Raw genomic sequence first — 143703 nt, 5'->3', positions numbered from 1 at the left:
TGCCCGAGCCAAAAACACCCCTTGGACCATCAACCCAATCAGGAACTCCCACCGTAACAACCGCATTCCTTTGGTGCTTCCCTAACACACTTCCTATCCCCAGGACTGTTAACGACAACTTTTCCATCCTACAGGATGATCCCTCCATTGGGGCCCTCTTTTCTGACTGCCCCATCATCTTATATCGTCAATCACCTAATCTGCGCAACCTTCTTGTTCACAGCTCCCTTGACCGCCCTCAGCAACCCTCCACACCAGGTACTTTCCCCTGCAACAGAGCTCGCTGTATCGCCTGCAAGTACACATCCAACACCACACTCATTCAAGGCCCCTCAGGACAATTCTGGATCACCCAGATGGCATCTTGTACCTCCAGCAACCTTATTTACTGTATCTCTTGCAGTAAATGCCCAGTTTCTCTCTATATTGGAGAAACAGGAAGGGGACTTGGAGACCGCTTCAGAGAACATGTCAGGGCTGTGAAGATTAAAGATCTCTCCAAAAACCATTGTTTCTCATTTAACCTCTGATGGCCATGACCACTCTAATCTCTCCGTCTTTGTTCTCAAAGATGGTTTTCTGAACTCATACATTAGAAAGACTACCGATACCAAACCAAACTTATCCTGCAGCTAGGATCACAACTTCCCCCTTCTCTAAACGACAGACTACTATTCTACTAAATTTTCTCCATTCATTGGAAGTTTCATTTCACACCTCTCAACACCTATTCTGACTTCACACCTCTTGATTGGCCTCTCTTTCTGTCCCCTGCTCCCGCCTCTCACCCTTCCTCCCTCCCAGCTTTTGTTCTCCCACTACATTACCTTTGCCTACTGCCTTCTCTCTCACACCTGAAGAAGGCTCCACGGCCGAAACATTGTTTTCTTTTTTTCAGCATGGAATAAACCTATTACTTGTTCCTTAACAACCGGAAACAATATCTTCGGTCTTTCCAGAGCTGTAAGTAGTCATTCCAAGTTTATTAACTTGTCTCTGTGCTTGTATGTACTCTTCAATAGCCACTGATGTTATTTACAACAGCTATTTTAAAAAAGTAAATTTGCATTCTTTGGACTTCTTTCTAAAGAATTGGCACATTTGGTGGCTCTGTGGCTAAGGATCTGCACCTGTGGCTGGAAGGTTGCTGGTTTACATCCCACGGTCGGCAGAGGAATCCTACTCCATGGGGCTCCAGAACAAGGCCCTTAACCCCAACTGTTGTTGATTGAAAGATTTTATTAAATGTGAAAAAAATCTGAATGTGAAAAAAGGTCAAAATGCTATTGAAAAAAATCAGTAATGTGAGGAAAGATGGATTGTGGGAGCCCCTTAACTACCCATGTCATGCTGTATTTCTCACTCATTCTACTGGGAGTGGTGCCGTCGCTTCTGGATAAAGTCTGTCAGTGGTCATCCCAGACGGGTCAGGTATGACTGCTCTTCGGCACAAGAGACACGTGACTTGCGAGGATCCCGACAGTGTAGACTTTCTTTCAGAGCCCGGATAGCTCAGTCGGTAGAGCATCAGACTTTTAATCTGAGGGCCCAGGGTTCAAGTCCCTGTTCGGGCGGTTGTGCCTTTCTTAAGTCTATTGTGAATCTCATTCTAAATAGTCTTTTATCTTTCACTCTTCTAGCTGTACTGTGGTTATTTTAAATGTCCATTACTTGTATTTACTGTAGTGTATTTAGTGTTTCATTTCACAAACCGAAAATGTTCAATAGATCTTGTCACTCTACTCCACGTAATCATCTAAATTAAATCACAGTAGAATACAGAACACGCAGTGAGGAGCTCACACAGTGAGTACTCTTGAATACGACGAGAGGAAAGGCACACTGCACATCTGCAGAACATCACGTCCGAGTTTACAGCGACAGCAGAGGTTAGAAGCGAAGTAGTTTTTTATTACTCGCTCGCTGAACGATCTCTCAAGAAACCTCGGTTGAGATTTAACGGGTGTCTAACAATCACGTTCAAAAAGGTGACGATAAGTTTTTTTTTTTAACTAGGTAGCCTTAATGGCAACACAGTGTGAGTAATCTTAAAGCAGCTGCAGATGGAGTAGCCGTAATGGCAACACAGTGCTTTGAGTTCGGCTTTTCTTATTTCTTCTGCAGAACCAGTGGTATCGGAATATATTGATCCGTATAAGAAGCGCTTTCGGTTTCTGATCATTTTTATTGAGCGCTGCTCTAAACTTTACATTTGCTCGGGCTAGTTTTCCCCATGAAAAAAAGACATATCCCTAATTACATGATTTCACTTTTCTTATCAACGAGTAGAAATAAAATATATACTTCATTATAAGTACCACAGGCAAGATGGCTGGTGGTCTAAGGCGTTGCGTTCAGGTCGCAGTTACCCCTGGAGACGTTTGTTAAAATCTCACTTCTAATAAAGAGGTCTTTCTCGTTAGAATAGAAACGATAGAAGCCTTAAGCAGGAAAAAAATCACAACATCTCGCATTTCACGTGTTTAATGTTAACTGTCTCAGTGGTTGCCTCGGTGATTGATGGCTCTTTTCCCTCGCAGGGTGACGGCAAACTTCTTCAGAGAGGGAGTCTCCCACGCACGGCTTTTCTTTATCAAGAGCTGAGACAACAGAAACAGACTTCAAACTGACATGAATTACTTCTTGAGCGTTTATGACTGTCTTTAAAAGCTGAGAGCAGGTGAAAAAGTGTTTGGAAATGAGGCAATGACTGCTAACAGTAAACAGAGCTGACGCTCAGCTGCAGACAAGCGCTCCTCGTTAGTATTGTAACGCTTACGGCCGACAGGTACTGTGTAAGAGCCGGCGTACCAGAGCAGGTGACGTCACCGCCCTTCCCTGTGATAGCAGGACTACAGCTACTGGGCTGTGGAGAGATCTCTCTTTAGCTCACGGGGCTGGGTCGCTGCAGAGAGACGCGGAAGTCCCGGGTTCGAGCCCCGGACGGTGTGGGGCCGACCTGATGCGGCAAGGGCGCCCGCCTGAGCCCCCGTTGCGTTACAGTATACTGCTGAGTACCCCCGCTTGTTGCGCGGTAGACCGGGGTACGTTTCTGTGACAGGGCGCTGGTTTAATTTTTTAACAACCTGACTTCACTTAAAAAGTGTGTACTGTGTACTACGTTTCGGACTAGTTAGTGCGGTAGAATATGGAGATCATCTCCAGCTTTGAGCTCAACTGCAACAAGAAGTCATACTAAATGTAGTATAGTGAGTAGAAATCGCGAGACAACAGAACGAGAGAGTAGAAGGCGGGAATATATGGTGTAAGGGCGTGATCTGTGTAGTTAACAAAATAGTTAAAATAATATAAAAACGTCTCTTTATTAAGATACACAACATTTATGGCGACGAGAGATGAGTGCTTGACGGACTCAAAGCGAGCAGAATACTGCAGATTTTTGTTCTCTTGCTGGTAGAAACGAACTTTTGAATTTTCGGACTTTTCGTTTAGCTTGCGCCATGGAAGATATGGCAGCCGCGCCGAGAAGCTTTGCTTATGCCCAGCTTTTTCTACCGCTTCTACTGAAACTCGGAGCTCCGGATTTGTATGCGGAATACAAGATATGGATGGAGTCGTACAGATTTTTTTAAATAGCCAGTGGATCTACAGAAGCTCCGGATGCCGTGAGACGTGCTACATTACTGCACTGTATCTGGGTGCCCGTGCAGCGGATTTTCGCCAACCTCCCTGTTGAAAAAGGTACATATGAACAGACTGTAGCTGCCTTAGACGCTTACTTTACACCGCAGAGAAATGTGGTTTTGGAACGGCATAAATTTAGGCAGAGAACTTCAGTTGATGCTTTTGTGACTGCACTAAGAGGACTGGCTAAATCTTGTGACTTTGGAGTATTGGAAACTGACATGTTAAGAGATCAACTTGTGGAAAAATGTGCACATAAGAGACTATAAATTGCTGCAGGAGGAAGGGCTGACTTTAGAAAGAGCTCTTACAGTCGCTAGAATTCATGAAGCAGCTCAAGCAGAATCAAGAATGCTTTCTGACCACAGTGACAAAGTGACACTGAACGGGGCGCTCGCTCAAACAAAAGCCGAGCAGCAGGACGCAGTCATGCTAGAGATATACTGTAGAAGAACAGGGGACGGCTGACATTACATGTTACAGGTGCGGACTAACAATGCACAAAGCAGATGAATGCGGAGCGTGAACAGCAAAATGTGTACACTGTAAGAAAACAGGACATTATGCACACGTCTGCAGAACATCACGTCCGAGTTTAAGGACAGCAACATCAGAGATTGGAAGCTAGGGAGTTTCAGGTCTGTGTTTTTATTATAGGTTCAAGAAAGTCTGAATACCTTTGCAAGAAGTATTTCAGAATCCCACTCAAATCCAGTACGAATGCCGCATAAATCTGCATTGTACAATTAGTATACTGTTTGTCCGTTGAATCAAACACGCCTTATGAAGCATTTCTAAAACAGGAGAGATCGTTAGGGAATGCGTCTTCCTGTAAAAATAAAATGACTTCAAGGGCACTATAAGCAGAGGTGTGAAAGCCTGCTCTACAGAAGAACTATAGCCAGAGATGCCAAAGAGGTCGAGATTTCACCACGTGAGAGAAAGCATCTCAGAAAACGAAGTTGCGGTCGTTTCCACGCGTTATAAAACCACTAGGTCAAACAACAAGAGCTGAAGAGAGTAACGCGGCCGAGCGCTCTAAGGAGTTGGCTTAAACCTCCAGTCTCTTCAGGAGCATCTGTTGGATTCGCACTGCTACAGCATATCTCCTTGTTAAGTATCCCTTTTATTGTTGTTGCTGCCTCCAGGCGATGTAAACCAGATTCAGAAAAAAATAATTTGAACAACATTATTCCCATATTTGCTCGAAGGCGCGGTGGCCAAGTGGTAAGGCGTCTGTCTCGTTAACTGAAGACCGTCGGTTCAATCCCCACCCGTGCCTGTTTCATTTGTCGCCGCTTTCCTTCAGTTTCAATGTCTTCAAAGAACTCGTAATGTAGGAGTCTCAATAGTAAAAGAACATAACTGTCGCCAGTGATTACTATTCTTGCATATCCTGCCTTGTTTTTTAGTCGACAAAGCTTGTCTCTCTTCACACCCATCTTCCGAATGATCGCCTCAGCACTGGGAAGGAACGTGCGCTTGGTAAACCCCCCCATGGTCTGATCACAAACAGATCGGGTGAGCTGTCAGTCCAGGTTGGAAGTGACGTTCGAAAGCACTAAAAATCTGACTTTGGAACGAGAAGACCGTGTTTTTTTAACGAGTAAACGATAAAATAATATACTGCCTGCAAGACTATGTCAAGTTCAAGTTCAAATTCAAGTTTATTGTCATTATACTCATATACAGGTATATATTATAACGAAATGCTATTTAGCTAGCTCTCGGACATAAGTAGTACAAAGAAAAAAACACAGAGACAGAGACAACAGCCGATGTGCAAAAAACAACAACAGGCAGTGTGCAAAACAACAAAAAGGTAACAGGTTATGTGCAAAAACATGCATCAAAAGAATGAAATAAAGGGATAGAAATTATGGGGAGTGAACTTTTGACATGTATGGTAGAGGTAGATTTTCAATGTGTTTGGGTTTTTGGTAAGAAAGAAGGCACTGTGAGGTTCAGATCATAGGTGAGAGGTGAGGTGAGAGTGAGAGAGGCTGGGAGTTTAATAGTTTGATAGTGCGGGGGTAAAAACTGTTTCTGAGTCTGGTACTCCGGACCCGAATGCTCTGGTACCGTTTTCCATGTCATGCTAAACGCCACAAATTGTGTTCGTCCAGTCGTATCAATCGTCCTAAAGTTACAGAAAATCGGATGCAACTGGTACAATCAGCACCCATTTCTTCAGGATAGTGGAGCGGTTTAAAACAGCAAATTCACAGTTTTGTGTCTTTCAATCTTTGTGTTCCGCTCTCCAAATAGAAGCACGGGTTCAAATCCCACTCCCGACAGTCAGGCGTTTTACCTTGTCTTTTTTACCTGCCTTTACACTATTTCAGTCTTGTTGTGCTCGCTGACAATCACAGTACAAGGAAAACGGAGAAACCGCTTTGGAAAAACATAACGGACAGAAAAAAGCTTCGTAAGCACGTGAATGTGATTAGCAGCAGTAAGGTATGCATTCAAATGTTTAAGGCAGATTTATAAAAGCAGCAGAAGAAAGGTGCAGCACAATGCAATTTGTGAGAGTTCGCTGGTTTTTATGCTGCTTGGATTTCTTTCAAGCCTATGAAGTGACCCCCGTTTTATTTTCATTTTCAAACTTCAGAACCGAATAACAAAAAGATTTCATGTGTGACAGCATTCCGTTGCAAATACCGTTTCCACGATGTATTCAGCGACGGGAATGAAATATTTTAGTGCTGGCTCAAATGCGAGGAATTTCAGAAAAACCTGGAAAAGCAACGCTTGCAGTAAATGACAAATTTAAAGCGTGTAGTCAGCATGAACAGAACAACGCAATGCTCTGTAAAAACGATCTGAAGCCGCAAATGCTCTTTTATCTCGGCAGTTCATTCCGATACGATGTTTCCGCAGTATAAATGAAATGCCGAACTCCAAACATGTTGTTGCCATTATTGTTACTCCTGCTGCTGTAGTTTTAAGCTTTAATCAGTGGGTATGTAATGTTGTAAAGGGGCTGGACTACTTTGTTCAGTCCAAATTCCATTATGTGAATTTATGCTTTTTTAATATAAGCATTAACAATACAATGCGTGCTCAAAAACCATTACTTATTAGCTTAAGAAGCGGCAGTGTTTTGACAAAGTGTGGTATTCGAACAGATAATCCTGAAGTGTTTAATACTTGCTTGTGAGCAAATCTCCCTCGATTTAGACAAACTCTTGTTCGGCCGATGATTTCAGATCAAAATCTGAATCAAGTGGAAAGAAAGCTGAATTACGCTGGGTACTGGGTATCACTGTTACGCCATCAGGTCATGCTAGGAGGATTGGCGGGATCAAATTGACACAGAGGGACCCAATGTGGGGGCTGAACCCACAGTTCTGAGATTAAGAGATTCTTGCTCTTTGGACTGCGCCTATATAACTCTGGTGCTACAGCAGTAATGTTTCTGGGTGTGGATGAACATGACATAATAGACTGACAGCAGGAACACGTGACAGTATCGCTATATTTGTCTGCAGTATATTGTGTTGAGAGCAGCAATAACTTTCCTGCAGAGATGGGAGTGCCTTTAATACAGCTCTTTCAATCAGACAGAGTAATAGGAACCGACCTCAAGTTTCGGCTGTGGATCCATCTGCACATGGGGGAAGAGACAGTAAAATAGCGACGAAGAAACAGAAAGAATTGTGCTCGCTGCAAAATAGGAAAGAAAGAGGTGTTAGGACACGTAAAACAGCTTGGCGATAATTTGCAGCGACAGTTTTATGTTATTTAGTACACAGATTTCTCTTCATGTTCCTTAAGATGTGTAATTTGTATGTTTGAACAAACAGTAATTTGTATGAGAACAGTTTATTCTAAAGTCCTGTCAATTAACAGTGGAGAGCTACCTGGTGCACGTCTTCAAGAAGACTCTCTTTAAGACGATTACAAGTTTCTCGAACAAATCTGCGTCATATTTTTAAAATAGTTTAGCTAATGAGCAACGAGAGTATAAATGAATTCTCCCACCCTCCATTCGAAGATAAAACTCCATGTGCGAGTCGAAGTTTCCTTGAAGCTACAGATGTTCGTCATTATTGGACATTCCCCGGTGATATTGACTAAGAAGCTCAATTCTTACGTGCTGTAGTTCAACGTGCGCAAAACACTCATATCCCCTGCAAATATCGGCAAGGTCAGTGATATTCTCAACAATTTGTGCCATTGCAATTCGTGCCATACTTTTTCGCAATGTATTCTGACAAGCCAAGATCAGAGGGTCATATTTGAAAAATGGTGCATTAAAATGTCTTGTACTTCAGGATTTTGAAAGTCTATTACATTGTCTCTCACACCTCGGTGTCAGAATTGTGAGACGTTTTTATAATCAGGGGGGAGGGCCGTAGCAATAAGCAGAAAGCACAATCACCTTTTTCCCAGTGCAAGTCCATGTTATGGTGAGTTTTTAAAATTGGTTTGCGATTTTCTAAAATATATTCCATACAAAAATATAATTTGGACAGTCGCTATTTATTTGGATATTCCCTTTCACTGAGGATGTCTACAGTTTTCCAGCCGAATTAGTACTGATCGAATAGAGCCATCTACAGGCGAAAGGCGACATAACATCACAGCAGCAGCATTTAAGGCGGAACGAAAAACGCGAATAAGAAGCCAACTTCAGCCTTGTAGCAGACCCTGGGAGGCACGCTCAAAATAATCATCTTTCCCAGTACTTCAGAGTCATATTTAGAGCGCTTTACTGCAATTTTATGTGATTGATAGGAGATGTGAAGCCATCGAGCCTGTACTGCCATTTCTCATGCTTTCTCTCAGTGTCGGAGCTGCAATTGCGTGTAAAGGAGGCGACTTGAAAATGAAACGTGTAATCACCTTACAGAGGGTCTTCACGACGGGGTGTGTCAGCTAGTTCTCCATTATCGTCAATTTACTGGACTTCTGAAGAAACCTATCTACAACGAAAATACAAACTGCACAGTTTAAGGTACATGAAGAGAAATCAGTGTGCTGATTGACTCAAAAAATGTCGCTACAAATAATCTGCCAGGCTTATTTACTTGTTCGACCACCTCCCTCCGTCCCCATTTGCTGTTAGCACAATTCTTTCAGTTTCTTTTCTTGTATTTTCCTTGCTATTTTAGTGTTCCCCATGTGGAGATGGATCCACAACCGAAACTGTTTTCACCCTGTGTTTCTGCAGCGTCAGTCTGTATAAGGATCACAACTTGCATAGCTCCAGTGGCGCAATCAATCAGCGCGTGGTACTTATACAACAGTGCACAGCGGAGTTATGCTGGGGTTGTGAGTTCAAGCCTCACCTGGAGCAGTGTTTTCAGCTACTGAAAGCAACTGTCGAGTTTAGATACTCTTAGGTATTTGATGGAGATAAACTAACATCAAATGAACAAGTAAAGGTTTATTTTGAGTCACAATCAAAGAAGGCTCCACAGCTGAAACATTATGTTTCCTTCTCTTTTCAGCATGGAATAAACCTTGACGCAGCTCCCTACTAAAATTACCATCAGCTGTGTACCTCCAACTGACCTGTACACAAATATATGAGAGAGGTCTACTGAGATGAGAGGAGCACTGAAGACTTGAAAAAGCTCTCACATTAGATTCTGTGTTTTTGTTGTTCCCCAGATTTGTTTTTAATGTTCTTTTTCTTTTGAAGGTGTTGCGTTTGGTTTTTTTTTTCATAGTTGTTAGACTACTACAGGGATTTACCTAGGTTCCTGGAAGATTCTCGTTTTGTGTTTGTTGTTTTTTTGGGTTACAACATTTTTTTTTCTATTGATAGGACCCCACGCATTACTATGGGAGTAGTTAACTTTAGTTCTTACATTGTACAGTACCTGAAATTACCACATAAACTACTACTCTGTTTCCCTTTTTTTAAAAGGCACAAGTGAAGTTTGTTTTTCCTTGCTGCTGATTGGTAGCTACAATGGGTCAATTGCAATAAACTTATATACAATAAACTCCGCTGAAATTTGTCAGCAGCTCTGTACTAAACCTGTTCTCGATTGCAACAAACCTAAAACAGCTGCTGCCCATTAGATGTTACTGCATTAGGAGTCTAGCTTAAACCACCTCTTCATAGGTTTTAAGCAACTCGGTAGCGGACTAAGCAGAACAATTGATCACATTAGAACTGTCTTGAATGTAATGGAAATAATGTACTCATTAATTAACAAGCTTATGCACCACTTGCTTGAAAATTATTATTATATTTAACCAAAATTGCTTTCCAGACACCACAAATATTCACAATGAATGTTATCATAACACATTTTTAGTAATACAAGTGTTATTTATGAATAATTAGGTTCCATGTATATCTTTATTAATAGCTGTATTACAAGTAATGCATATACAGTCTTTATTACAGTTAGTTTTCAGTTATCCTGGGTAGGGAAGAGAATGGAAATTAAGGAAATAAAAATTTAAAGGGCTTAAGTCTTCAATGTGTTCTGTCATAGCTGTGTGTTGTCACATCTGTCATATCTGGGTGTTAATTTAGTATATTTGATATATTATTTATTGTGATTTGACACTACACTTGTATTTGACACTACACTTCTCAGGAGAAAGCAGTACAATTTTTTTTTATTTGAGGGTACAGAAATTGTATTGTATGGCCAGATGTAAGGTTACGTTAAGAAACCCTTATTGTTACCTTTTGCAACGTTATTTATTTAAGATGGTTCTTCAGAATAGTGTCCCTTACGTATCTGTGACTGTGGTCCAACAGTAACGGTGGTGAAATAGCCGGAATGTGTGGGAAGAAGATGGAGATGGAACAGGAGGTTTATTCAGTCGATAGAAAGGTTGTGTAGGACTGAACACACTGCGGTTATGGTACTGGGTTTAAGAGCATTACGATCCTACAGTCTCCTGATCCATAATCAGATGCGTTATCCAATGCACCACTGGCCCTTGTACCGCATTCCTCAAGTGCACCACTGTGAGCTTGCGCCGCTACAATAATACATCGCCCCAGTCCAAATTTTCTCAATTAGGTGCAGGTTTTCTATGTGTATTTAGTTAATAAGTCTTTCATTTTGTCTGTTTTAAAAATTACATCTCTTTAAAACGCTGAAATTCACTGTAGCGGCGAGGCTTAATAATAAGGCAGAATTAAGTGTTTCTGAGCTTCCCAAATGAGGCCCCATTTCTCTGTTCATCTCTGTGGTGCAGCCACAGAGAGACCATTAGTGCAGGGTGATTTAAGGTCCTAGGACAGCTCCCAAAGGGGGATGCACTTAGCTAAGCCTGGCTATCATGATCAATGGTCATGCATTGGCGCCTATCTGTCTAGGGAGTGCCAGATGGACATCTGGACTGCATTTCTAGGTGTCAGGAGTAAATGACTCATATCTCACCTTGATCAACCAATCAGGGACTGGTAGGGCTGAATAACCCACGTGGGACTCTGATGCCCATGGAACTTTCAGCCAATCAACGAGCTGAAGTTCCTCCAGGTAAAAACGAGATTCAGAGGGATTCTGGAGAGGATTCTGTGGACTATTCTAAAGGGAATTCAAAGGAGAATTCCAGGGCAGGACGGCCCAGGAGCAGAAGGCTCCCAAGGGCAGGACATTCTCGCAGCGCGCCTCCTGACCATCCTGAGACTCAGCCCGGACAACCACGGAACGGCCAGTGTGTCCGAGTGCCAGAACTTTCCTTTGTTCTAAGAGTCTAGAGCGGAGGTTGCCAGAGAATAACCAGAGGATCCACCCGAGGTTAGCGCCAGCAGCAGGCCTCGTGAACAGGTCGGAACTGTGGACAGCTGAATCACTATTCAGAACTAGCTCTTCATCAGGACCGAACCGGTCCTCTTCCTGACTTGCTGGGACCCACAGTCATCTTTTCTCCTGTGCGAAAACTTTGCTAGTTAAAGCCAACACTAACTAGCCGGTCAGTGAGCATCAGCAGCGCACCGTCGCAAGCCGCACAGCACAGCCTGGCACCGAGCCAGAGAGCGCGGATTGGACAGCAACAGCCTGCAACTGTTTCTTTGAGCCTGCAGGAGATATGAATCCCCAAAGAAATTGGATGAGTATTCAACTTCAATGCATTACAGCTCGAGAATTCAATTGTTATCCAAACCAGTTGATATCAATTTAATTCCTAAGAGTTATGTACTTGTTTTGAGTATCTAATGTAGAAGTTATAACCAAGTTCATTTACGAAACGGTCTAAATGAATGATATACTGCACGTATGTCCTCTTGATGTGTAACTCTTCGTAACTGAATGAATATATATCTTTTGTATTCTGATAACCCTCTCGATAAGATCTGTTAGGTTTATATGCATATTCTATGTATTAATAAATGTATCCTCGTGTATTAGTACCTGTGTGTGTGCATTGTTTGAGTTATGTCGCATGGTTGGGTTCTAAAGCCATCAAAAGAAACAACTTTGTGATTTACTGCTACAATTAATAATTGTCACAGTAAATGCCCAAACCCTACAGAACTGGTGCCTTCAGAGAGCCACAACGTTACATATTTGGCGTCCCTGAGCCGGTTTTCTCTTACATCACACATGAGGGTATTCAAACGAAAGAAATCACAGAAAAGATATCGCACTTAAAAAGAAATCCAGAGTGGAGACGCTGGTGATAGAAAACAGAGCTTCATACGATGCATGAGATGCTTTACCTCTGAACTAAACTCGGCTCTTTAATTGTGTTAGGAAGAGTGAATAGTCAACAGTGTACATTTTAAAAATCAAAGCAAGACAATGAGACACGAAGAGAATTCGGAACACAAACCTCTCCTTCATCGTTTAAAGAGCTTTTGATGAACGTCTAAATGAAAGACAAATTCACTATTTTCACTTTGTGATTAAAAAAACACTTTTATCACACGTTAAGCATTCCTGATGGTGTCGAATGGTTCTCTTTTCTACCCTCATCATTTGAGAATCCCCAGCTAAAATATCTTTTTAAACTACAACAAAATTGCAATATTTTGAATACTATTTAAGTTTACATAGTCACATTCCAGGTGATATTGACTTAGGCGCTCAACTATTAACTTCTTGGAGTTTGACTTGTGCCAAAAGTTTGAAATCTCTGCAACTATCAGGATGCTTAAGGACATCCAAAGAAACCCCATCACATTTAGGGGAGACGGTGTTGAGGTCAGATTAATTTGAAATGCGTCTGTGGGGACTTTTGATTTACCAACGTTATGTTTTACTGAAGGATACGATGACTGATTGTGCCATAGAAACTAACGCACGTCACCTTTTTTCTACATTCACAGGTTTTTGGCTAAAGACAAAAAAATCGTTTCATTTCTTGGCCAGCTGGCAGTAATTCCTCTGCACCGACAAGAAAGATGACTATTTTATCTTTTGCAATTTGTATGGATTTTTTTTTAAAAAGTTGTTCCAAAAATTAAATGAACACTTCCATTACATTTAATGTAGAAGCATGTTGCCGTCCATAATGATAAACTGTGCAGCAAGACAGGAAGAATGGCACCACTAGGATTCAACCCAGGATCATCTGTTTACAAGGCAGGCGCTTTAACCACCTAAGCCACAGCACTCACTCATCCTAGTGTTAATCCCACATCAGCAGGGTCAGCTTGTCTGCACACCCGTCTCCATTTGGTGGTTTGAACCAAATCTTTGAGCTGACGTTGCCATTAAATGCGACCGAGAATACTCCAACCGGCGTGCCGCTACACCTGCCGTTGGAGAACTAAGCCACAGCACTGGCATCATATATATCCCTTTTACAGCCACTTGGACACATCTCAATTGCTCTGAGACACCTGCATTCAGTGTGCGCTGAGCCTGCTCGCTGAGCAAGTGACGAGAAATGGCTTATGTCCAAGGAGCTCAATATGCTTTTTATGTTCAACGGGGTGTCCAATAAGCCGGCACTGACACGCAGCACAGGCTCTGTGGTTTGACATCTCCCAAGGTAAATGTTGAAATTGTAGGTGGAAGAGGAAAATTACCCTCGTGTACGTGGAAGCAGGTGTGCCTGCATTAATACAGCTCCATCGAGCGGAAAAAGTAACACAAGAACTGCCTTAAATTAAACAGCAAGTTTCTGCGGCTGAAAACAGAAACTATTCCCTGTGATAAGTGAACTCACAACCTCAGCATAACTCCACTATAAAAGCACCACAACCTGACAAATTGCGCTACTGGAGCAGCACAGCACAGTAGCACATTTTCCTCAGTGCACTCAAACAGTGCTTCTTCCCTAGCCTACCAGCTTCAAGACTTTTTTTAAATTGATCAAAGATTCATTGGAAAAGGTTTGTCGATGGGTCAGGTGGGAATCACACCTGGATTCACTGCTTGCAAGGCAGCTATGTTCATCATTATACCCAGGACTGGCGCCAGGGGAATGATCTGTAGGGAGGGGGGGGTCTAAAATCCTGAGGGGGGCAGTGATATTTCGGTTTAAACGGAGCCATTACAACCATCCAAGTGAATTCTCACAAGCATGCCACTGATTAGTATTTCATGTTAGAAGATAACGACAAGCAATCTGGTATTTAGTGATGAAGAACAGTTCCACGTTCATCAGAACTCACGTGATTATTTTTTCCTGGAGCATCAACCATATGTGTTCATTTTTGCAACAACATCAACGGTAACGAGGTTCTGAATCATTAAGAAATCATTGTAAAACCAACAGAAAGTACAAACTTCTATAACTACAGTCCTAGTTATATAACGATTGTAAGTATGAGGATAAACTACTGCAAGGCATTGGTCCACCTGAGCAAATAAGGTCATAATAATGTTGACACCCAAAAACATAGACACTATGTAACGTGCTGTTCCTGGATGGATAGCCCTCCTGCACATCAAACAGTCTGATGTAGTAACTGTGAATTCGGGGTTAGTGTAGTTATCTGACCATTGACAAAGTACAACTATTTTTTACGGCTCAAGTTAAGTAAGTGAAAGTGTTCAAAAACTTTTTATCCAAACCTTTTATCCAAAACTGAGGTGGGTGGGACTGTTCAGTTGAGGGGGCGATTTTGGCATGCCAGTAACATTTTCACAAAACATCCAAGAGTTACGAAAACACTTACTTTGTGTATAAAGTACATTGTGTACACACTGTAAGTTCAGAACGCGAGAAATACTGCTCAATATGGGATCCTGTCCAGGAATATCAGGGCTGTAAGGGGGTCAGATCTATAGATGTAGTAAACACATTAGTGGAGACAGTGTGTCTGCTCTCTGTGTGAGAGCCGGACAGGAAGAATAATCTGTGGTCTGGGAAGAAGAGACCCTCGTTGGAAGAGCGGCGCTTCTCACAGGAGAGAATGAAAAAAAAAAATCTTTTTCAGGGACGCTGATTTTTCTCCTTGCGGGAATTAAAAGCCCTTATGGGGAGTGACCTCGTGGTGCAACAGTAGTGCATCTGATACCACATCAAAAGGTTGTGTGCTCAAATCATGTCGAGATCGGCTGATGTATGTTCAGGTTCAGCTGGTGCCGAACCTGGAAATTAGACCATGCAGTTTGATTTTATCTGTACACCACATAGATAATCTAAATGAAATAACAGAGCAGTACAGGACACGCATTCAGGAAATTACACAGCAAGTCATTTTGAACACGACAAGAGAAAAGGCACACTGCACATCCGTGAAACATCACATCCGACTTTAGAGACAGTTACATCACAGAATGGAAGTTTCAGGCCCCTTTTTCATTACAGGTTCAAACAAACCTGAAAGTTACAGAGTTTTAGGTCACTTTTGTATTAAAAAGTGTCTGAAGCCTGTAAATATAATTTGCCCTTTTTTAAATTGTGGATGAAATCCACTCCCATGTACCAAGACCTTACAGTATATTCATGTTAATTAAAATGACTAACGCTATTGGACATTAGCTGGTGCTTTTTGTAACGATTTGCTATTTCATGCTGGAAAGAAGGAAACCCGACCAACGTTTGCTTTCAGGTGTGGTTCATTCACATAATGGACATCTATTTCTGAGTAGTCTGATTTAAAATCACACGAACCCGGTAGAAGTCGAACCCACAATCTCATGATGCAAAATCAGACGCGTTATCCATTAAACCACTGGCCAATCATGTAACTGAATGGCACCATGGTGAGTTCAGCACTGCAACTAGTAATACACCATCCCATCTAAAATTTCTAAGTGAGAAACGTGTTTTCTACATTTTTATCAGTTTTAAAATATCATCTCTTTAATACAGACAAAGGGTTTGTGTGTCACTTTGAAATTCTGATTGATTTAGAATTCAAAGAAAAAGATGTTTTCTTCAACAACGCAGTGAAATTATGACATCTTCACTCTACTTCTCTCTAGCAGTAAAGCAGACCTTGCAGTGTGAGCATTTGCTACAGTAAATTAGGTCATGTATCATGTTAAATCACTTCTTCAAAACCAAACATTTCCTGGTGCACATTTTCTCCTTGAAAAAAATACATTTTTTCCTTACATGCTTTCTCGTTTTTTTTCCATCAGAGTACAGAAAGAAGAAAAAAGGGAAAAGCAGTGTCGCAAAAGAACTCCGTCACCCTTGGGAGATGTCAAGCTCATCGGATATGAAAAGTGCCCACTAAAAGCAATTTCTCTTCATTTATCTTAGCTTCTGGGCTGCTATTATGTGTGAGGAGGCAACTAGCTCAGCCAGCAGACTCAGCGCTTACTGAATAGAGGTATGTTTTGAGTGTCATGCTGATCGTCTTATAAATGCAAAGGAAACTTTTAAAGCTGATAAAGTAATTTGCATGTGGCTACAACATCCCTGGAAGAGAGATTTTATCAGTTGCACATAATCGGTATTTTTTACTTTTTGTTCAGCACTGGAAATATATTTTTTACGTTTTCTTAAGAAGATCTCATGAAGTATTGCCAGGACCTACCTTTAGGACTCAATAGCGATATTAATGGAGTAGAAATGTAAGATAAATTGATGATCTGAGCTAAAATAGTCCTTACGCGCCTCCTGTAACAGTGTTCGTATTCATAGCAAGTAATATTCTTTTTCAACCCCAAACGTTGCTAATGCATTAAGCTTTGTGCGACCATTAGAGGTTTCGGTAGCTTCTGGAGAGCGCACTTTTCCAAACTGAAACCTATTAGAACATTATTTAAGGTACACCATGTCCCGGAATCGTTCATCGGGACTAGGATTAATATCAATGGAAAGTACTTCAAGATTTAACTGAAATATTAAAAGAGTAGGAAAGCATTTAAAATAGAAAAAATCAGTTCAGATGATATTTAATTTTTGAGAAATGGGCACATACTGTACATCAGCTCAGTGAGCAGTGCGAGGTGCTCTCCTGGAGATGATGTTAAATTAGTTAAAATCATGTGATAGTTGAAAAAGCTTAATACTTAGTGAAACAGCCAGCACAAATGGTTGCGTTTGTGATTATGTTACTTCTCTACTATAGCAGCATCGATAAAAGACCCTCTGAAAGCAGTAAAGCACTGCACAACTGAATTCATTGCTATTTGGAGAAATCCACAAACTCGTGTTTTTCATGTGCTTTTAAAGACAGCAATACTCACCAACAAAATAACGACACTGCAGCTGATTTTTTCCGAAGCACAGTTGACCTTTCTGAGCCAAATGATGAAGCTCACCCAGTGAATACTATAGCAGAAGGTGGAGGAAAGTGAGACTTTGTAACTACTGCAACCACAGGAACAACTGCAAGAAGCAGAATCAATTTCCCATCGAATGGTGGTGTTGTCTGAGGTACGTGATGTGAACGCGTGCAGAGAATCCCACAATCTCTTCAAAACTTGGACAAAGTATTTCTGATGGAGCGCTGTGCGCAAAGATTGAATAAGCTTTGCTCCTGCCGATGATTCTGCGTGAAAAAGCACAGCCTTCAAGTTTCACAGACAAATGCACCATGCCTACAAAACCAATTTTAAAAACAATTGCGGCACACTACGATTCACACTGACTCAAAAGTGATCACGGCAGATGTTGTTCCCTGCATAATGCTGAAGGGACCAAAGAGCATTGCTGTTGGGAACACAAAATGAGGCTTTTTCATGCCTTGATGTTAAGCTGACAAAGACTATCTTGAAACACCTAGTTCAGTCTCTCGACAGACTGTCAAGCAAAGCTTTTACCCATTGAAGTCGCAATAGAAGGAAGGTCTTAACCCACCAACACTTAGCAGCGGCAAGATTCAAACCTAACCCAGCGAAGAAAATGGAGCACAAACCCAGCACATAGACCACCCAGCCACACTCCCAACACCTTACTCTTTTGGAGAACGTCGGGTGGGTTCAGCTCTTGTTGTGCGACGCGTGGAAATGACTGCATCTTCGTTTTCCGAGATGTTTCCTATCACATCTTTGTCAGCTCTGAATATAGTGCTTCTTTGGAGCAGGCTTCAGACCTTTTATTTTATTTATAAAGGAGGGCGCATTCAGAAACATGTAATTTCTGTTTTAGAAATGCTTTGGGCGGTGTGTTTTATATAATGCACAAACAGTATTCTGATTGTATACTGTAGACCTGTGTAGCAATCATACAGGATGTGACTGGGATTCTGAAATGTTTCTTGAAAAGGTATTCAGGGCTGCTTGAATCTATAATAAAAAAGTGACCCGAAACTTCCAACCTTCCAATAACTGATGTCGCTCTCCCTAAACCTGTACGTGATGTTTTGCAGATGTGCAATGTGCCTTTACTCCTGTATTTAAAATGACCTCTGTTGTTGGGCGGAGTTGAAGGAGAACTAAACTGCATAGAAAAAGTACGTAACGATAAAATATTTCTGCACGTGAAACACATCAATCGTTCAGCATTTCTAAAATGTTTAATTGAATTGACAAAGAAATCCTCTCCTTAAACTTCGAAAAGGATTATCTGTTGAGCCAGCAGACGAAACACTGCAGGTGCCTGTTTCTCACAGGTGTTTGAAGTTGTGGATAACATTCAGCAGGTTTGTCACCGTTGCTTAGCTGGTTAAGACGCCTCACTAAAAACCAGGAGACCCTGGGTGCGAATCCCAGCGGTATCTCTTCGTAGACAACAGGCCACTCATTGTCAATATTTATGGAGCTTAATTTAAAGACAACGGGAGAAGCATGAGTTACAGCTTTCTGTAGCTGTTTTATATCGCAATGGTGAGTGCATTGGACTTCTAGGCCTTGATTGAATGAAGTCATTCAAAGGTTGTGGGTTCAAGTCCCACCAGAGTCATGTATCATTTTGATTCAACCTTTCAAAATCCTCTAGGGATTGGTGTTGATCAAGTCAAATAAAGGACTTCTTAAGAGTCCACAGTTGAAAATGAACCAGCAGCCACAAGAAAGAAATTAGCACTGGACTGTGATCACATTACTCCTGTCCTGGAGTCCTTGCACTGGCTTCCTGTCAACTTCAAAATCCTCATGCTCACCTATAAGGCTCCCCATGGCTTGGCACCTCAGTACCTGTCTGGGTTATCGCCCTACTCCCCACCTCACAACCTTCGCTCTTCTAATTCTGGTCTCCTATCTGTTCCCCCGTCCATCTACACTCTATGGGTGACAGGGCCTTCTCCTGTTTTACCCCAAAGCTCTGGATCTTTATCACCGAGGATATCAGAGAGTCACCTTCTCTAAACTCCTTCAAATCCAGACTCAAAACCCTCTTCTTTAGAAGAGCCTTTAATGAACTATTCTTTACCCCTCTGTTCCTACTGCATTTAATACCACCATCTATTGTCTCCTCTAACTGTGTATTCTCATCCTGCTTATCTTGTGTATTTTTTTAACTTTATTGTTGTGATTCTGTAAAGCGCTTTGAAAAGCCAGCTTTAAAGGTGCTATATAATGTAAAGATTATTATTATTAATAATGAACAGTGCATTTAACATTGAGCACATGCGGTCCTTCTTTGCAAAGGATTGCAAAGGTTGGGAATTAGCTTTTCACTCGTGTTGTTGAAGACCATATCCTGGCTTTGTTGCAGGAAATGTCTGGAGAGGATCATGGTTTTGGGAAGTCTTCTTGATGCCTGACACTGTGTGTTTCCTGGTTGTAACAGGTGTCATTCTGGACCTAAACAACAGAAAACACCATTGAAATCGCTGAACTGCCTAGCGGACACTTTGTCGCCTTCTTCTGACCTGCACTTAATGCGATTCTCTGAAAACGTGGCACATAATATCTGTGCTACCTTTATGGAGGGTGAGCACACTCATAAGAATCATAGATTCGATCACAAGCATCTAAAAATGAGAATGAGAAAATGACATCACGCTATAAGGCTGAATGGCACAAATTCTCCTGTTCCTTCTGCAGCAAATGTGTGTTTTTTGCTTCTTAACACTGAGATAGTTGGAGATATTTGGCAGCAGTGGGATTCCAACTCACACCCCCAAAGAGACTAGAGCTTTAATCCAGCTCTAAATTAAAAACTGGGTGACTTGTAAGGGCTGGTAGGAGAGGAAAGGAATAAATGCTTCTTTTTTGGACTAATTCTTTATCTACTAAAAGAAGGAAAGATATATTTGATTATTATTTTTTCACCAGTTGTTTTGATCAAATTATTGTAAATAAGTGCCATATTAAGGTATAATATGTACATGAACGTCATGTCTGTGTCGATTATAGCAGCTGAGTATCGCTGGAGGACAGTTCATCATGAGTGGGTAAGCCTGCATAATGAGGGAGAAGAGATTGGCCTCTCTAACACAGTGTCCAGTGACACTAACCTTCTGTCCTACTGTTCTCTGCTAATGTAGAGGGTGAATGTTTATTTAGGTGAATGTAAGGTTTCATTCTTGTAAAATATTTCCGAGCACTTTTTTTGTTGCTTTAAAAAAATCTTGAGTGACACATACCTTCTGTTTTACTGCACTACACTTCTCAAGAGGCCAGTTCAGCACACAAGGATCCTCAGTCAAACAAACACTGCAATCGCTTGATAAACGCCATTTCTCATCCTTTCTCTTAGTGTCGGAGCTACTATTGTATGCAAAGGAGGCGACGTGACAATGAAATCTTAAAGAGAGTCTTCATGAAGGTGTGTGTCGGCAAGCTCTCCACTGGCAATTGACTGGGCTTGTGAAGAAATCAATCTCATTCAACAACCATACAAATTGCACAGCTTAAGGCACATGAAGTGAAATCTGTGAGCTGATTGACACAAAACAATGTCACTTCACATTATCTGCAAAGTTGTTTTGCTTGTCTGACCACCTCTTCCTACTTTACAGTGAGCACATATATTTCAGTTTCTTTCCCCCATGTGGAGATGTATCCACTGCCAAAACTGCTGTCTGATTATTTAAATTATCTGTAAAACTGTTACATGACTTCATCTAATTGTAAATGTATAAGACGGTCTATGAGACATTTGTGAGAGTAGCTGAATCCCAGGGCTGGTATGGAATCACACACAGACAGGTCTTCTGTGTGATCTGAGTCCCACTGCTCAGAGCTACAGACTGGTCAAATGGTCACTATTGTAGACACGACCATCGGACCATCGGCTACAAATAATCAATATACTGATCATAGAGTCACTATTGGTGTTTATTACATAAATACTATATATAAATAATAAGATAATTCCACAGTCATATGTGTTATAAAACATTTATAAACATTTTGGGAGGCTGACATACAGTAAAGAAAGTAATACTGAAGGGCTGGAAGTCCTGGAAAGCGTTAATAGAACCTTCTTGCTTTCGACCTGGATCAGAGCCCACAACTGCCAGATCAGTGACCCCTGAGCCCAGTTCACAGAGAGGAGAACCAGGAGCTCTTTTATGTCTCTAAGAGGGCTGGGAGGAAGGATAAAAGGGGGAAATGTGACATGAGTCCAGGCTGTTCTGTCTGATATTGTTCATGTAGCAGCACTGATTGTCTGAATATCTTCTGGTTCTGGATTGTGAGGATAGAGAGCAGTACGGAGTTGAGATCCTGTCTGAGTGTGAGTCTGAGCTGTGAATCTGACTGAGAAGAGAATAATGATTTTTTATTCTGCCTGAGAATTTTTCCTGAGAATTTTTCTTCTTTTCCAAGTGGTGTTACATCCTCTTCAGATACTCTGCACAGACTGCCAGAGAGAAGAGGAGAGAGAGATGGACAGATAAGAGCACACACAGCAAGAGACACATACGTCTTGATTTACTTTGAAGCAAGTGTTCATTTCTTTTCTGGAACAAGCTGTTTCTGAACTTCAAGAAATTCATACAACTTCTGAAAGATAAAATACAAATCTTGCTCCTCAGGACAGAAGAAATGCTGCAAAAAAATGCGAGTGATTTGTAAAAAGCAACGGGAATGTGTCCTTGTGCAGCTGTTAAACAAAGGGCTGGTGGGTCAAACGCACTCAGGGATGCGCTTCAGATTGTGATGATGTAAACATAATCTCCGCTTAAAATTGAAGGGATTTCTTCGCAAACCCTCTTGAATGTTGCAGGAAATATTCGTGTTTTACTCGTGTGCAACTACAACAAGTAAACAATTAAGTACCTTAATTAGTCAATGTCCAAGAAAACCATCTTCACGTGTGGAATTTTTCTTTAACTGGCTGTTGGGAGAATTCATCTATACACCCGTTGTATCCTTAGCAAAAATATTTTAAAATTAGTACACAGATTTGTTGGAGAACTTGACAATCCTTGACAATCATTATTAAATGAGCATTATACAAATGTGCGTTGATATTTTTAATATGTACCTTAATTGTAATATATATACATAATTGCTTTGATATGGATGTTCATTTGAAGGAATTGAGGAAACTATGAAGGATCGCAGAACAACCAAAGATACACTTGGGCATCTGCTATTGGTAAAGATGAAAGAGTACCTTAAGTGTAAAGCTTGCATACACACGAGAGAAAAAAAACAGTTTTAATGCACTTCATTAAATTGATGGTGTGCTTATCAATCATGCATAAAGTGTACATAGCAGAGGATGGTTTCGATCCATCGACCTCTGGGTTATGGGCCCAGCACGCTTCCGCTGCGCCACTCTGCTGACAGCTGTCATGTGGCGATTCAACACAACTGCTCTATCTTTGCTTTCTAAAAGTGCGCCCGAGATGAAAAGTCTAAACGGTAAACTCAGACGTCATTTTGAGCACTTGGTCTTTTATAGTACAAAACATCACCCGCTGCTCTACATGGGCGTGTCTTCAATATCGTTGAGAACCAAACCTTCTGCTTTCCGAGGCAACTGATTCTTTCGTCAATTCCCAAATCTTCAATGAGAATCAGTGAAACGAAAATCAAACACATGTACACACTCGCGTCCTAACCTGAAAGAAAAATCTACACCCACTTTTTAATACTGAAAATGATTCAGGAAGTACAGCAAAGTACTAAAACCAGCGAATGCATCTGCATACATAAAATGTCAATTTTTCAAAAGTAAAATCTTCAGCTTTGAAAGATTGTCATCCATATATTTTCGTTTTTCTCTTTTTTTTACATAACACGCTTTCGAGAAACAAACTGTCTTTTAATTAAGGCTTCATTAGAAAATGTGTATCTTGGTTTGCTAAGTTAAAATCGGCACATCCCAGTGAGCAAAAGATGTAGAATATACGACTATTAAACGCATACCTTAGACGTGTAAATGTGCTCCGTAACTGGTCTTGAATGAAATTCTAATATACGTATATCGTTATACATCAATTAGACATCTATGATTATATGTTTATTATACATAAATGGTTGGAGTTCTATTATACGGATAAATTTAGAAGATTATAATACATATATAGTTAAAGGTCTATTATACATCAAAGAAAGATTTTTATAGGTGTAGAAACTAGTAAATAAAGCCAATGATTTATTTTAGATATGTATTCTTAAAATATACAAATATTCACACATGAAAAATATGTAGTTCAAATTATAGATTATATACAATATTGTAATCAACAAATGTCTAATCATCATAAAAAACACAACTAGTAAACTTCAGTTACAAATTCTAGTAACATGGCAATATATATATAGTAATGACAAACACAAACTAATTACATGAACGCGCTAATATTTAACTCAAAACCACATTTCGATTCAAATATAAATTTTAAAATTTACAACTTCTTTATTTCCACGAAAATATTATTAATGTAGCACAAACGCTACTTTATAATAAAGACAGAAAGAAACTGTTTGTTTTGTGTCTCATGGTGATCCTCCTCTCGATACTAATGAAATGTTTAATATGATCCCTCGAGAATAAAAAAGGAGTCAATTTCCGACTGGAATGATTGATGCCCCATCAAATATTTTGTAATATCCCTGGAAGTTTATACAGTAGAATCCTGGTTCGTGGCTTAAATTCAAGGTAAACAAGACTAAGGAAACGAGTTGGAAACTTGATGTTGAAGTGGGATTTAAATCACCCGGAACATTTCACTACATTGGGCAGTATGTGCCAGAAAGTAGTAGATGACATTCCTTCGATAGCTCAGTTGGTAGCGCGAGGGACTGTAGAAAAATCAGCGGGGTATCCTTAGGTCGCTGGTTCGATTCGGGCTCGAAGGAAGGTGCTTTTTGTGTACTTTAATCAAAGAGTTAAAAAAGCGAATCTGTTTCAATCAGACATTGATCAATAGCTCAATAAACGACGAAGCAGAGGTTCCTGTTCCGAATTCAGCCCACGTCTTATTGTCTTGTTTTGGCCAAGATCTGATCTTTGAATTAAGGGACTACACTGTCTGCTTTGTAATCCAAAAATACATACCAATGTCAAGTTTTTTTGTAGATATAAAGGTGTTCTCTGTTTTCAAAGGATAGGTACTTAATTGGCATAATGATTTGGTATTGATTTTGTATCGTTGTATTATAAAGTTTGTGCTTTCTGTGTTTTTATCGTATTGTGAACTTATTTTTTAAACAAATGCTAACAAAGGCAAACACGGCACACATCTGTTTATACCAGTGGTGAATTGTACATTTTTATTAAGTACAAGCTACTGTGCCCTTCTGGGAGTATAACAGGTTCGATATAAAGTGGCAAAAATATAAAAGGGGAAAATACCCCACACTGCGTGTAAAGCCCTTGTTGTGACTGTTTTAGATTAAAATGGCGTACTGTGCACGAAATGTTGCAGAAACACAGTCTGATATTTTGATAATTATTATTTTAATAATTTGATCAAATTGAGGCCCAGGATCCAAATCTTCAGTTCTGATTTTTTTGAGTGATATTTTTCCTTCCTTTCGTGGAAGTCACATGATGTGAGCAATTGTTTTTTTTTTACGTTACGATCCAAAGAGCCTCAGACGCACTGTAACCAAACCAGGATGGATTGTGCTGGGAGCCGGACTGAGCTCATTCTCACTCCCTGTGCTAAAAACAGAATTAGCTCTTCCCCGAACATCGTCTACAGCTGCTGGATGGTGCTTTGCGTCTTACTGCTCCGGCAATTACTTTGACGAAAGACAGCTCAATTGTGCACTTTTAACCTTCTCGCAGCTACGGGCGAGACTGACGCTCGCGATATGAAGGCACCCGCTGGTACACCTTCTCTAACTTTCACAATCGCGACAGACTTCGCTTTTTTAAAAAAAAAAAGTAGATATAGCCCTGAAAAAAACATAAGCTTTATCAGTTTTTACATTAATCTATTTTGAATCAAAGTTTGATATTTTTTTTCATTTTTTATTGCATTTTACATCATAATAATAATATTAATCATCATCATCAACACTTATATAGCGCTGTTCTGGATACTCCACTCAATGCGCTTTACAGGTAATGGGGACTCCCCTCCACCACCACCATTCTCTTGAATGATCACAGAGAGTCAAGACCTCGGTTTTACGTCTCAGCCGAAGGACGGCACCTGTTTACAGTTTAGTGTCCCCGTTCTTGTACTGGGGTATTAGGACCCGCATGGACCACAGGGTGTACCCCCAGCGACAGGAACCAGACGTGTGTTGGGCTCGGCTGCGAGCAGGACAATGACGTCACGGGGACAAAGTAGAGGAATTCAAAACGGTTCTGTAAAAGACCAGTGTCAGCTGTTGGTTTGCAGTCTGGACTCTAAAAAGTATAGTATGTAGGATGTGACAAATTTATGATTTCTTGGAATAAAACGGTTTTTATTTGCATTCAAAATGAAGCGGAATTTTAGCGCGACACACAAACCCTTTGTCTTTTTTAGAGAGTGATTTTTAAACAGACATAAATGTAGAAAACGTGTTTTTTTAGCACTACAATAGCAGGGTCAGCGGCGTAATGAATAACGCTTCAGGCCTCGCATCAGAAAATTATAGGTTCGACTGCCGTCTGACTCCTTGCGTTTATACCACTTACATTCTTTAATATAAATGAACTGCACCTGAAAGCTATAGAAAACACCTTGGGTAAGTTGTCTGCAGCCTCATGCGAATTTCGACAAATTACCCAAAACACTGTATTGTCTGGAGATCAGCTCCAGCTCTGAACTCATTTGCAATGAAAAACCATGTGTAACAAAACTGGAGAACAGCTGAACTTGTGCTCAGTTCGGTGATGAGGATTAAGAACTGTCGTTGTTGTAATTAGCACGAACTGCACAGGCTCTGAATCAGACCATGTCAATTAGTCTGATCAGTGTAGGACACGTTAATGTAGAATTATTAATAGGTTTGTTAGTTAGTTCAGGTGTACCCACCTGAACTAATGTAGAATTATTACTTGGTCTGTCTCTTGTTTGTATATAAATGAATGTCTCTGACAACTTAATGTTAGTTTTACGATGTAGTTCAGGCGTTGACATATGCACGAGTATACGAAATGGCTCACTCCTGATTCATCTCACGTTCTATAGGAGACTGGCGATTCCTCCTGTTTCTTGTACAACCATATCAGAACAAAAGCCCGTGTCACCGAGCTAAGATTCAAGATTGACTCGCATCTTTATCCCTTTTTTGTTCGTGATCATTATTTTCTTTAGTTATGATCAATATTGAACTTTTTTTAAATGAAGTGACAATAATCAAATATGCAGGCAGATTTTTGAAAAGTATTCAGAATTGTCAGGGTGCCCCTTTGGAACAGTCGTCAGAAAATGTGAGAAAATGAAAGTTATGTAAGCTCTCACACAAAGCATTGAAGATTGGAATCTGAGTGTAAAAAAGCTACCCGTCTCCCAATGATAGGCAGGGATACACACCATGACTCGAATAGACTCAGCGAACTTTAACGCCTATGATATTACGAGTGCTTTGCACGTGTCGAACTTCAAGAAGGAACTACTACAATAGTTGTGGACATAATTCAATACCACCGGCAAAGTCCAATGCCGGCAACGTCTGAGAAAATAATATTCACTCATGGAATTTGGTCTTTGAATGGCTGGCGAGAAAATTCATTTATACTCCTGTTGCACCCTCAGCTGAAACATGTTAAAATAACAATGCAGATTTGTTGGAGAACCTGACAAGAATTATTGGGTTAGCACTGTATGTTATTTGGTGTCTTTACTTTATTTTATTTATATATTTTAATATAAATGTTAACATACATGCTGTATAATCTATTGTCATTTTAAAATATGTTAGCTGAGGATGCGAGGGGGGGTATTATACCTTGTGAAACATTCAAGGAACTGTAAAAATGGCTGGTATTTGAATAAAATTGGCGATCACAAGAAAACCACAATTTATGTGGTATTATCATCAATATCCTTCAAAATCTACGTTCAAATGAAGGATTTGAAGAAACTATGAAAAAAGCAATAGTAGTAGCAGAGGATTTTGAATTTTGCTTTTCAAGTCAGTAGATCACCATAGAGTTGCGCCCCTACAAACAGCACAAAGGATGAATCCCACCTCCTTCGTTATTGCTGTTTGTGCCGGTGAAAGTAGCGTTTGTGCTATTGAAAGTATCTCGGAAGATGAAGGTGCAGTCACTTCCATATATCATGATATCATTAGATCCGACGACAAGAGCTGAAGCCCCCGGCATTTTCCAAGCCAGCAATGTGAGGAAGATGGGTGTGGAGGAAGGTAGTGTGGCCGAGCAGTCTAAGTTGCTGGATTTTAGGCTTCAGTTTCTCTGGGGGTGTGGGTTTGAATCCCACGGCTGCAAAATGTTAATGTTTTAAGACCTGCAATACGATCAGTAAAAGCACCTTTTGTTAGGCTGCGGGAGGTGTTTAGAGATAGACTTTCTAAAATACAGGCTTAACATCAAGGCAGAAAAAATATTTTGTTTTCTTAACATAAATTCTCTTTGGCATGTTCAGCTTTATGTAGGGAACAACATCTGCCGAGATCACTTTTGAGGCAGTGCACATGATAGTGTACCGGCAAGTACATTTAATATTGGCTGTGGTGGTGAGCTGCTTTTGTCTGTGAAACTTTTAATTCTTCACGCCAAATCATTGGCAGGGGTAAAGCTTATTAAATCTTTGAACATAGCGCTCCATCGGAAATACTTTGTTCATGGTCAAAAGATTTCAGAGGATTAACTTCATGAATTCACATAGCATAACTTACAGGAAAGATTTAAAAGGGGAATTGATTTTGCTTCCTGATGTTGTTCCTGTGGTTTCTTTGGATACAAAGGTGAATGTTCTTTGACGTTCTGCTAGAGTATCCACTGGGTGGGCTTTATCAATCAGCTCGGATAGGTCATCAGTGCTCCGTCTCTGGAAAATAATCAGCACTGTCGTTTTTTCCTGTGCTGTCTTTTAAAACATATAAGATCACGAGTTTACAGATTTCTCCAAATAACAACTATACATTTTAACCCAGCGCTTAGCATTCCTTCAATCCAATAGTTTTACTCTGGGTAAAAAGCAGCGCAATATACAAAGAGATGATATTCAAATATTTCAACGTTCTTATTGGATTACCTGTATGGAGATATCGCTCAGAATTCCTAATATGATTTTGAGTTCAGTTTTGCTTTACTACTTTCAGAGTCTTTTATTGACCTTGCTGAAGCAGAGAGAAGTGACATAATCACAAATGCAACCTACCTGTGCTGCTACCTGTTTCTGGTTAATAATGATTATTGCGAGGAAAAAAAAAACAGCTCCTTGCATTAAGAGCAAGAGCAACCAACGCGCTCGCTTGTTGAGTTGGGTTTTTTCCGTGGTGCTCTTCCTCAGATGCAAAGTTATTTGGCGAGCAAGGACCTCTGAGAAGGAGCCTGAATCCGTCAAAAACTCAGAAATTCTAATATCGCACTACCGTCTTGTGTACAGAGACCTGCTTCTTCCTTTTTGAGTGTTTTGGTGTTTAAGAGCATGCTTCCTACCTCGAATGTTAGTTTCAGGAGATGTGTTACCGGATCACAGATCATCTTAAAAAGAATGGGGGATGCACTGGCTCAGTTATTTGAAGGAACCTATACCACCAACGCACTTCTGAGAAGCACCTGCACATTTTCGCAATCCTCTCTCTCACCTACAAAGTTATGAAGACACAGACGACCAACAAAAACTGATTTGATTCACTCAAGGCTTCACTCTTCTGTTGTGATGTCGTTTTAATTAGTGTTAGCTGTGATGAGGTGTTGTTTCTGCCTCTTAAAGTTTAAGAGTCTGCTCCTTTCTTCCTGGTATAGAAATAACATGTTCCATCTTTGTTTACAAACACCACTGTAAATTATTTGTCCATCTCTAAAGCCTGCGTGTATTGACAAGGCAATTCAAAAGCACATATTAAATAAGAACACGATCCTTCTTGTTACCATTCACGTGGTTGGAGCGTTGTTTCGCCCTTTAACGTTCTTCTACAATATTTACAGACAGGGCTTTATCACTGGAGTTGTGTGCATCGGTCCATGAACATCAATTGTACTGCTGTTTTTCTATGCGTAATTTAATCGCAAGCACTTAAAAGATGCAAAAAGGTTTCAAGGAAAACATAATTGAAAGACAATCGAGTAAGGAGGTAGAAAAACGCACCCCCCCCCCCCCCCGTTGAAGAATCAACCACCGTCGCCCATGTGACTGGATATAAAAATAAATTATTCATTTTGCCCAGTCTCTGGAAGCTTCGATGCGATTATTTTCCCTTCCTTATTTCTTCATTCCCATTAATTTACTTTGTAGTAGAAGAAACGCGAAAGTGGGAAACTGCAGGCATTCTTCGTGAAGGGTGGATTGTGTTCAGTAAACATATGAACATCTTTACGTCAGTTCCACCATCGGTAGGCTAGGGGATGTAGCTCAGTGGTAGAGCGCATGCTTCGCATGTATGAGGTCCCGGGTTCAATCCCCGGCATTTCCAGGTGTCTTATATTACTGTGCTCACATCGCAATCTTCTGGTGAGTGAGAACTCTTTGCTCGTGTTCATAGAGAGCCAGGTTTACACAATTAATTTCAGTCACACACGAAGTGCTACAGTGTTGCTCTGCTGTTTTAAATGTACCTCCAAAGCATTTCGTTCTGTTAACTACCAAATGATTTGAACTAATTTAACGTCATATTCAGAAAATCCAGAGAAGGTCATCAGACTTTTAGTGGCTGTTGAAGAAAACACCTGTTGAATCTCACCAGGGATTTCTTGAGAGATCATTCAGCGAGCGAGTCCTCCCTCTGGACTCCAAACATTTTTAGTTAAACTGTTATTCACATATTCTAACGAAGAGAAACGTTAGTGTCTTCCGGTGTGTGAGCCCATTTCTCAAAAAAAAGTTATATAAATTTAATTGTTCTACTTTTTAGGCTTGCATAGTCTTATTAATATTTCAGTTAAATTTTAACTGTAGTTTTTTTCTGTAGTAACATCAGTTGATATTAATATTAGTCCTGATTTATATGTTTTTGTCATGGTTGATCTTAAGTAATTTTGTAATTAGTTTCAGTTTTGAAAAATCGCGCAGAGAAGCTACCAAAACTGGTAATGTTCATATAATGTGTAATGCAATAGCAGCATTTTGGGTTGAAAACAAAAAGTATATCTTGGTATGAATCCTAACACATCATAGACAGTGTTCTAGGACTTCTCGCTTCAGATAAAGTTGTCAATACATCATCGATGTCTACTCAATCAATATCAGCAGTGTTATCGCTACCGAGCGGTAATATAGATCCTGGCAATACTTCGTGAAATCATTGTAAGAAAATCCAAAATACTACGGAAGGAATCAAATTTATACGTTTCTTTGGATCGAGAATATGATCATTATGAGACTCAAAACATGCCTGTCTTTTCTTTTTTCGAGGACAAATGGATTATTGAGGTGTAAAGATGGGTTCAAAACCAAAATCACCTGCTATCGCTGCTGTTTCTCCAAATCCTTCAACTGATCATCGATATCGAGGAATAATATATAGTTTCTTCAAATCCTTCAACTAATCATCGACATAGAGAAATAATATTATACAACTTGTGGTTTTCTGTTAATTGCCAATTTGACTGTAATTACATCTTCGTTTACAGATGTCTTGCATGTATCACATGGTATAATAGTCGTCGTGCGTCCTCAGTTAAAATGTTTTAAAAAGTACGACAAAAGTACAACATTTATGGTTACATCCATATTAAAATGAAGGTAAATATACCAAGATATTAAAATACAATTATACAGTTCTAACTTAATAATGCCTGTGAAGTTTTCCAACAAATCCGAACTGTAATTTTGAAATATTATAGCTGAGAATGAAAAGAGAGTACAAAGATCAAATTCAATGAGTGAAAATGCACCAGTAGTTCTCTAAACTGAGTTTCTTCCCTGAAATGACTCGCTAGCGAAGCACCAAGCAGCCTTGAACGGATCGCGGAAATCAAGTATACAGTACAGATGGATTCAGAGTGTGCTTTCCAACTTTTGTGCAACATTTTCCTTTGATAGGGCAGAGTTGTTTTCACAATCTGGGTTAAATAAAAAGGAGTGACGACAGTGTTAAACAGCTTTCCTTCTTGGGGAACAACGGTTGTGTTCCATATTTCTAATTATTTTGGTTTCAAGATCGCAATTTAGTGTGAAACATAAACGCCAGCTGGATAAGCTTTATTAATTTCCCTCACGGGATCAATAAAGTATCTATCTATAAATCTCTTACACGTCATTTACAATGGCCTTTCAACTAATAGCCCGTGCGGGGATCAAACTCTAGCTGTTCGTACAGTACGAGTTGCGTAAGGCTCTGTTACGCGCAGATGAGAAACTAACCTCTGCTTCTTCATTATACACACAGTGAGCTATATACGCGGGCTTACTGCCTCCTACGGGCTCTGTATTTGATTGCGGTACAAGACCGGCCGTTGAGTTAAAGTGAGACGGGTGTGTACATTAAAAGGCTCATAGCGTCCCTGGGAGGGCTCAACCCACCACCCTTTTGGTTAACAACCGAACCACAAAGACTCATGTACAGCTAACACTTCTCGGTCTCGGTGAAAGTGATACACTCCGTAAAATTTCCAGAGATTCATTTATTTTTAAATGAAAATCACCAACAGCGGCCGAGATCTACTGGAGTTTTTTCATTCTATACTGCGATTTCTGGAGGGTACCCTGTGGAAATACGAGTTTTGACGAGAAGGGATGGACATATAAGGTCAAAAGGCTTGGGGAATTGAACTTTAAGGTGAAGACTGCGGGTTCAGTAGCAGCAGAACCTGATCAGTATCAGTTGACTCCGATATACTTTGAAAATGAACTTGGGGATTTAGAGTCAGACGTGCTACCGTTGCACCATGGGGTACTTAATTGAAAAAAATAGGAAAAAAAATCAGTGTTCCTGGATCTGTAATTGAGAACAACACCTGCACAAGAGCTGCGCAGGAAGAATAAAATGTGGTCTGGGAAGAAGAGACTCTCTTCGGAAGAGCGGCGCTCTTAACGGATTTTTTTTTGTCTCCTTTGGGGAATTCAAAGGGGCTGAGAGATGTGAACTCGTGGCGCAACGGTAGCGCGTCTGATTCCAGATCAGAAAGCTGCGTGTCAGCTATTGGTTTTTCAGGTTCTGCTGGTCCTGAACACGGAATTCAGACCATGCAGTTGAGTTCTATCTGTACACCACATAGATAATCTAAACAAAATAGAGCAGTACAGGACACGCAGTGTGGAGCTCACACAGCGAATAGCCTTGAACACAAGAGAAAAGGCACCGTTCACATCTGCTAAACATCACGTCCAACTTTAGAGACAGCTGCATCAGAGAATGGAATCCCGGAAGTTTCAGATAACTTCTTTTAATTCAGGTTCAATCAAACCTGAAAGTTAATGAGTTTCCGGACACTTTTGTTTTATTAAAAAAGTGTCTGAAGCCTGAAAATGTAATTTGAAAAAAAAAACGCTATTGTACATTTGCAGGTGCTTTTTGTAACGATTTGCTATTTCATGCTGGAAAACAAAGGAAACAGACCCAACGTTTGCTTTCAGGTGCGGTTCATTACATAATAGACATCTATTACTGAGGAGCTTGAATATAATTTACACGAGCCAGGTAGAAGTCGAACCTACAATCTTATGATCCGAAATCAGACGCGTTATTTATTAAACCGCTGACATTTCACATAACCTGAATTCCCCCATAGTGTGCTCAGCGCCGCTACTAGTAATGCACCGCTCCGTCTAAAATTTCAAAGTGAAAAACATGTGTTTTCTGATTTTTATGAGTTTTAAAATATAATCTCTTTAAATATGACAAGGGTTTTATGTTTCGCACTGAAATTCCGATTGATTGAGAATTCAGAGAAAGACTGTTTTCTTCCACAACACCATATAATTATCACATCCACCAGACTCTCCAACCTCTCCAGACCTTGCTGGGTGAGCAATTGCTCCGATAAATTAGGTCACGTATCATGTTAAATCATTTCTTCTCAACACATTTCCTGGTGCACGTTTTCTCTATGAAAAAAAGTACATTTTTCCCTTGCACGATTTTTCGTTTTTATCAAAGCGTACAGAAAGAAAAAAGAAGAAGAAATAGTGTCGCAAAAGAACTCTGTCGCCCTTGGGAGATGTCAAACGCATTGGACATGAAAAATGCCAGATTAAAGCCAGTTCTCTTCGTTTCTCAGTGTCGGGGCTGCTATGTAAAAGAGGCAATTTGCTCTGAGAGCAGGTTCAGCGCTTACTAAACGCAGATGTCTCAGAGCGGTGTGTCCAAGTGGCTGTAAAAGGTGATGGTTGTCCTGTCACCGTAGCTTAGTTGGTTAAAGCGCCTCTTTATGAAACAAAAAAAACGAAATTCAAATCCCAGCCGTGTCTTTCTTCCTTTCTTGTAGTACAGAACGTACCATTTTGGGCACTCACAAAGGGCTTGTTTTCGTTAAATGCATGTGTTCATTTCCTTTCTGGAAAACTTATTTTTGATGAAATTCACACAGCTTGCGGAAAATGAAATCCAATTCTTGGTTATCAGTGCAGAAGAAATATTACCGGCTGGCAAAATAAACGGTTAGAGATTTTTTTTTTTAACCGGGAATTTGTGATTCGAGAGAAAAACATACATGTCAGTCTCTGTGGCGCAATCGGTTAGCGCGTTCGGCTGTTAACCGAAAGGTTGGTGGTTCGATTCCACCCAGGGACGAGTTTCTTTGGCGATGTAAATATTGTCTTCGGTCGATTGGATTTCTCAGCGAAACCATAGCCATTTTAATATTTGCAACAAATGCGAGTGTTTAACACGTGTCAGGATCACCAGGAAATGTCCAATAATGCCCACCATCGTAACTCCCCAGAAAACCATATTCACCCAAGAAAAATGATCGTCGAATCGTCATTTATACTCCAGTTGAATCCTCTGCTGAAATATATTAAAAATACAATGCAGGTTTGTTTGAGAACTTGACAAGCATTGTTACGATAGCACTGTGCAGTTGGATTTTGATATTTTGACATATTTACCTTAAATTTAAACATAAATACTATACAGTCTATTGTAATTTTAAAATATGTCAGCTGAGGATGCAAAGGGTTGAAAGGGAAAGGTCAGAGGGTATAGTAACAACAAGGTTAGGATTTGTGGAGGTGGTAGGGGTGTTGATGGTTTCTCTCTGTAGAGGATGATTGAATGTTTTATCCTTCTCTGAAGTGAGAAACTGGAAGAGTTGGGAGTTGAGAGATCTGATGAGGTTAGATATAAAAGGAAGTTGATGTGGAGCTGTTAGCAGTAAAAATTACTTAATGTCTTTGATGTTGTCATCAAAGATAAACTGTAGTCAGCAAAGATAAAAAGAAAATTATCTTTGCTTACTGCCCTGTCTTTCTCACACCTGAAGAAGGCTCCACAGCCGAAACGTTGTGATTCTTTTCTTCTCTTTTCAGCAGGAATAGTCCTTTACTTGTTCCTTTGCAGCCTACGCTTGCTGACACAGCTACTCACCTGATATTTAACATTCCTATAATCACAAATATGAATACCACTGTGGGTATTTTTTCCATGATTATTTATTCTGTCATTGAAGCATATTTTATATCATACCGAAGTGTCATAATCACTGAAAATTTTTTTTTTTTTCATTTAGAAAATAAGAAAATGATAAATCACTATGAATTGCATTTAGCCTGTTCTGATCTAGATATTCTATATACTTTAACATGCCATGTTCACAACGTCACAACTCATTTGTGTTGTAATAACAAATGTACATACTGTTGGTGACATTGAGATTTTTTGGTAATGAGGAAGGAGGGACATGCAATGTTCACAGGATCAAATTTAAAAAACAATACAGTAAAATTTATTGTACTTCGGGATTATGAGAGCCTGTTACATTGTGTCTCACACCTCAGTGTCAGAATTTTGAGACGTTTTTATAACCAGGGGGAAAACACTTTAACCAAATCAGCCAAGGTGCTGTCAGAGTATTAACATCATGTCTGCGTCGGTGATTACAGCTGACTATCGCTGGAGGACAGTTCACTGTGAACAAGTCAACCTCAACTGTTCTATGCTGCATTCTACCCTAGTGGTAAATATTGGTTTCCGTGCGTGTAATATTCCTTTTTTTGTCAAATATTTTCAAGCACAAAGTTTGCTGTTGAAAATAAGCCTTGTGGTTCTCAATGTTGTGATCCTTTTCCCCCAGTGTCACCCAAATTGATACATTGTGCTTTGGCAATTCTTCAGGCTATATTGTTTAGAGGAGCTCAGTTGAATTAGTTTGCGTAGATAAAGTATTTCTTTTCCCTTTAATCCTTTAAAACATATTACATTTTCAATACATTGTATCTTTCTTCCTACTAATTGTAGCGGCAATGCTTGTTAATAAGACAGAATTAAGTGTTGCTGTGCTTTCCCAAATAAGGCCCCATCTCTCTCTTCATCTCTGTGGTGCAGCCACAGAGAAGCTATTCATGCAGGCTGATTTAAAGATGTTTTCTTTTGATAAGGGACAGCTCCCAAATGGGGATGCATTTAGCTAAGCCTGGCTATCATGATCAATGGTCATCCATTGGCGCCTATCTGTCTAGGGAGTGCCAGATGGACATCTGGACTGCATTCCTAAGTGTCAGGAGTAAGTGACTCACATCTCACCTTGATCAACCAATCAGGGACTGGTAGGGCCGAGTAACCTACGTGGAATTCTGATGCCCATGGAACTTTCAGCCAATGAATGAGCTGAAGTTCCTCCAGGTAAAAACAGGCAACACAGAGCTCCCAGAAGGAGAATTTCTAAGGAGAATTCCAGGGGTGCGAGACTATTCTAAAGAATTCCAGGGAAGGACGGCCCAGGAGCAGAAAGGCTCCCAAGGGCAGGACATTCTCGCAGCGCGCCTCCTGACCATCCTGATACATTTTCAATACATTGTACTGAATCATTCTTCCTACTAATTGTCATCATTTTTTTTCTGGCTTGATCTTGTAATCAGAGATATCAGAATATTCCTTAAAAACTAGTAAAAGAAGAGGGACAGATTCGTGCACACTAAAAAATATGAAAGGGAAGCAGGACACAGTAACCACCAAACATCTTATAGATTATGAATGTGCCTGAATTTTTTCAGTGATTTAGAGGGTTCTGCCATTTTAGATGTTATGCTGTTCCTGTGTGATGTATCAAATGTGTTATTTAAATCTCCAGTCATTACTATATCAGTCTTAAGGCCTTGCAGTATAGATTGCAATTCATCCAAAAATGCCAAGTTTCCCACTGGTGATACACACAAGGAAATTCATGTACATTCCCCCCCCAAATCAACAAATTTAAAATCAAATACCTCCCTCCTCATCTGCAGGTGGAGAGATTAATGTCAGAAGAAATACAGGTTTAAAAGTCAGGAGCATTGATAGTCCTATTTTAAAATTATGCTTAAATGCTCACAATATATTTAAAACGTTCTGTAAAATGCAAAAATAATTAAAAAATATTAAAATAAGGTTAAAAGAAATGATACACAGTTATAAAGCTCAGGAATGATCACTTTGAAGTTACAATCCACTTACAATATGCCAAAAATGGCAAGAATATGTAAAACAAGTGTATAAAATTAAAAAAAGTTTAAAATAAATACTTAATACTTTTAAAATTCAGGAATGTGATTGGTCAGATGCTTACGATGAGTGTTGCTGGTGTTTCGTGTGATTTAGCGAATTGAAACAAAATATTCAATTTAAAAACGGCAAGAGCTCGTATGAAAAAAAAGTTCGTAATGTAAGTATCTTTGTTGTAAGAACTGCGCCATAACTAGTGACTGGTTTATATTCAGTTATGTGCATTGGGAACAAAAGGGAAACTTACATGGATTTTATTAGGTTTTAGGAATCAGAAAATGTATTTTTACACGTTTATGCCTAAGAGCAGAAATAACTTCCTGCTTTCAGCGCTTTTATTGTTTCTGCTTGTAACCTCGAACAGAAAAACCCAGTACTGACTCACAGAAACGCCCCGGAGTTTCGGTGTTTCTGGGATTTAAGAGGGATGTATGAAGACAGTAAAGGGGAGTTTTTTTTCCCCCGCTGTAGAGTATGAAGGCGGTGTGACGAGTCTGGAGGGAGGAGACGCACATTCCGCATGGAGAGCGCAGAGCAATGAGTTTCACCTGCAACTCGCCGAGTCCTGTCCTATATAACCGCTGAGCCCGGGTACCCAAAGTCTCCAGCCAGTGTTGGAGATGTACAATTTCAATAGTTGTTTTTTTAAGCAGGAGCCGGGATTTTTTCGCTGCTATTATTATTATTATTATTATTTTATTATTGGAGTTAGTGGTTACTGTGCTAGACTGGCGCGAATAGCGCTTCTATTCATTTTCTCTGCTCAAATACTCTGCTGGGCAAAGCTTAAATTAAAACCTTTTTCTGAAACATTGAGTGTGAGGGGTAACAGGTGGAGTTTAAAGCCAAATAAAGGGCTGTTTTGGATGAAAGCAGTAGATTGGGTCGAGCTCGTTACTGACCTCACTCACGCAAACTCCATACGAGGTGTTCGGGGCTACGATAAAGAGAACAGTACCTCCTTGTGATGTATCAAGAATACACATAATAATGAAGCCCATTTCCGCCAGGGAGTGAGAAAAAACCGCGCTATGGTATCTCATATTTGCGATTTCGAAATTATCCCCATATATTTCTGTCCTTTTGTTATTGTAACGGGTTCTAGGGTTTCTGTCCTTGTCGCTCCCGCCCTAGTTCATGCCTCACTGTATAGGCTCGAACCCAGGTCTTGCCAACTAAGCTAAAGACCTTCAAGTAAAAAAGGAATTGTACCAGAACTCGTTTTGGATAGGTTTGTGAAATTTGAGTTAGATACCTAACTCACCAGAGCTGTTTTTATAACAAAATATGGGAACTGGAAGAAAAGCAATAGGGCACTGATGGAGTTTATAGACTGTGATGCAAATACAGGAATAACTAAGAGAGGAGGGACTAGTTCAGGAGCACAACCAGCTCTCCCCTGCCCAATCTCACAGCAGGGTCTGTTGTACCCCAACATGAAATTCAGAATCTTGGAGCTCAGCTTTTGATCACTCAGCTGAGAGATGAGCCCTGGGCGTATGGGGCAAATACGGGAGACGCGTTACTCGAGGGAGAGTTTTTATCCCTAAGGGATGACTTGTTTTACAACAGCAGACAATATAATGAAACAAAACCTCTGTTCTGCTGCTTCAGGCTGGTTCCACTGGGAACAAGTGGGGCTAGGAGCTCGTGAACAGCAATTGGCCCAGTGGGCAAAAGATGTAGAATATACTTCTATTAAACACATACCTTAGACATATAAATGTGGTCAGCACAAAGCAGACAGAGCAGTCCCTGAATTCAAAGAACAGATTTGTTAAAATCCCTTGTACCACTTTAGATTGATCTCGGTTAGAACAAGACCATCAGACGTGAGGGGAATTCGGAACAGGAGCCTCTGCTTCGTCGTTTATTGAGCTTCTGATCAACGTCTGAGTGAAAATTATTTATTGTCTTTGATTAAAGTACACAAAAGGGACCTTCCTACGAGCCGGAGTCAAACCAGCGACCTAAGGATTCAACGCTGTTTCCACAACAGTCCTCCGCTTTATCAACTGAGCTATCGAAGGGATGACAGGAGTTGTTTCTTTACACATACTGCCCAATGTAGTGTCATGTTCCGGGTGATTTAAATCCCAGTTTAACATCAAGTTTCCAACTCGTTTCCTTAGTCTTGTTTACCTTGAATTTAAGACACGAACCAGGATTCTACTGTATAAACATCCAGGAATATTACACAATGTTTGATGGGGCATCAATCACTCCAGGCGGAAATTGACTTATTTTTTTTCTAGAGGGATCATATTAAACCTTTCATTTGGATCGAGAAGAGGATCACCATGAGACACAAAACATACCTGTCTTTTTTCTTAAAATCGAAGAATTCTTGAATTTAAGACTACAACGAACTCAGCCTGCAGCTCCTTAATTAACCTGTTCTTAACTTCAAGGAACTCAATCCTGAGCCCTCTAGAGGTTACTGAAATAGAGGACTGATTGAAATGAAGAAATTCAGAAGCAGACTAAGCGGAACACTGGATCACATTAGAATATTACCCTTTATAGTGGGAATAAAACTGTCACGACATAATGAATTTACGCATCAGTTGCTTGGAATATCATTGTAATATTTAATTTGCTTTCCTGTCACACCACTTTTATTAATTATGAAGTTTATCAATACACGTTTATTTAAAACAATGTCATTTATTATTAATACAGTTTCATTCCGTCTTTATTAGAAGCTGTATCACAGATAATGCATATAAAGCCTTCAGTATGCGATTGTGAGTTCAGTTATCCCAGGGAGTGAAGAGAACTGAAATTAAGTAAAATGACATTTAAATAGAGTGTAAGTCTTAAAAGTTACCTCTCACTTCAAAATATTTACAAGACTCTACCAGGAGTGGGGTTTGAACCCACATGGACATTTGTCCATTAAGTCTTAAATCCAACGCCTTAACCACTTGGCCATCCTGGTCAACAGCGACTTTATCTCCGTTGTTTAACATTTCAATATGATTCAACTATTTAAAAAAAATAAACCAGGGCCCTGTCACAGAAACGTACCCCGTTCTGCCGCGCAACAAACGGGTACTTAGCACAGTACTAAAGAGGAGCTGTGTTTACTGTCAGCAGACATTTCCTCATTTCGAAAGACGTTTTCGCCTTCTCTCAGCTTTTTAAAGACGGTCATAAACGATCAAGAAGTAATTAATTTCAGTTTGAAGTCTGTTTCTTTTGTCTCCGCTTTTGATGAAGAAAAGCCGTGCGTGGGAGATCCCCTCTCTGAAGAAGTTTGCCGTCACCCTGCAAGAGAGAAGATCCATCATTCACCGAGGCAACCGCTGAGACAATTAACATTAAACACGTGAAATGCGAGATGCTTTCTACTTAGGGATTTTTTCGTTTCTACTTTGTCAGAAGTAGGACTTAAACAAAGGTCTCCAGGAAAAGCTGCAACCTAAACGCAACACCTTAGACCACCAACCATCCAACCTGTGTCTCTTATATGGAATTATATTTTATTTCTTTCTACTTGTTGAAAATAAAAAAGTGAAATCATGTAATGAGGGAAATGTCTTTTTTCATGGGAAAAACTAGTACGAGCAAATGTAAAGTTAGAGCAGCGCTCAATAAAAACGATCAGAAACCGAAAGCGCTTCTTATGCGGATCAGTATATTCCGATGCCGGTGGTTCTGCAGAATAAGAAAAGCCGATCTCAAAGCAGTGGGTTGCCATTACGGCTACTCTGGCTGCAGCTGTTTTAAGATCTACTCAGCGGCACAGAAAGTTGTAGGAGGTCAGACTGGTTTGCGCTGTCTGAAAAACAGTATGCGAATTTAAGCTTATTTAAATAAGATTATTTACAATATAATACATGCTCCAAAAGCGTTAATCCTGCAGTGGCTGCTATTTGAAACGCCTTCATAAATGACGTGTAATAGAGATTTATGCAGCTGGCTTCTATGCTTCACAGTATGTTGCAATCAGGAAAATAAACCTATAAGAAATGTACAATACAAGGTCTGTTCCCAAACGTGAAAGCTGTATTACACTGATGTCGGTCTTTTTGAAATAATCCAGATTGTAAAAACGACTGCGCCCTAGCAGATCAAAATATTACAAGAAGGCTGTAAAGCACACTCTGAATCGATCCGAATATTTAATTTCCCGGTCCGTTTAGGCTACAACAGGCAATTTTACGTTTATCCAGCAAAGCATTTCTCAGTTTAGTGAACTACTGGTGCTTTTAAGAGATCTGAACGTAGTTCGTCAGGATGGCCGAGCGGTCTAAGGCGCCAGACTCAAGGGCTCCTGTCTTTCCATTGCTTGGGTGTTCTAGTCTCTGAATAGAGGCGTGGGTTCAAATCCCACTCCTGACAAATAATACCTTTTCTCTGTCCTGCATTTTCCCTTCTTGTTGCGCTCGCTGACAATGACAGGAAGAGGAAAACGGATAAACCGGTTTGCGGGCACATGATGGGCAGGGAAATGCTTCGTGAACACTTCAATGTGATTAGCAGAAAGTCAAATAGGCTTCGATTCTCCCTTACGTTCGGGCTGCCTGTAATCGAGTAAAGATTTACTGCAAAGTATGTATTCCAATGTGAAAGACCGAAATATAAAGCCAGAAGAAGATTTATTAAAACATATCTGTTTTCCTTGTGGTTTATCCTTTATTTAATTAAATGTGGCATTGTGAAATCAACCTGTAGCCCTACCGAATTTAGTCACTCTCCCAGTGACAGCGGCAGGAGCAGAGAGATTATATCAGAGCTCGAACAGAGAGTTCGGAAATCGAGGGAAATTGATTTACAGAACATTTTATTAAACTTTCCTATCTGCTCGGCCTTACTGAAGTATTTTAGCTTTTTTTTTGTCTATTTCTATACTTTACAGTTGTAAACTTAAACTTGTCCGTTTAGCCAGAGAAGAGAGATATAAGCGCTATACCCCACGGTAACCTCCGATTCCAATAACCTTGACTAAAGCAGGAAGATCAGTTTCTGCTCGAGACAGCAGTTTTCTGAACTGTAAATCTCCAACAGTAGCTGGAGACGGTGTGTGTCCGGGTTCAGCAGCTATACAATTCACGTGTCCTCCCTCCTTTATTACCTTCATACACTCCTCTTAAACCACAGCAAACTCCCGGAATATTTCGGTGAACAGGTAGTGGGTCTTTCTTTCCGAGATCACAGGCAGAAAAAATAAACACGCTGAAATAAATTTCCTAAAATCCAAAGAAATACAGGTACGATTCTGATGTATCTCAATAGTTTTGGCACGAATTTGCAATGCTAATCTATTGGGCTCTGCACGCGTGGGCTCGAATCCCACTCCCGTCGGTTTGAGCCTTTGTGTTCTGTTTCTAAATTGGGTTGGCGGTCTTTTGCTACTTTAGGAGAGCAGCAATATTTCTAGCGTTGGCTGAACATGGCTTAGTAGCTGACAGACAATAGTCTCTTAATATTTCGGCTAAATTTATGTTTTGTACTGCTTTCACCTGATATTAATAGTAGTCCTGATAAACGGTTTTGGGACATGGCGCATCTTGAAAAATGTTCTTGTGAATTTCAGTTTGAAAAAAATGCACGCACCAGAAACCGGAACTGGTCGTGTTTACATAATACGCAATGCAATAGCAAAGATTGGATTTGAAAATAAATCTTGCTACGAGTCCTTAGTTGTTACAAGAGGCGTTTTAGCACTTTTAGCTCATAAATCCATCTTCCATTTGTACTCCATCAATATTAGCAATGTTATCTTTACCTAGCACTAAATGTAGCTCTAAATAAATGCAAATTTTAAAATACATTTAAAAATAAATGCTATTCCATATATTGTAACTTTGTGGTATTTAGAATTTTTATCTGAGGATGCAGGGGAAAGTATTATACAACTGTGAAAGAGGCTCGGATTTTAATACAATTTCGATCAAAAGAAAACCAAAATCCGTAAGATTGAATTTGACCTTCAGTTGAAATATTTGAAGAAACTCTCAAAGAAGCAACTGCAGTAGTGGAGAGATTTGATCCGATGTTCCGATGTTTGCAGTTCAATAATCCATTCGTCCTCGAAAGAAGCAAAGGCAAGTATGTTTTGAGTGTCACCATGATCCTCTTCTCAATTCAAAAGAAAGTTTTTATGTGATCCTGTTCCCACTAGAAAAAGAGTCGATTTCTGCCTGCACCGATGTCCCTTCAAATGTTTTATAAGAACTATGGACGTTTATAGAGTAGAAGCCTGGTCCATTTCTTCTACTAAACGAGACTATGGGAGTGAGTATTTTGATATCGAACTGGGATTTAAATAAAGAGGAACACTACACTGCATTGGGCTACGCGTGTGACAAAACATTTACTTTCCGATAGCTCAGTTGCTAGCTCTTAAGACTGTAGACAACAACAGCAGGCGTTTCTTATGTCCCTGGTTTGAATCCAGTTCAAATGATGGTGTTTTCTTGTTCCTTAATCAAAAAGTGAAAATTTCGAATTTGTCTTTCACTTTGATGTTCACCCGAAACCTCAGTATACAAAGAAGTAGAGGCTCCTGTTCTGATTAATCCTCAAGTCTGATTGTTTTGCTTAGACCTTTAAAATGTACACTGTTGACTGTTTGCGCTTCCTAACACAATTAAAAACCCGCCGACAAGTTACCGATCGGGAGTTTAGTTCAGTGATAGCGCGCACTTAAGACTCTCTGTTTTCTATCGCCGGCATCTTTGTATTCTTTTTAAACGCGATATCTTTTATTCTTCGTGTGTGAATTTCAGGGAGACTCATAAACCCTTTGTCTGTTTTAAAGATACATTATTTTAAACCAGACATAATGAAAGACGGAGTAATTAGACACACGTACAAAACACATGAATCTAATTGAGAAAATGTTGACCGTGGCGATGTACAGTATTACTAGCTGCTCTGAACTCAATGTGGTGCTGTATGGGAATGCGATGCAAACGCCAGTGGCACAATGGATAACGTGTCTGATTACGGATAAGAAGACTTTAGGTTTCTACTCCTTCCCGGTTCGTGAAGAAGCTTTTAAACCACGCTACTCAACACTGACATCGTAGTGTGTGCGGTCCTACACAACCTTACTATCAACTAGATATGTCTTCTGTTCCATCCCGATTCTTTCCGCACATTCCTGCTATTTCACCACCGTTATTGTAGGATAACAGCCACAGACACGAGAAGATACACTATTCCGAACAAATGTCTTGAAAAATCACGTTGAAAAGGGTGACAATACGTTTTTTTTTTGTTTCTTTAACGTAACCTTACTTTTGCCTGTAAAGTTCACATTTTTTTCTGTAGCCGCAAATCCCCAATATTTCTGCTGTCTCCCGAGAAACACAAGCGTGAAGTCAAATCATATTAAATAACACAACACATCTATTAATTTAACACCCAGATGTGACAGAACACATGTAAGACTTACACACAGCCTTTAATGTGCGATAGTGAATTTGCAGGTATCCTGGGGAGGGAAGAGAACTGATATTAAGGAAATACATATTTAAAGGGGATGCAAGTCTTAAATGTGTTTTGTCACATCTGGGTGTTAACTGAACAGTTTTTTTAGCATTATTTATTGTGTTTTGACTCTATACTTGTGTTTCTCAGGAGACAGCAGAAATATTGATGTTTACATTTATATTCACATTCCCGGTGATATTGACTTAGGTACTCAACTATTTACTTGTAGTTTGACTCGTGTCAAAAGTTGAAAATCTCTGCAAACATCAAGATGGCTAAGGACGTGGAAAGAAACTCAATCACATTTAGAGAAGGTAATGTTTAGATCGGATTAATTCGAAGTGTGTCTCTGGGTGCGTTTGATCTACTAACGTTGTGTTTAACTGAAGGACACCCTGACTGAGTGTGCCATAGAAACTGACACACGTCGTATTTTTTCTACATTCACAGATTTTTGGCTAAAGTAAAAAAAAAAATCGTTGTCATTTTCTTGCCTGCTGGCAGTAATTCTTTTGCACTGATAAGAAAGATGAGCAATTTATCTTTCGCAATGTGTGGATTTCTTGAAAAACAAGTCGTGCCAAAAACGAAATGAACATTTCATTTAAACATAATGCTGAAGAATATTGTCTGTAACAATAAACGGTGCGCGAAGACAGGATGACAGGCACCGCTGGGATTTGAACCCAGGATCTCCTGTTTACTAGACAGGCGCTTTAACCAACTAAGCCACGACGCCGGCAGCATTCGCCTCTTTTACTTCCACTTGGACACACCGCTCTGAGACACCTGCGTTCAGTAAGCGCTGAGTCGGCTGGCTGAGCACGTTGCCTCCTTTACATTCAATAGGAGCCCCGACACTAAGAGAAAGGTACAGAAATGGCTTTTATCGGGCACTTTTCATGTCCAATGCGCTTGACATCTCCCACGGGCGGCAGAGTTCATTTACGACACTTTTCCTTTCTTTATTCTTTCTGTACTCTTTGATGAAAAAAAACGAGCAATCATGTAAGGGACAATGTATTTTTTCATAGAGAAAACGTGCACCAGGAAATGTTGTGTTTAGAAGAAGTGAGTTAACATGAAAAGTGACCTAATTTACCGGAGCAAATGCTCACCTAGCAAGAGCTGCTTTGCTACAAGAGAGAAGTAGAGTAAAGACGTGATCATTTCACACCGTTGTGGAACAAAACGCTTTTTTTGTCAAGACAGAAAACCAGGCTGCTCCAGGTGAGGCTTAAACTTTCAACCTCGGCATAACTCCACTGATTGTCATTTTACTGTACATGGCCTGAACCAGGAAGAAGATTGGAAGTCAAGACGTTATGGTGTTGTTTTAATACTTTCCTGCTCTTTTAATATTCAGGTTTAATCTTTTATTTGGGAGTACTTTCAATTGATATTAATCCTAGTCCCAATGAACGATTCTGGGCCATGGTGCATCTTAAATAATGTTCTTATAGATTTCAGTTCCGAAAACAACTCAGTAGCAGGCTATGCAGAACAAGTGAACACATTTCGAACTGTTGTGAATGCAGTGGAAATAATTTAGTCACTAAATAACAAGCTTATGCACCACTCGCTTGAAAATTGTTATATTTAACAAAAATTGCTTTCCAGACACCACAACTATTCACAATAATTTTATCAATACATGTCTTAATGAAAAGTGTAATTTTTTAATAATTAACTTTAATGTCCATCTTTATTAGTAGATGTATTACATGTACAGCCTTTAATATGTGATAGTGAATTTTCAGGTATCCTGGGGAGGGAAGAAAACTGAAATGAAGGAAATACATATTTAAAGGGGTGTGTTCTGTCATATCTGGGCGTTTGAATAGATTTGTTGTATAAGTTATTGTGATTTCACTCTATACTTGTGTTTCTCAGGAGAAAGTCGTTACATTGGGGGTTTGAGGGTATAGAAAATATGTTGTGCTGTACAGGTAAATGTAAGGATATGTTGAAAAAAATGTATTGTCACCTTTGTGAACGTCATTATTAGATATCTGTTGATCGTTTAGCGACCTAGGCCTCCCTCTGGACTCTGCACTGAGTTGAAAGCTACAGTAGCTCCTCACTGCTTGTCCTGTATTGTTACCTGTGCTCTCGTCTGCATTATCGATGTGCAGCACAGCACCAAGAACACCATAAACTTTGTGACGGAAAGTGCTTAAGAGCATAAAAAATATTGAACATTTTAAACATTCATAGAACAACTTGAAAACTGAGGGACAAAAGACCATCTATTTTGCAGGTTCACAGTAGTTGCAAGAAAACCAGTCGCCTGACTAGTGACCTAGAGATAAAAAGTTCGATATTCTACTGACTGGGCTATTCCTGTCTACTCAGTTTCTCTCTGAAACAACGTTTTTCAAGAAATTTGCAAAATTTGAAATACAATACTTGCTTAAAAGTGCAGATTATTTTTTACGCAAAACTGCAAATGGAGAAAACAGACTCTTTGGAGTCTCTGTGGTACAATTGCTTAGTGCGGCCAGGTTGGGACTAAAATTATAGTAAGGTGATGGTTCAAGTGCATCCAGGCACACCTTTCTCACTGTTCCAATGTGAACATCTATGGAAAAAATGGCATAAAATATTTAACAGATTATTGACCTAATTGATACCGATGTCTTACCACTTGGCCACCACGCCTGCAGTTCCACTTACTTTCCCATCAAGGCTAGCATGTTTTTTAAAATACAAAAAAGTTCCATCTTTGAGCACAAATTGCCATGGTAGGAGGAATAAAACAAATATGACTGTTCAAATGAATTCTATTGAAACTGATTTAATCGCGCAGAATCTACAACAACAAAACCATGATTCTTAACAAGGAGATACTGGGCAGCAGTGGGATTCCAGCTCACGCCCTCGAAGAGATGGAGCTTTAATCCAGCTCCTTAGAGCGCTCGACCAGGGTTACGCTTGATAGCAGCTTTTCAGCACTTGTAGTCTGACTTTGTGGTGTTATGCTCCATGGAAGAGACTGCACCTCCTTTTTTCGAGATGCTTTCTCTCACTTGGTGAAATATTCACTTCTTTGGCCCTCTGAATATAGTTCTTCTGTTAAGCAAGCTTCAGACTCTGCTTATAGCGCCCGTGTAGAGATTTTATTTTTACAGGAAGACGCATTCCGAAACGTATCTCTGTAGTTTTAGAAAAGCTTTGAACAGCGCACAAACAGTATTCTAATTTCAACACGGCAGATCTGTGCAGCAATCGTACTCGATTTGACTGTGATTCTGAAATACTTCTAGCAAACATATTCAGGTTTCCTTGAACCTTTAATAAAAAAAAAAATACTTTGCGATGTTCCGCAGATGTGCAGTGTGCCTTTCCTCTTGTCGTATTCAAGAGTACTCACTGCGGGAGCTCCTCACTGCGTGTCCTTTACTCTACTGTGATTTCTTTTAATTTATCTACGTGGAGTGTGGTGAGAAGATCACCTTGAACATTTTTGGTTTGTGAAAGGAAACACTAAAGAAAATACAAGTGATGAACATTTAAAATAACCACAGTACAGCTAGCAGAGGGAAAGATAAAAGATGATTTAGAATGACATTCACAATAGATTGAAGAAAAGCACAACCGCTCAAACAGGGACTTGAACCCTGGACCCTCAGATTAAAAGTCTGATGCTCTACCAACTGAGCTATCCAGGCCCCACAAGAAAAGCAATACTGTCGGGATTCTTGCAAGTCACGTCTCTTCTTGTTCCGAAGCGCAGTCGTACCTGACCCGTCTGGAATGACCGCTGACGGACTTTATCCAGAAGTGACGGCGCCACTCCCAGTAGAATGAGAGAGAAATACAGTACGACACGAGGAGTCAAGGGACTCCCACAATTCATCTTTCCTCACATTACTGATTTTTTCACAAAGAATTTGACCTTTTCACAATCAGATTTTTTCACATTTAATAAGATCCTTTAATCAACAACATTTAAGAAAGAAAACAAATGGAACATTTTTTGGAACAATAATAAAAAAAAAACCTTCAATGTCTTGGTTGTATACGTGTGCACACCCTTTATAAAGGGGGTAGCAACTGTGCTGAAATTTAACCAGTCACATTCCAGATCATGTACAAAGGTTATTTGCCTTTGCCAGACATCAATTGTATTGATTCGTATTAGTCCTATTTAATATCAGCTGATCACATACAGACGCAGCCATTCAAAGTGCGTGTTATAGACACGTACTGCAGGTGGCGTCGCGCATTGTGACGCAAGATGACGCGAGGCACCGCAGTACGTGATTGGTTGACCGACAGGGGCACTCGTGGTCCGTTGGTATGTCGTAGAAAGACTTACAGTAAACGTCTTTGCTGTGCCCGTTGTAGATATTGAATTTTACCACTGAAAGGAAATCTTAGTAGCTGAGCATAAAAAGAATAGGAGCATACTGTAACGCGTGTGAAGGCCATAAACGATATTAATTTTGGAACATAAACATACAGTATATGGCTGGTCTTGGTACTTTAAAGAAAAAATACACACCAGTATTTCATTTCTCCCTAAACATTTTAAGCATCGAAGTCTTTAACTAAAGAGATACTGGAGTCAACAGGCATACTTTTAGAATTTGATTAAAAGGGAATATAATTTTGAATCGCGTATATATTTTATGAAAGCAAGATTGCTCAGCTGGACAAAAGTACACAACCTACCTTTATCAGAAATATTTATGCATCAAAGCCTTTACTGAAGATATTACTAATAGTATTGATAATGAATGACTTTGGACAAGCTGTATACTCAAAGTATAATTTCTTTAGCACATTTGTACAAGCACTTGAAATCTGTCCAAGCCATATTTTGTCAGGCATTTTGTTTTACTTCAACGGGCATAAAAACTCCCTTGCTTTTAACAGGGCATTTCATAATTTCTAACTACGAAAATGATTTAAAATGTGACACTTATCATTCAACTAGAGCTCAAAATATCACAAGGATCCTCAAGAGCACAGCAAAGACTGTATTAAAAGATACTTGTATGAGATACATGAGAATCCAGGCTTTTTTTATCAACGCTTTCTTTTCCGTATACCAGATTTTATGGAACCACTTCAGAAGGGTGTCAGCCAGTCAGATTCCAGGAATCGGTACTTAAAAGAAAAATACACACCGGTATTCCATTTCTCCTTAAACATTTCAAGCATCGAAGTATTTAACTAGCATGTGAAATAGCGTGTGAAAAAGTGGTAGTTTTAAGCTTTTCTGCTAATATAATATGGAATCGCGTATCTAAAGAATTTAATAACGATATGATTATATTCGTGTACTGCGACAGGGCTATGTAGGGCTGTTTCGCCTCCCTATCATGCGAGTTGTGTTGTAGCCTACTGGTCTACGTGCCTGATTAGCAATTTTCAGATTGTGTGTTCAATTCCAGCTGGTGCTGGACTTTTCTTTTAACAAACATTTCTTCGAAAAAATAGAATAGCGATATTATGGACAATCAATTGACTTTTATATTTCAAAATATCGCAACATGATCAATTCTAAGTCATTTTTGATAACAATGAATAGTCACCTTCTTCCCTTCTGCGGGAAACGGTCCCTGCTTCTGCTTCCTGCTTCTATTGTGTGTGTGTGTGTAATAGAGTAAATTTGTATAGAGAAATGGAGGCTGGACAGTATGCGATACAATATAAACATTTATATTGATTTAAATCGTGTTTTGATTTAAATCGCAAACGCGTGTTTAATTATATGTGTTTTTTTAATCATAATCAGGCTAATGCAACATAAATTGATACAGTATCTCTGTCTTATTTTTAGTAAATAAAGTGCATTTTTGCACACTATATGTGCAAACGTTTTATGATATGTCGCTGTTGTGAATGTCTGTGGACATGTGCTGGCTGGACAGGAGGTTCCACTGTACACAGAGATCTTAGAAGACAAAGATCAGACCTGGGCGCCGACAGTCAATCTGGACAAGACCAGTTATGGTTTTCCAGAAAAAAAGCCAGACCCCAGGGAAACAGCTACAAATTCACACTTAACAACACATTAACACCTAACAACGGGAGCAGGGACGAATTAGGCCAGTACCCACTATTGTTAAACATACAGAAAAGGATATTAAAGTATTGAATATTAGTATTGGCTTTAGTATTAGCCATACAGAACATTAAAGTGCCCCTTTTCCATTCAGCGGGTGCCTGAGCCGCTGTGTCCTATCTTCTGACAGTCGCCGTTGTGAACAAACATTTCTTTGGAAAAATGAGACGTTTCCCTTTGTCAGAGATATAAATATATAATATATAAATAAATTAAATTTAACTAACATTTGAAATAGCATGTGAAAAAGTGGTAGTTTAAGCTTTTCTGCTAATATAATATGGAATCGCGTATCTAAAGAATTTAATAACGATATGATTATATTCGTGTACTGCGACAGGGCTGTGTAGGGCTGTTTTGCCTCTCTCTTCATGCGACTGTACCAGGAAGAGGATTTCTTTCTATTCGAAACGTGTATTTTAAAAGTTTAAGAAGTAAAAACCTGACACAGATTTCTAAACTGATCAGGATCGTTATCTTTGTCTTGCATAATAATGTTCACCGCTCTGTCCAGCAAATTAATAATAAACTTTATTTTATATAGCTTTTTAAACGAATAAGTAGTTAGATTGCTCATAAACCTAATCACTTGCTTTCTCTTTTTATTTAGGCTCAGATTTCAACTATAGATCGTATTATTAATAACCATAATAACAACCAACCAACAAAAACAACCATATAAACATAATACCAACCAAAAACATAGATAACAACCACAATACAAAATCAAATATATCAAACCATTATACTCTCGCAAATTCCTCCAATTATCATAGTCCCGCCCCTTATGCAAAACCAAACCCTCCTCCCATCCCAGTTTCTCCTCTTTATCATAAACAAAATCCACCTCAATTTTCAACATAAAGCATTACTGCTTACTGGGTTTTTGAGTGGGGGGGGGGGAGGTGTCTTTCGCTGGAAATCTCGCCTGCTTCTACTTTACGACTACAACCCCCTCTCTGCAGGAGTGCTGGCTGTGACGAATTAAACCGGTTTCACAGGTATTTTCAAAGTAGGAAGTACAGTGTTAACTGGTAGCTGGGCTCCTCAATGAAATCGCTTTAACATGCTAATGTGTTGGTGTAACAGTCCGGGAGTGGCAAGCTTCTAATGTCAACTCGACTCGATTGGAAGACAATGAACGTATTTTAGCCCTAAATGAATTAATAGCAAACATGGTTTACATAAAATACAGTTTTCCAAGAAAGTTTATAATAATGCGATCTAAAGTTGAAATCTGAGCCTAAATATAAAGGAAAAGCATTTTCAGAGAGCAATCACGCTGTGTTTATGTAGAAAAAGCGATTAGGTTTATGAGCAATCTAATTACCTATTCGCCTAAAACGCTATATAAAATAAAGTTTATTTAGAGATGAATGATCAGTGTCGCAGTTTAAATAATTTTCGTAGGAGGGCTTGGACAGATTCCAAGTGCATTTTTGCAATTTACGTTGTAATACAGTTTAGAATACAGTTAGTCTAAGCTTTATCAGCTTTATTTATGGGTTGCAATTTAGAAAAAGTCAAAAACCGCACTCAAAATGCAATTTAGAGCTTTCTGGCAAGAGGAGACACCCAAATTATAATGTAACATACCACTGTTTGTGCATTAACAAAGTTATACTGCAATTTTCCTTAGATACGCGATTAAAAAAATAAATTTTTTGAATCCCCGGCGGAACACACTCCATAAGAATCAGCGCTTTTATACAGTATATCGCCTTTAAACACATATATTTAAACACGCGTTTACGATTTAAATCAAAACGCGATTCAAATCAATATAAATGTTTATTTTGTAACGCATAGGTGACTAGTCATTGTTATTAAAAAGACTTCAATCCGATCATGTTGTGATATGTAGAAATATAAATTTGTTTGGTGCGAGTGAGGTTTTATTTAATCTCTGACCAAGAGAAACGTTTCATTTTTTCAAAGAAATGTTTGTTAAAAAATAAAGTCATAGTTCCATGGGATTCAATCACAGACCTTGTGACATGGGAGTCAAGAAACTAATACACAGCGCCACCAGATTTGATAACGCTATAAAAACGCTATAAAATAATGTGACTAGGCACAGAACAAGTTTACAGCACAGTACAATAATAAATGCTGACCATGACTTTAGAAGCATAAATTACCTTACACTCAATTTAAACACAAGCTGTCTTTAGCCCTCTAAGCTGGTTCATACAGAAACGTAGAGATCCAGGCTCAGAACACACAGCTTCATTAGCGAATACATATGCAGAACTAGAGAAGATGTTTTACAGAGGATGGATTTTTAGAAACATCCCATCAGTGACATCACTGAAGTCAACTCCTAGGTACTGTAACTGTCGTGTGGATAGTTTCACAAGAATCAGACAAAGGTTTAAGCATCGCTTGTTCTAGATAAAACTGCAAAAAAAAAAACAACAACCCATAATGTACTTCTTTGCGGCTCTGTTTGCCCAAATCATATATTCTCATCGTGAAATTTAGAAAATAATATTATGTAACCAAAATCCGCAATATGGAAACAGAACCTGTGTAATTGTTGATAGATGATGTACTCGTAACATTTTTACAAGACGAACTACAACATTTAAAAAATGACTTGTATGTACTTGATATCTCTAATCAATCCACGGCGACATTGTTAAAGCAGAGTCCCAGCACAAAACGAAACTAAAACGCCCTGGGCATATCGTTTCGCGCTTCTTATTAGTTTCTCAAAAGTAATTTGACCGTATGAAATGCATAATATAAACCTAGAAACATATACGTGAGCAGTATTTACGTACTGTAGTATCGGTGTTAAGACATACCTCTCAAATACTGTAAATCAAGTTAAAAATATCTCAAGACCGATTCTGGTCATAATGAAACCATGTTTCGTGTATGTTTTCTTTAAAGTACCGAGACCAGCCATATACTGTATGTTTATGTTCCAAAATTAATATCGTTTATGGCCTTCACACGCGTTGCAGTATGCTCCTATTCTTTTTATGCTCAGCTACTAAGATTTCCCTTCAGTGGTAAAATTAGATATGAATATTCAATACTTAAACGGGCACAGTTAAGACATTAAATATACATATACATACTGTACAGTATACAGTACAGTTTTTATACGGTAATATGTTAATGTTCCTAAATCAATCTCTTTTATGAGCATGTGAAAGGCATGGTGAATCGATTCTCAAAAATTACTGTACTTTGCATGATTGGAAACAAATGCGTGATTGTGAAATGCTGTGGTGTTATTTTTACAAAGACGGTCAATGAAAGAAAGAATGTTGACCAGGGCAATACTTTGAGTTTACACTTACAGCTTGTCCAAGGTCATTCATTATTAATACTATTAGTAATATCTCCGTTAAAGACTTTGATGGCCACAGCTCAAACATGAGAGGTTGAGCTTTATTAGCTCCACCTTGCGGAAATTCCGGATACTATTATTTTGCTTGTCGTATTATAGGAGAATTTACGGTAACTAGTGGTATTTACCGGTAACTCGCGGTATTTACCGGTAACTTGAGGTAGACTGCGTACAGCGTACCGGAAAATAATGCGGTATCGCCCGCGCATTTTGAATGGCTGCATCTGTAGCTTGTTGTTAAGTAATTACCACCCTGAAGATATTTACGTGCTCCGTCAGTCTCCTCATGTGTGTGTATATTCTGTGTTTGGTTTTGTGTGGTTGATAAAGAATAAAGCTATCGCTTGGTTCATTTATCTCATCTCCATTGGTCCTTTGTCCTGAGAAGAACCTGTAAACGCTACATTGGTGTCAGAAGCGGGCAGGATGAACAAACCGTGGCAGACATTAACCGATTCTGTCAAGCGCTGGCTGACTCTAAAAGAGACAGAACCCACCGGCAGCGCACATATGGAGCCTGAGCAGCTCCTGGGTGCGACAGGTGGCCACAGCCCTTACCAGGGCTACTCAGTAGTGGTTCTGCCGGTAGAATTGGGGCAACTGGCTGCTACTCCTGGCCAGCGGATACCCCAGAGAGAAGATACCCTCCCTGCCGGAGCCGACCAGCGATTCCCACACTCATCAGCGCAGGTGCGACCCGGTCTCTACGACTGGGAAGCACCTTGGGAAACCTAAGGCAGTTCCAGCTCGCGGCCCGAACGAATGGCTGGAACCGGGCAGAGATGGCCAGCCACCTGGCTGTGGCGCTGGAAGGAGCAGCCTGCCAGCTGCTCCTGGATGTCCCGGAGGAGGACAGAGGAGAATATGCAGCACTGGCAGCAGCTCTCCGGCTGGAGGTGGAGGAGGCGCCTGACCTGATGCGGGAGAGGCCGGCCCTACGGCGGCGCCGACCAGGAGAGCGACTGGGCTCGGTCGCCGCTGATGTCATGTTCCTCGCCCGCCAAGGATACCCAGCTTTCCCCCAGGAGGCGCAGCAGGAGATGGCTCTCCAGGCCTTTCTCAAGGCCCTCTCACCTGAGGAGCAGCGGCGCCACGTACAGCTGGCCGCGCCAGCCTCGCTGGGGCAGGCCTTGGCCCTTGCTACATGGGCTGAGGCCGTATTTGGGGTGGCTGGAAGCACCAGCAGATGCAGTGCGCCCTGCCAGCTGACCAACGGTTTTGGTTTTACCAAGGCTGTGGGAAGAGGGGACACCGAGCCCGGGACTGCCGGGCCCCAAAGCCTCGCACAATTACATCGGCATCGGAAAACGGGAACGGGGCGGCTCAGCGCGGGGACGGCCGCCATTGGAACACCTCAACCCCAGCTCCGGAGAGCGCTGTGAAGACCGGCGCCCTGCACGCCACTGTGGGGCGAGTCAGCTGTAGCCAGGGCCTGTACCTCCACTGCCGAATCGAGGACCAACCCTGCCTGGCCCTGCTCGACACCGGTTCATCGGTAACCCTACTCCGGCCTGGCGTCCTCCCCGACACCGAGGGCACCAACCCCCCAGGATGGGAGGCCTCCGGCCTGCAGCTGAAGACCGTGATGGGACAGCTTGCTGCAGTCCAGGGGAAACAGGTGCTTGCCTTCCGTCTGGGTACAGTGACGGTGCGCCACCCCTGCTACGATTGATCAACGATTGATGCCCCATCAAACATTTTGTAATATCCCCGGAAGTTCATACTTTAGAAACCTGATTCGTGGCTTAAATTCAAGGTAAACAGTATTCCCCACTTCCCTTCGATAGCTCAGTTGGTAGAGCGGAGGACTGTAGTGGAAATGGTGAGGCATCCTTAGGTTGCTGGTTTGACTCCAGCTCGAAGAAAGGTGCTTCTTGTGAACTTTAATCAAACAGTTAAAATAGCAAATCTTTTTCACTCAGACGTTGATCAAAAGGTCAATAAACCACGAAGCAGAGGCTCTTGTTCCGAATTAAACTCCCGTCTGAATGTCTTGTTTTGGCCAAAATCTGATCTTTGAATTAAGGGAGTACTCTGTCTGCTTTGTAATTCAAAAGTATATACAAATGTCACGTTTTTTTTTTGTAGATATAAAGGTGTTCTCTGTTTTCAAAGGAAAGGATATGTACTTAATTGGCTTTATGATTTGGTATTGATTTTGTATCGTTATATTATTAAGTTTGTGTTTTTTGTGTTTTTAACGTACAAAGGCAAACAAGGCACACATCTGTTTATACCAGCGGTGAATTGTACGTTTTTATTTACAAGCTACTGTGCACTTTTGGGAGTATAACAGGTTCGATATAAAGTGGCAAAAATATAAAAAGGGAAAATACCCCAGTCTGCGTGTAAAGCCCTCACTGTGACTGTTGTTTTATTGTTAAATTCGGCGTACTGTGCACGAAATGTTGCAGAAACACAATCTGATATTTTAATAATCATTATTTTAATAATTTGATAAGTATGAGGCCCCGGATCCAAATATTCAGTTCTGTTTTTTTTAAGTGATATCTTCCCTTCCTCTCGTGGAAATCACACGATGTGAGCAATTGTTTTTTGTTCTTTTTTTTTTCACGTTGTGATCCGAAGAGCCTCAGACGCCCAGTCTGACAGTAACCAAACCAGAATGGATTCTGCTGGGAGCCGGACTGAGAGTACCATCTACAGCTGCTGGATGGTACTCTGCGTCCTGCTGCTCCAGCAATTATTTTGACGAAAGACAGATTACTTGTGCGCTTTTAACCTTCTCGCAGCTACAGGCGAGATATGAAGGCACGTGCTGGTACACCTTCTCTAACTTTCACAATCGCGATAAACTTTCTTTTTAAAAGACCTTTGAAAAACTAGATATAGATATAGATAAAGATAAAACTAGATAAAAAACATGAGCTTTTTTGGTTTTTACATTAATCGATTTTGAATCAAATTTGATCTTTTTACATTGTATTTTACATTGAAAAAAGCGTGCATACCTAATCCACCAACAGACAGAGCAATATTTTATGTTGCCTTCCGGAGCTTTCAGCGTGTGATGGATTTGTATGGGCGTCTGTATGATACCACTACAGCACTGGCGCAGGTGCAAAATCCACTTTTTGGACCGAATGGACCGAATGGACCGAAGCACAGGAGCCAATATAAGAGAAAACGACAGGTGTTTAAACAGAGTATGTCCCAATGTCTGCGACAACGCATTGTGATTTTGTATAAACGCAAATGGTTTATCATTTAAAAGCCAACATCATTCTTTTTATCCCTGGCGCTAATACCCTACCACACATGCGAGCTGTTGTGTGAAAGAAAATTCATATGTGCGTAGGAAGGCAGAATAAAATCCAGAACTGTATTGGTGATATCGATAAACAGGGCTCATGTTCACAATAAAACTTTATTGTATAAAACGTTAAAATTCGTAAATATTTGTTTTAATCATGCAAAGTGTCTGTTAAACCATTCATGAAGGATTCTTAGACAGAAAAACACACCATTATATGAGAAAATATATTTACTATATGTGCATTTAACTTACTTTTTAACAATTTTAGTTTCAAGGTCAATGAAAATTGTTGCCCTGGTTTTTTGTCATAAATACACAAGCTTTTTATGTCTTGTGTCAGAAATAAACTGCATGAAATTTGCTAAAGCAACAAAACGTAAGTGCGACAAAGAAGACAAACATTTGCGTTCATAGTGCAATGTTTTCTCGAGCCTTTAAAATTACTTTAAACGCAATTTGTTTTTTCTCTGTAGCTCTAAGGCTTTGTCATTTAGGTGTGCTGTTTTTTTTTTTACATGTTGAAAAAAAGTCGCTAAATCATACGAAACATAAAAACTCCAATTGTAAACAATTGACCATTCATATTCCTGAATTTTAAACCTATGGAGTATTTATACCTTGTCTTTGTATTTGTGCATATTACAGAGCTCCTTTTCAAAAGCTGTCAGTATAGAATAGTGCTTAGGTTTCCTGTTTTTTTTACCCAGGTGGTCCAGATAAGACTCTTGGTATAGGAGCGCGTCTGTGTTGCCTTCTGGATTTCAAATGAGCAGCTCAGTGCAGAAAAGAACCCTGTAGATCAGCATGTACATTTGCATGGACAGTAGATTTTTCAGAAAGTGTAATTGGATTATAGCACGTGCCCCTGACGATGTTGTTGATACATCATATGTGCTCTTTTTTGTATTATATGTATTTTTGTTGTTCAAATAAAAAAATATAAAAAAAACTTTCAGGATGCTTGCTGCTGTAAAAATAAAATGACATCAAGGGCGCTGTACGCAGAGGTCTGAAACCTGCTCCACTTTATCCAAGAACTTTATCCAGAGGTGTTAAAGAAAATTGATTTATTTTCCTGACTGCAATGTATGGTGAAGCATAAAATCTAGCTGCATAAATCTCTATTACGTGTCATTTATGAAGGCGTTTCAAATAGCAGCCAGTGAAGGATTAACGTTTTTGGAGCATGTATTATATTCTAAATACTCTTACTTAAATAAGCTTAAATTCGCATGCTGTTATTTAGACATCGCAAACCAGTCTGACCTCATACAACATTCTGTGCCCGCTGAGTAGATCTTAAAGCAGCTACAGCCAGAGTAGCAGTAATGGCAACACAGTGCTTGGAGTTCAGCTTTTCTTATTTCTTCTGCGGAACCACTGGTATCGGAATATACTGATCCGCATAAGAAGCGCTACCGGTTTCAGATAGTTTTTATTGAGTGCTGCTCTAAACTTTACATTTGCTTAGACTTGTTTTCCCCATGAAAAAAAGACATTTCCCTAATTACATTTAACTTTTTTTTCCCTTATCATCAAGTAGAAATAAAACATATCATTCCATTTAAGAGCCACAGGCAGGATGGCTGGTGGTCCAAGGCGTTGCGTTCAGGTTGTAGCTTCCCCTAGAGATGTTTGTTCATTTCCCACTTCTGACAAAGAAGTTAGAGTGGAAACGGTAACATCCTTAAGTAAAAAACATTTCACATTTCATGTGTTTAATGTTAAGTGTCTTGGTGGTTGATGGCTCTTCTCTCTTGCAGGGTGATGGCAAAATTCTTGAGAGAGGGAGTCTCCTACGTAAGGCTGCTCTTCGTCAAGAGTGGAGACAACAGGAACAGACTTCAAACCGACATTAATTACTGAGAGCAGGCGAAAACGTCTTTTGAAATGAGGAAATGTCTGCTGACAGTAAACAGAGCTCACGGTGAGCTGCGGACAAGCGCTCCTCGTTAGTACAGTGCTGAGTACCCCTGCTTGTTGCGCGGGAGACCGGGGTACGTTTCTGTGACAGGGCGCTGTTTTTTTTTTTAATAGATGAATCATATTCAAATGTTAAACAACTGAGCAGCATATTGCTATAGACCAGGATGGCCGAATGGTTAAGGCGTTGGACTTAAGATCCAATAGACGAAAGTCCACGTGGGTTCGATCCCCACTCCTGGTAGTGTCGTACTAAGTTTGAAGTGACAGAACACTTTGATGATTTACACTCTATTTAAATATGAATTCACTAAATTTCAGTTCAGTTCTCTTCACATAACTGAACTCTCACTATCGCATACTGAAGGCTTTACATCCATTAGCTGTGATACAGCTCCCAATAAAGACAGAATCAAACAGTTTGTTCTGTCTCGCATGGTGATCCTCTTCTCGATCCAAATGAAATGTTTAATATGATGCCTCGAGAAAAAAAAGGAGTGAATTTCCGCCTGTAATGATTGATGCCCCCTCAAACATTTTGTAACATCCCCGGAAGTTTATACAGTAGAATCCTGGTTTGTGGCTTAAATTCAAGGTAAACAAGACTAAGGAAACGAGTTGGAAACTTGATGTCGAACTGGAATTTAATCACCCGGAATATTTCACTACATTGGGCAATATGTGCCAGAGAGGAGCACTTTAGATCCCTTCGATAGCTCAGTTGGTAGCGTGGCGGACTGTATTAAAAACAGTTAGGAATCCTCAAGTCGCTGTTTTCACTCCAGCTCGAAGGAAGGTGCTTTTGTGAACTTTAATCAAAGAGTTAAAATAGCAAATCTTTTTCACTCAGACGTTGATCAAAAGCTCAATAAACGATGAAGCAGAGGCTCTTGTTCCGAATTCAGCTAACATCTAATTGTCTTGTTTTGGCCAAGATCTGATCTTTGAATTAAGGGACTACTCTGTCTGATTTGTAATTCAAAAGTATATACAAATGTCACTGTTTTCAAAGGATAGGTACTTAATTGGCTTTATAATTTGGTATTGATTTTGTATCGTTATATTATTAGGTTTGTGCTTTCTGTGTTTTTATCATATTGTGAACTTCTTTTTTAAACAAATGCTTACAAAGGCAAACACAGCACACATCTGTTTATACCAGCGATGAATTGTACATTTTTATTAAGTACAATCTACTGTATTTTTAGAAAAAATGGCGTACTGTGCACGATATGTTGCAGAAACACAACCTGATATTTTCATAATTATTATTTTAATCATTTGACAAGTATGAGGTCCCGGATCCAAATCTTCAGTGCTGATTTTTTTTTGTGATATCTTCTCTTCCTCTCGTGGAAATCACAAGATGTGAGCAAATGTTTTTTGTTCTTTTTTTTTCACGTTGCGATCCAAAGAGCCTCAGACGCACAGTCTGACAGTAACCAAACCAGAATGGATTCTGCTGGGAGCCGGACTGAGCTCATTCTCACTCCCTGTGCTGAAAACAGAATTATCTCTTCCCCGAACATCGTCTACAGCTGCTAGATATTGCTCTGCGTCCTACTGCTCCAGCAATTCCTTTGACCAAAGACAGATCACTTGTGCGCTTTTAACCTTCTTGCAGCTACAGGCTCTTTGATGGTTCATGCTGATCATTGTGGATCCAAAAGAAAATTTTAAAACTCATACATTTTCGATTGTAATTTGCATCTAGCTACAACGTCCCTGGAAAAGAGATTGTATTAGTTGCGTGCAATCGGTATCTTTTACTTGACGTATGGTAGTAGAAATAGTTTGAATAATGTTTTCTAAAGAAGATTGTATTGCCAGGACCTGCCTTTAGCGCTCAGTAGCGATTTCGCTGTTGATATAGATGGAGAAGAAATGTAAGATGAATGGATGATCTAAGCTAAAATAGCCCTAACACCCCTCCTGTAGCAGTGTTTGTATTCATAGCAAGTAATATTCTTTTTCAAACCCGACCGTTGCTTTTGCATTAAGTGTTATGTAACCATTAGCGGTTTCGGTAGCTTCTGAAGAGCGCACTTTTCCAAACTGAAGCCTACTGTATAAGAACATTATTCAAGATGCACCATGGCCCAGAATCGTGCATCGGGACAAGGATTAACATCAATTGAAAGTACTCCCAAATAAAAGATTTGACCGAAAAATTAAAAGAGTAGGCAAGTATTAAAACAACACCATAACTTCCAAACTCTTTCCTGGTTCAGGCCATGTAAAATGACATCATCAGTGGAGTCATGCCGAGGTTGTGAGCTTAAGCCTCACCTGGAGCAGCCTGGTTTTCTGTCTTGACAGGTAAACAGTGTTTTGTGTTATTTGCTAAATGGAGAGAGGATTCTGTGTTAATTGTGCTCCTCCTGGAAGAGGTCAAGATGAGATGTTCACGAGGCTGGTGGTAAATATCCTATCCAGGAATATTTTTTGTTCTTTATCGGGGAATATCGAATATCCGGGCTGTATATCGGGGCTGTAGGGGGTCAGATCTATAGATGTAGTAAACACATTAGTGGAGACGGTGTGTGTGCTCTCTGTGAGAGAGCCTGGCGGGAAGAATAATCTGTGGTCTGGGAAGAAGAGACCCTCGTTGGAAGAGCGGCGCTCCTCACAGGAGAGAATGAAAAAAATCTTTTCCAGGGACGCTGATTTTTCTCTTTGGGGGAATTAAAAGCACTTGTGGCGAGTGACCTCGTGGCGCAACGGTAGCGTGTCTGACTCCAGATTAGAAAGTTGTGTGTTCAACTCACGTCGAGGTCAGCTGATATGTTTGCAGGTGCTGCTGGTGCCGAACCCGGAAATTACACCACGCAGTCGGGTTTTATCTGTACACCACTTAAGTAATCTGAATGAAATAACAGAGCAGTACAGAACACCCAGTCAGGAGCTTATGCAGCGAATCATCTTGAACACGACAAGAGAAAAGGTACACTGCCCAAAAAGCCTGATTTAAATCACAAAACCCCGGTAGAAGTCGAATCGACAATCTTATAAAACGAAATCAGACGCGTTATCCATTAAACCACTAGCCCGTCACGTAAATGAATTACACCATGGTGAGTTCTGCGCCGCTACTAGTAATACCCCACCCCCATCTTAAATTCTAAGTGAGAAACGTGTTTTCTACATTTTTGTCAGTTTTAAAACTAGGAGTATACGGCACTCTGCACAGTGTACGAAGTAAATTATTTTCGCAGTAATTAATTAATTTATTATATTTATTAATAAAATAATAAAATAAATTTACTTCGTACACTATGCAGAGTGCCGTATACTCCTAGTTGCGGCACACACGATATATACAGTAAAAAGCCTCAGGCACTGTGTTAGATGTGTTTTCGACGTTATATATGCGTTTATTAATGTCGTCAATTTTACGGTTGCAATTCGACTTTGATTATACGTCGCAACGACGTTTATATACGTATAGCCGTATTTTCGCTGTGAATATACGTATATTCGACGAATCACCGCCCACTGGGAATAGGTTTATTCCATGCTGAAAAGAGAAGAGAGAAAACATAACGTTTCAGCTGTGAAACCTTCTTCAGGTTTGTTTTCTCTCTTCTATTTTCAGCATGGAATAAACCTACAGTATTACTTGTTCCTTTGCAGATTCGAATGCTGACGTAGCTACCCACCTGAATATATTAAACGTTTCATCTATATGATTAACATAATGTTCTCCTGAATAACTACTCGAAAGAAGCCGCAGCTCAGGTGTTAGAGATATTTGAAATTGGATCAGTGGATTTAGAGTCCAGACTGTGAACTGACAGCTGACACAGGTCTTTTATAGAACCGTTTTGATTTTCTCTACTTTGTCCCCGTAACGTCATTGTCCTGCTCGCAGCCGAGCCCGACACACGGTACCGTCTGGTTTCTGTCGCTGGGCGGGTCTGTGTGGGTTCTAATGCCCCAGTATTATGACGGGGACACTGGACTGTAAACAGGTGCCGTCCTTTGGCTGAGACGTAAAACCGAGGTCCTGACTCTGTGGTCATTAAAAATCCCAGGTCGTCTCTCGAAAGAGTAGGGGTGTAACCCCGGCATCCTGGCCAAATTTCCCATTGACCCTTACCAGTCATGGCCTCCTAATAATCCCCATCTCTGAACTGGCTTCATCACTCTGCTCTCCTCCCCACTAATAGCTGATGTGTGGTGAGTGTTCTGGCGCACTAGGGGAGTCCCCATTACCTCTAAAGCGCTTTGAGTGGAGTGTCCAGAAAAGCGCTATATATGTTTAAACAAATGTAATAAAAATATCATGTTTGATTAATGTAAAAACTGATAAAGCTAATGCTTTTTTCAGGGCTATATCTACTTTTTTTAAAAAAAGAGAAGTCTGTCGCGATTGTGAAATTTAGAGAACATGCACCAGCGGGTGCCTTCACATCTCCAGCTTCAGTCTCGCCTGTAGCTGCAAGAAGGTTAAAAGCGCACAAGTGATCTGTCTTTGGTCAAAGGAATTGCTGGAGCAGTAGGACGCAGAGCAATATCTAGCAGCTGTAGACGATGTTCGGGGAAGAGATAATTCTGTTTTCAGCACAGGGAGTGAGAATGAGCTCAGTCCGGCTCCCAGCTGAATCCATCCTGGTTTGGTTACTGTTGACTGTGCGTCTGAGGCTCTTTTTTCGCAACGTGAAAAAAAAAACAATTGTTCACATCGTGTGACTTCCACGAGAGGAAGGGAAGATATCATTTTTAAAAATATCAGGACTGAAGATTTGGATCCGGGGCCTCATACTTATCAAATTATTAAAATAATAGTTATTAAAATATCAGATTGTGTTTCTGCAACATTTTGTGCACAGTACGCCATCTTTATCTAAAAATAAAACAGTCACAACGAGGCCTTTACACGCAGTCTGGGGTATTTTTCCCTTTTATATTTTTGCCACTTTATATCGAACCTGTTATACTCCCAAAAGTGCACAGTAGATTGTACTTAATAAAAATGTACAATTCACCGCTGGTATAAACAGATGTGTGCCTTGTCTGGCTTTGTAAGCATTTGTTTAAAAAATAAGTTCACAATACGATAAAAACACAGAAAGCACAAACTTAATAATACAACGATACAAAATCAATACCAAATCATAAAGCCAATTAAGTAGCTATCCTTTGAAAACAGAGAAAACCTTTATATCTAAAAAAAACTTGACATTTGTATGTATTTTTGAATTACAAAGCAGACAGAGTAGTCCCTTAATTGAAAGATCAGATCTTGGCCAAAACAAGACAATCAGACGTGAGCTGAATTCAGAACAGGAGCCTCTGCTTCATTTATTGAGCTTTTGATCAATGTCTGAATGAAACAAATTCGCTATTTTAATTATTTGATTAAAGTACCTTCCTTCGAGCCGGAGTCAAACTAGCAATTTAAGGATTCCCAGCTGTTCCCACTACTGTCCTTCACTCTACCAGCTGAGCTATCGAAGGGATGTCAGGTGCTGCTCTCTGTCACATACTGCCCAATGTTGTGCAATGTTCCGGATGATTTAAATCACAGATCGACATCGTTTCCCACTCGTTTCCTTAGTCTTTTTTACCTTGAATTTAACCGACGAACCAGGATTCTACTGTATAAACTTCCGGGGATATTACAAAATGTTTGATGAGGCATCAATCATTCCAGGCAGAAATGGACTCATTTTTTTTTCTCGGGGGATCATATTAAACATTTCATTTGGATCGAGAAGAGGATCATGAGGAACAAAACTAAGTTTCATTATGTGTTTATTAGAAGCTTTATCACAGCTAATGCATATAAGCCTTTAGTATGCGATAGTGAGAGTTCAGTTATGCCGGGGAGTGAAGAGAACTGAAATTTAGTAAATTCATATTTAAATAGATTGCAAATCTTCTAAGTGTTCTGTCACTGCAAAATTACAGGAGTCTACCAGCTGCCAGACGTGCTTGTTTTGGGACTATTTCCAATAAGTATCACATTAGTAGTTGTGTGTCCTTTCTGGTATCTTTTAAACTGTGAGGGACAAACGAGACAGAGACACAGTAATAATCCTATTTTACAGTGTCCTGCATTTTAATTTACTGATCAGATAAATTGAAATGTTCTGATTCAGAACCCCTGCAGTTCGTACTAATTAGAACTCAACAATGCTCCCGAGTCCTGAGCACTACACTGAGTTCAGCTGGGCTCTGACTTTGTTCAGCATGACATGTTGTTGCATTTGAGCTCAGAGCTGGGGATGATCTCCATATTCTACCACACTAACTAGTCCGAAACTTAGAACACAGTACACACTTTTTAAGTGAAGTCAGGTTGTTAAAAAATTAAACCAGCGCCCTGTCACAGAAACGTACCCCGGTCTCCCGCGCAACAAGCGGGTGTACTCAGCACTGTACTAACGAGGAGCACTTGTCCGGAGCTCAGCGTGAGCTCTGTTTACTGTCAGCAGACATTTCCTCATTTCAAAAGACGTTTTCACCTGCTCTCAGCTTTTTATAGACGGTCATAAACGCTCAAGAAGTAATTCATTTCAGTTTGAAGCCTGTTTCTGTTGTCTCCGCTCTTGATGAAGAAAAGCCGTGCGTGTGAGACTCCCTCTCTGAAGACGTTTGCCGTCACCCTGCAAGAGAGAAGATCCATCAATCACCGAGGCAACCACTGAGACAATTAACATTAAACACGTGAAATGAGAGATGTTTTCTACCTAGGGATTTTATCGTTTCTACTCTAACTTCTTTGTCAGAAGTGGAATTTCAACAAACGCCTCAAGGAGAAACTGCAACCTGAATGCAACGCCTTAGACCACCAACCATCCTGCCTGGGGCTTTTATATGGAATTATATTTTATTTCTTTCTACTTGTTGATAAGAAAAAAGTGAAATCATGTAATTAGGGAAATGTCTTTTGTTCATAGGGAAAACTAGTACGAGCAAATGTAAAGTTTAGAGCAGCGCTCAATAAAAACGATCAGAAACCGAACGCGCTTCTTATGCGGATCAATATATTCCGATACCGCTGGTTCTGCAGAAGAATAGCCGAACTCCAAGCACTGTGTTGCCATTACGGCTACTCTGGCTGCAGCTGCTGTAAGACCTAGTCAGCCGGCACCGAAAGTTGTAGGAGGTCAGACTGGTTGGCGCTGTCTAAATAACAGTGTCCGAATTTAAGCTTATTTAAGACTATTTACAATGTAATACATGCTCCAAAAGCAAAAATCCTGCACTGGCTGCTATTTGAAACGCCTTCATCAAAGACGCGAATTAGAGATTTATGCAGCTGGCTTTTATGCTTCACAATACATTGCAATTAGGAAAATAAACCAATTAGAATTATGCAAAACAACGTCTGTTCTTAAAAATGATAGCTGTTTTACACTGACGTCGCTCTTTATGAGATAATCCAGATTGTGAAGACAACTGCACCCTAGCAGATCAAAATATTACACAAAGGCTGTAAAGCACACTCTGAATCGATCCGAAAATTTGATTTCCGCGAACCGTTTAGGCTCCAACAGGGAACTTGGCGCGTCTCCTGCAAAGCATTTACTTTACTGGTGCTTTTAACAGACCGTTTTATCTAGCTCGTCAGGATGGCCGAGTGGTCTAAGGCGCCAAACTCAAGAACTCTTGTCTTTCCTTGCTTGGGTGTCCCGGTCCTCTGAATAGACGGGTGGGTTCATATCCCACTCCTTACAGCTACTATCTTACATGTTTCCCGACTGTTGTGCTCGCTAACACGGAAAAATGGAGAAACCAGTTTGCGGGCACATGATAGGCAGGGAAATGCTTCGTGAACTCTTCAATGTGATCAGCAGAAAGTCAAATAGGCTTCGAATTCTGCCTTAAGAACTTTGTGCTGCCTGTAATCTGGAAAGATTTACTGCAAGGTATGCATTCAAATGTGAAAGACCGCAATAAAAAAAAACAGAAGAAGATTTATTAAAACATTGTTTTCCTTGCGGTTTCTCCTGTATTTCACTAAATGTGGCATTGTGAAATCAACCTGTAGCCCTACGGAATGCAGTCACTCTCCCAGTGACAGCGGCAGGAGCCGAGACGATTACAGTATATCAGAGCTCGAACAGAGTTCGAAAATCTAGGCAAAGTGATTCATAGAACATGTGTATTAAACTTTCCTATGTGCCTGGCCTTACTGAAGTATTTGTAGCTGTATTTCAGCTTCTGTCTATTTCTATACTTTACAGTAGATAGTGTTTAGCCAGAGAAGAGAGATACAAGCGCTATACCCCCACAGTAACCGTCCAATAACCTTAACTAAAGCAGGAAGATCAGTTTCTGCTCGACACAGCTGTTTTCTGAACTGCAAATCTCCAACACAGGCTGGAGGCGCTGTGTGTCCAGGCTGAGCGGTTATATGAGAAAAGACTCAGCGAGCTGCAGGTGCGGCTCATTACTCTGCGCTCCCCATGCGGAATGCACGCGTCCTCCCTGCTTTATTACCTTCATACACTCCTCTCAAACCACAGCAAACGCGGTGAACATTTACTGGGTCTTTCTTTCCGAGATCACAGGCAGAAACAATAAACACGCTGAAAACAGGAAGGTATTCCTGATCGTAGGCGAAGATGCGCAAAAATAAATTTCCTAAAATCCAATAAAGTCCTGTCACGTTCAGTTACTATTCTGATGTATCTGAATAGTTATGGCAATGTTGTTAAAAAAAAGAGATAAATGAACTTTTTTATTTCATTCGAGCTGTAAATTTGAAAATGTTTTATTTTCAATTATCTAAATAATACAAAACACAATCACTCATCGTAAGCGTCTGACCATTGATATTCCGGAATTATAAGCCCGTACACAGGCATTGCGAAATCACACGCTGACAAGCAATTCAACGAATATGATGCCTTTCAGGGGCCGAATATTAGACACGAGTCATCGTGCGGAGTTTTTTCCTCCACTACCGCAGTCTTTGCTTCGGACCACCCCTCTTGCCACATTTGCGCTTTATTTTCGATTTTCTGTATAGAACACCGAATATCTTGAGGAAGTCTGGCAAGCGAAGACTGCTGGATTATTGACGTGCAAACATTGGTTCAAAATCAACATCCTCTGCTATGTTGCTTCTTTGATAGTTTCTTCAAATTCCTCATCTGACTTTTAATATCGAGGGATATTGAGCATAATACCATACTATTTGTAGCTTTCTTTTGATCGCCTGTTTTATTAAAATGCCAGCCTCTTTTACAGTTATTTTAGATGTTTGGCAAGGTGTAATATCCTCCCTCGCATCCTCAGCTAAAATATTTTAAAAGTACAACAAAATTACATTATATTGAACAGCACTAGGTTAACATTTAGAATTCAAATTAAGGTAAATATACGAAAATATTAAAATATAACTCCGGCGATCTGTCGTTTTTGCTTGTCAAGTTCTCAGATAATTTTGCACTGTATTTTTAATTATTTTAGCTGAGGATGCAACAGGAGTATAAGTGAATTCTCCCGCCACACATTGGAACATAAATTTCCATGGGTGAATACTATCTGCTTGGAAGTTGCCCTTGTCGGTAATTATTGGAAATTCCCGGTAATGTTGACTCTATCGCAGTCTTTACCTCTGACCAACCCTCAATTGTTTACTACTGCAAATATCAAAATAGTTAAGGTTTTGCGGACAAATTAAATATCTGTGGTGATGATGTTTACTATGGGAGGAAGTGCGTCCCTGGGTGGGCTCAAAACACCCAACGTTGGGTTAAGATCCGAACACGCCAACCAAATGCACCACAGAAACGCTTACCCGCCGCTTTTTGGCATTTACATACTTTTGGTGAACACAAAATTCGCTCACATTTCATCTTTCGTAAGATATATGATTTAAAAAAGTTCCACAAAGGAAATGAATACATGCATTAAACCAAATCAAGCCCTCTGTGAGTGTCCCAAATGATCTGTTCTGTAAAACAAGACAGGAAGAAAGGCTTCGCTAGAATTTGAACACAGAATTTCCTCTTTATTAAACAGGTGCTTTAACCAGCTAAACCACGGCGCCGGCAGAGCACTATGCTTACAGCCACGTGGACATACCGCTCTGAGACATCTGCGTTCGGTGTGCGCTGAGCCTGCTCGCCGAGCAAGTTGCCTCCTTTTCATGCACTAGCAGCCCCGATACTAAGAGACAGGATGAGAAATGGCTTTTATCTGGCACTTTTCATATCCAAGGAGATCGATGTGCTTTCCGTGTACAACAGGGTGTCCTCTATACTCGCCACTGAAGCACAGGACACGCCTGGTGGATTGACATCACAGCAAAATAGTGAAATGGCAGGTGGAAGAGGAAAATGACCCTCAAGAATGAAGAAAGATGATCTTGAGCGCGCCAACTCATGTCCGAAGGGGCTGACTTTCTCGACGAGGTGGCCGAGTGGTTAAGGCGATGGACTGCTAATCCATTGTGCTCTGCACGCGTGGGTTCGAATCCCATCCTCGTCGTCTTGAGCTTCTGACTTGTGATCCATTTCTAAGTCGGGTTTGTGCACTTTTGCTACTGTAGTAGAGCAGTAATATTTCTAGCGTTGGCTGAACATGGCTTACAACAGTAGCTGACAGACAATAGTCTCTTAATATTTAGGTTACACTTATGTTTTGTACTGCTTTCACCTGATATTAATAGTAGTCCTGATGAACGGTTTTGGGACATGGTACATCTTGAAAAATGTTCTTGTTAATTTCAATTAGGAAAAACTGCACTCACCAGAAGCTGAAACAGGTCGTGTTTAAATAATATGCAATAGCAACGTTTGGAGTTGAATCTAGATATGAGTCCTTACCTGTTACAGGAGGCGTTTTAGGACTTTTTTTTTACCTCAAATAAAGCTATCAATTCATCTTACATTTCTACTACATCAGTATTAGCAACGTTATCTTTACCTAGCACTAAATGTAGCTTTAAATAAGAGTAAATTTTAAAATATATGTAAAAGTAAATGCTATTCCATATATTGTAACTTTGTGGTATTTAGAATGTTTATCTGAGGATGCAAGGGAAAGTATTATACCTTGCGAAACATCCAAGACAAAGGTAAAAGAGGCTCATATTTTAATAAAATTTTCGATCAAAAGAAAACCACTCTGTATATCATCGTTAATATCCCAAGATATCGACGTTCAGTTGAAAGATTTGAAGAAACTCTCCAAGAAGCAACTGCAGTAGCGGAGTTTTGATTTGAACCGATGTTTGCACCTCAATAATCCATTAGTCCTCGAAAGAAACAAAGGCAGGGATGTTTTGAGTGTCACCATGATCCTCTTCTCATTTCAAAAGAAAGGTTTTGTATGATCCTGATTCCACTAGAAAAAGAGTCAATTTCTGCCTGCATTGATATCCCTTCAAACGATTTGTAAGATCTCTGGTAGAATATACAGTAGAATCCTGGTCTATTTCTTCTACTAAAAGAGACTATGGGACTGAGTATTTTGATGTCGAACTGGGATAAATAAATTAAATAAATTAAATAAACAGAAACAGTACACTACATTGGGCTACGCGTATGACAAAACGTGGGCGTTTTAAGTTGACCTTTCCATAGCTCAGTTGCTAGAGCGTAAAACTGTTTAAAAAAAGCAGCGGGCGATTATGTCGCTGTTTTGAATCCGGCTCGAAGGATGGTGTTTTCTTGCTCCTTAATTAAAGAGTGAAAACAGCGAATTTGTCTTTCACTTTTACGTTCACCAAACGCTCAGCAAACAGAGAAGCAGAGGCTCCTGTTCTGATCTATCCTCACGTCTGATTGTCTTGCTTTGACCTTTAAAATGTGCACTGTTGACGGTTCACTCTTCCTAACACAATTAAAGACCTGCGGAAAAAACTCGGTATCGGGAGTTTAGTTCAGTGGTAGCGCGCACGTACTCTATGAAGCTTCGTTTTTAATCGCTGGCGTCTCCACTCCCGATTCTTTTTAAACGCGATATCTTTCCTTCCTCGTGTGACTTCCCTCGTGTGTGAATTTCAGGGAGACACATAAACCCTTTGTCTGTTTTAAAGAGACATTTTTTTTAAAACCAGACAAAACGAAAGACGTAGTAATTAGACACACGTAAAAAACACGTGAATCTAATTGAGAAAATGTGGACAGGGGCAATGCATTACTAGTAGCGGCTCTGAGCTCACTGTAGTGCAGTTGACTAAAGCGACAGTAGGATTAGTGGCGCAATGGATAACGCATCTGACTTCGGATCGGAAGATTGCAGGTTCGATTCCTGTCTGGCTCGTGAAGCTTTTAAACCACGCTACTCAACACTGTCTCCTAGTGTGTGCGGTCCTACACAACCTTACTATTGACTGGATGAGTCTCCTGTTCCATCTCCAGTTCTTTCCACACATTCTGCCTGTTTCACCACCGTTATTGTAGGACAACAGCCACAGATATGAGAAGAGATACTGTTCCGAACAACTGTCTTAAATAATCACGTTGATAAAGGTGACAATACGTTTTTTTTCTTTAACGTAACCTTACATTTGCCTATAAAGTTCACACTATTTTCTGTAGCCACAGATCGCCAATATTTCTGCTGTCTCCTGAGAAACACAAGTATAGAGTTCAAACACAATAAATAATACCACAAATCTATTCAGTTAACACCCAGATGTGACAGAACGGATGTAAGACTTACACCCCCTTTAAATATGTATTTCCTTCATTTCAGTTCTCTTCCCTCCCCAGTATACCTGCAAATTCACTATCACATAATAAAGGCTGTACATGCATTACCTCTAATACAGCTACTAATAAAGATATACATTAAAGTTAATTATTAATAAATAATACTATTATTCATAAAGATGTGTATTCATAAGATTCATCGTGAATAGTTGTGGTGTCTGGAAAGCAACGCCAGTGGGCAGTGATTCGTCAAATATACGTATTGTAACGCCCTCTCCCGGTTGTGAAGAGGAAGTGCCCCTAGGCGCTCATAGTACCGCTGGGCAGGCTGGGAGTTGTAGCCGGGGAGAGTCTGAGGGTCAGCACGATGACCAGCAGCTGACCCTACCTGTGTAAATAATGTCATAGTAGTTCTAGTGTCCTGTGTAGTCTTATAAGTGTATAGCTTGTTGTTAAGTAATTACCACCCTAAAGATGTTTACATGCTCTGTCAGTCTCCTCATGTGTGTGTATATTCTGTGTTTGGTTTTGTGTGGTTGATAAAGAATAAAGCTATCGTTTGGTTCATTTATCTCATCTCCATTGGTCCTTTGTCCTGAGAAGAACCTGTAAATGCTACATTGGTGTCAGAAGCGGGCAGGATGGACAAACCGTGGCAGACATTAACCGATTCTGTCAAGCGCTGGCTGACTCTAAAAGAGACAGAACCCACCGGCAGTGCACATATGGAGCCTGAGCAACTCCTGGGTGCGACAGGTGGCCACAGCCCACAGTACCAGGGCTACTTAGTAGTGGTTCTGCCGGTAGAATTGGGGCAACTGGCTGCTACTCCTGGCCAGCAGATACCCCAGAGAGAAGATACCCTCCCTTCCGGAGCCGACCAGCGATTCCCACACTCATCGGCGCGGGTGCGACCTCTACGACTGGGAAGCGCCTTGGGAAACCTATGAGGCGCAGTTCCAGCTCACGGCCCGAACGAATGGCTGGAACCGGGCAGAGATGGCCAGCCACCTGGCTGTGGCGCTGGAAGGAGCAGCCTGCCTGGTGCTCCTGGATTTCCCGGAGGAGGACTGAGGAGAATATGCGGCACTGGCAGCAGCTCTTCGGCTGCGCTTAGGCGTGGAGGAGGTGCCGGACCTGATGCGGGAGAGGCTGGCCCTGCGGCGGCGCCGACCAGGAGAGCGACTGGGCCCGGTTGCCGCTGATGTCATGTTCCTCGCCCGCCGAGGATACCCAGCTTTTCCCCGGGAGGCGCAGCGGGAGATGGCTCTCCAGGCCTTTCTCAAGGCCCTCTCACCCGAGGAGCTGCAGCGCCATGTACAGCTGGCAGCGCTGGCATCGCTGGAGCAGGCCTTGGCCCTTGCTACACGGGCTGAGGCCGTGTTCGGGGTGGCTGGAAGTGCCAGCAGATGCAGTGCGCCCTGCCGGCTGACGGAGGCGGCGACGGAGGAGTCCAGCGAGGGGGAAGAGGAGCCAGCCCATGCAGCAACCACCGCGGAACAGCCCCGCACGCTGTTTTGCGACCGCTGCGGGAAGAGGGGACACCGAGCCCGGTACTGCCGGGCACCCGAACCTCGCACTCCTCGATCGGCATCGGGAAACGGGAACAGGGCGGCACAGCGCGGGAATGGCTGCCCGCCCTTGAACACCTCAACCCCCACTCCGGAGAGCGCTGTTAAGACCGGCGCCCCTCACGCCACCGTGGGGCGAGTCGGCTGTAGCCGGGGCCTGTACCTCCACTGCCAAATCGAGGACCAACCCTGCCTGGCCCTGCTCGACACCGGTTCATCGGTAACCCTACCCTACTTTTCAAAAACCTGTCTGTGTGTTTGATTATTTTTATTTAAAAAAAGTTCAATATTGATCATAACTAAAGAAATTAATGATCACGAACAAAAAAAAGGGCTGAAGATGCGAGTCGCTCTTGAATCAGAGCTGGGTGACACAGGCTTCTGTTCTGATATGGTTGTACGAGAAGCAAGAGGAATCGCTTCTCTCCTATGGAGCATGAGCTGAATCAGGAGTGAGACATTTCGCGTGTTCGTGCATATGTCAATGCATGACCTACATCGTAAAACTAAAACTAAATTAAAAACTAACATTAAGTTATCAGAGACATTAAATTATATACAAACAAGAGACAGGCAAAGTAATAATTCTACATTAAGTGTCCTACACTGACCAAACTAATTGAAATGGTCTTATTCAGAGCCTGTGCAGTTCGTGCTAATTAGAACAACACCAGTACTGAACCCTCAGCACCGTACTGAGCACAAGTTGAGCTGCTCTCCAACTTTGCTACCCACGGGTTTTCGTTGCAATGGAGCTCAGAGAAGGAGCTGATCTCCAGACAGTAGTGTTAAGTTGTCTGCAGCCTCATGCGAATTTCGACAATTTACCCAAAGTGTTTTCTATAGCTTTCAGGTGCAGTTAATTTATATAAAGGAAGGTAAATCGTTTTAACGCAACAAAAGCCAGGCAGGAGTCAAACATACAATTTCCTGATCTGAAGTCAGACGCGTTATGCATTATGCCATTGGTCTTACATCGCTCAATTGCACCATAGTGACCTCAGTGCCACTAATAGTAATACATACTGTATTTCTGATTGAGCGCTGAGTGCAAAGGTTGAATAAGCTTTGCTCCTGCCAACGATTCGGCGTGAAAAAGCACAGCATTAAAGTTTCACAGACAAATGCAGCATGCCGACAAAACCAATTTTAAAAACAACTACGGCACACTACGATTCGCACCGACTCAAAAGTGATCACGGCAGATGTTGTTCCCTGCATAACGCTGAAGGGACCAAAGAGCATTGCTGTTGGGAAGACAAAATGAGGCTTTTTTCTGCCTTGATGTTAAGCTGACAAATACTATCTTGAAACACCTAGTTCAGTTTCTCGACAGACTGTCAAGCAAAGTTTTTACCCATTGAACTCGCAATAGAAGGACGGTCTTAACCCACAAACACTTAGCAGCAGCGAAATTCAAACCTACCCCTGCGAAGAAATTTTTGTACAAACCCAGCAACTTAGACCACCCAGCCACACTCCCAACACCTTACTTTTTTCAGAGAACGCCGGGTTCAGCTCTTGGTGTGCGACGCGTGAAAACGACTGCACCTTCATTTTCCGAGATGTTTCCTATCACTTCTTTGTCAGCTCTGAATATAGCTCTTTTTTGGAGCAGGCTTCAGACCTTTTATTTAATGTATAAATGGGGCGCATTCCTAAACGTGTAATTCCTGTTTTAGAAATGTTTTGGGCGGTGTGTTTTATATAACACACAAACAGTGTTCTGTTTGTATTCTGTAGACCTCTGTAGCAATCGTACTGGATGTGACACGGATTCTGAAATGTTTCTTGAAAAGGTATTTAGGGTTGCTTGAATCTATAATAAAAAAGTTACCTGAAACTTCCTACCTTCCAATCACTGATGTCGCTCTCCCTATACCTGTACGTGATGTTTTGCAGATGTGCAGTGTGCCTTTACTCCTGTATTAAAAACGACCTCCGTTGTCGGTCGGAGTTGAAGGAGAACTAACTGCACAGAAAAGTACGTAACGATAAAATGTTTCTACACTTCAGAATGTCCCTATAAATCCCTGCTCACACACGTCGGTGTGGGGAGCGGGCAGGTAGAGAGCTTTTACAGATGCTCATGATGTTTCTCACGGGGTGTTACCTGCGGTAGTATCTTTCTCTGCGCCTTTGGAAAGAAAAGAGCGGCTCCAGTGCAAGGTAAGGTCAGAACAGCCGGTCTTCTTGTCTTACAAAACAAGAAATTTATATCAACAGGGAAATTGAACAATACAGAAATCAGCGCAGTATAAAATAGGAAGCAATCAAACAAAATGCTCAGAAAAAATCGTAGTTGAGTAAATTGGTGTAAAAAAAATATTTGTAAGCAAAGGAGAGCCCGCGCTGCGCGTGAAACACATCAATCGTTCAGCATTTCTGAAATGTTTAATTGAATTGACAAAGAAATCCTCTCCTTAAACTTCGAAAAGGATTATCTGTTGAGCCAGCAGGCATAACACTGCAGTTGCCCGTTTCTCACAGGTGTTTGAAGTTGTGGATAACTTTTAGCAGGTTTGGTGCCCTGGCTTAGCTGGTTAAGACGCCTCACTAAAAACCAGAAGACCCTGGGTATGAATCCCAGCGGTATCTATTTGTAGACAACAGGCCACTCATTGTCAATATTTATGGAGCTCAATTTAGAGACAACGGGAGAAGCATGAGTTACAGCTTTCTGCAGCTGTTTTATGTAACTTTGTATCTGTTGGCTCTGTGACGCAATGGCGAGCATGTTGGACTTTTATTCCTTGGTAGAATTAAGTCATTCAAAGGTTGTGGGTTTGAGTCCCACCAGAGTCACATACCATTTTGATTCAACCTTTCGAAATCCTCTAGGGATTGGTGTTGATCAAGTCAAATAAAGGACTTCTTAAGAGTCCACAGTTGGAAATGAACCAGCAGCCACAAGAAAGAAATTAGCACTGGACTGTGATCACATTACTCCTGTGCTGGAGTCTTTTCTAAACTCCTTCAAATCCAGACTCAAAACCCTCTTCTTTAGAAGAGCCTTTAATGAACTATTATTTACCCCTCTGTTCCTACTGTATTTAATACCACCATCTATTGTCTCCTCTAACTGTGTATTCTCATCCTGTTTATCTTGTGCTTTTTGTTAACTTTATTGTTGTCATTCTGTAAAGCACTTTGAAAAGCCACCTTTAAAGGCACTATATAATGTAAAGATTATTATTATTATTAATAATGAACAGTGCATTTAACACTGAGCACATGCAGTCCTTCTTTGCAAAGGATTGCAAAAGTTGGGAATTAGCTTTTCACTCGTTTTGTTAAAGACCGTATCCTGGCTTTGTTGCAGGAAATGTCTGGATGCCATCACTGGATCAAGGAGAGGATCAGGGTTTTGGGAAGTCTTTTTGATGCCTGACACTGTGTGTTGTAACGGCTGTCACTCTTGACCTAAACAACAGAGAACACTGTTGAAATCGCTGGACTGCCTAGCGGACATTTTGTTGCCTTCTTCTGACCTGTATTTAATGCGATTCTCTGAAAATGTGGCACGTTATATCTGTGCTACCTTTATGGAGGGTGAGCACACTCATAAGAATCATAGATTCGATCACAAGCATCTAAAAATGAGCATGAGAAAATGACATCACGCTATAAGGCTGAATGGCACAAATTCTCCTGTTCCTTCTGCAGCAAATGTGTGTTTTTTTTGCTTCTTAACACTGAGATAGTTGGAGATAGTTGGCAGCAGTGGGATTCCAACTCACACCCCCAAAGAGACTGGAGCTTTAATCCAGCTTTAAACTAAAAACTGGGTGACTTGTAAGGGCTGGTAGGAGAGGAAAGTAATAAATGCTTCTTTTTTGGACAAAGTCTTTATCTACTAAAAGAAGGAAAGAAATATTTGATTATTAATTTTTCACCAGTTGTTTTGATCAAATTATTGTAACGTGGTGCCATATTAAGGTATAATATGTACATGAATGTCATGTCTGAGTGGGTGATGGCAGCTGACTATCGCTGAAGGACTGTTCATCATGAGCGTGTAATCCGGCATAATGAGGGAGAAGAGATTGGCCTCTGTGTCGCAGTGTTCTAGGCAAATGTAAGGTTTCTTTCTTGTAAAATATTTGTGCATCTTGAGTGCATTTTTGTTGCTGAAAATTGATCTTGTGCATTTGAATTAATTCTGATATTGTCACCTAATTCTATACATTTTATCAGCCTACATTTAAAGGAGCTTAATTGCATCAATTAATTGCATAGTGATAGTATTTCTTGCCTTTTAAATACTTCAGTGTTAATGATGTTAAGTGACATCATTGCAAAGGCGATATTTTCTGATGGCTGTTCCGGTAATAATGATTCGCGTTGGAATTACTACTGTCATTACTACTAATAGTGATAAAAAAAGAGCATTCACAGATCTCTGGATGTTGGTCTGGACTCTAGAAAGTGTTTAAATTCATAGGCGACTCTGGACCCCAACACCTGTTGATGGGTCACTTCTGTCAGACACACCAGTGGAGCCCAAGCCCACTTACACACACATTCACACACACTGATAGATATACACCTACACTCTCACATACATTTACACCCACAGACACAACACACAATATACACAAAATCAGACACTCACAGATACACACCCACACACTTACTCACACACATTCACAGACACACAAATAGACACTATATACACACATAGACACCGCATCCACTCTTAGGTACAGATACACTATAACTAACACTAATGCAGATACTGCCAATATTACAACACTAACACAATCATCAAACCCTATCATTGTTACTAACACTGACAAAAACAACTACTAGACTAATAATATGTATAATAACAGTAATACTGTCATGAAACCTAACATGATGATGAGTGTTAATACTCTGACACTAACAGTATAATTATCACTAAATTTAACATGAAAACTAGCATTAAAACTAAATTTAAAAGTATCTATCATCACAAAGTCACATGTATACTTGTATTATTAGTAAAACTACCAGATATACTCTCACTAATATTAACATGAATACTAGCATTAATACTGAAACTATCAGTAATGCCATGATCATTAATACTCACATAGACACTACACACAGTCTATTTCCCTGCACTATTTCACTCTTGCTTCCTTCCAATAAGGACGGAGCTGCGGGAGAAAGGGCGCTATAGAGGATCGCTGTGGAGAGCTGCTGCTGTGCTTTGACATCTGAGCTCTGTGGAAAACGATCTCAATACAATTCTGAAAAACGCGACTCCCAGAACGCCACCCGAACAAGTCTCCACAGCCGAAGCTGTATCTGCTGGGCGGCGCAGTCGTCGTGCACAAAGAAGGCTTTGAAAAGCATCAAAAGCATGTCATTCCGAGTTGGTCGTTTGTGTTTTCCGTTCAGACGTGAAATACCGGGAGACAGAGAGAGCGATGTCTTCCTCGTTAGAGACCGTGGTTTGATTCCCCGACAGCGAGTTGCTCTCCTTCTACCTCCTTAGAGAAAGGACTGCCTTTCACTTCTCTGCATTTTCTTTCACAGCGTCATGCACCTTTTCATTGCTCTCACTTTCAGAGCCTGTGCACAGCACACGACTCGACATCAGGATGCGCATTGAAGTGACAGCAGGAAGCTTTGCGACATGCACTGTGCAGATCCCGTAGATCCCCACACTAGGAATCCCCAAACAGTGAGCGTGGCCACTGTGTTTCCACCCGGTTTTGAACCAGGGACCTTTCGCGTGTGAGGCAAACGTGAGAACCACTACACAACGGAAACGATGGGAAACCATGCACAGTGACCCAGTGCTGAACTTCGCCAATGCTATTCAGCTGCTTCCAGTGCCTTCGTTGGAGTGCGCTGATTGACCGTGCTCACCAGAGACCAGCACGCCTGTCATGGACGGAGCAGGAAAGGCGGCGCCACATTCTACAGCCCTCTCCACGCAATCGACGCAATCGGGCTACTGAAGTGGAGAAAATCTCCTCTCCAGAAAGTGCAAATATCATCTTGGAGAGTATAAATTCTATTGCCGAAGGTCAACACTATCTACCAGAGTCACCCCACCCACCTCCTGCAGGTTTCCGAGCTGCAGTGATGATCACTTCGGCTCACAAGCGAGAGGTCCTCGGTTGGAAACAGGCGCCCCTTCTTCTTGTACGTTTTGCACATGATCGAGTGGTTTTAGTGTGGCTCCTTCGTACACGGTGCTGATCTTTTGGAAAGCAGGAGGCAAAACTGACACGTTCCCATACCGGGAAATGAACCTGGCCCACCTGGGTGAAAACCAGGAATCCTAACCACTAGCCCATATGGGAGCACGCAGCCTTCTTCCGTGTGTCATGCAAGCAAACTGTAATTGCTGTTTGCACTTAGAGTGTCGAAGGGTCGATGTATACTGGGGCTCAGTTGAAATGCAACATCAGGACTTTTCCGACTCCTGTCACACGAAGAGGGCACAGACTTTTCTGCCCCACCGCGTGTGTCTCGGTATCTCGCCGTGATTGTATAGTGGTCAGTACTTTGCGTTGTGGCCTCAACAACCCCGGTTTGAATCCAGGTCACGGCAGAATAGGGGTGTCTGCTTTTACTACTTGCATGCAGAAGGCAATAAAAAAGCCAATCGATGTGAACTAACGAAGCTTTACAGAGGAGTACTGCCTGACTGGATCGTTGATGAACGACAGAGGCCACTCCGACCTCTTCTCGGTTTTCTTCAATGACTTACTAAGGATCTTCTTCACATTCGCCCATGCAGGGGAAGCCAGTTACACCAAAGCAAATGCAGGAAAGTGCATTTCAAGCAGAGACCAGTGCATTTCAAGGAGGGACCTGTTTACACCGAGAGTGGTCGGAGTATGGAACAATGCGCCGAACGCTGTTGCTGGATACAATTCTTGATGAGATCTTGGGCTCACTAAGCAGGTAATGGCAGGTACCGCTCGCTCCCGATGCTCGCTCGAAGACGGCCTTTTCCATCGGCCAGGGCCTCTGGCACTTTACTGTCATTCCCTTTGGCCTGTGCAATGCCCCGGCGACGTTCGAGAGGCTGATGGAGAGGGTGCTGGCATCGGTCCCGCGGAACCAGTGTGTGCTGTATCTGGACGATCTGCTGGTTCATGCCCAGGGTTTCGACCAGGCCTTGACGAACCTCCAGGCAGTGCTGGCCTGCATCCGCTGTGCTGGCCTGAGGCTCAACCACAACAATTGAGAGCTCCTGCGGCGGGAGGGGACCTTCCTCGGACATGTTGTTGGACCGCGAGGGGTGGCTACAGACCCAGGTAAGGTTGCTGCAGTGAGGGGATGGCCGACTCCCCGCACCGTCGCAGAGCTGTGCAGCTTTCTGGGGTTGGCTTTGTATTATCTGAGGTTCGTCCGGGACTTTGCCAGCATCTCTCCCCCACTGCACTGCCTCACCGACAAGGGCCGCCGTTTTGACTTGGACATGGGCTGCGAGACGGCTTTCGGTCGGTTACGTGAAGCTCTGGTGGGGGCCTCCGTGCTAGCCTATCCCGATCCGTGGTTACCGTATATCCTGGATACCGACGCAAGTGACTTGGGGGTGGGCGTGGTGCTGGCACAGGAGGGGCCAGATGGGAGCGGGTAGTTGCCTACTACAGTCGGGCTTTGAATAAGGCTGAACGGAACTACTGCGTGACCCGTCGCGAGCTTCAGGCCATACCTATTCGGGACCCGATTCCTGTTGAGGACCGACCATGCGTCCCTCACCTGGCTGCTCCACTTTAAGGAGCCGGAGGGGCAGATGGTGCGATGGATAGAGGTCCTGCAGGAGTATGACTTCACTGTTGTGCACCGTGCTGGATCTAGCCATCTCAATGCCGGCATTCTCTCGCGGCACCCCTGTGAGGTTGCGGACTGCCACTACTGCGCCCGGTGGGAGCAGTGTGAGGGAGCCGTCTGCACAGTGACGGAGGCGAGCACCTCGGCCACAGCCCTGGAGGGGCCGCTGGGGGTGGGCATGTCAGACCTGGCACAGCAACAGGCAGCTGATCCTGACGTGGGGCCGGTGCTCCGCTGGAAGGCAGCAGGAGCGCGGCCTGCGCGAGAGGAGCACCCCCAGCACCCAAAGTCCGTCAAGGCCCTCTGCGTCCTGTAGGAGGCCTTGGAGGTAAAGGACGGGGTGCTGCGCCGGGGGTGGCAGGTACCCTCCAGTGGCAAGATACGGTGGCAGCAGGTGGTGCCACAGTCGCTCCGCGCGGCTGTGCTCAGAGTGGTGCATGGCCAGCCGGGCGTGGGGCATTTCGGCTGTAAAAAAACCCTGCAGCGTCTCCGAGGCCATTTTTATTGGGGTCTTTGCCACCGGGACGTGGAGCGGTATTGCCGAACATGTGCAGTGTGCGTGGCGCAGAAAGGTCCCCTCGAGTGCTCTCGGGCCCCCCTCCAACAACACCAGGTGGGGGCTCCTATGGAGCGGGTGGGGGTAGATGTTTTGGACCCGTTTCCGCGCACCGAGGCCAGAAACCACTATATCCTGGTAGCAATGGACTATTTCACGAAGTGGCCGGAGGCCTATGCCCTCCCGGACCAGAGTGCCCCCACGGTGGCCAATGCACTACTGGAGGGGATGTTTGCCAGGCTGGGGGTGCCGGAGGAGTTACACAGTGACCAGGGGCATAACTTCAAGTCCCAGGTCTTCGCCAGAGTGTGCCAGCGCCTGGGGATCTCTATGACTCAGACCACCCCGCTGCATCCCCAGAGCGACGGGACTGTGGAGCGGTTTAATCGGATGCTCCCCACCCAGCTGGCCTCCCTGGTGTCCTGTCACCAACGGGACTGGGACCGCCACCTCCCCCTCGAGCTCTGGGCTTATCGGACCGCAGTCCAGGAATCTACCGGGTGTACCCTGGCCTCACTCATGCTGGGCCGGGAAATGCAAACCCTGGTGGACCTGGTCTTCGGCCTGCCGCCCGGAGACGAGTCGGCACCACCAGCTGGACCGGACTACGAATAGGACCTGTAGCAGTGGATGTGGCGGGTGCACAGCTTTACCCGGACCCATCTGACTCAGGCGGGAGTCTGGCAGAAGCGGTACTACGACCTGCGCTGCAGGGGGCCTGCCTTCCTGCCCTGGGACTTGGTCTGGGTGTACAGCCCGCACCGCCGCAAAGGCCTCAGCCCTAAGCTGGCGCCTTTGTGGGAGGGGGCCGCTGAGGTCCTCGGGGTGGTAGGCAAGGTCTGCCACCGGGGGAGAGTGGTGGTTCTGCACCGAGACTGCCTGGCCCCCTATTGGGACCGGGAGAAGGAGCCCCGCGGGGAGGCTCCGAAGGAGCAGCCAGGGCCAGAGCCGGCCTACAGTGGGGTGAACGTGGGCCGCCGGCCACCACCGCTTCGTAACAGCTGCTCACGCAGAGTTCCACAGCCTTTAGCCTAGTATGAGTAGAGCCTGAGGGGGTGTTCGATGTCGGCGGGACGCCAGACGCTTCAGGTGGGGACAGTGTAACCCCCCTGGCCCGGTGGTGAGGAGGAAGCGCACCTAGGCACTCATGGTACCGCGGAGCAGGCTGGGAGTTGTAGCCGGGGAGAGTCTGAGGGTCAGCTCGATGACCAGCAACTGACCCTGCATATGTAAATAGTGTTATAGTAGTTTTAGTGTCCTGTGTAGCCTTATAAGTGTATAGCCTGTTGTTAAGTAATTACCACCGAGATGTGAATGTGTTCCATCAGTCTCCTCATGTGTGTGTATGTCCTGTGTTTGGTTTTGTGTGGCTTCGATAAAAGAATAAAGCTGTCGCTTGGTTTACTATCACGTCGCCACTTGTCCTTTCCTGAGGGAACCTGAAAACAGTACAGTATTATAGCATGAACCCCTGACGATTTTCTTGATACGTTTTATGTGCTCTTTTGTATTGTATGTATTTTTGTTGTTCAAATAAAAAGTAAAAAACACAACTTTCCGGATGCGGCTGCTGTAAAAATAAAATGACATCAAGGGTGCTGTACGCAGAGGTCTGAAACCTGCTCTACAGAAGAACTGTATCCAGAGGTGTTAAAGAAGTCGAGATCTCGCCATGAGAGGGGAAGCATCTCAGAAAAGCAGGTGCAGTCGGTTCCACGGTCATAACGCCACTAAGTCGGGCGACAAGAGCAAAACCCACCCGGCTTCCTCCGGGCAAGTAATGAGCAATAATATTTCAAAATTACAGTTCGGATTTATTGGAAAACTTCACAAGAATTATTAGGTTAGGACTGTAAAATTGTTTTTTAATATCTTGGTATATTTACCTTCATTTTAATATAGATATGACCATAAATGATGTTAAGCATATTGAACTTTTGTCGTACTTTTTAAAACATTTTAGCTGAGGACACACGGCGACTATTATACCTTGTGATACATGCAAGACATCTGTAAACGAAGATGTAATTACAATAAAATTGGCAATTAACAGAAAACCACAATTTGTATAATATTATTCCTCGATATGAATGATCAATTGAAGGATTTGAAGAAACTATCAAAGAAACAGCAGCAATAGCAGATGATTTTGGTTTCGAACCCATCTTTACACTTCAATAATCCATTTGTCCTCGAAAAAAGAAAAGACAGGCATATTTTGAGTCTCATAATTATCCTCTTCTCGATCCAAAAGAAACGTTGATTACTTCTGTACTTTTTTGGATTTTCTTACGAAGATCTAACGAAGTATTGCCAGGATCTATATTTAGCGTTCGGTAGCGATAACACTGCTGATATTGATTGAGTAAAAATCTATGATGTATTGACAGCTTTATCTGAAGCAAGAAATCCTCGAACGCCGCTTATGAAGTGTTGGGATTCATACCAAGAAATGCCTTTTGTTTTCCCACCCAAAATGCTACTATTACATTACACATTATGCAAACATTACCAGTTTTAGTAGCTTCTGGGCGTGATTTTCCAAAACTGAAACTAATTACAAATTATTTAAGATGAACCATGTCCAAAAATTGTAAATCAGGATTAATATAATACCAAATGAAATTACTACAGAAGAAAATGTTTAACTGAAATATGAATAAGACTATGCAAGCCTACAAAATAGAGCAATTCAATATTTATAACTTATTTTTTTTATTTTTTGAGAAATGGGCTCACACACCGGAAGACACTAACGTTTCTCTTCGTTAGAGTATGTGAATAACAGTTTAACCCCAAATGTCTGTAATTGTGGTTCTGTTAAAATTCAAAAAAGCATCTATCAATAGTAAGAAATTATTAAGAAAGGAAGAAATTGTGTTATTTCATAAACTGTAAGACTATCCTTTGCTTTGTCTTTTAACGCAAGCGTTCAGGATCCAAGCCCATGTTCGGACGGTTGTGTTTCTCTTGTAATCATCAAATGGCATTGTTTTGTCCGTCAGTTCTTTCTCGAGTTGTACCATGGATATTTTATACCATCAATACTTTTCATGCTCTTTTGCATTTTCCTTCACATACGGAAAAAAACTCAAGGCGTTCTTGTCACTGTGCTACACAGTACAGGACACGCAGTGAGGAATTCGTGCAGCTTTCAGCTCAGTGCGGAATCCAGGGGGAGGACTCGCTCGGTGAATGATCTCTCAGGAAATCCCGGGTGAGATTCAACATCCCGGGTGAGGTTTTTCTGCAACAGCCACGACAAGTGTGAAGACGTTCTCTAAATTTCCAGAAAGTGACTTTAAATTAGTTCACATTCTTTGGTAGTTAACAGAACTAAATGCTTTGGAGGTACATTTAAAACTGCAGAGAGCACTGTAGCACTTCAAGTTTAATTGTGTAAACCTGGCTCTCTATGAACACGAGCAAAGAGTACCTCATACATGCAAAGCATGCACTCTACCACTGAGCTACATCCCCAACATAGAAGGTTGTGGAAGTGACTTAGAGATGTGCAGATGCTCACAGAACACAATCCATCTTTTGCATCTTTTAAGTGCTCTTGATTAAACTATGCATAGAAAAACAGCAGTACTGATGATTTTCATGGACTGATGCACACTTGTTCTGTACAACTCCAGTGATAAAACCTTGTCTGTAAATATTGTAGAACGTAAAAGGGTGAAACAACGCTCCAACCACAGGAATGGTAACAGAAAGGATCATTTTCTTATTTAATACGTCCTTTTGAGATGCCTTGTCAATGCATCTCAATATTAGAATATTAGAATTCCTGTCTTCTTGATGGATTCAGACTCCTTCTCAGAAGTCCTTGCTTACCAAATAACTTTACAGCTAAGGAAGAGTAGCTCGGAAAATACCCAACTCAACAAGCAAGCGCATTGGTTGCTCTTGCTCTGAATGCAAGGAGCTGTTTTTTTTTTCGCATTAATCATTATTAACCAGAAACAGCTGCACAACTGGTCGCATTTGTGATTATGTCACTTCTCTGCTTCAGCAAGGTCAATAAAAGACTCTAAAAGTAGTAGAGAAAAACCGAATTAAAATCATATTAGCAATTCTGAGCGATATCTGCATACAGATGCAGCCATTCAAAATGCGTGAGGTATTTCGCGGCATACCCCGGTGGGCGTGTCACAGTATCACGCGGTATGACGCAGTTAACGTGGTGTCACGTGGTTAACTATCCGCCGTCGCCTTGTAAAACCGCCAGGGGGAGCTTAACCTCTCATGTACAGCATTTGAGCCTTTAATTTTGAACTGTGTATTACAGCATGTTAATCATCAGTCATTAAAATGTTGGTATATTTTATGAAAGCAAGATTGCTCAGTTGGACAAAAGTACACAACCTACCTTTATCAGAAATATTTATGCATCAAAGCCTTTACTGAAGATATTACTAATAGTATTAATAATGGATGACTTTAGACAAGCTGTATACTCAAAGTATAATTTCTTTAGCACATTTGTACAAGCACTTGGAATCTGTCCAAGCCACACTTTGTCAGGCATTTTGTTTTACTTCAACGGGCATAAAAACTTCCTTGCTTTTAACAGGGCGTTTCATAATTTCTAACTACGAAAATGATTTAAAATGCGACACTTATCATTCAACTAGAGCTTAAAGTATCACAAGGATCCTCAAGAGCACAGCAAAGAGTGTATTAAAAGACACTTGTATTTATCAACGCTTTCTTTTCCGTATACCAGATTTTATGGAACCACTTCAGAGGGGTGTCAGCCAGTCAGATTCCAGGAATCGGCACTTTAAAGGAAAAATACACACCGGTATTCCATTTCTCCCTAACGATTTTAAGCATCGAAGTATTTAACTAGCATGTGAAATAGCGTGTGAAAAAGTGGTAGTTTTAAGCTTTTCTGCTAATATAATATGGAATCGCGTATCTAAAGAATTTAATAACGGTATTCGTGTGCTGCGACAGGGCTGTTTCGCCTGCCTGTTCACGTGAGCTGTCTTGTAGCCGACTGGTCTAGATGCGTGACTACCAGCTGGCAGGTTGTGTGTTCAAATCCAGCTGGTGCTGGACTTTTCTTTTAACAAACATTTCTTCGAAAAAATAGAATAGCAATATTATGGACAATCAATTGACTTTTATATTTCAAAATATCGCAACATGATCGATATTTGCGATATTTTGAACATATCTTCCCTTCTGACAGCGGTGCCTGCTTCTATTGTGTGTGTGTGTGCAACAGAGTAAATTTTTATAGAGAAATGGAGGCTGGACAGTATGCGTTACAATATAAACATTTATATTGATTTAAATCGTGTTCTGATTTAAATCGCAAACACGTGTTTAATTATATGTGTTTTTTAATCATAATCAGGCTAATGCAACATAAGTTGATACAGTATCTTTGTCTTCTAAGTATCTTAATAAACTTTCAGCATAGCTTTCTACCCGTCAAGATTTATATTTCTTGGGATTTTGGGATCAAACGTGGAAAGATTAGATTATAATCGTTTTTATTTGTCAAATACGTGATTGTATTTCTGAATGTTATGTGACACCTACAGTAGTTCACTGCTTTAAATACATCGAATTAAGAAAGTTATGTGTAGCACTTTAGATCTTTTTTCTGAACCAGGGAAAATCTGATCATGTTTCTCTATAACAATAATAAAAAAAACTTTATTTTACATATCGCCTTTAAAAGTGGCATCTCAAAGCAATACAGTAGATCGAAAAACAGTTAAAAGGGACCAAATTAAATACCAGACAATCGCAAAGGCATTTTCAATAAAATTATTTTATTCATTCAGCAGTTTGTGAGAGGAACATCCAGCAGGGAGAGACACACACACCGGTTTTCATTGACAAAATTGTTTTTTTTCAATTCCTCTTGTCTAACAGGAATGTTTTGTTTGTGGACAGACTGTTAGACCGCCTCCTCCTACGAAGCATTAATCGCGTATCTAAGGAAAATTGCAGTATACCTTTGTTCATGCACATCATTATACAGTACAGTATCTCAATTTGTATTTCGATCAAAAAAATCGTTTGCCCAGCCACTACTGTTGTTTTTATCCTGTAAAGCGTTTCCTTTTTCTGCGTTTTCCATTTCCTTTTTCTGATCACTCGCTTTCTGGATACACATCTCACCTGTCCTGTTCTTTGTTTTCCTGGTTTGCTGATTATGCCTGCTGCGGTCCACTCCTACCCTCACACCTAAAGAATACTATTTTAAATTTCTTGGCGCAGTTCATTAACCCTTGTATGTGCTGTCCGCGCCCAAATTGCAATTGAAAAAAAAGTAAAAAACCGCGCTTAAAATGCAATTTAGAGCTTAATAAGATACACTCCACAGGCAAAATTAAAGACAAAATTAAAGACGATTAAAATCTGTAATCTTTCCACTTGTACTGTGAGTCATCGGACAGTTTCTGCTTTGTGTAAGGATGGTGAGAAAGCTGTGTTCAATGTATTTAAGGGACTCAAAAGTAAAAGAAGATGCTTCATATTGCTTGACTAATTTTAAAAACCAAGTTATAAATGCAGACGCTCCCTCGGTGCCGCGCCGGGTGTAAATATCAAAGTATACATTCCCAACAAGAATTGTACCCATCTGTCATGCAAATAAAACACCTTGAATTGAATTGAGGGAGAGATGGGGGTAGTGGGACAGAGATACTGTAGACAGACTCAAGGCAAATAAGATACTTATGGGTACGCAGGCATTCACGACAGCAACATACGAAACGTTTGCACGTACTGTATAGTTAAGTTATTACTTGGTTTTCAAAGTGCAACGAAATACAATATTGTTGTTGCTGCTGTTCTGGTTGTTTTTATCCCGTAAAGCGTTTTGAGAAGCCACCTTTAAAGGCGATATATACTGTAAAACCACTGATTCTTATGGAATGTGTTCCGCAGGAGATTCAAATTTTTATTTATTTATTTTTTAATCGCGTATCTTAGGAAATCTCAGTATAACTTTGTTCATGAACAGTGGCATGTTACATTATCATTCGTTTTTTTAACAAGGCTCGCCAGCTAATGTGAATCGAAACCTGTCTTGCTAGCTTTTAAAGTCGTGCATGTGTAAACTGTACACTCTAGTAAGAGGGCATGCAAGTTACTCTGCCCCTTTCAGCTGCAGGGAGTCCCTCTGCTGCAACACACAGCAGACAGAACGGGAGACTATTGCCTTTCATATCTGACACCAGTGAAGTAAAAGGGGTGTCTAAAGGGGTGATTTCAGACCACATTTTAGTTACTTTATTTTGTTTACTTTAAACATTTCTGTAATTTACAGTAGATGTCACAATAGAAGCCCGAAGCCTATTATACTCAGTCTAGCCTTGGATCCTCTGAGTCCCTTGACTCAGTTATTGCATATTAATTTCTTGAGATACGCGATTCCATATTATATTCCCTTTTAATCAAATTCTAAAAGTATGCTTGTTGACTCCGGTATCGCGTTAGTTAAAGACTTCGATGCTTAAAATGTTTAGGGAGAAATGGAATACTGGTGTGTATGTTTTCTTTAAAGTACCGAGACCAGCCATATACTGTATGTTTAAGTTCCAAAATTAATATCGTTTATGGACTTCACACGCGTTGCAGTATGCTCCTATTCTTTTTATGCTCAGGCACTAAGATCTCCCTTCTGCTTTGTGTAAGGATGGTATCAAGAGCAATCTTAAGTGGTGAGAAAGCTGTGTTCAATGTATTTAAGGGACTTAAAAGTAAAAGAAGATGCTTCATATTGCTTGACTAATTTTAAAAACCAAGTTATAAATGCAGACACTCCCTCGGTGCGCTGCTCTGGTGCGCCGGCTCTTACACAGTGCCTGTCTGCCGTAAGCGTTACAATATACATACCCAACACTGCTTGTACCCATCTGTCATGCAAATAAAACACCTTGAATTGAATTGAATTGAGGGGAGAGGGGGGGAATACTAAAGCCAATACTGGCTCAATACCCTCAATGGGCTTTGACGTGCTAATGCGTTGGTTTAACAGTCCGGGTGTGGCAGGCTTCCAATGTCAACTCGACTCGATTGGAAGACAATGAACGTATTTTAGCCCTAAATGAATTAATAGCAAACATGGTTTACATAAAATACATTTTTCCAAGAAAGTTTATAATAATACGATCTATAGTTGAAATCTGACCCTACTTTAAAAATAAAGGAAAAGCATTTTCAGAGAGCAATCATGCTGTGTTTATGTAGAAAAAGCGATTAGGTTTATGAGCAATCTAATTACCTATTCGCTTAAAACGCTATTAAAAATTTACTCTGTTGCACACACACACACAATAGAAGCAGGCACCGCTGTCAAAAGGGAAGGTATGTTCAAAATATCGCAAATATCGATCATGTTGCGATATTTTGAAATATAAAAGTCAATTGATTGTCCATAATATCGCTATTCTATTTTTTCGAAGAAATGTTTGTTAAAAGGGAAGCCCGGCACCAGCTGGATTCGAACACACAACCTATCAGCTAGTAGTCACGCACCTAGACCAGTCGGCTACAAGACAGCTCACATGAACAGGCAGGCGAAACAGCCCTACACAGCCCTGTCGCAGCACACGAATACCGTTATTAAATTCTTTAGATACGCGATTCCATATTATATTCCCTTTTAATCAAATTCTAAAAGTATGCTTGTTGACTCCGGTATCGCGTTAGTTAAAGACTTCGAAGCTTAAAATGTTTAGGGAGAAATGGAATACTGGTGTGTATTTTTTTCTTTAAAGTACCAAGACCAGCTATACACTGTATGTTTATGTTCCAAAATTAATATCGTGTATGGCCTTCACACGCGTTACAGTATGCTCCTATTCTTTTTATGCTCAGCTACTAAGATTTCCCTTCAGTGGTAAAATTCAATACCTACAACGGGCACAGCAAAGACGTTTACTGTAAGTCTTTCTACGACAGACCAACGGACCACGAGTGCCCCTGTCGGTCAACCAATCACGTACTGCGGTGCCACGCGTCATCTTGCGTCATACTGAGCGACGTCACCTGCGGTACGTGTCTGTAACGCGCACTTTGAATGGCTGCATCTGTACAGGCAATCCAATAAGAACGTTGAAATGTTTGAATATCATCTCTCTATATATTGCGCTGCTTTTTACTTGGAGTAAAACTATTGGATTGGAGGAATACTAACCACTGGGTTAAAATGTATTGTTTTTATTTGGAGAAATCAATGAACTCTTGATTTTATATGTTTTAAAAGATGGTCATGTGCACAGAAAAAAGACAGTGCTGAGTATTTTTCTGGAGACGGAGCACTGATGACCTATCCGAGCCAATTGATAAAGCCCACCCAGAGGATACTCTAGCAGAACGTGGAAGAACGTTCACCATTGTAACCAAGGCAACCACAGGAACAACATCAAGAAGCACAATCAATTCCCCATTTAAATCTTTCGTGTAAGGTATGCTATGTGAAAGCATGAAGTAAATCCCCTGATCTCTTTTGAACATGGATAAGGTATTTCTGATGGAGCGCTATGAGCAAAGTTTTAATAAGCTACTCCTGCTGATGATTCAGCTTAAAGAAGTAAAAGCTTCACAAACAAAAGCAGCTCGCTACCACAGCCAATATTAAATGTACTTGGTGGCACATTACCATTTGCACTGGCTCAAAAGTGATCTCGGCAGACGTTGTTCCCTACGTAAAGCTGAAAGCGCCAAAGAGCATTTCCATTGAGAAAAAAAAAATCTGCCTTGATGTTAAACATAGAGAGCCTGCCTTATAGAAGTTCTCCCTCTAAACACCTTGTGCAGCCTCCCGACAGACTAACAAAAAGCGCCTTTTCACCAACTCAATTTATAATACGCCCCTCAAAACTCACAACCGAATAACAATCCATCCGTATATTTGATTTCCAAGATCCATTCAAGGCAACTTGGCTCTTCGCAAGCAAATAATTTCAGGGAAGAAACTCAGTTTAGTCAACTACTGGTGCATTCAGCACACAACTTGCTTTCGCTTGTCAGGGTGGCCGAGTGGTCTAAGGCGCCAGACTCAAGGATGTGTGTCTTTCCAGCTGGCTTGGGTGTTCTGGTCTCCAAACGGAGGCGTGGGTTCAAATCCCACTCCTGACCGCTTCTGTTTTTACCTCTCTTGAATTGTTCCAGTGCTAGCTGACAGTGAATGACTGAAATATAAAAGCAGCAGAAGAAAGCAAGCAACTCAGTGCAATTTGTGAGTATTCTGCACTGTTAAAATGCACAGGTTTTCATACTTTTTGGAATTCGTAGCTCAAGAAGTGACTCCTGTTTCATTTTCTATTCACCAACTCGATTTGCATTCCGCCCCTCACACCTCACAACAGAATAACAAACGGCTTCATGTGCCACAGCATTCCCCTGTAGATTCGGTTTGCACTATGAATTAGGCGACCCCGAATGAAATATTTTAGTGTTGGCTCAAATGTGAGGAATTTCATGAACCCTCAAAAAGGAACTTGCAGAAAATGCCAGCAATTCAAAGCGTGTAGGCAGCATGAACAGACCAATTCTGCAATTTCTGTTATCGCGGGCGTTGCTTTCTGAGTCGAGGCTCTGCTTTAAAAATGAGAAGTGCTGAACTCTAAACACGTTCTTGCCATTACTGCTACTCCTGCTGCTACTCCTTCGTCCTCGAAAAAAGAAAAGACAGGCATGTTTTGAGTCTCATAATGATCTTCTGGATCCACAAGAAACATGTAAATTTGATTGATTCCGCAGTATTTTGGATGTACTGTACTTATAACTTCCATCGAAGAGAGATTTCATCAGTTGCATGAAATTGAAACTTTCGACTTTTTGTCTGGTATGGAAAATATGTTAAAAAAATATAAACAATTTTCTAACGAACAACTCATGAAGTATTGCCAGGATCTATATTTAGCATTCGGTAGTGATAACACTGCTGATATTGATTGAGTACAAATCTATGATGTATTGACAGCTTCATCTGAAGCTGGAAGTCCTAGAACGCCATCTATGAAATTTTAGGATTCATACCAAGAAATGCCTTTTTTGTCCCACCCCAACTGCTGCTATTGCATTACACATTATGTGAACATTACCAGTTTTGGTAGCTTCTGGGCACGATTTTCCTAAACTGAAACTTATTACAAAATTCTTTAAGATGAACCATGTCCAAAAATTGTAAATCAGGACTAATTTTAATATTAAATGAAATTACTACAGAAGAAAAGGTTTAACTGAAATATGAATAAGACTATGCAAGCCTAAAAAATAGAAAAATTAAATTTATATAACTTATTTTTTTATTTTTTGAGAAATGGGCTCACACACCGGAAGACAATAACGTTTCTCTTCGTTAGAGTATGTGAATAACAGTTTAACCCCAAATGTTTGTAATTGTGATTCTGTTAAAATTATATAAATCGTAAGAAATTATTAAGAAAGTAAGAAATTGTTTTGTTTCACAAACTATAAGACAATGAAGAGAGTTTACTTCGCTTTTGTTCTTTTAACTTAAGAGTTCAGGGTCCAAATCCATCTGCGGACGGTTGTGTTTCTTGAATTTCTTGTAATCATCAAAAGTCGTTGTTTTGGGCTTCAGTTTTTTCTCGAGTTATACCATGGATATTTTATACAATCAATACTTTTCATACTCTTTTGCATTTTCCTTCACATACAGAAAAAGTTGAAGGTGTTCATGTCACTGTGCTGCACATTTATGCTGGACCACCTGTAACAGTACAGGACACACAGTGAGGAATTCGTGCAGCTTTCAGCTCAGTGCCGAGTCCAGAGGGAGGACTCGCTCGCTGAATGATCTCTCAGGAAATCCCGGGTGAGATTCAAAAGGTAAACCTGGCTCTCTATGAACACGAGCAAAGAGTTCTCACTCAACAGAAGATTGCGATGTGAGTACAGTAATATAAAACACCTGAAGATGCCAGGGATTGAACCCCGGACCTGTGGAGCAGTAAGTGACTTGTAGCGCTGACATAAGAGATACTTACATAAAGTGCTTTTACTGACCACATTACAAATCACAGGAAGTAAGGTCTTAAAACATTGGGCAGTAGTGGGATTTAAACCCACGCCCCTGAGAGAGTGGAGCCTAAAATCCAGCATATTAGACCATTCAGCCACACTACCTCTGGCCCCTTCTCCTTTCCTCTCGTTGCTGAGTATAGGTGCCTTCATGCAATTGAGCCAGGTTTGAATCCCAGCCAATGTATCTCCAAATCTTTTCAAATGAATCTGTGATCTTGTAGCACATCCTCTGAAACCAGCAATCGAAATTGGAAACGTCTTCTTCAACACTGAAAAGCTCAATTAGGAAGAAGCAGTTGTACACAGGACAGCAGTACCGTATGTGTTCTTGATTGATTCAGACTCGTTCTCAGTGGTTCTTGCTCACCAAATAACTTAAAAGCTGAGGAAGAACGCTACGAAAAATACTAATCAAAATACAAAATAATAATCATTATTAACCAGAAACAGCAGAAACACTGGTCACATTTGTGATTATGTCGCTTCTCTGCTTCAGCAAGGTCAATAAAGGACTCTCTGAAAGTAGTTAAACACTAAAGAACTGCAAAACTGAATTCAAAATCATATTAGGAATTCTGAGTGATGCCTGCTGACATGCAATCCAATACGGATGTTGTCTTTAAATAAGAATTCTCTATGTTTCCCTGCCTTTTCCCTGGAGTGAAACCATTGGATTGAAGGAATTCTTATCACAGGTTTACAAGGTGCCGTTGATATTTGGATAAATCTATGAACTCGTGATTTTTATATACTTTAAATATCGGCCATATGCACAGAATAAAATGACAGTACTAATGATTTTTCCTGAGACGAAGCACAGCTTATCTTTCCAAGACAGCTGATAAAGGCAAGCCAGTGGATACTCTAGCAGAACATGGAAAAACGTTCAGCTTTGTAACCAACAAATTCCCCATTTAGATCTGACATGTGAGGTATGCTTTGTGATTGCTTGAAGTGAAACCCACAATCTCTTTGGAACTTAGACAAGTTATTTCTGATGGAGCGCTATGCGGAAAGACTTAATCAGCTCTACCCCTGAGGATGACTCGACTTGAAAATGCAGAACATTAACGTTTCACAGATAAAAGGAGCACAACCGACATTAAAATTGAGGGCGCACTGTGATTTGCACTGACTCAAAAGTGATCTTGGTAGACAAACTTCCCTGCTGAAGGTGGAAACAAGAATTTGTGTTGAGAAGAAGAAACACTTTTTTCTCCCTGCTTTGATGTTAAGCTGATAAAGTAGCTTTTAACACATTGCTCCACTTGGTGGTTGTAACACAGAAACTCCTAGCAGCAGTGGAATTCAAACCCACACCTCCAATGAGACTGGAGCCTTAATCCAGCACCTTAGACCACTCAGCCACACTACCCACTATGCCCTGTCTCTTTGTCTCATTACTTTCCCGGAGGAAGCCGGGTGGCTTTTGCTCTTGTCCGACAGTGGCGTTATGACTATGGAACCGACTGCACCTGCTTTTTCTGAGATGCTTCCCCTCTCATGGTGAGATCTCGACTTCTTTAACACCTCTGGATACAGTTCTTCTGTGGATCGGTTATGTGGGAGACGGCACTTCGATACTAAGATCGAAAGTGATCTGAAACTACCCAACTTTCAATCTCTGAGGTAGTTGTCACTAAACTAGGACGTGATGTGCCGTGTGCCGTGTGCCATTACTTTTGTTGCGTTCAAGAGTATTCGTTGCGTGAGCTCCTCACTGCATGTCCTGTACTGTACTGTGATTTCATTTAGAGTACAGCGACTAGAACGCCTTGAATGTCTATCAGTATGTATATATAAAAACGCTAAAGAACATGTAAAGTGATTAACATTTCCTTGATATCGATTTTCTGATTATGTCTTGGCTTCATTTAATGAATTTCCTTAGTGACAGATAATTTCTTTCCGGTATTTTTTTCTGGTGCTGTTATTGATCGCATACGAAACATTATTCTCATAAAGAACATGTCACCTACAAAGTCACTATGAAACTGGTATCAGGAAAAGTTTCTTAATATTTCTTTTGATTAGCATGCAAGTGAATTTGATCATTACCTATGGAATTTCCCGCCAGCGTGGAGCTTGAATTCACAACCTTGAGATTCAGTGTTCAAGAGTCACAGAAGAGGTCGGCCTGGTCTTCAGTTTGCCAACGATAAGCTCCGGCAGTGCTCCTCTGTAAAGCAGATTGTTCGGATCGGTTATGTGGGACGGCACTTCGATACTAAGATCGTTTGCAGCACACGCATGGTTTCCCCCCTTCACGCAAAAAACAGATGCAGCCATTCAAAGTGCGCGGTACAGACACGTACCGCAGGTAATTGGCTACGGCGTCGTGCATCGTGACGCGCGATGACGCAAAATACCGCGGTGCGTGATTGGTTGACCGACAGGGGCACTCGTGGTCCGTTGGTCTGTCGTAGAAAGACTTACTGTAAACGTCTTTACTGTGCCCGTTGTAGATATTGAATTTTACCACTGAAGGGAAATCTTAGTAGCTGAGCATAAAAAGAATAGAAGCATACTGTAACACGTGTGAAGGCCATAAACGATATTAATTTTGGAACATAAACATACAGTATATAGCTGGTCTTGGTACTTTAAAGAAAAAAATACACACCAGTATTCCATTTCTCCCTAAACATTGTAAGCTTCGAAGTCTTTAACTAACGTGATACCGGAGTCAACAAGCATACTTTTAGAATTTGATTAAAAGGGAATATAATATGGAATCGCGTATCTGAAGAATCTAAAGAATATCTAAAGAATTTTTAAGAATTTAAGAACTTAAAAGTTAAAGGAGATGCTTCATATTGCTTGACTAATTTTAAAAACTAAGTTATAAATGCAGACGCTCCCTCGGTGCCGCGCCGGGTGTAAATATCAAAGTACTGTATACATTCCCAACAAGAATTGTACCCATCTGTCATGCAAATAAAACACCTTGAATTGAATTGAATTGAGGGAGAGAGGGGGTAGGGGGACAAATATACTGTAGACAGGACTCAAGGCAAATAAGATACTTATGGGTACGCAGGCATTCACGACAGCAACATACAAAACGTTTGCACGTACTGAGTTAAGTTATTACTTGGTTTTCAAAGTGCAATGAAATACAATATTGTTGTTGCTGCTGTTCTGGTTGTTTTTATCCCGTAAAGCGTTTTAAGAAGCCACCTTTAAAGGCGATATATATTGTAGAACCGCTGATTCTTATGGAATGTGTTCCACAGGAGATTCAAATTTTTATTTATTTTTTAATCGCGTATCTAAGGAAATCTCAGTATAACTTTGTTCATGAACAAACAGTGGCATGTTACATTATCATTAGTTTTTTTAACAAGGCTCACCAGCTAATGTGAATCGAAACCTGTCTTGCTAGCTTTTAAAGTCGTGCATGTGTAAACGACAATTGAAATAGAGAAAAAAAGACCTGACTGACAAGATTTAATTAATGCAGATCAGTAAATCAAGGGACAAAACAACTATTGCGCCCGGGTCCTCAATGCGCTTTGACGTGCTAATGCGTTGGTTTAACAGTCCGGGTGTGGCAAGCCTCCAATGTCTCCCGACTTCGGCAAAAGGCACCCGCCTTTCATTGGAAGACAATGAACACACTCTAGCCGTACATGTGAATATAGTATAAAGACACCAAGGGATTGGGTGAGCTCCCATCACAAAAAAAAAACTGCGAACCTGCACTACAGCGACCATAGTACAGTATGGAGACCAAGACCTTTTACGGGAAGAGACGGGGTGCTTCTGCCGCCCCAGCTTCCAAAGAGCGAAGGGTAAGCAAATACAGCAGACTTCATCTGAAATACGCGATTACAGCGCATATTACAAGGTATTATTGCCGTTTTGAATTTTAAATTCAATTATAATTATTTCTTCGTAGCCTGTTCTTCAAGAAAACACCGCACGGGCAAAACGATCTACCACCAGGACAGTAAAAAAGAAAGCGGTAAGACGGAAAAAAAGAAAAGTTTATTTTGACGTCTGTTCCGCGACTGATGAATACTACTGTGTGACTTTATTTCTTACATGAATTATGTTATTTTGCCACAGGCCGTGGGTCTCTGCTCTCGGCCACTGGCCAGGGTGCCAACCTGTAGAAGCAGCACCTGTATGGAGACATTTCGGCTGCAGCGGGAGCAGTACGATGCATTACTGGGGAGGATTGGGAGGCTAGAGACACTCCTGAAAATGCAGAGGAAGGAGACAGTATGTTCCAGCAGTCAAACAGTTGAGCAGCTGTCTCCCGAAAAGTGCCTCTCCCCGCCGCGTAGGTTGCAATGCCTGGCGGAAGCTCTGCCCCCCGCAGAGCACACACCGCCTCAGGACACTCCATCCCGGCCTCTCAGTTCACCACCGCGCAGGAATCTGTTGATGCTGTCCCCGCCGCCTATCTCCCCCCAGGAAGCACAGCGGAATTCACAGACGCCAGTGGGACGAATAATTCTCCCAGATGTCCAACTGCTACCCATCACCCAGGAGATGGAGGGGGGGTTGTACTTGCAGTGCATCGGCATAGACGGGAAAGCAAGAGCCGACCGCTACGCCGCCCTCGTGTTTCGAAATCTTGTGACTTTTGAAATTTACTGGGGGTGGACCACGTCTGTAAATTTCGATGGGTCCAGAGGCAAAAGTGCCTTGCCTTGCAATCTCCAGGAAACCATTAGTACGATGGTGAATCGGAGATTCTCAACCCTTGCTGCGTACGACTGGAAAAGAATTCGTGATCGGATCAACGAAATGCTTCGTAGCAGGAGGCGGTCTTTTCCTCTTGTCTAACAGTCTGTCCACAAACAAAACATTCCTGTTAGACAAGAGGAATTGAAAAAAAACAATTTTGTCAATGAAAACCGGTGTGTGTGTCTCTCCCTGCTGGATGTCCCTCTCACAAACTGCTGAATGAATAAAATAATTTTATTGAAAATGCGCTTGCGATTGTCTGGTCTTTAAATTCTTGAGATACGCGATTCCATATTATATTCCCTTTTAATCAAATTCTAAAAGTATGCTTGTTGACTCCGGTATCGCATTAGTTAAAGACTTCGATGCTTAAAATGTTTAGGGAGAAATGGAATACTGGTGTGTATGTTTTCTTTAAAGTACCGAGACCAGCCATATACTGTATGTTTAAGTTCCAAAATTAATATTGTTTATGGACTTCACACGCGTTGCAGTATGCTCCTATTCTTTTTATGCTCAGGCACTAAGTAAAAGGAGATGCTTCATATTGCTTGACTAATTTTAAAAACTAAGTTATAAATGCAGACGCTCCCTCGGTGCGCTGCTCTGGTGCGCCGGCTCTTACACAGTGCCTGTCTGCCGTAAGCGTTACAATATACATACCCAACACTGCTTGTACCCATCTGTCATGCAAATAAAACACCTTGAATTGAATTGAGGGGAGAGGGGGGGAATACTAAAGCCAATACTGCCGACGTGGTAATGCGTTGGTTTAACAGTCCGGGTGTGGCAGGCTTCCAATGTCAACTCGACTCGATTGGAAGACACTGAACGTATTTTAGCCCTAAATGAATTAATAGCAAACATGGTTTACATAAAATACATTTTTCCAAGAAAGTTTATAATAATACGATCTATAGTTGAAATCTGAGCCTACTTTAAAAATAAAGGAAAAGCATTTTCAGAGAGCAATCACGCTGTGTTTATGTAGAAAAAGTGATTAGGTTTATGAGCAATCTAATTACCTATTCGCTTAAAACGCTATATAAAATAAAGTTTATTTAGAGATGAATGATCAGTGTCGCAGTTTAAATAATGGGAGTCAGGAAACTAACACACAGCGCCACCGGATTTAATAACGCAATAAAAACGCTATAAAATAATGTGACTAGGCACAGAAAAAGTTTACAGCACAGTACAATAATAAATGCTGACCATGACTTTAGAAGCATAAATTACCTTACACTCAATTTAAACACAAGCTGTCTTTCTGTATGAACCTCTAAGCTGGTTCATACAGAAAATGTAGAAATGCATTAGCCTGATTATGATTAAAAAACACATAATTAAACACGCGTTTGCGATTTAAATCAGAACACGATTTAAATCAATATAAATGTTTATATTGTAACGCATACTGTCCAGCCTCCATTTCTCCATAAAAATTTACTCTGTTGCACACACACACACAATAGAAGCAGGAACCGCTGTCAGAAGGGAAGATATGTTCAAAATATCGCAAATATCGATCATGTTGCGATATTTTCAAATATAAAAGTCAATTGATTGTCCATAATATCGCTATTCTATTTTTTCGAAGAAATGTTTGTTAACAGAAAAGCCCAGCACCAGCTGAATTCAAACACACAACCTGCCAGTTGGTAGTCACGCACCTAGACCAGTCGGCTACAAGACAGCTCACATGAACAGGCAGGCAAAACAGCCCTACACAGCCCTGTCGCAGCACACGAATACCGTTATTAAATTCTTTAGATACGCGATTCCATATTATATTAGCAGAAAAGCTTAAAACTACCACTTTTTCACACGCTATTTCACATGCTAGTTAAATACTTCGATGCTTAAAATCGTTAGGGAGAAATGGAATACCGGTGTGTATTTTTCCTTTAAAGTGCCGATTCCTGGAATCTGACTGGCTGACACCCCTCTGAAGTGGTTCCATAAAATCTGGTATACGGAAAAGAAAGCGTTGATAAATACAAGTGTCTTTTAAAACACTCTTTGCTGTGCTCTTGAGGATCCTTGTGATATTTTAAGCTCTAGTTGAATGATAGGTGTCGCATTTTAAATCATTTTCGTAGTTAGAAATTATGAAACGCCCTGTTAAAAGCAAGGAAGTTTTTATGCCCGTTGAAGTAAAACAAAATGCCTGACAAAGTATGGCTTGGACAGATTCCAAGTGCTTGTACAAATGTGCTAAAGAAATTATACTTTGAGTATACAGCTTGTCCAAAGTCATCCATTATTAATACTATTAGTAATATCTTCAGTAAAGGCTTTGATGCATAAATATTTCTGATAAAGGTAGGTTGTGTACTTTTGTCCAACTGAGCAATCTTGCTTTCATAAAATATACCAACATTTTAATGACTGATGATTAACGTGCTGTAATACACAGTTCAAAATTAAAGGCTCAAATGCTGTACATGAGAGGTTAAGCTCCCCCTGGCGGTTTTACAAGGCAACGCCGGATAGTTAACCACGTGACACCACGTAAACTGCGTCATACCGCGTGAAACTGCGACACGCCCACCGGGGTATGCCGCGAAATACCTCACGCATTTTGAATGGCTGCATCTGTAGACGAAGGAAGCTCTCTTATCTTGGGCTGCTGACTCCTGGATTTAAAGCGCTCTGGGTGCCAGCTAAGTCTCTAACAAGCACACTATAAAGACAGGAATTACACTTTGCTCACGTCACGCATGGAATGGCGAGGCTACTTGTTCCAATATTATCTAGTCTCACCTCATATGGTGCCGATTCCTGGTTTTCATTTAAGAAAGAGCACTGCAAACACCGTAAACTGTGCAAAACGTGTGATGAAAGAAGTCTTTTCCCCCCTTTGTCTAAAGCAGAACACAGCGGAGTCATGCCGAGGGTTGTGAGATCAAGATTTCAGCGGAGCACTGTCGTCTACGTCTTTAGCTACATGATTTGCACATCCTCTTGTACACGGAAAGCAGATTGAGATCCTCTGACATGAAAAGTGCCAGATAAAAGCTATTTATCATCCTTTCTCTTAGTGCTGGAGCTATCGCACGTAAATGAGGCAACTTGCAAGGCGAGCAGGCTCGGTGCACCCCGAACGCAGATGTCTCAGAGCAGTTGAGACGTGTCCAAGTGGCTTTCAAAGGATGGCACTTTGCTGGCGCCGTGGCTTAGTTGGCTAAAGCGCCTGTCTAGTAAACAGGAGATCCTGGGTCCGATTCCCAGCGGTGCCTTTCTTCCTGTCTTACTGTACAGAATTTATCCTTATGGGCAAATCCCATGCCTTTTAATTCAGGTGAATGCAAGTGTTCGTTTCCTTTCTGGAACAACTTGTTTTGAAAGAAATCTATACAGCTTGCGAAAGATGAAACACAAATCTTGCTTATCAGTGAAGAAGAGGTACTCCCAGCAGGCCAGCTAATACCAGCAGTGTTTTTTTTTCACCCTAACCCAGAGAATGGAGAAAAGCGAGGAGCCTGTGGCTCTGCAGTGTAATCAGTTCGCGAGTTCGGCGTTTAGCTGAAAGAGTGGTAAATGCAGCTCACCCCAGCCCATCCTTATTCTTTTAAAGAGGATAAAAAATTAACTTCGCCGCCATTACTACCAGCTCTAAAAGACTGCCATGGGCACGGAAAAAAACACACTACAGATGACTGTTCTGGAACCGAAGCAGAGATTCCTTTAGGAACCAACTGATAAAGCTCAGCCAGTGAATACTGTTAACAGAATGTGAAAGCACGATCAACTTTGTAACTGCAACCACAGGAAAAACAGCAAGAAGCAGGCTCCATTCCCCATTTAAATCTGTCGTGCGAGGCATGCTTCTTGAACGCATGAAGTAAATCCCACGATCGCTTTTGAACTTGGACAAAGTACTTCCAAAGGAGCGCTATGCGCAAAGATTTAACAAGCTCAACCCCCGCCAACGATTTGGTGTGAAGAAGCAGAACATTCAAGTTTCACAGACAGAAGCGGCACGCCAGCACAGCCAACATTAAAACGGAGGGCACACTACGATTTGCATTGACACAAAAGTGATCTGGGCAGATGTCGTTCCCTGCATAACGCAAAAAGTGGCAAAGCGCTTTTGGGTTGAGAGGACGCAAGAAGGTTTTTGTTTTGTGCCTTGATGTCAAGCTGAGAAAGTATCTTTAAACACTTTGCTTAGTTTCTCGAGAGACTGCCAAAAAGCGGTTCCCTCCCTTTCGTCTGAAGTCAGCTGAAAGGGGGTCCCGACAGAAGCACCTGGCAGCGGTGGGATTCAAACCCACGCCCCCGAAGAGACTAGAGCTTTAATCCATCGACTTAGACCGCTCGGCCACGCTACCCGCTGTGCATTGTCTCTTTGTCTCATTACTTGCTCGGAGGAGGTCGGGTGGGTTTTGCTCTTGTCGCCCGACTTAGTGGCGTTATGACCGTGGAACCGACTGCACCTGCTTTTTCTGAGATGCTTCCCCTCTCATGGCGAGATCTCGACTTCTTTAACACCTCTGGATAAAGATCTGCTGTGGAGCAGGTTTCAGACCTTTGCGTACAGCACCCTTGATGTCATTTTATTTTTACAGCAGCCGCATCCGGAAAGTTGTGTCTTTTACGTTTTATTTGAACAACAAAACTACATACAATACAAACAAGAGCACATATAACGTATCAAGAAAATCGTCAGGGGCACATGCTATAATACAATTACACTTTATGAAAAACGATTACACAAGGTAAATAAAGATAAGGTCCGCACAGCTTGTTCTTACATTTCGAAAGAGTCCGTAAATACCCCTTTACGTCTATTTTGAACTGTTCAAACGTAGGACTCTTCCCAGACCATTTCACTTTATACCACATTCTTAAACAAGGATGCATCTCCTGTTTTAGAACTATTTTGGGTGGTATAGCTTATACAACACAGCTACAGTATTCTAATCGTGGACTGCAGATCTGTGCTATAGTTCAGTCGAATTCGAAGGATCCAGCAATCGTACTGGATTTGACTGCGATTCTGAAATGTCTCTTGCAAAGGTATTCGGGTTTGCTTGAACCTTTAAAAAAAGTGATCTGAAACTACCCAGCTTACAATCTCTGAGGTAGTTGTCACTAAACACGGACGTGATGTGCCACACATGTGCCGTGTGCCTTTACTTTTGTAAAAAACTGGTATAGGGAAAATTAAAGTCGAAACCCAAAACAGTAACATACTTAAGAGTAAATGCCTCCTAATAGCTAGCAAGCGCTCCTAGTTAGTAAAGTTGTTTGTGTCCCTGCCTGTCACGCGGGAAACTGGGGTTTGATTACCGACGGGGAGACAGCTAGTTTTTTATGATCAGATTCCAATCTTTAATGCTGTGTGTGAGAGTTTACGTAACCTTCCTTTTCTCACATTTTCTGACGACTATTCCGAAGGAGCGCCCTTTCAACTCCTAATACTTTTAAAAAATTCTACCTGCATGTTTGATTATTTTTGTTTCATTTAGAAAAAGTTCAATATTGATCATAACTAAAGAAAATAATGATCAGAAACAAAAACAAAATGTTGAAGATGCGACTCAATCTTGAATCAGAGCTGGGTGACACGGGCTTCTGTTCTGATATGGTTGTACGAGAAACAGGAGGAATCTTTTCTCTCCTATGGAGCATGAGCTGAATCAGGAATGAGACATTTCGTGTGTTTGTGCATATGTCAACGCATGACCTACATCGTAAAACTAAAACTAAATTAAAAACTAACATTAAGTTTTCAGAGACATTCATTTATATACAAAAAAGAGATAGACAAAGCAATAATTCTACATTAACTTGTCCTGCACTGATCAGACTAATTGAAATGGTCTGATTCAGAGCCTGTGCAGCTCGTGCTAATACAACATTTTCCTTTGATTTCCTTTGAGGGCGGAGTTGTCTTTAAAATCTGGATTAAATAAAAAGGAGTGACGTCAGTGTAAAACAGCTTTCCTTCTTGGGGAACAACGGTTGTGTTCCATATTTCTAATTATTTTGGTTTCAAGATAGCAATTTAGTATGAAACATAAAAGCCAGCTGGATAAAGCTGTTACACATCATTTACAATGGTCTTTCAACTAATAGCCCGTGCAGGGATCAAACCCCAGCTGTTGGTACGAGTTGCGTAAGGCTCTGCAACATGCAGATGAGAAACTAACCTCCGCTTCTTCATTATATACACAGTGAGCTATATATGCGGGCTTACTGCCCCCTACGGGCTCTGTATTTGATTGCGGTACAAGACTGGCCGTGGAGAAATGAAGTGAAGAGGGTGTGTTCATTAAAAGGCTCATAGCATCCCTGGATGGTCTCAAACCACCACCCTTTTGGTTAACAACCGAGCCACAAAGACTCATGTACAGCTTAACACTTCTCGGTCTCGGTGTAAGTGATACACTCCGTAAAATTTCTGGAGAATCATTTGTTTTTAAAGGAAAATCGCCAACAGCGGCCGAGATCTATTGGAGTTTTTTCATTCTATACTGCAATTTCTGAAGGGTACCCTGTGAAAATACGAATTTTGACGAGAAGGGATGGACATATAAGGTCAGTAGGCTTGGGGAATTGGACCTTATGGTGAAGGCTGCGGGCTCGGCATCAGCAGAACCTGATCAATATCGGTTGACTCCGATATACTTTGACAACTTAACTTCTGGATTTAGAGACATTTACCTTAGTGTCGGTATACTAAGATGTTTTGGTAACGAGGAAGGAGGGACAAAGCAAATTGGCAGAATGTGTGCTATTTTGTTGACTACAAGTCCTCACATGCCAGAGGGTCAATATTAAAAAAAAACGTAACAGTATAATCTCTTGTACTTCACAATTTAATAGTGTCTGTTACATTGTGTCTCACACCTCAGTGTCAGAATTGTGAGACGAGTTTGTAATCAGGAGGGAGGGCCATAGCAATTCAGCAGAAATTGCATTCACCTTTTCCCAATGCATTCTCACATGCCATTTTCTCACATGCCATGCTCAGAGGGTCATATTTTTAAAATGGTATCATAAAATGTCCTGAAGTTCAGGATTTTGACAGTCTGTTATATTGTGTCTCACACCTTGATGTCAGAAATATGAGACGATTTTAAAATCAGGAGGGAGGGCCCTAGCAATATAGCAAACATTGCATTTACCATTTGACAATGTATTCTCTCATGCCATGTTCAGAGGGTCGTATTTAAAAAACGGTACAGTACAATGTCCTGAAGTTCAGGATTTTGATAGTCTTTTCCATTGTCTCTCACACATCTGTGTCAGAATTTTTAGACATTTTTATAACCAGGAGGTAGGTTCGATCACCCTCTGCTCATCCTCAATAACCATATAGTCTCATATGCCATGTTCTAAATGTCCCATTTAAAACTGCTATATTAAAATTTCTTGTAAAATGCAAGAGTTTGAGACTTTTTATGATCAGAAGGCAAGGTCGTGGAAAATATGCAGAAAGTGCCAGTGAATTTACGTTTTGCCTTTGTCTTATTTACTCGTGGTATAACATGCCAGTTTGTTTTATTGTGAGTTGTGTTTCTGAAATGTGTTTCATACAAAAATGCAATTTGGACAGTCTCTACTTACATATTCCCCTTTACTAAGGAAATGTACAGTAATACATCCGGATAAGTATTTTTAAAAATGACTGTAGAGAGCCATCTTCAGGCGAAAGACGACATAACATCACAGCAGCAGCATTTAAGATTGAACGAAAAACGCAAAGCAGCAGCTGGCGAATAAGAAGCCAACTTCAGCCTCGTTAATGCAATAGCATTAGGTGAGGCGGAAAAATATTTCTTGCTCTGAATCTTATTATTTTTATAGGAGGTGTTCTAGGACTTCTTGCCTCAGAAAAAAAAAACTGCCAGTACATCACTTATTTCTACTCCATCAATAGCAGCAGTGTTATCAGTACTGAGCCCTAAATGTAGGTCCTATCATCATATAAAAAGTCGAAAGTATCGACTGCATTCAAGTGATAAAATGTATCTTCTATGAGAGTTATATCTTTATCCAAAATACACCGGAAACAAATTTGCACGTTTTTTGGGGGGGATCCTGAAGACTGAGACTCAAAACTTTTTTTTCCTTCTTTCCAGGAGGAAGGATTATTCAGATGCAAACATTGTCCCAAAATCAATGTACTCTCCATTGATATTCAAATTCTCAAATTCTTCATCTGAACGTCGATATTGAAATATGATATCGTACAAATTGTGGTTTTCTTTTTAAAGCAAATTTTATGCTTTAAATTAAATAAATTGTATTTATTATGAATGTGCCGGAATTTTTTCAGTACTTTAGAGGGTTCTGCCATTTTAGATGTTATGCTGTTCCTGTCTGATTTATCAAATGTGTCATTTAAATCTCCAGTCATTTCTATATCAGTCTGAAGGCCTTGCAGTAAAGATTGCAATTCATCCAAAAATGCCAATTTTCCCACTGGTGATACATACAAGGAAATGAATGTATATTTTCCCCCCAAATCAACAAATTTAAGATCAAATACCTCCCTCATCTGCAGGTGGAGATAATAATGTCAGAATAAATACAGGTTTAAAAGTCAGGAGCATTGATAGTCCTATTTTAAAATGACACTAAAATGCTCACAATATATTAAAAAGCTCTGTAAAATGCACAAATAATAAAAAAAATATTAAAACAAGGTAAAAAGAAATAATACACAGTTATAAAGCTCAGGAATTATCAATGTGAAGTTACAATGGGTTGATTGTGTTTCATGTGATTTAAAAAATAAAATGTTTGCAAAAAATCCACTTACAATATGCTAAAAATGGCAAGAATACTTAACCTTTTACTACCAGTGACATATTTAGCCAATGTCCACCTGGAATTTCCTCCCCCTTAAACATTTGTTATATCTCTGCAGCAGAACATAGCAGGAGCCTGGTTCAGGTCTTAAATTGAAGCTAGCCCCCTTGGCTTTGAGTGTGAATAGTCAAATTTCTTATATTTCTTAATGTGTCCACTCAGCAGACAAACATATGAAAATAAAACAAAAAAAACAGCTGGCGAACATTTTTTTTTGGTCTTCAGAGGTCAGAGTTTTCAACTATATGCATGTCAAGGGCCTGGGAATGATTTGAAAACCTTGTTCTAGGTGGCTACTAGCTTGGATAAAAATTTGGGACAAATGGATCAATTAGAAAAAATTCTACATCATGTTTTGTGAAGACTGGACCTGGAATGAAATTTCACGCCTATAATAAAAAATCATAAAAATATTGAAAATAATAAGAATAAAAACCATTGCAATTGCTATAAAAACCTTAAGACACTGCAAGAGAGCCTTTACCTGCTGTTATGCAATGAAAAAAAAACCTCAGAGTTGCCTTCTGGTGTGAAAAAAAGGAGCACTGATAAGAAACTGATAAAAAACTGATTGATTATCCCTTCTGAGTCAATGATTGACAGCTAAAAATGCAGCCTGAAGCTTCTAGAGGAAGTCTCACCCCCTAAGGGCTCTGAATGGCTGAAAATACAAAGAATGACAGCGGTTTTTACCAATCAAATCGCCTTATTTCTGGCGCTCGCTCTTCAAACATTTATTACGTAATCAGTAACGTTTACTAGTCTCTAGCTCTTGAGATAAACTAGTCTGGGTTATTTTGGATATATATCATGCTCCAGAATAAGGTAAAAACATGGGATATATATATATATGCTGGTTTTTGCTTTTGCGGTTTTGTTGGTAAAAATGTATGATATTGACATGCTGGGCTGGCCAGGTGATCGGGTGTTTTTATTGGGATTCTGCTAGTTCATTAATTTATTGGTTTATTGCATAATAGTGTCATGTCTGTGGAAACAAACTTTATGATTTTGTTGTGGTGATATTTGAGAATACGTGCATGTGAGAAAATTTGTGGAGCGGTTTCAAACAAACGTTGTTTATCTCGCGTTTATCTTAAAAATAATAAGTGTCATCTGGGGAGACAGGAGTGGTCCTCGGTGACCGCGATCCGGACTAAGTTAACAGGTGTGTAATTTAAAAAAAAACAAGTTAAAAATAAATGCTAAATGGGTTTAACATTTAGGAATGTAATTGGTCAGATGCTTATGATAAGTGATGCTGGTGTTTCGTGTGATTTAGCGAATTCAAAAAAATATTCATTTTAAAAACGGCAAGAGCTCGTATGAAAAAAAAGTTCGTAAGTATCTTTGTTACAACAGCCGCGCCAGAACTATTCAGATACTGTACATCAGAAAAGTACCTGAACTTGACTGGTTTATATTCAGTTATGTGCATTGGGAACGAAAGGGAGACTTAGATGGATTTTATTAGGGGTTTAGTAATCGGAAAAGTTATTTTTACACGTTTATGCCTACGAGCAGAAATAACTTCCTGCTTTCAGCGCTTTTTTGTTTCTGCTTGTAACCTCGAACAGAGAAACCCAGTACTGACTCACAGAAACACCCCGGAGTTTCTGTGTTTCTGGGATTTAAGAGGGATGTACAGTATGCAGCGGTGTTATGAGTCTGGAAGGAGGAGACGCGCATTCCGCACGGGGAGCGTAGAGCAATGAGCCGCACCTGCTGCGCGCTGAGTCCTGTCCTATATAACCGCTGAGCACGGACACACAGAGTCTCCAGCCAGTGCTGGAGATTTATGATTTCAATGTTTTTTTTTTCCTTTTGAGCAGAAGCTGGGTTCCTTCCTCTAGTTAAAGTTATTGGAGTTGTGGTTACTGTGCTAGACCGTCGGGAATAAAGATAAGAGTGCTTTCTTGATACTTCACAAGAGTATACATAATTCACGAGCTGTATTAAAAAAAATTTACTGGAAGAAAAGCAATAGGGCTGGAGTTTATAGACTGTGATGCAAATACGAGAGTAGGAGAGGAGGGGACTAGTTCAGGAGCACAACCGGCCCTCTCCTGCCCATTCTCCCACCAGGGTCTGTTGTAACCCAGTGTGAAATTCAGCTCCTTGCAGTTCAGCTTTTGATCACTCAGCTGCTTTGCCCTGGGAATATGGGGCAAATAAAGGAGATAGCAACCAGACTAGAGGGAGAGTTTTTATTCCCAAGGGATGACTTGTTTTACAACAGCAGACAACTTAAAGAAAAAGAAAACCTGTGTTCTGCTGCTCCAGGTTGGTTCCACTGGGAACAAGTGTGGCCAGGAGCTCATGAACAGTAATTAGGGGTTGTTTCCACAAGGGGGGCTGGAGTAAGTTAGATGTCAAGGGCAATAAAACTCATTAGACCTAATTGACCAGTTAAAGTGAGTTGTTCTGCTTTCTGCACAGAAACCAGTGCTCTCTTCTCAATGTGTGGGTGAGTCTCTCAGTGATATAACAGCTAGGCAGGACTGCCACTGTGGTCTATTTCATCACCTGTGACCCCATCTTCCAAAGACAACAGTCCAATCTAGCATAGAGTGTCCCGGACTGATAGTGACTGACAAATAGTGACCCCTTAATGGAGGAAACTTTAGCTTTTGTAGGTAATTATACCACTTGACAATGTTACAGGTGTTGGGGGGGGGGACCCCTAGTGATCCCACAGTCTCACATAGACAATGGCCAGTCTACACAAACCTCCAGTCAATACAGCCCTGACCCCTGTTATGTCACCCAGGTCTACACTGTGAGACCATGATTATTTAGGAAAATTGTAAGGAATGCATTCCAAAGCAGTCAATGGAAGTATGGAATTAAAATAGTCAAGTCTTGATAAATAGAGTATATTATCTATTTATTATACCTTTACATTGTGACAAAAACAAATTTCAAGTCCATTATGAGCACACACAGCATATTAAAGATGGGTCTCTGCACTGTAAAGGAATCTTAGTAACTTTAGCTAATAAACCTGAAATGTCATTTCTTTTACTGCTTGTTCTTTAAGGTACTAACTCATTGACATTATGTAGATTAAAATAAGACTATTCACAAAGAAAAAGCATTTATCACAAATGTATCATGCCAAATAAACTCTAGTAATCAAGAGCAATTAAGAAAAGGAAACAAAACCATCTTTTGAGTATGCCAGATAGAAATGTAAACACACACTCAAACGTGGGGCCAATCTTACCAGAAATCAATTAACACACCAATGATCTTGGACTGATGTCTGAAAACCAGAGCAAACAGTACAATATTAAGGTACTAAAGCTATTAGTAGAACAGATCTAGCTTCTCAACATAATACTTATGTCTGAACTTCATTGAATAGTGACACTTCAATCTTTCATATTCAATATTTTTCACAAAATCAACAGCTGAGAACAGACCGCCATATAACTTTATCCAGTGGTTTTCAGAGCAGAGACATCCGTGTGGGCAAGAGTTCTTTCCCTGAGGTCCACTGCACGTCAGCTAGCCACGTTCTGGCTGGATCGTGTGTACTCCTGGGAACGTCGCCTGTAATGAATATTGGGGACTTTGTACAAATTAATAACGTGAGCATATTAATATGATTTGTGTTGAAGCCAAACATAGACAATCACTGTTAAAACTTGAATTCAACCTCCAGTGTCTGCTTTTGAAATGCTGATCATCACCCGTCTTCTGGCTTCTAGATGCACGTGTTAATGGATATTTCTTGTCTTCTTTTTTTTCCCCCCATATGCTCTTCTCTGTATCATTAAGTACTTCTGGGTCATTTCATGTACCTCGTGGCATCTTGGCTGGTGGTGAATGGCAGGCAGCTGCTCTAAAAATAACATGCCTATTAATATGATGTTGAAGACAAAACCAAAACAATACATCTTTGTTTTGCACTTTACAATTTATCACAAGCTTGTCATATTTACAGTCATCAACTGATTTAGGCTGCTGTTCCTGTGAAAAATGTCCTTTGTTTAAGAAAGATTCAATTTAAAATCTTTAGGTTTTAAATATAAACCACTGGCAATATGGTAATCACTTTTACAACTTTTAAGAAGTTGCAAGATAGCTCTACAACTATGTTGTCCTTAACTCATTCAGAAACTACCACTAATATTGTAAGAAATTGTTCTCTAGACTCTAGATCTTGTGGGCTCTGTTCTCGATGAATTGGAAAGGTGTCGTTCATGAAGTCCAGTACTCTGTCGATCTCTCTCTTACCAAGAGACTACCCATCTAACGCTGCAGGAAACTCCAGTGCCTGGTTTGGGAATGCCGTGCTATTCAGATTCTATCAATAAGTTTCAAGAATGGTTCACCTTTTTGTTTACACTGTGGCATTTCTTTGCAGTAACAATTGAGTGGGATAGTTATCTGCCTTCTATACTCTTCTGAAAATCATGTATCTTTTTAGCAGTCCCATATCCCTTCCTTATATCCTTGCTGATGAGAATGAGAAATGCTATTTTCAAGACATTAACACGAATATAATTTTTACATTAGTTCCAAGGTACAAGAAAATGAATATCTTCAAAATATGCACTTTAATATACTTACTTAGTTTCTTTTTTGGAAATGGTCAGTGAACCAACCACTCCAGAGCTTGTCCTTCAACCTTGAAATTATTTCCTGGAAATGCTGTAATCACAGAGGAGCTCTTCTCCCCTCAACAATGTCCCTTTTTGTCACAGACAGAATTATGACAGGCTGTTCGTTGATTATAAATGACTTTCTTACAGCCCTTACATTGTCTTTTCTCTTTGATGGATTTATCCATCTTCTGATTTGCCTCCTTATCCGGGAGGCAGGCTCAGTGTTTTTCACGAGCATCAATGCACAGTTTTTGTGCAGGTTCATCTGAAAAGAAAAGACATCTCATGTCTCCCTCTGTCATCTGTGAGCTTCAGCAGTTGTCTTTGTGATGACCTTGCCGTTGTAATCACACACCACCTCTCCCTTCTGGAAACACCTGGAAGTCACAAACTTCTTCCCCTTCACAGGATCGTCAGTGATGCTCAGGCCTTCCCAGATTTGATACTTTATCAACTTTTTAATTTGCATGCCATTTGGTGGCAGACCTGTGTTGGGCTTCCACTTCTCAAGCACTTCAGACACTGTTGATACATTGGCTGACCAGTCCATCTTCTCCGTCTCCTTTCACAGCTGCTGACCTGGGCAGTACAGCGCAGTTTAGTGAAGTAAAGATGAAACGGCTGATAAAACACAAATAAAATGCAATTAAGGTACATTCCAGATTTTCTTAAATCCCGTACATGATTGGAGCTATGCAGGTGGAGGTCTTTTGTTCGGTATTAACATGGATTTTAATTGGCTTCTATGAAAATTGGCCATGGTGTGAGTGAGTCCTGTGATGGACTGGTGTCACATTATGGGTGATACAGTACTTTGCATCCACTGCTTGCCAGGATGGTTCCAGTTCTACCACAACCCTGAATTGAGTGGATGGGTATATCAATGTAGCCATCAACTTGCATGTTCCTCTTCTTCACTCAAGCCAGCTGTTGTTTGAGGTTTTGTGCTCTTTAATAGGAATTATGACCATTTTTGTGCCCACTTGTTGAAACAACACTTTCTTTGCACCCATTCCTCAACCTGTAATAGCGAGAAAATAAAAATGAATACACCAAACTGTAAAAATCCCATATATGTAATTTCTTACTTTTGTTGTATGAAAGTATTCTTACTGTCATGTTCTTTACCACCCCTGGGTGCTACAGGTGCTTCAGCTGGAGAAAGACCTGCAGGTAATACAGTACAAGAAGCTGCTCAGGCAAGGTGATGTCTTGCCCAGTCTGTGCAACACATCTCTCTTTGCAACACTTTGCAACACCTTCCAGCAATCCTTCGTACTTGGTTCTGGACTCTGCAACTGTCTATATCTGTGGGAGAAATTAATACTCATCAACTTTTTTTGTATTCAGATTAAAAGTACAACTGAAAGAAGTTTTAAAATGAAAATGACCTATTTTTAGTAATCTCTTGGCAATATTCTTACTGTTCTTCTTCTGAATATCCTTTAGGATACTTTGGAAGTTGATGATGAGGTTAGCCAGGCTGGGATCCTCTACTTTCACACTGATATCATTTAGGATGTAGCCTGGAAAATGGTTTATGTTCTTAATATAATTACCAATGATTTGGTGAGACAGTCCAGTGGTCTTCATTTGGTTACAATAATTGTTGTTTTGGATAGGCCCTTTACAAAGTTTAAGGAAGATGCAGATGGATCCATAAAAACAGGAATCTGGAAACATTTTCTACCTGACAAATGTAGAGTCACTATGTTTATGGCTGAGATTTCACATGGGTGAATTTTAAGCTAAGGAGTAAAAACATGTGCTATGGAAATATCACTGCTCAATTTTAAATGCCTTTAAAAATAAATACCTCCTGAGAGCAATCTGCCACTCCAAGATCCTTGGTAAGGTCCTGTTTAAACCCAGCCAGGTGAGGAGCATCCAGGGAGTGCGTTCTGTCCAGTCCGGCCTGGGTCACCGTCTTCCTGAGAGCCTGCTGATGGCTTTTAAGAACTGGGGGGACAGTAGGAATACAAAATACACATTTAAACATTTTTACTTCTAAGACAAACTAGAATACAAGTATAAAAGAAAAGATACATTTGGAAAAAATAGAAAGTTCTCCAGAACTCACATCTTCCCCTTCCTCTTCCACTTCAGTCTCTGGCATCTCTTCCTCCTGGACAGCAGCCTCTTGCTCAGGGCATCTGGACCACTGGTATATCATTTTAACATACCCTTACATAAAGGTAAAGGTTAGAAATGAAACAGAAGAAGCCTTATAAATTATAAATATCTTACCTTGCTGATGTGTCTTCAGGATTCCACATAAAACAGTCCATGGATTCCGCCAGTCTCACATTCTCACCACACATGAGCCCTATGCTCTTGCAATCCCCGACCTGCCCATTCCTCAGGTGATTCAACAAGTCCTTCCTGGCCTGGAGAAGGAACTTGCTGATCTCCTCTGCTGAGGCTCATTTCATACACACCCTCTTTAGGTGAAGAGGAAACTGGTCAAATGTCTTCAGGCAGGTCTTGCACACCAGAGGAATCCTCATCGGTCTCTTTTAAAAATAAATAACTTTTGTGTAAAGGAACAAGTCAAGACTGTTTCAGTTTCTTAACCGAGCCTTAATTTTCTCTCCAATAGCTTCACCATATTGTTTATTGTATTTTTATCAGAATTATACCTTGCTCTAAAATAATGACTTTATAAAACAACTTAACTCTTACTTGGTCTTGTTCGCAGTCTTTCCAGTAGAAGTCGTTGTAGAATTTAAAAACTGCTGTGATAATTTGATCTGCCCGAGTGTCCTTCCCTAACCCAGTATTGATAGCTTGTGTACTGTAGGGTCCAAAGGTGGTGTTCTGCAATTTCCTCCCATAATGTTTCTTTGATCAGTTGGAAGCAAGTGTGAAAGCTTCCTCCCAGTGGGGAAGCTCAAGATCCTCTAGTTGTATGACAGATTTTGCTCTTCGAGGATCTGCAGTGTGGTGTGAAGCCAATTTTTGGCATTGCTTACCAGCTTCAAATATGTGAGTTTGGGTGGCTTGGCAGGTTTTATGAGTTCCTCGGTCTTCCGTCGTAGGCTGGTGGGTGCTCGGTTCTCCCGTCCAATAAAACTGCTGTGTTTTGTAAATGGTGGACTGTTTGGATCATTTTGTAGATGATCCTGGTTCCTTGTTGGAAGGTATCCTGTCTGTTTGACATGTTTGTTGTGTAGGCAGTGTGGAGGGTGACCGTACGGTTGCGTGCGTTGTCAACTCTGGATTGATCCATACTTACCATTTAAATGCCTAAAGCTTCGTTGACACCGTTAGGTTTCCACTGTTAGGCAGCTTTACCTCTGTAGAATCTGTGGCTCCATAGGAAGACAATCTTGCCTTTCTGTGTGTCGCTATGTTTCTGCCTGGGTCTTCTTCAGGCATTGTGTTGGGACACTGTGTCCATGCTGGCCTGTTTTTATCCTGTTTTGTAAGGGGCAGTGTGTTGTAGTTGTAGGGGGCTAGTTTGTATCCTATGGTCTGTGTTCCTTCTGTACGTTTCTGTATGAGTAGGTGCAGTTTCAGTTGGTGAATGAGTTTCTGCTTTCCCTGGTGGGGATTATGCATGGACCATTAACATCTCAATAGGCAATCAGGGTCTTTTGTTTTCCTCCCTAGTAGGACTGTGCAAGCTGTGCGAGTTTCCATAGCTGATTGGTTTCAGTTATTCGTCTGTTTGTTGCGTGTTAGTATGGTGAAGAGTTCCAGTCCCTGTAGGATCTGGCTAGTTAGGAGAGGGGAACAAAGCTCCTTCTCCCAGATTTTATCCGAGAGGGGACCATCTGGCACAAGGTGAGCACTCTCTTCCAACGACTAAAACCCTCCCGGTTTTTCTGATGTTCAGGTCTTGTGTAAAGAAGTCTTTTGATCCACTCCCTTTCCTTTTTCTTTGTTTCTATCTCTGTCCAGTTGGGGTTGCTTTCCAGTCCCGTGGTTCCTGATGTACATGTGTTGTGTCAGCTGGGTTCGGATGGAGTTACCCGTTCCCCCCACATAGGTCACCCCGCACTTTTTGCACTGGATGCTGTAGATGGCGTTATTGATGTTTTCTGAGAGTGCCCTTTGCAACTGGAAGATTTCTTTAGTTTCTTTGTTTTGGATCATTGTTTTCTGTTATGAAATGTTTGGCTCTTGGTGTATATGATCTGTTGTGTACAGGTTTTAGCTTGCTTTGGACTAATTAATGCTGAAGGTTTTTGTTTTTTTCTGTGTGCAGATATGATTTTGTGCTCCCTTAGTATGTTTGTGTTTTCTAATATCATGGTTTTTGGTTGGTTTTTATGCTGAGTTGAGAATATGATGTGTTGAGGGGTATTTTTCTGTCATCTGGAGTTTTTCTATTTAGAAATGTTTGTGCCACATTTTTGAGGAACCTTTGTGTGTATCTTCTCTGGCATAAAGCTGGGAAGAGTGTGTATTTGGCTTCCTCAAAGTCTTGTTGTTGTGTACAGATTTTGTGGAAGTGTAGGAGTTGTGATTTTACCAGTCCTTTTAAAGTATGTTTTGGGTGGAAGCTATCCTTGTGCAGTAAGCCGTGTGAATGTGTCTTTGAAAAATACCTTGATGTCCAGTTTGTCTGTGTTGTTGAAGGAAGAAACCTTGTATGTGGTGGTGTCTAGGAAGTCTATCAGGCTACCATGCTTGGTGTATTTGAGTTTAATGGACCTGTGGTGTGTGTTGAGGGTGTTAATGATTTCTTGTAAGGCTTGATATGTGCTGCCTATATGTTTATTTTTTATATCTTTGCCCTGGGATGGACTGATGACCTTTCCAGGGTGTAGCCTCCCATGTGTCTATTTCTTGCCACGTTTTAAAGTGGAGTTACAATCTTACTATTTTTACAGTTTTAAATTGACATTTACAAATGTATATTGAAGCAGCTACCCACCTGAACTAAACTATGTCAGCATGTGTAGTCTGCAAAGGAACAAGTAATAGGTTTATTCCATACTGAAAAGAGAAGAGAGAAAACTCAATGTTTCGGCTGTGAAGCCTTCTTCAGGTGTGAGAAAGACAGTCAAGATTACAAAGATTAAATAGCACAGAAGAACAAAAGCTGGGAGAGGGGAGGAGGCAGGAGCAGCAGAGAGGCCACACAGGAAGTGCAAAATGGAGAGAGGTGAAGAAAGGTGTGAAGTCAAAACCTGCAAGAGAATAGAGAAGATTACATTAAAATAAGTCAGTCATTGAGAGATCCTGGCTATTTGAGGTGAAAAGAAAAACTATGGGCTTGGAGAAATCTTTAACCTTCCTAGCCCTAATATGTTCTCTGAAGCATTCTCCTAGTCTCCTTTCGGTTTCCCAAATGTAGATAGCTGGGCATTTTTTGCAAGAGATACAGTAAATGAGATACAGGATGTTGTCAGGGTTATCTGGAATTGTCCTGTGATGCCCCGAATGTCGTTAGATATGTATTTGCCAGTGATGCAGCGAGTGCTATTGCAGGGGAAGGTGCTGAGTGTGAGGGAGCTGTTAACAAGAAGCTTATGTGGTGGTCAGCGATAAGAGATGATTGGGCGGTCGGAAAAAAGAGTACCAATGGAGGGATCGTCCTGTAAAATGTAGTCATTGTTAATGATGGTCCTGGGGATAGAAATTGGGTTAAGAAATAGGGTGGTAGGGAAGCACCGAGGGAATGCAGTTGTGAGACTGGGAGTTCCTGATTGAGTTGATGATCCGAGGGCTGTTTTTGGCCCGGGAGTAGAATAAAGCGACACCTTTCATCAAACATTTTGACAGGTACCACGCCCCCTTTTTCAGCCAATGGGAGGCCGCCATGGGCAGATGTCCTGCCCCCTTATCGGCCAATGGTGCAATGTTATGGGTGGATGTCCCGCCCCCTCGAGAGCCAATGGTGTGTCATAATGAGTGTTGTTGTCCCGCCTTCCACCCCTAGCAGCCCCAGGCCTCAGGGTCCAAATGCCCACCACCGCATCCCCTTCGATTTATAAATAAGTGTGTGAAAGAGCGTATTAGCAACGAGGGATGGAAGGTGATCATGTCTGCTGCAGGTTTGAATGCAATCTATTATAACCCTAGGGAATCGGCGGTGTGGGAAGTCTGGTGAGTGCCGCGAGTTTCTGGGATGTGAGCGCACGCACGCACGCACACACGCACACTGACTGACTGACTGACTGAGTAAAGTGTCACAGAAAGAACTCGCAGGACAAATAGCATGTGAAATGTGAACCACTTTATTTCATCAGTAGGTTTTAAATTACAGAAACATCCCAGTATACACTTTTAAACTTTTCACACACATTACAGACTACTGCTTGCAATCGCCAATTAAATGTTGGTGCAGAAAATTAGTTGTAGCTATCGCCCCAACATTGTTCAGAAACTCAGCAGCATCTGAAAAAGCATTCATAACGCCCTTTCTCTCACCATTTCTATAGCCGTGAACACCGAACTGGGCGACCCTAACAGAGCAAATAAATTAGCCTGAGTGATCAGAGGGACGGTGTTACCACAGGTTCTATGTAAAATACGTTGTAGTTTTGGAATACACACCGCTGAATCCGCCAGGCTTCAGTTTCTGATCTGAAAACATCAGAATCGCAGTAATTTCACTCATGTTCTTTACATGCACATCTATCTCTTTAACAAATTCAAGGACATTAGCATTCAGTTAATTGATTTTTATTTCAAGCTTTGCAGAAAGAAGAGTGTAAAGCACTTTTTGTAAGAATTCTTACATATACATTCGAAATTTTTCATTCTTCTCACGATGGCACACCTGTGTCTGTAAAACAGAGTGAAAGCTCTATTCACATTGCGAGTATTTCACAGCCCTGGTTTTACATAGATCTTTTTTCTTTTCTGTAAAAATAAGTATAAATAAGTATAAAATAAGTTTTGCAACGCACCAAAAGTCACGTATAGTATTTTTCCATCTACCTTTACAAGTAAGGAGCGTACATACTCATATGGCGAGCGGTCGTCAATTATTTTTCTCAGCAAGTGCTTTATACTCCGCTCAGTATCATCTGTAAAAGTATAGGCACCCAGGCCACTGGCGATGTACAGAACAGCCGATAAAATTCGGGCTAAACTGAGACACTTATAAATTTCTAATGCGGCAAACAACACATCTTTGTACTGTAACATGACCAGGGGAAGGGTCATTCATAACAGGTATTTTCGGAATGACCTACTTAAAATACTAGATATGGACCTTAGCAAAATGGCTGCCAAAAAGAATCAGCTGACCGGTACATGGAAAGGGTCTACCCTGAGAAACAATGAGACACAGCTGAGCCGCATCAGGAACCAAAATATAAGTGCCCCGGAGGCAGTGAACAGGGCGGAAGCCGATAAGGTGAATGCGGTTTGGAGGAAAAGAGAGGAAAGAGGTGTATGTTAAAGATCGGGCTAAAGAATAACGGACTACTGAAAGGAGAAAAGGTTTATGGTTTTTGGATTACGGACACTGGATAAGGATACATCGCGGATTGGCTTTATTACGGACTTTTGGAACTCGGATAGGATCAGGATTAAGGGAACGGATTACGGACTGTATTTGGAAGATAGTTGGAGGAAGAAAAGCCACGAAACTCAGGAAAGAAAAGTGTGGTGTGAGTACTACTTTCATTTACATAAACTTTCCCCCGGAGACACCACAGTACCCATCCGCGCACCCGACAACTAGGCATGTGTGACCCCGTTGACCTGGATGATTAATCAAAAGGGCCGCGCATTCGTCAACCACAACCCCCTTTAAACAATGGTTGAAGGTGCAACATGCCACCGACTTTACAATCTGATCCATAGCATCGGGCTCATTAGAGCCATCGTTAGCTAAACTAGGTTGAACATCATCATTAATCACATTTTGGCGAACACACATGAACAGACACGAAACATTCAAGCTTGATGGTAGTTTGAAGATTGATGCGTCGACCTCTTCGTTATTCTATTAAAGGAAAAAAGAAAAGGAAGGCTTAACAAAATAAATAGGCATGCTTTTTACCTAAAATATTTACAATTGTAATGCCTCTTTTGTGTTAGAGTTTTTCGTTTGCTTCGAACTTGCTGTGGTTTAATATTTACCATTTGTAGCAACTCTTCATCAGTCGTTGACGGAACCCCAACACCTGAATCACCGTCAGAGTTCACATGACAGCCACTGTCACACACCACTGAGTGCTGGGTCAGCTTTTGCTAAAAAGAAGACAAAGTGTTGAAAACGAAATACGCTAAACGCAGATTGAAACGACATTTCCACTATCAGAAAAAATATTTTAGCAACCTACTTCTTCAGTTTGCATAGCAGAGGAATCCGATGATTCACTACTCAAAGAAGCCATCTTCGCAGCAGTCAATATCGGGGCCTGACAGCTCAGGTGTCACACTTCAAAACCAGCAAGTCGGCTAATTTAAGCATAAACTCCAAATTTGTAACCATGCCTACATAGCTCAAGACATTTTTCAAATGGTTGTGATGTTTTAGAACGCCCCACCATATCCCCCCGCCCCAAAATCACACGTGTTTTATCGAGAGTGAAAAGTAATCACTTTGAATTAAAATATATAAGCTTATTTCAATGACAAATTCTCAACAACTTTTCAAAAGTTTGAAATGATTTTCCACGTACCGTGAACGTAAAGTCTTTAAACCTTAAAAATATTAACATGCAACCCAAGCCTCAAATGATGTGTTTCTCTAGAAAAGAAATTACATTGAATCAAAAAATGTAAAACTTATTTTATCTTTTGAGAAGAGCGTTGTAGGGCAGGTTTTTATATTTTAGTGGATAGGTCATAAAAGTGTTAAAATAATTGAATAAGACACATTTAGCAGTGATAAATTATAAGCACGAGCAAAAATTGATATTTATAACGCTTATAGATTTTAACAATATAACAGACTTTACTAAAATGTTTACTTTTAAATTAAATATTACATCAGAACATGTCCACACCCAGGCACCTGCCGTTAAAGGTTATGGGATGTAGAGATACAGTATATAAGGTTCATGATGAGAATAAAAAACGCTCACGCTAATACACAAGCACCCGTGTCTCGCCAAAGCTGACAAATAAACAGACGGACAAGCCGCACTGCACGTGTGAACAGGGGAATGAGCGAGCGAGCGAGGATAGGGCGCCTCCTGCGCTTAAAAGCTTACAGCACCTGGTATTCCCAGGCGGTCTCCCATCCAAGTACTAACCAGGCCCATCCCTGTTTAGCTTCCGAGATCAGACGAGATCAGGCGTGCTCAAGGGGGTGTGGCCGTAAGCAAGAGCAAGGCTCGCTGGCACCCTTCTTATAGAGAGGACAGCTCCGTCACCTCTTTTACGACGCTGCTTTTTTTCCCTTGCGTTTTTCTCTTCTTCCCACGTTCTCTCTCTTCACTGCCTTCGTCCCCGCTCTATTTCACTTCAGCCTTTCACTCTTGCTTCCTTCCAATGAGGACGGAGCTGCGGGAGAAAGGGCGCTATAGAGGATCGCTGTGGAGAGCTGCTGCTGTGCTTTGACATCTGAGCTATGTGGAAAACGATCTCAATACAATTCTGAAAAACGCGACTCCCCGAACGCCAGCCGAACAAGTCTCCACAGCCGAAGCGCTGTGTCTCTTTTCAGCGGGCGATAAACCTTTCCTCGATCCTTTGCGGACTTGTAAAACTGTTCATGATCTGAATAAAAAACGCTCACGCTAATACACAAGCACCCGTGTCTCGCCAAAGCTCACAAATAAACAGACGGACAGGCCGCACTGCACGTGTGAACAGGGGAATGAGCGAGCGAGCGGGGATAGGGCGCCTCCTGCGCTTAAAAGCTTACAGCACCTGGTATTCCCAGGCGGTCTCCCATCCAAGTACTAACCAGGCCCATCCCTGTTTAGCTTCCAAGATCAGACGAGATCAGGCATGCTCAAGGGGGTGTGGCCGTAAGTGAGAACAAGGCTCGCTGGCACCCTTCTTATAGAGAGGACAGCTCCGTCACCTCTTTTACGACGCTGCTTTTTTTCCCTTGCGTTTTTCTCTTCTTCCCACGTTCTCTCTCTTCACTGCCTTCGTCCCCGCTCTATTTCACTTCAGCCTTTCACTCTTGCTTCCTTCCAATGAGGACGGAGCTGCGGGAGAAAGGGCGCTATAGAGGATCACTGTGGAGAGCTGCTGCTGTGCTTTGACATCTGAGCTCTGTGGAAAACGATCTCAATACAATTCTGAAAAACGCGACTCCCCGAACGCCAGCCGAACAAGTCTCCACAGCCGAAGCGCTGTGTCTCTTTTCAGCTGGCGATAAACCTTTCCTCGATCCTTTGCGGACTTGTAAAACTGTTCAGGATCAGAATAAAAAACGCTCACGCTAATACACAAGCACCCGTTTCTCGCCAAAGCTGACAAATAAACAGACGGACAAGCCGCACTGCACGTGTGAACAGGGGAATGAGTGAGCGAGCGGGGATAGGGCGCCTCCTGCGCTTAAAAGCTTACAGCCCCTGGTATTCCCAGGCGGTCTCCCATCCAAGTACTAACCAGGCCCATCCCTGTTTAGCTTCCGAGATCAGACAAGATCAGGCGTGCTCAAGGGGGTGTGGCCGTAAGCGAGAGCAAGGCTCGCTGGCACCCTTCTTATAGAGAGGACAGCTCCGTCACCTCTTTTACGACGCTGCTTTTTTTCCCTTGCGTTTTTCTCTTCTTCCCACGTTCTCTCTCTTCACTGCCTTCGTCCACGCTCTATTTCACTTCAGCCTTTCACTCTTGCTTCCTTCCAATGAGGACGGAGCTGCGGGAGAAAGGGCGCTATAGAGGATCGCTGTGGAGAGCTGCTGCTGTGCTTTGACATCTGAGCTCTGTGGAAAACGATCTCAATACAATTCTGAAAAACGCGACTCCCCGAACGCAAGCCGAACAAGTCTCCACAGCCGAAGCGCTGTGTCTCTTTTCAGCTGGCGATAAACCTTTCCTCGATCCTTTGCGGACTTGTAAAAGTGTTCATGATCAGAATAAAAAACGCTCACGCTAATACACAAGCACCCGTGTCTCGCCAAAGCTGACAAATAAACAGACGGACAAGCCGCACTGCACGTGTGAACAAGGGAATGAGCGAGCGAGCGGGGATAGGGCGCCTCCTGCGCTTAAAAGCTTACAGCACCTGGTATTCCCAGGCGGTCTCCCATCCAAGTACTAACCAGGCCCATCCCTGTTTAGCTTCCGAGATCAGACGAGATCAGGCGTGCTCAAGGGGGTGTGGCCGTAAGCGAGAGCAAGGCTCGCTGGCACCCTTCTTATAGAGAGGACAGCTCCGTCACCTCTTTTACGACCCTGCTTTTTTTCCCTTGCGTTTTTCTGTTCTTCCCACGTTCTCTCTCTTCACTGCCTTCGTCCCCGCTCTATTTCACTTCAGCCTTTCACTCTTGCTTCCTTCCAATGAGGACGGAGCTGCGGGAGAAAGGGCGCTATAGAGGATCGCTGTGGAGAGCTGCTGCTGTGCTTTGACATCTGAGCTCTGTGGAAAACGATCTCAATACAATTCTGAAAAACGCGACTCCCCGAACGCCAGCCGAACAAGTCTCCACAGCCGAAGCGCTGTGTCTCTTTTCAGCTGGCGATAAACCTTTCCTCGATCCTTTGCGGACTTGTAAAACTGTTCATGATCAGAATAAAAAACGCTCACGCTAATACACAAGCACCCGTGTCTCGCCAAAGCTGACAAATAAACAGACGGAGAAGCCGCACTGCACGTGTGAACAGGGGAATGAGCGAGCGAGCGGGGATAGGGCGCCTCCTGCGCTTAAAAGCTTACAGCACCTGGTATTCCCAGGCGGTCTCCCATCCAAGTACTAACCAGGCCCATCCCTGTTTAGCTTCCGAGATCAGACGAGATCAGGCGTGCTCAAGGGGGTGTGGCCGTAAGCGAGTGCAAGGCTCGCTGGCACCCTTCTTATAGAGAGGACAGCTCCGTCACCTCTTTTACGACGCTGCTTTTTTTCCCTTGCGTTTTTCTCTTCTTCCCACGTTCTCTCTCTTCACTGCCTTCGTCCCCGCTCTATTTCACTTCAGCCTTTCACTCTTGCTTCCTTCCAATGAGGACGGAGCTGCGGGAGAAAGGGCGCTATAGAGGATCGCTGTGGAGAGCTGCTGCTGTGCTTTGACATCTGAGCTCTGTGGAAAACGATCTCAATACAATTCTGAAAAACGCGACTCCCCGAACGCCAGCCGAACAAGTCTCCACAGCCGAAGCGCTGTGTCTCTTTTCAGCTGGCGATAAACCTTTCCTCGATCCTTTGCGGACTTGTAAAAGTGTTCATGATCAGAATAAAAAACGCCCACGGTAATACACAAGCACCCGTGTCTCGCCAAAGCTGACAAATAAACAGACGGACAAGCCGCACTGCACGTGTGAACAGGGGAATGAGCGAGCGAGCGGGGATAGGGCGCCTCCTGCGCTTAAAAGCTTACAGCACCTGGTATTCCCAGGCGGTCTCCCATCCAAGTACTAACCAGGCCCATCCCTGTTTAGCTTCCGAGATCAGACGAGATCAGGCGTGCTCAAGGGGGTGTGGCCGTAAGCGAGAGCAAGGCTCGCTGGCACCCTTCTTATAGAGAGGACAGCTCCGTCACCTCTTTTACGACCCTGCTTTTTTTCCCTTGCGTTTTTCTCTTCTTCCCACGTTCTCTCTCTTCACTGCCTTCGTCCCCGCTCTATTTCACTTCAGCCTTTCACTCTTGCTTCCTTCCAATGAGGACGGAGCTGCGGGAGAAAGGGCGCTATAGAGGATCGCTGTGGAGAGCTGCTGCTGTGCTTTGACATCTGAGCTCTGTGGAAAACGATCTCAATACAATTCTGAAAAATGCGACTCCCCGAACGCCAGCCGAACAAGTCTCCACAGCCGAAGCGCTGTGTCTCTTTTCAGCTGGCGATAAACCTTTCCTCGATCCTTTGCGGACTTGTAAAAGTGTTTATGATCAGAATAAAAAACGCTCACGCTAATACACAAGCACCCGTGTCTCGCCAAAGCTGACAAATAAACAGACGGACAAGCCGCACTGCACGTGTGAACAGGGGAATGAGCGAGCGAGCGGGGATAGGGCGCCTCCTGCGCTTAAAAGCTTACAGCACCTGGTATTCCCAGGCGGTCTCCCAGCCAAGTACTAACCAGGCCCATCCCTGTTTAGCGTCCGAGATCAGACGAGATCAGGCATGCTCAAGGGGGTGTGGCCGTAAGCAAGAGCAAAGCTCGCTGGCACCCTTCTTATAGAGAGGAGAGCTCCGTCACCTCTTTTACGACGCTGCTTTTTTTCCCTTGCGTTTCTCTCTTCTTCCCACGTTCTCTCTCTTCACTGCCTTCGTCCCCGCTCTATTTCACTTCAGCCTTTCACTTGTAGCGGCAATGGTTGTTAATAAGACAGAATTAAGTGTTGCTGTGCTTTTTCAAATGAGGCCCCATCTCTCTGTTCATCTCTGTGGTGCAGCCACAGAGAAGCTATTCATGCAGGCTGATTTAAAGATGTTTTCTTTTGATAAGGGACAGCTCCCAAATGGGGATGCACTTAGCTAAGCCTAGCTATCATGAGCAATGGTCATCCATTGGCGCCTATCTGTCTAGGGAGTGCCAGATGGACATCTGGACTGCATTCCTAAGTGTCAGGAGTAAGTGACTCACATCTCACCTTGATCAACCAATCAGGGACTGGTAGGGCCGAGTAACCCACGTGGGACTCTGATGCCCATGGAACTTTCAGCCAATGAACGAGCTGAAGTTCCTCCAGGTAAAAACAGGCAACACAGAGGGCCTGAGAGACTATTTCCTGGACTTTTCTAAAGGGAATTCAAAGGAGAATTCCAGGGCAGGACGGCCCAGGAGCAATAGGCTCCCAAGGGCAGGACATTCTCGCAGCGCGCCTCCTGACCATCCTAAGACTCAGCCCGGACAACCACGGAATGGCCAGTGTGTCCGAGTGCCAGAACTTTCCTTTGTTCTAAGAATCTAGAGCGGAGGTTGCCAGAGAGTAACCAGAGGATCCACCTGAGGTTAGCACCAGCAGCAAGCCTTGTGAACAGGTCGGAACTGTGGACAGCTGAATCACTATTCAGAACTAGCGCTTCATCAGGAATGAACCGGTCCTCTTTCTGACTTGCTGGGACCCACAGTCATCTTTTCTCCTGTGCACAAACTTTGCTAGTTAAAGCCAACACTAACTAGCCGGTCAGTGATCATCTGCAGCACAGCACAGTCTGTTACGGAGCCAGAGAGCCCGCAGGAGATCTGAATCCCCAGAGATTGGATGAGTATTCAACTTCAATGCATTACAGCTTGAGAATTCAATTGTTATCCCAACCAGTTGATATCAATTTAATTCCTAAGAGTTATGTACTTGTTTTCAGTATCTAATGTAGAAGTTGTAACCAAGTTCACTTTATGAAACGATCTAAATGAATGATATACTGAACGTATGTCCTCTCGATATATGTAACTCTTTGTAACTGATTGTATATATACCTTTTGTATTCTGATAACCCTCTCAATAAGATCTGTTAGGTTTATATGCATATTTTATGTATTAATAAATGTATCCTCGTGTATTAGTACCCGTGTGTGTGTGCGTTGTTTGAGTTATATCGCATGGTTGGATTCTAAGGCCATCAAAAGAATCATTTTGTGATTTACGGCTACAATTAATAAATGTCCCCATACATGCCCAAACCCTACAGAACTGGTGCCTTCAGAGAGCACACTACATTTATTGGCGTCCCTGGACGGGCTATGGTAAGACTGAAATGAGTCAACCAAGCGGAATAATTCAATATAAAACACCACGGGTTTCATACTCAACAATACAGTGTGCTGAAAGCCGAAAGGAAAAAAGTTCCCCTTGCTCTTTAAGCAGTGCTTGATTGTTTTGTGATCTTTTGCGATCTACTGGGTTGATTGCATACTTGATCTTGTGGTTTTCTGTGGTAGAACTGTGATTTCGTACTTAAAAGTAATACTCTTTAAGTTTAACGATGGTTGCTAAAAGGTCTGAATTCAAGTCGCTATTAAGCACTCTCTCTAGCAGCGACAGGTCTGACCACGATCTCCGTCATATCTCCGTCAGCGGAGAAGCTAGGAGAATAAACCTCCATTCTCTGAGAGAGCTAGCGAAGGACATGGAGAGATTTGACCCTGCAGTGTCAGAGAATAATATCGAGAGTTATATTCAAGACCTCAGGTATACCCTGCAGTACCTGCCAAACGCTACAGAACAGGAAAAAGTATTTCTGGTCAGGAATACTAGCAGCAGAGCTGTACATGAGTGGATGGCTAGGCAGATGAAGAAAGTCTGTGATGACTTTGAAGAGCTGTGTCAAGCACTTATCAGAATACAGTGCGTTTATTGACCCGACTGCCGCGATAGCCGCCGCCCTTAACATTAAGCACGAGAGAGCAGAGTCCCCTCGCGAATATTACGAGAGACTTAGATGAACTTATTTTGCAGGGCGAAATAATGAGGGTTGTGAAGTGAACACACATTTCAAGGGTTTATTCATTGCGAATCTCCACCCGTCAGTCAGAAAGATGATCTTAATGCATACAGATGCACAGACCATGAAAATGACTGATATTAAGAGATTCGTGCAGAAAGCCTGGGAGTATGATGTCCAAAGTCGCTCTGAGCAAAAAGCTGTTAAAGCGACTGTGTTCGCCGTCAGAGCCAGCAGGGTTAATTCCCCCCTGCTCGAAGGAGCACAGGCTCCTGAGCTGGCTTAGCCCCGTTCCAAAGCAGGCACACAGGACCGCACCCAGCGTCCTAAGTTCCATGAGAACACCGGGGAAGGGAAAGGGCTAGATAAAGCTGAACAAAAGGATTCAGTAGCCGCCCGCCTGGCCAGGATTGAACAAGTTTTATTAGGACATAGACAACCGCTCCCCAAGGCTGCCGGAAGCGTGAATGAGCTGATACTCTCCACTGGAGGAGGCGGAGACCCGCCCCCTCTCCCTCCCTCAGTCTATCTGATTGAGTGGAAGGGTTCCTGCCTGGATGAGGTCAGCCACTCGCAAGCGAGTGCTGACTCCACCCCTGAAGTCACAGAGCAGGCAGTAAAACAGAGAGGAAAAGCAGGAAGCTTTTACCTCAAGGCTGCCATGGGAGATGTCTTACACAGTGAGACATTGATTGACACTGAGGTTGAAAGGTGTTTGATGTCATACAGCAAGCTCAAACGGGTAGAAAAAGAAAAGGGCATGCGACTCAGAGAGGAACCTTTGGTGGATCACCAGAAAGGCAAGGTGTGGAAACAGTTCAAGGCTCCTAAGCCTTCTGTACAGAAGGAAAGGGGGGCCAAGAGGCAGACTGTGCTCACACAGTGCCCACTGAACACAGAAGCCTATGTGGAGATTCCTTCTGTTCCCTCTGGACAAGAAATAAAAATATTTTCTTGTTCCCCGGATATACAGGGAAGTCATGTCCCGGCTGAGGTCACAACAGCCTCCATGCCACAGGAGCGGTGCTCCAAGCAGCTTCCTGATCCACCAGGTAAAGCACACCCCTTTTACTTCCCTAAAGAGGAGCAGATCTCCCCACATGGAGATGAAAAGGAGCTTTCCCTGTGCACCCTGGCACCCAAGAGGGGTCAGGACCACCACCCTGCAGTGGTGAAAGGGATCCAGATGGCAGGAGAGCAGGTTGGTGATGTAGCCCTCACCCTTAGCCCTGAGAGGTCCTCTATCAGTGAGGATCTGCTTGAGCAGCTGTCACAGGGCCACCACCAGGTGCCCCTGGTGCAACACTCACAGGTTAGACAGGAGGTCCAGCTGGACGCTGAGACTACTGTGCTGTGGACACACCTGATCCCCGATGCCGATTCCCTCTGCTGTGACCCAGGGAACCTGCAGTCAGGTAACATTATTTCTCACAACTACCAGGTAGTGAGTGAGACTGACTTGATTGTTCCTGCCTCAACGGCAGGGTTGCCAACACACCCAGTCCCCCAGAAGGGACAGGGAATGAAAGCCGAGCCGGTTTTCTTACAGCCACCAGCTCAGTCTGTCAGTCTGAGTCTGACCAACAGTGGTTCAGCCAGACTGGAGCTGGATGGTCAAGTCACCCGCCTGCCAGTGCAGGACATCGCAAAGAGGGGTGTCAGAATCCCCGCCTGCACTGACATGGGCCTGGTGGGTGATAGCGAGTTCAAAGACAGTGAACTAGCTATCTCAGTGCTGGGGCAGCTCCCTGAACCCCTAGTGAGGGAAGGGGGGAGCGAGCAGGTGTCCTACACCCACGCCCAGCTAACGATTGTAAACATGCCGATAGAGGGATTCCTCAATCAGGAAGTGTGCAGGGTGGACCTGAACAGTGAGAATGGGGTAACAATCCCAGATCACTCAGGTGCTCCAGATGACCACTCAGCCGAGGGTCAGGCATGCTCCACCGCTGCACCGCCCCCTGCAGGGTTCCTAGAGCACAGGCATGAACAAATCGAAAAAGCAGATGCCCTGGAAATGGAGGAGCAGCATCAGCCGCTGTGTCAGATCTCCCCAGATTTCCAGGATGTTGGTGCCCAAGATGCCACATGGCATACTGAGTAAGACACCATGTACACGCTGCGCCAGCTTAGAAAGGCAACAGTCACTCAGAAGGAGATGACTGGGATCAGCCACCCTAAAAGACTTTTGGGAGGACTGATTGCTGCCACCACTGTTGTGCATTTGCTCTTTTTGGTAGGTTTGTTTGTTACTGGCACTCTCACCCTGACTGCCCCAAGAAGGCAGGTGTCAGAGATGCCAGAGGGTAGTGACAGACTGTATCAACAGCAGCAAAAGTTGGAAAGCTTAGGGAAAATCCTACAGGCAACTTCCTATGCAACAGGGTTAAACCTTATTCCCCAACCAGTGGACATGATTGTTGGTGTTATACAGTGGGTTTATGCTTGTGTGCAACAGGCCAGAATGTTGACACAAGACCTGTTAAGGGAGTTTAGTGCCACTGTAGCCAGTCTAGCCATGGCACAATTCCCAACCCACTTGATTCCACTCTTCTCAGTAGAGGAGTATGTGACATTAACCACCCCATCGCTCATAGCTCACCCAGAAGGCAATCCAAGATTGAATTCGGTTCCAAATCTTGAGATGGGTATGGCTACCAAAGCTATCCATTGGCTGTGTCTAAACGATTCACCAATGAAGGGTGTAAAGCTACTAACGAGCAGAGGGAGGTTAATGAACCCCATGAAGAGCAGGTGGGAAGTAAATGGCTGGTCGGCACACCACGTTTAACTGACACTGTGACTTGTGACAGGTATGATATAGCTACCACAAAGCACCTACCTAACCAAATAGTTTTCCTGTAAGTTCCTGAGGAGGCCATAGTACAGCATGGTAACTTAACACTGTACGGTCTGAAACCAGACAACATAAGACCAAACTTGAGGTCGTGGATGCCTTCAGATGCCACACTAAGGAATTGGATAGAAATCCAAGAAACAGTAAGCCTGAAGAGGTACAGGTAGTTGAGTTTGCTTTAATGGAACAAACCTCCAAACCACCCTAGCAGATACCCAACACAGGTGTTGTGGTTTATCGGGGGGCTGGGAACAGGAACTGGTGTTATTGTAACACTGCTGCCGGGTAGCTGGATCATGACTGACAGTGTACTCTGAATGATGTACTCTCACATCAAGATGTACTCTGGGTAGCATTAATGAGTCAAAGGTAGCATGTCAAAAGAAAGGAAGTGACTTCTACCCAAATATCTACTACAGAGGTATCAGATATTGACAGTGAGCTCCCTGATGTGTAATTCCTAGACTTAGATAATGTCTCCTACCGTGTTTATACATACTCCAGATGTTATTCATCCTGTTTGTATCTAATGCTGGTTCCGGTATGAATTCTCGAGGAGTAATGTAGACATTTAAGATTAATGTTCTAATGGCAAGGGACATCACTTAACTCTGTTTCGTTTTGAAGGCAACAACGCCTCAGGACCTCGTGACCTTCAAAAAGGGGGGATATGTAGCGGCGAGGCTTATTAATAAGAAAGAATTAAGTGTTTCTGAGCTTTCCCAAATTAGGCCCCATCTCATCCTCCATCTCTGTGGTGCAGCCATAGAGACAGTATTCATGCAGGCTGATTTAGGATGTTTTCTTTTGATAAGGAACAAGCTCCCAGACGAGGATGCACTTAGCTAAGCCTGGCTATCATGATCAATGGTCATCCATTGGCGCCTATCTGTCTAGGGAGTGCCAGATGGACATCTGGACTGCATTCCTAAGTGTCAGGAGTAAGTGACTCATATCTCACCTTGATCAACCAATCAGGGACTGGTAGGGCTGAGTAACCCACGTGGGACTCTGATGCCCATGGAACTTTCAGCCAATCAATGAGCTGAAGTTCCTCCAGGTAAAAACAGGCAACACAGAGAGCCTGTGAGATTCAGTGAGATTCAGGAGATTCAGTGGAGAATTCTGTGGACTGTTCTAAAGGGAATTCAAAGGAGAATTCCAGGGCAGGACAGCCCAGGAGCAGAAGGCTCCCAAGGGCAGGACATTCTCGCAGCGCGCCTCCTGTCCATCCTGAGACTCAGCCCGGACAACCACGGAACGGCCAGTGTGTCCGAGTGCCAGAACTTTCCTTTGTTCTAAGAGTCTAGAGTGGAGGTTGTCAGAGAGTAACCAGCAGCAGGCCTCGTGAACAGGTCGGAACTGTGGACAGCTGAATCACTATTCAGAACTGGCTCTTCATCAGAAACGAACCGGTCCTCTTCCTGACTTGCTGGGACCCACAGTCATCTTTTCTCCTGTGCACAAACTTTGCTAGTTAAAGCCAACACTAACTAGCCGGTCAGTGAGCATCAGCAGCGCACCGTCGCAAGCCGCACAGCACAGCCTGGCACGGAACCAGAGAGTGCGGATTGGACAGCAACAGCCTGCAACTGTTTCTTTGTGCCCGCAGGAGATCTGAATCCCCAGAGATTGGATGAGTATTCAACTTCAATGCATTACAGCTCGAGAATTCAATTGTTATCCCAACCAGTTGATATCAATTTAATTCCTAAGAGTTCTGTACTTGTTTTGAGTATCTAATGTAGAAGTTATAACCAAGTTCATTTATGAAACGGTCTAAATGAATGATATACTGAACGTATGTCCTCTTGATATGTGTAACACTTTGTAACTGATTGAGTATATACCTTTTGTATTCTGATAACCCTCTCGATAAGATCTGTTAGGTTTATATGCATATTTTATGTATTAATAAATGTATCCTCGTGTATTAGTACCTGTGTGTGTGCGTTGTTTGAGTTATGTCGCATGGTTGGATTCTAAAGCCATCGCAAGAATCAATTTTGTGATTTACTGCTACAATTAATAATTGTCACAGTAAATGCCCAAACCCTACAGAACTGGTGCCTTCAGAGAGCCACTACATTTACATTTTGGCTATGAAACATTACAAGGGGTACTCTTGTAGACAGTGCTGACCTTCGGCAAGAGGATTTATACTCTCCAAGATGATATTTGCACTTTCTGGAGAGGAGATTTTCTCCACTTCAGTAGCCGATTTTGTCGATTGCGTGGAGAGGGCTGTAGAATGTGGCGCCGCCTTTCCTGCTCTGTCCATGACAGAGCGTGCTGGTCTCTGGAGAATGAGCACGGTCCATCAGCGCACTCCAATAAAGGCAATGGAAGCAGCTGAATCACATTGGCGAAGCTCGGCGCTGGGCCACTGGGCACAACTTCCCACCGTTTCTGTAGTGTAGTGGTTATCACGTTCTTCTCCCACGCGAAAGGTCCCTGGTTCAAAACCAGGCGGAAACAAACCGGCTTCTTTTGTCACCACGCACACTGTTTGGGGATTCGCCTAGCGCTGTGATTGAACAGAACCACTCACCTCTTAGTGTGGCAGGATCTGCACAGTGCATGTCGCAGCGCTTCCTGCTTTCACTTCAATGCGCGTCCTGATGTACCCCGGTCTCCCGCGTGACAGGTGGGGATACACGCCAATATACTAACGAGGAAGACATCGCTCTCTCCGACCCCCGGCATCATATCCCGACCCACCATTATGGAAGCGGACGCGTGCTGTTATTCCTTTACGGAGCAGAAATGACAACCGAGAAGCCAAGAGATCATTTCAGCATTTCGCATGTGAACTGAAAACACAAACGACCAACTCGGAATGACTTGCTTTTGACGCTTTTCAAAGCGTTCTTTGTGCATCGAACAGACCCACTCACCTCTTAGTGTGCAGGGATCTGCACAGTGCATGTTTCATGCTTTTACTTCAATGCGCGTCCTGATGTCGAGTCGTGTGCCATGCGGAGGCTCTGAAAGCGAGAGCAATGAAAAGGTGCACGGCGCTGTGAAAGGAAACACAGGCAGGAGAAAGGTAGTCTTTTCTCTAAGGAAGTAGGACAGGAGCGACTCCCCATCAGGGAATCAAACCCCAGTCTCCAGCTTGACAGGTGATACACCTGTATCCAGTACGCCAGTGGGATACTTACCACTATACTAACGAGATAGATATCGCTTTCATCCACCCTCGGCATCGTGTCTTGACCCACCATGCTGGAAGCCTACGCGTGCTGTGATTCCTTTACGGAGCAGAAATGACAACCGAGGAGCCGTGAGATCATTTCAGCATTTCGCAGCAATTCAGCATTTTGAAAACACAAATGACCAACTCGGAATGACTTGCTTTTGACGCTTTTCAAAGCGTTCTTTGTGCACGACGGCTGCGCCGCCTAGCAGATACAAATGGGTTGTACAACTTTGAACTAGCAAATGGAAGAGGGCTAAGCCCCCTCTCTTTTAGCCCAGGTTCGATCTGTCTCCCAGAATCACCAGGGCGCACACACACACCCGTACCGTTGAAGTGCTCTGCTTCCTTTCTAAGGGCAACTCAAGATTCACTCCTACCCCGAAAAAAGAAAAAACAGCGTCTGCAGCAACAACAGCTCAAGTCTCTGCACAGGAGCTAAGCTGCCCCCATCTCCTCTGCTCTGCGGCTCCTGCGGAGTGGAGTCCTGCCTGGAACCGTGTCGCAGGCGGCGGGTCACCGCGCTCTGTCTGTGCGTCGTGTCCAAGGGCTCCTGGGAGGAAGAGAGAGCCCTCCCACTCAAGGGCTTTTCCACGGTCTGTGTGAGGAGGGGCAGGTGTGTCCAGTAGCTTATCGAGTGGTTGCCTGGGGCGTCGGAGAGCTGTGATCCTGCAGAAGTTGAGGTGTCACGTCTTTCCCCCCCCCCCCCTCCGCCAAAGGTCTGTTCCAAAGTGGCCCGGCAACCCCTCACACCTGCACGTGTCACACCCTAAGGTGTGGTCATGAGACACCTGTGGGGTGTTGTTCTGTTCTTGCTAATTGTTTCCTGCCCATCACAGGCAGGAGTCCACGCGAGGAAGATGCGCTGGACAGAGCTCAGAGGGCGCAGCTGGGTGGCTTTCCTTCTGAGTGACGTTCCCGCAACACTCTCCCGCTCCTCTTGATGCGCTCATGCCATCACAGGAAGGCTGGTGTAGGTGGTTGGGTACTGTGCGCACAGTGGAAATACCTCAGTTGAGAGAGTGTTAGACTGAAGATCTAAAGGTCCCTGGTTCTATCCCGGGTTTTGGCATTGTGTTTCATCGTGCCCTTTGTTACTCTCTCCAGCGCCCCTTTCTTAAAGGGACACTTCCCTTCTCAACCTGAAACGCAAGCGAGACACCAGCAGCAGCCCCTGCAGGTTTCCGTAGTGTAGCTGTTATCATGTTCACTGCGTGACTCTGTTGGTGAAGCTCTTCTGTGCCTACAGCTGTAGGAGGAGCTTCTCCCAGACATTCCTGTCAGTCTCACAGTGCCCATCCACTCCCTGAAACACTGACACCAGAGTAACACCCCGGTGTCTCTTTTTGAGAGACGCCCTGGGATTTGTTCATGGCCAAGGAGGGTCGGGACCTCGGTTTTCCGCCTCCCCCGAAGGACGGTGCCTGTTTGCGCAGTAGAGTGTCGCCATCAGGAGGCTGGGGCATAAGAAAAGCCACACAGACCGCAGGGTGAGCGCTCCGTACTGGTCCCAGTAACATCTCTTGCAACCTGAGCTTTTCCAGGGGGAATCTCCCATCCGGGTGCAGGCCAGGCTCACATCTGCTGGGCTGCCGTGGGTGAGCCCAGTCGTGAGTCACAGGGTGAGATCTAGTCACTGGGGAGAAACGATACAAGCGGAGGATTACTCGGCTCTCAGCACTTGAAAAGACCGACAAATGACTCGTTCCCGCCGGAGCTGAATGTACCTGCATGTGTCGTGTCGTCTTCTTCCTCCGCCCCACTGTGTTTGCTGTTATTGTCTTTAAAGACGGCTCCCGAGACGAGACGGGCTGTTCCTGTGCCCCAATTAACACTTTACACGTGCCATTCCCCGGCTTTGTGGCCATTGTCGGTGGTCACACACTCTATTATTATTATTATTATTATTATTATTATTATTATTATTATTATTATTATTGAGAGACAGGCTCACTGTCTGTTCCTCAGGCTGGGACAGTGGATCACACACTATATTATTATTACTGAAAGACAGGCTCACTTTCTGTTCCCCAGACTGGGACAGAAGATCACACACTGTATTATTATTGAGAGACAGGCTCACTGTCTGTTCCTCATGCTGGGACAGGAGATCACACTCTTTATTATTATTTCTGAGAGACAGGCTCACTGTCTGTATCTCAGGCTGGGACAGGAGATCAAACAGTTTATTAATATAATTGAGAGATAGGCATACTGTCTCTTCCTTTGGGCTGGCACAGGACATCACACACTGTATTATTATTATTGAGAGACAGGCTCACTGTCTGTTCCTCAGGCTGGGACAGGAGATCACACACTGGATTACTATTATTAATAGACAGGTTTACTGTCTGATCCCCTGGCTGGGACAGGAGATCACACACTGTATTATTATTATTGAGTGGCTGGTTCACTGTCTCTTCCTCAGCCTGGGACAGGAGATCAAAAACTGTATTTTTATTATTGAGAGACAGGCTCACTGTTCCTCAGGCTGCGACAGGAGATCACACTGTATTATTATTCTTGAGAGTCTGGCTCACTGTTCCCCAGGCTGGGACAGGAGGTCACACACTGTATTATTCTTATTGAGGGACAGGCTCACTGTCTGTTCCTCAGGCTGGGACAGAAGATCACACACTGTATTTGTATTATTGAGAGTCTGGCTCACTGTTCCCCAGGCTGGGGCAGGAGGTCACACACTGTATAATTATTACTGAGAGGCAGGCTCACTGTCTCTTCCTCAGACTGGGACAGGAGGTCACACACTGTATTTTTATTATTTTGAGAGACAGGCTCACTGTCTCTTCCTCAGGCTTGGACAGGAAGTCACACACTGTATTATTATTATTGAGAGACAGGCTCACTGTCTGTTCCTCAGGCTAGGACAGGAGATCACACACTGTATTATTATTATCGAGAGACCTGCTCTTTCCTGACTGTTCCTTAGGCTGGGACAGGAGATCATAATCTGCTTTATTATTATTGAGAAACCGGCTCACTCCTATCTGTTCCTCAGGTTGGGACAGGAGATCACACACTGTATTATTATTAATGAGAGACGGGCTGACTGTCTGTTCCCCAGGCTGGGACAGTGGATCACACACTATATTATTATTACTGAGAGACAGGCTCACTTTCTGTTCCCCAGACTGGGACAGACGATCACACACTGTATTATTATTGAGAGATAGGCTCACTGTTTCTTCCTTTGGGCTGGGACAGGAGATCACAAACTGTATTATTATTATTGAGAGACAGGATCACTGTCTGTTCCTCAGGCTAAGACAGTGGATTACTATTATTATGAGACAGATTTACTGTCTGATCCCTGGCTGGGACAGGAGATCACACACTGTATTATTATTATTGAGTGGCAGGCTCACTGTCTCTTCCTCAGGCTGGGACAGGAGGTCACACACTCTATTATTATTATTATTATTGAGAGACAGGCTCACTGTCTGTTCCTCAGGCTGGGACAGGAGATCACACTCTGTAATATTATTATTGAGAGACAGGCTCACTGTCTGTTTCTCAGGCTGGGACAGGAGAACACACACTGTATTATTAGTATTGAGAGACAGGCTCACTGTTCCTCAGGCCTGGACAGGAGATCACACTGTATTATTATTATTGAGAGTCTGGCTCACTGTTCCCCAGGCTGGGACAGGAGGTCACACACTGTATTATTCTTATTGAGGGACAGGCTCACTGTCTGTTCCTCAGGCTGGGACAGGAGATCACACTGTATTATTATTATTATTGAGAGTCTGGCTCACTGTTCCCTAGGCTGGGACAGGAGGTCACACACTGTATTATTATTATTGAGAGGCAGGCTCACTGTCTCTTCCTCAGGCTGGGACAGGAGGTCACACACACTATTATTATTATTTTGGGAGACTGGCTCACTGTCTGTTCCTCAGGCTTGGAGAGGAAGTTACACACTGTATTATTATTATTGAGAGACAGGCTCACTGTCTGTTCCTCAGGCTGGGACAGGAGATCACACACTGTATTATTATTAATGAGAGACATGCTCACTGCTTGTTCCTCAGACTGGGACAGGACATTCCACACAAGGTTATTATTATTGAGAGACAGGTTCACTGTCTGTTCCTCAGGCTAAGACAGGAGATCACACACTATATTATTATTATTGAGAGACAGGCTCACTGTTCCTCAGGTTGATATAGGAGATCACACTGTATTATTATTATTAAGAGACAAGGTCACTGTTCCTCAGGCTGGGACAGGAGATGACACACTGTATTATTATTATTGAGAGACAGGCTCGCTGTTCCTCAGGCTGGGACAGGAGGTCACACTGTATTATTATTGTTGAGCGTCTGGTTACTGTTCCCCAAGCTGGGACAGGAGGTCACACACTGTATTATTATTATTGAGAGACAGGCTCGCTGTCTGTTCCTCAGGCTAGTACAGGAGATCACGCACTGTATTATTATTATTGAGATACAGGCTCACTGTCTGTTCCTCAGGCTGGGACAGGAGATCACACAGTTTATTCATATTATTGTTGAGAGACATGCTCACTGCCTGTTTCTCTGGCTGGGGCAAGAAATTACACACTGTATTATTATTACTAAGATAAAGCTCACTGTCTGTTCCTCTGGCTGGGACTGGAGATCACACACTGTTCTATTATTATTGAGAGACATGCTCTCGGTTTGTTCCTCAGACTGGGACAGGACATTCCACACTAGGTTATTATAATTGAGAGACAGGCTCACTGTTCCTCAGGCTGGGACAGGAGATCACACTGTATTATTATTTAGAGAGAAGCTCACTGTTCCTCAGGCTGGGACAGGAGATGACACACTGTATTATTATTATTGAGAGACATGCTCACTGTTCCTCAGGCTGGGACAGGAGATCCACACACTTTATTATTATTATTGAGAGGGAGGCTCACTGTCTGATCCTCATGCTGGGACAGGAAGTCACACACTGTATTATTATTATTATTGAGAGACAGGTTCACTGTCTGTTTCTTAGGCTGGGACAGGAGATCATACTGTATTATTATTATTGAGAGACAAGCTCACTGTTCCTCAGGCTGGGACAGTAGATCACAATGTATTATTATTGTTGAGAGTCTGGCTTACTGTTCCCCAAGCTGGGACAGGAGGTCACACACTCTATTATTATTATTGAGAGACAGGGTCACTGTCTGTTCCTCAGACTGGGACAGGAGATTACACACTGTATTATTATTAATGAGAGACATGCTCACTGCTTGTTCCTCAGACTGGGACAGGACATTCCACACAAGGTTATTATTATTGAGAGACAGGTTCACTGTTCCTCAGGTTGATATAGGAGATCACACTGTATTATTATTATTAAGAGACAAGGTCACTGTTCCTCAGGCTGGGACAGGAGATGACACACTGTATTATTATTATTGAGAGACAGGCTCGCTGTTCCTCAGGCTGGGACAGGAGGTCACACTGTATTATTATTGTTGAGCGTCTGGTTACTGTTCCCCAAGCTGGGACAGGAGGTCACACACTGTATTATTATTATTGAGAGACAGGCTCGCTGTCTGTTCCTCAGGCTAGTACAGGAGATCACGCACTGTATTATTATTATTGAGATACAGGCTCACTGTCTGTTCCTCAGGCTGAAAAAGTAGATCACACTGTATTATTATTATTGAGAGTCTGGCTCACTGTTCCTCAGGCTGGGACAGGAGGTCACACACTATATTGTTATTATTATTGAGAGACAGGCTCACTGTCTGTTCCTCAGGCTGGGACAGGAAGTCACACACTGTATTATTATTATTGAGAGACAGGCTCACTGTCTGTTCCTCAGGCTGGGACAGGAGATCACACAGTTTATTCATATTATTGTTGAGAGACATTCTCACTGCCTGTTTCTCTGGCTGGGGCAAGAAATTACACACTGTATTATTATTACTAAGATAAAGCTCACTGTCTGTTCCTCTGGCTGGGACTGGAGATCACACACTGTTCTATTATTATTGAGAGACATGCTCTCGGTTTGTTCCTCAGACTGGGACAGGACATTCCACACTAGGTTATTATAATTGAGAGACAGGCTCACTGTTCCTCAGGCTGGGACAGGAGATCACACTGTATTATTATTTAGAGAGAAGCTCACTGTTCCTCAGGCTGGGACAGGAGATGACACACTGTTTTATTATTATTGAGAGACATGCTCACTGTTCCTCAGGCTGGGACAGGAGATCCACACACTTTATTATTATTATTGAGAGGGAGGCTCACTGTCTGATCCTCATGCTGGGACAGGAAGTCACACACTGTATTATTATTATTATTGAGAGACAGGTTCACTGTCTGTTTCTTAGGCTGGGACAGGAGATCATACTGTATTATTATTATTGAGAGACAAGCTCACTGTTCCTCAGGCTGGGACAGTAGATCACAATGTATTATTATTGTTGAGAGTCTGGCTTACTGTTCCCCAAGCTGGGACAGGAGGTCACACACTGTATTATTATTATTGAGAGACAGGGTCACTGTCTGTTCCTCAGACTGGGACAGGAGATCACACACTGTATTATTATTATTGAGAGACAGGCTCACTGTTCCTCAGGGTGGGACAGGAGATCACACTGTATTATTATTATTGAGAGACAGGCTCACTGTCTGTTCCTCAGGCTAGGACAGGAGATCACACACTGTATTATTATTATCGAGAGACCTGCTCTTTCCTGACTGTTCCTTAGGCTGGGACAGGAGATCATAATCTGCTTTATTATTGAGAAACCGGCTCACTCCTATCTGTTCCTCACGTTGGGACAGGAGATCACACACTGTATTATTATTAATGAGAGACGGGCTGACTGTCTGTTCCCCAGGCTGGGACAGTGGATCACAAACTATATTATTATTACTGAGAGACAGGCTCACTTTCTGTTCCCCAGACTGGGACAGACGATCACACACTGTATTATTATTGAGAGACAGGCTCACTGTCTGTTCCTCAGGCTGGGACAGGAGATCACACTCTGTATTATTATTATTGAGAGACAGGCTCACTGTTTGTGTCTCAGGCTGGGACAGGAGATAAGACAGTTTATTAATATTATTGAGAGATTGGCTCACTGTTTCTTCCTTTGGGCTGGGACAGGAGATCACAAAGTGTATTACTATTATTGAGAGACAGGCTCACTGTCTGTTCCTCAGGCTGGGACAGGAGATCACACTGTATTATTATTATTGAGAGACAGGCTCACTGTTTGTTTCTCAGACTGGGACAGGACATCCCACACTGGATTAATATTATTGAGAGACAGGATCACTGTCTGTTCCTCAGGCTAAGTCAGTGGATTACTATTATTATGAGACAGATTTACTGTCTGATCCCTGGCTGGGACAGGAGATCACACACTGTATTATTATTATTGAGTGGCCGGCTCACTGTCTCTTCCTCAGGCTGGGACAGGAGGTCACACACTCTATTATTATTATTATTATTGAGAGACAGGCTCACTGTCTGTTCCTCAGGCTGGGACAGGAGATCACACTCTGTATTATTATTATTGAGAGACAGGCTCGCTGTCTGTTCCTCAGGCTGGGACAGTAGATCACACAGTTTATTCATATTATTGTTGAGAGACATGCTCACTGTCTGTTCCTCAAGCTGGGGCAGGAAATGACACACTGTATCATTATTATTGAGAGACAGGCTCACTGTCTGTTCCTCAGGCTGGGATAGGAAGTCACACACTGTATTATTATTATTGAGAGACAGGTTCACTGCCTGTTCATCTGGATGGGACTGGAGATCACACACTGTTCTTTTATTATTGAGAATCATGCTCACTGTTTGTTCTTCAGACCTGGACAGGACATCCCACACTGGATTATTATTATTGAGAGACAGGATCACTGTCTGTTCCTCAGGCTAAGACAGTAGATCACACACTGGATTATTATTATTGAGAGACAGGTTTACTGTCTTCCTCAGGCTGGGACAGGAGACACACAGTGTATTATTATTATTGAGAGATAGGCTCACTGTCTCTTCTTTTGGGCTGGGACAGGAGGTCACACACTGTATTATTATAATTGAGAGACCTGCTCTTTCCTGACTGTTCCTTAGGCTGGGACAGCAGATCATAATCTGCTTTATTATTATTGAGAGACTGCCTCACTCCTGTCTGTTCCTCAGGCTGGGACAGGAGATCACACACTGTATTATTATTATCGAGAGACCTGCTCTTTCCTGACTGTTCCTTAGGCTGGGACAGCAGATCATAATCTGCTTTATTATTATTGAGAGACTGCCTCACTCCTGTCTGTTTCTCAGGTTGGGACAGGAGATCACACACTGTATTGTTATTATTGAGCGACGGGCTGACTGTCTATTCCTCAGGCTGGGACAGTGGATCACACACTATATTATTATTACTGAGAGACAGGCTCACTTTGAATTCCCCAGACTGGGACAGATCACGCACTGTATTATTAATGAGAGACAGGCTCACTGACTGCTCCTCAGGCTGGGACAGGAGGTCACACACTGCATTATTATTATTGAGAGACAGGCTCACTGTCTGTTCCTCAGGCTGGGACAGGAAGTCACACACTATATTATTATTATTGACATACAGGCTCACTGTCTGTTCCTCAGGCTGGGACAGGAGATCACACACTGTATTATTATTATCGAGAGACCTGCTCTTTCCTGACTGTTACTTAGGCTGTTACAGGAGATCATAATCTGCTTTATTATTATTGAGAGATTGGCTCACTCCTGTCTGTTCCTCAGGTTGGGACAGGAGATCACACACTGTATTATTATTATTATTATTGAGAGACAGGTTCACTGTCTGTTCCTCAGGCTGGGACAGGAGATCACACACTGTATTATTATTATTGAAAGAGAGGTTCACTGTCTCTTCCTCAGGCTGGGACAGGAGGTCACACACTCTATGATTATTATTGAGAGACAGGTTCACTGTCTGTTCCTCAGGCTGGAACAGGAGATCACACTGTATTATTATTATTGACAGATAAACTCACTGTTCCTCAGGCTGGGACAGTAGATCACACTGTATTATTATTATTGAGAGACTGGCTCACTGTTCCCCAAGCTGGGACAGGAGGTCACACACTGTATTATTATTATTGAGAGACAGGCTCACTGTCTATTCCTCAGGCTGGGACAGGAAGTCACACACTGTATTATTATGATTGAGAGACAGGGTCACTGTCTGTTCCTCAGGCTGGAACAGGAGATCACACTGTATTATTATTATTGAGATTCTGGCTCACTGTTCCCCAGGCTGGGACAGGAGGTCACACACTGTATTATTATTATTGAGAGACAGGCTCACTGTTCCTCAGGCTGGGACAGGAGGTCACACACTGTATTATTATTATTGAGAGACAGGCTCACTGTATATTCCTCAGGCTGGGACAGGAAGTCACACACTGTATTATTATGATTGAGAGACAGGCTCACTGTCTGTTCCTCAGGCTGGGACAGGAGATCACACACTGTATTATTATTATCGAGAGACCTGCTCTTTCCTGATTGTTCCTTAGGCTGGGACAGCAGATCATAATCTGCTTTATTATAATTGAGAGACTGCCTCACTCCTGTCTGTTCCTCAGGCTGGGACAGGAGATCACACACTGTATTATTATTATTGAGAGACGGGCTGACTGTCTGTTCCTCAGGCTGGGACAGTGGATCACACACTATATTAGTATTACTGAGAGACAGGCTCACTTTCAATTCCCTAGACTGGGACAGAAGATCACACACTGTATTATTACTGAGAGACAGGCTCACTGTCTGTTCCTCAGGCTGGGACAGGAAGTCACACACTGTATTATTATGATTGAGAGACAGGGTCACTGTCTGTTCCTCAGGCTGGAACAGGAGATCACACTGTATTATTATTATTGAGAGTCTGGCTCACTGTTCCCCAGGCTGGGACAGGAGGTCACACACTGTATTATTATTATTGAGAGACAGGCTCACTGTTCCTCAGGCTGGGACAGGAGGTCACACACTGTATTATTATTATTGAGAGACAGGCTCACTGTATATTCCTCAGGCTGGGACAGGAGATCACACTGTATTATTATTATTGAGAGACAGGCTCACTGTCTGTTCCTCAGGCTAGGACAGGAGATCACACACTGTATTATTATTATCGAGAGACCTGCTCTTTCCTGACTGTTCCTTAGGCTGGGACAGGAGATCATAATCTGCTTTATTATTATTGAGAAACCGGCTCACTCCTATCTGTTCCTCAGGTTGGGACAGGAGATCACACACTGTATTATTATTAATGAGAGACGGGCTGACTGTCTGTTCCCCAGGCTGGGACAGTGGATCACAAACTATATTATTATTACTGAGAGACAGGCTCACTTTCTGTTCCCCAGACTGGGACAGACGATCACACACTGTATTATTATTGAGAGACAGGCTCACTGTCTGTTC

General features: G+C 42.0%; 18 non-coding genes and 3 pseudogenes across 18 annotated transcripts; 11 read left to right on the top strand and 10 right to left on the bottom strand.

Moving 5' to 3' along the window:
* The first annotated feature begins 1501 nt into the window (after positions 1-1501).
* On the top strand, positions 1502-1574 carry trnak-uuu (transfer RNA lysine (anticodon UUU)). The gene has a single exon. It is a non-coding gene; the product is annotated as a tRNA-Lys (tRNA).
* A 3281-nt stretch (positions 1575-4855) lies between these two features.
* Positions 4856-4927, top strand: trnat-cgu (transfer RNA threonine (anticodon CGU)). The gene has a single exon. It is a non-coding gene; the product is annotated as a tRNA-Thr (tRNA).
* Positions 4928-29744: 24817 nt separating this feature from the next.
* trnaa-cgc (transfer RNA alanine (anticodon CGC)) lies at positions 29745-29816 on the top strand. The gene has a single exon. It is a non-coding gene; the product is annotated as a tRNA-Ala (tRNA).
* A 4183-nt stretch (positions 29817-33999) lies between these two features.
* Positions 34000-34073, top strand: trnan-guu (transfer RNA asparagine (anticodon GUU)). Its single transcript has one exon. It is a non-coding gene; the product is annotated as a tRNA-Asn (tRNA).
* A 5765-nt stretch (positions 34074-39838) lies between these two features.
* Positions 39839-39921, bottom strand: trnal-uaa (transfer RNA leucine (anticodon UAA)). The gene has a single exon. It is a non-coding gene; the product is annotated as a tRNA-Leu (tRNA).
* A 1295-nt stretch (positions 39922-41216) lies between these two features.
* trnal-caa (transfer RNA leucine (anticodon CAA)) lies at positions 41217-41327 on the top strand. The gene is made up of 2 exons: positions 41217-41254; positions 41282-41327. It is a non-coding gene; the product is annotated as a tRNA-Leu (tRNA).
* A 3764-nt stretch (positions 41328-45091) lies between these two features.
* On the bottom strand, positions 45092-45165 carry trnat-agu (transfer RNA threonine (anticodon AGU)). Its single transcript has one exon. It is a non-coding gene; the product is annotated as a tRNA-Thr (tRNA).
* A 2859-nt stretch (positions 45166-48024) lies between these two features.
* trnak-uuu (transfer RNA lysine (anticodon UUU)) lies at positions 48025-48097 on the bottom strand. The gene has a single exon. It is a non-coding gene; the product is annotated as a tRNA-Lys (tRNA).
* Positions 48098-55643: 7546 nt separating this feature from the next.
* Positions 55644-55731, top strand: trnay-gua (transfer RNA tyrosine (anticodon GUA)). The gene is given in 2 exon segments: positions 55644-55680; positions 55696-55731. It is a non-coding gene; the product is annotated as a tRNA-Tyr (tRNA).
* A 3496-nt stretch (positions 55732-59227) lies between these two features.
* On the top strand, positions 59228-59310 carry trnal-uaa (transfer RNA leucine (anticodon UAA)). The gene has a single exon. It is a non-coding gene; the product is annotated as a tRNA-Leu (tRNA).
* Positions 59311-61772: 2462 nt separating this feature from the next.
* On the top strand, positions 61773-61844 carry trnaw-cca (transfer RNA tryptophan (anticodon CCA)). Its single transcript has one exon. It is a non-coding gene; the product is annotated as a tRNA-Trp (tRNA).
* A 7589-nt stretch (positions 61845-69433) lies between these two features.
* On the top strand, positions 69434-69515 carry trnas-gcu (transfer RNA serine (anticodon GCU)). The gene has a single exon. It is a non-coding gene; the product is annotated as a tRNA-Ser (tRNA).
* Positions 69516-91601: 22086 nt separating this feature from the next.
* trnal-caa (transfer RNA leucine (anticodon CAA)) lies at positions 91602-91714 on the top strand. Its single transcript has 2 exons — positions 91602-91639; positions 91669-91714. It is a non-coding gene; the product is annotated as a tRNA-Leu (tRNA).
* Positions 91715-101494: 9780 nt separating this feature from the next.
* trnat-agu (transfer RNA threonine (anticodon AGU)) lies at positions 101495-101568 on the top strand. The gene has a single exon. It is a non-coding gene; the product is annotated as a tRNA-Thr (tRNA).
* Positions 101569-120886: 19318 nt separating this feature from the next.
* LOC148813284 (5S ribosomal RNA) lies at positions 120887-121005 on the bottom strand. The gene has a single exon (XR_016086252.1). It is a non-coding gene; the product is annotated as a 5S ribosomal RNA (ribosomal RNA).
* Positions 121006-121542: 537 nt separating this feature from the next.
* LOC148813283 (5S ribosomal RNA) lies at positions 121543-121661 on the bottom strand (annotated as a pseudogene).
* Positions 121662-122198: 537 nt separating this feature from the next.
* On the bottom strand, positions 122199-122317 carry LOC148813282 (5S ribosomal RNA; annotated as a pseudogene).
* Positions 122318-122854: 537 nt separating this feature from the next.
* Positions 122855-122973, bottom strand: LOC148813281 (5S ribosomal RNA). The gene has a single exon (XR_016086251.1). It is a non-coding gene; the product is annotated as a 5S ribosomal RNA (ribosomal RNA).
* Positions 122974-123510: 537 nt separating this feature from the next.
* On the bottom strand, positions 123511-123629 carry LOC148813280 (5S ribosomal RNA). Its single transcript, XR_016086250.1, has one exon. It is a non-coding gene; the product is annotated as a 5S ribosomal RNA (ribosomal RNA).
* Positions 123630-124166: 537 nt separating this feature from the next.
* LOC148813279 (5S ribosomal RNA) lies at positions 124167-124285 on the bottom strand. Its single transcript, XR_016086249.1, has one exon. It is a non-coding gene; the product is annotated as a 5S ribosomal RNA (ribosomal RNA).
* Positions 124286-124822: 537 nt separating this feature from the next.
* On the bottom strand, positions 124823-124941 carry LOC148813278 (5S ribosomal RNA; annotated as a pseudogene).
* Between the last annotated feature and the right edge of the window lie 18762 nt (positions 124942-143703).

The sequence above is a fragment of the Atractosteus spatula genome, assembly GCF_055471065.1.
Source record: "Atractosteus spatula isolate fAtrSpa1 chromosome 10 unlocalized genomic scaffold, fAtrSpa1.hap1 SUPER_10_unloc_1, whole genome shotgun sequence".
Lineage (NCBI taxonomy): Eukaryota > Metazoa > Chordata > Actinopteri > Semionotiformes > Lepisosteidae > Atractosteus > Atractosteus spatula.
This window is presented reverse-complemented; position numbering and strand designations above follow the sequence as displayed.